Here is a 144179-nt window from a genome sequence, read left to right on the forward strand (position 1 = left end):
CTGGAATTGCATATTCGTAGTTTTGTGAACAACTCATTAAAAATGTTTCTTTTGTTTAGTGCAGTGTTTTTGTAATCGTAATGATATGTATGAAAGTTCAGAAGACGAGCCTGTATCTAAAAGGAATCGAGGAGTGGTAGACAAACAAACCCACGCGCATAATATTATTCGGAATGCAAGGGTAAAATGAGGTTATATTTCTTACTCAGACAAGGAAGTACCTGGTCTGAGCCCTACATTATTCTTTGTTATTGTCTGTTTTAGGTGGCCATCAATATCAGGAAGATACGTCACCTGAATGCCTTAAAACCTTACCTGATGGAATATGAACACTTTTACGACAGAATTTTACAATGGCCTACTACAGAGACAGAATGTGCTGTGGAGTTTGTTTATGAGGATTGATTACCTCCTGTCATAATGAGCAGGCATTGCCGATTTCATACTTTTGTATCAGCAATGCAGTCTAAACCTATTAAAATATTTTCTATTTCCATAAATATGGGGATTATGACAAAATCCTTTCAAAATTCAAGAATTATCCCATAAAAATATGTTTGCAATACTCGTTTATTTCAGAAACCAGTTAACTGGAAAAATTTTCAGATTTTTTTACAGCAAAGTTAATAAGTACAAAATGTTTTTCTTTAGATAGGAAGTATTAAGAGATATAATACTTTCAAGCTAAAATATTAAAACCCCTACCATAACATTTTGTCTGATGCTAGACAGTTTATTTCATCTTCCCAAAAATGACAGACTTGGCGCTTGACTGGTTTCTGAAATAATCGATTCAGTTCAGGAGCTGTCTGACGGTGAAATAGCGGCCCCGGTCTCGAAAACCAAGAATAACGGCCGAGAAGATTCGTCGTGCTGTTCACACGACACCTCGTAATGTGCAGGCCTTCCGGCTGAGCAGCGGTCGCTTGGTAGACCAAGGCCCTTCAAGGGCTGTAGTGCCATGGGGTATTTTTCCCGTCAGCTCGCTATGCGCGCTTCGCTTAAGTTTGCCGTAAACTCTTGTTTGGTGGTCGTTGTATTCATTTACATTACCGAGCTCAATAGTTGCAGTCGCTTAAGTGCGGCCAGTATCCAGTATTCGGGAGATAGTAGGTTCGAACCCCACTGTCGGCAGCCCTGAAAATGGTTTTCCGTGGTTTCCCATTTTCACACCAGGCTGTACCTTAATTAAGGCCACGACCTCTTCCTTCCAACTCCTAGCCTTTTCCTGCCCCCATCGTCGCCATAAGACCTAACTGTGTCGGTGCGACGTAAAGCAACTAGCAATAAATAAATAAATAAATAAATAAATAAATAAATAAATAAATAAATAAATAAATAAATAAATAAATAAATAAATAAATAAATAAATAAATAAATAAAATTCATTTACATTATTTAAAGTTATATAAAGCTCATTTTTACGTGTTTTAGTCCATATCTGCTTAAGCTGACTCCTAAGAATCGTGGTTCCCCTATCACAAATTGTTTACTAGACCATTCTGTATTTCCTGTTTAATTTATGCAAGTTTTTCTAAAACATACTTCCTTTTAAAACAACAACCACTACCACTATCACTTTTTATTGAAAATAACTATTTGAAGAAGAGTGTACAGATATGAACACAAACATCTATTTTCCCAGCCAGAAGAAACAAGCAGAGTCCGTCAAAACACTCTTAAAGCAACGCCGTGAAGCTGACGATTCAACCAAGGAGCCGGGCATTACTATTCGTTAAGAGGAACCGGGAAGTGTGATAGGATCAAAAATATCAATTTTCGTTTTCGAGTTTAAAAAATCTCCAGAATTTCATGAAGAATTTGGTGTATCAATTATTGTGGTGAAGTTATATTTGAGGCAATAAAATTAGGTTTAAACATAACTCTCCACGCTGAATACCATTAACTACCTGTCAAACATTCTTTTTTGGATTTTTTGAATCTTTGTGTAATTTTTCCTCAGAAACTATGACATCAAGGTATTTGAAACTTGCTAGTCTCTTAGACATTATATATATCTGCTTGTGGAAGTAAATTTAACCAGATATCTTGATTAGTTCATGGAGGCCAGCTTGAAGAGCACTAATAATTTTGCACAAAATTTCAATTTTCAACTAGGACATAAAGAAATTCTCAACTCCTGTAAAAATAGGACAGTAATTTTACTTCAGCAGCTCAAAAAATGTTTAAATATTACGCATGCGAAATTTCTTGTGTCTTGAATATTTTCTCAGAAAAAGATACACGAGTCTAGGGAATGTTTAGCAATATTTTTATAATGTTCTTTCTAACAACAGAATATTAAACATAAAAGTTTCTTATTTTACCTGAATAATGATGAATGTATTCTGAATATATCAAATGAACATTCAAGGAAATATCTCTTTTAGTTTCTGAGATACTTAACGAAACATCGGAAAAATATATTTTTCTATTGTTTCACATTTCCTGGTTACCTTAAATTTTCTAGGCAAGCAATGCAGAGTGATGGATGTATACTGGAATTTCTTCAAGAGCGATACTGGACTTTGGTAGGAAATAAATCGTAGTAAGTAATAAAATCCTTTCATTTCTTCCTTGAGGAACATCGATGTAGCCAATGAACCTACTGTACAGGAGAAGTTATAAAACCAATGATGAACTCTTGGACTTGGTGTCCGGAATAGAATTTGATAAGCCCTTTTATTTCCAATGAAGACTCCTTTATCTGAGACAGTTTCTGTATTGCTGGCCGGCATGAGATCTGGATCTAGCTGTAGCAAAGACAGCTCTTGAGAAAAGAATTGCAGGATGAGGACGTGCGTGTATGGTGCGGTCTAGCGGAAACACAATATCTATAGCCAATAGAATGGCCCTCAGACTTCCTTCGTGTTTTCTTTCCACCCCATTCACGTCTCCAGATATTTTCTTCCTTCCATCTAATATCATCTGAAAGTTTGTACGCTCTCTTCCTATCACAATAGAACAAGCTTAATGCTCGTACTCTCGCCGTACATAATGTCAACTATAAGGACCAGGCCTGTCCGTATTGGGGTTCGTTTCTTTAGTCTGTGGCGACGAAAAATGATAAATTTAATGCAAAACTTCAATCCAAAAGTATGAGCTGCTCTGAGTTCGTCAGATGTTAAAACACTAGCCTTCTAGCTCGAGCTCAGGTTTCGATCCTGGCTCAGTCAGGTGGTATTTTAAAGTAGACATGTCAGACTCGTGGCGGTAAAATTTCCACCACGTAAGAATGGGAGAAAATTTCGGCACCTCGGCGTAACCTAAAACCATAATAATTAATGGGAAGTAAAACCAGTTACGTCCATACTGGGTACTGAAACACAGCTTAAATAATTATATGCTTCTATTTTTTTTTTTTTTGAACTTCACTGTAGTCACATCAGATTATTATTGTTCCGAAAATATCGCGGATCACAGAGGTGTAAGAAGGTGCCGAAGTGAATGGGCGGGAAAGGAAATGACCAGAGCATAAGTTAAAGCACTAAATTTTGAAGTTTTATTTCTTTCCTTCCTTTTTCGTTCTTAATTTGATAAAAAATCGGAATAAACAACAATATATAATAATGTACTCGTCAGTTCCAATGACAATGACTTAAAGTCAAAAAATCAGCTACAAAACTTTTTTTTTGCTATGAGCTTTACGTCGCACCGACACAGATAGGTCTTATGGCGACGATGCGATTAGAAAGGCCTAGGAGTTGGAAGGAAACGGCCGTGGCCTTAATTAAGGTACAGCCCCAGCATTTTCCTGGTGTGAAAATGGGAAACCACGGAAAACCATCTTCAGGGCTGCCGATAGTGGGATTCGAACCTACTATCTCCCGGATGCAAGCTCACAGCCGCGCGCCTCTACGCGCACGGCCAACTCGCCCGGTAGATACAAAACTAGAGAGAATTATCAACATGATAATATACGAGAAATGAGCATTCTACCTCTGAAACTGGTACACTATTTTATAAGAGCATACTTCCTCCACTAACATCCATAGCCTAGGAGTCTGAGATCCAAAATTAATACTGTCCAGCCTCTCAGAGGCATACATTTCTTCAGCGCACAATCTTCAAATGAGGTATTTATAGTCACTTCTGCTCAACAATTTTTTCTGTTTCTTTTACAGGAACTAAACAGGGGCAATAAGTGCCCATACTGAATGGCCTTAATGTAAAAAAGAAAAAGTTTGAACATGATTGGCCATGAACAAAAGAGTAGGAGGCGGTACACTTGCACTCATTCTATAACTTTTAAAGCCCTAAGTGAGCTTATGGCCCAATGACACGAGCTAAGTCGGGGTGACTAAATTAAAAACATTAAATTCCAAGAGAGTGTTAAGAGTTTTATAGGATTAGAAACTTTAGTCACCCCATACTAAGTTGAATGGGAATCAACAGAGGATAATCACTCTTTGTCCCCTTACATTACATGTTTCCCAGCAGGGATTTGAACAGAGTCCTCCAATTTCCCGAAAATCTACATTTAAACCATGAAATTAGAAATTTACATGAATAGAAGAAGTTTGATACAGTCTATCACACAAGTGATTAGGTTAGGTCACCCGAAGGTAACGAGTTGTTAACATCCCTCACAGAAGTTACCCACAGACCAAAAGACGAGACCAGGAAATGGTCTGAGGACCGTAAGATTGAATTTAGCCGGAAAATGAAGGGCTACTGGGCCATCAGGAAAGCTCGAGGTACCAACAAGAAAACAGGTGCCAAACCAACCGCTAAGAACACCAACTGTGGCAAACAACGACGATGACATCAAGAAACAGCTAAAACACAAGCACCGTGGTCAATAGATGGTCCTAACGAAATAAAAAAAAAAGTAGTAGTTAGAAACCTTCCCGTCAAGCTATCTGTCGGAACTATCACATGTTAAGAAAATTCTGCCATTACCTTGAGTTGCCGGGCCTTCCCAGCCCCCTCAGTACACGCAGCACACAATCAACTGCAGCGATGAAGATGACGATTCAGCCCTAAAGCGCCCGGCTTTTAAAGCATTTCGAGAGGAAATTTCCAGAACTCTTTCCAGATACGCTCGATGCCTGTACACACCCCCAATTTAAATTGGCTAGAGAAAATATTCACAAAATTTCTAATTGGTCGATAGATGCAGGAAATTGAGGGGAGGGGGCAGAAATGTAGACAACCTTGACACAAGAACAAAACAATCTTCAAAACTAAAGTTAGCCACCTCTGAAAATTAACTTTTAAACTTTCCCTTAGGAATTAATTGTCATTAATACCGCCAGAGGAGGCACTTAGACCGATGGTAGAGACATCTAATAGTTGAAAACGCAAGTATCTTGCATTACATTAGTTAATGTTCGATTACATAGATGGACTTACAGAAGGCGCACAGTTTAACTGGACAGAGAAGGTGTAACCCGGTACAATTATTATTATTATTATTATTATTATTATTATTATTATTATTATTATTATTATTATTATTATTAAGAATACGAAAATTAAATGTTCGAGGTGGTTGGATCATTTGAACTAATAGTAACATTTGCATTTTTAGTGTATGAATTGTAAGTTTAATTCAGTGGATGTAAGTTAGCAGTGGTGTAACATAAGGGCCAGCAATGCAGCGGGCGCGGGGCTTAAGGGGGCCCACACAGAATTCCCGTGCAAAAATAAAGAAATACATTTTTTACCTGAATGTCATTCTGCAAATTGAAAGGTGATTTCACGATATTTTTGTTGAATGGGTCGAAAAATATTGGTTCTCCTATTCGTAAGTAAAGGAATTGTCATGTTGGTGAATTTAAGCTGAAGTTATTGTTATTATCGTATTGGATTTAGTACAGACATCTCTCATAATACGAGCTGTAAAGAAAGTCGCCTGCAGCTGATTACCAATCCATTAGTAGTAGAAAACTCAATCAGAGTCTCAAGACTTATGCATGATGTTTTATATGTTTATAACTATTGCTATTACTGTTTCTTCCATGAAACGAAAATGCTAGAAAACAGAACGGGTAAATAGTTATCTACGAAATTATATGACCCAATACAGACTCGGTGAACTCAGCCTACTCAACATCGAATATGTCACTGAAATCATTAATACATTTGCATCCCAGAAAGCACGTATTGTCTACTTTCATTGAAATATGATATGACTACATTGAAGTTCAAAAAATATTTAAAAAATAGAAGCATATAATTATTTAAGCTGTATTTCAGTCCTATAAAATATTTAATTTTTAAAACAAAATCGGTTAATTAGAGTTGTCTTTCTTAATCCGTTTACCCTCCAGGGTTGGTTTTTCCCTCGGACTCTGCGAGGGATCCCACCTCTACCGCCACAAGGGTAGTATGTTGGAGCGTGAAACTTTAGATTGAGGGATACAACTGGGGAGGAGAACCAGTACCTCGCCCAGGCGGCCTCACCTGCTATGCTGAACAGGGGCCTTGTTGGGGGATGGGAAGATCAGAAGGGATAGACAAGCAAGAGGGAAGCAAACGACCGTAGCCTTAAGTTAGGTAACCATCCCGGCATTTGCCTGGAGAAGTGGGGAAACCACGAAACATCACTTCGAAGATGGCTGAGCTGGGAATCGAACACCCCTCTAGTCAGTTGATTTCCCGAGGCTGAGTAAACCCAGTTCCACCTCTCGTACCACTTTTCAAACTTCGTGGCAGAGCCGGGAATCGAATCCGGACCTCTGGGGGTGGCAGGTCATCACGCTGACCACTACACCGTCTGGCCCCGCGGTGTAGAGAGCAACGCGTCCGCCTGTCACCCGGCGGCCCCGGGTTCGATTCCCGGCCTGGTCAGGGGTTTTAAATTGTAAATGATTAATATCCCTGGCCTGGGGACTGGGTGTTTGTGTCGTCCTAAACGTTCCTTTCTTTACATTCAACAATTTAAACTTCCGCAATTTCCAAATACACACAGGTTCATAACATGTGGTGCAAATAGGGGAAAGTAGGTCGACGCCCCGAATAAATAGCATTTAAAAAAACACGCAGAGGCGGACAATTAGATTTGTCATTTTACAATATTTCTCTGTATATATAAGAAAGGGATATAGATTACATTAAAGTTTTGATTTATCTGCTGCAGTAAGATGTTTATGTATTATTCACTAGTTTTACATAATTTCTTGGAGGAGGCCCAATTTTGTTTCCTGCAGGCGGGCCCCTATGAAATTCGTTACACCCATGTAAGTTACTGTATGTACCAGCCCTGTAGTGTCGGTGTACCGTGATTGCCTCTATTCCTCAGATTTCTGTCTACTCTCCTGAATGCGAGTGCGGTAGTTTCTGATTCATTAGACAGAAGCTATTCGGAATTTTAAAAAATTAACACATTTCTCAACTTTTCAAATGACCTGTTTACGAATTTATGGAATTTACGGTGGCCAATGGTAGCGAGTGTGCTACAGCTCTAGGAGCCAAATGTAAAGATACAACTTACAACATTCTATTGTAGCACCATGGTGTCACGGGCTATACTAATTCTACTGCGTTGCGACAATCTTTGTTTCAATACACAATAGCAGGCGTCTCCACAATTCACCATGACGTCACGATTATTGAAACTAATTTCAGGGAGTATTTTCACCCTTCATTTTTTAACCTATATGAAATGTTAGAACAGAGGGTTTAAGAAACCGGCAGAGCTTCAGGGCTGGACAAGGTATTATTTTTCATCTTCCACTCTTATTTTTTTCCCTCTCTCAACAATATATGAAACAATTAATTAAATATCTAAGCAGGATAAAATATAAATAAAATGAGTTCAAGGAAAAAAGAAGTAACAATAAAGCTAATGGAAATTTGGGCAGAATCTGCCTCGCAATTAATTAATTTACAAGGTAAACCTAATGTTCACAGAGCAATGATAGGCAGGGTAAACAGAGGGCGAGCACACAGTGCGGGCTTCTGAGCCTCTTTTTACACATGTAGATATTATAGTATGATACATTAACGTGTCGCAAAGGAAGTTCGGGTATTTAGAACCCATTTACTTCAAACAGGGAACCACGAAACCGTTCCATACATTAAATCCCAATTGGGATTTTCTCCCTTTACATAAGAGATACTGGCCAAACACCAAACTAGAAGAGAAATTAGGATTTAGGAAATGCTGAAAATAGCAACCATTTGGGGGATTGAAGATTACATGAGATCGTCAAAGAACGACGTAAGAGAACAGCCTAACGGCGGAGGAGTGCCCAATACAATGAAGCGATAAACCCGCCCTACGCTTGGGTTATGAGAATAACAAAACTAGAATTCAACACAATAAACAAGATACCTAAAGTAACCAAACCCCATGGCGCAACTGCCCCGAAGGGACATGGCCTACCAAGCGATCGCTGCTCAGCCCGAAGGCCTATAGATTACGAGGTGCCATGTGGTTAGCACGTCGGATCCTCTCGGCCGTTATTCTTGGTTTTCTAGACTGGGGACGCCATTTCACCGCCAGATAGCTCCTCAATTTTAATCACGAAGAGTAAGTGGGTCTCGAACCAGCCCTCAGATGAAGGTAAAAATCCCTGTCCTGGCCGGGAATCGAAAGCGGGGCCTCCGGGTAAGAGGCAGACACGCTACCCCTATACCACGGGGCCGTGTACAAAATACGTAGTCGCATTAAAACAAAAGTGAGGACGATACCGTGGATCAAACACTCGTATTCCCTTATAAACATGACAATCAAGTCCTGACACTAACGTTCGGTCTGCAGGACGAAAAATAAATAGCCCAATAATTCCCTATTCCCTACAATTTCCTACATAATTTAGTCAAAAACTCGAAGTTGTTACCATAACACTTACATGATTCTTAACATTAGGCTACACGTTAAAATCTATGAAATGCCTCTCTTAACCAGAAGGGAAGTTGTGGAGAAAGGTTTCCAGATAATCGATTTCACCTCTCAGAGACTGCCCGCCTTTTTCAGTCCCTCAGCCATGGCACGGTTCCACAATCACACGCGCAGAGTCTGAGTCCGAGTTACAACACAGTACTAAAGAGTTCTACCGAGTTAGTGGGCAACTCTTTTATAGTGAGCTGGCTGGCAGCTGATGGGACTCAGATGGTGCCACATTAACAGTGCAGGAAGGGATACCAATATCAAACACAAAGTTTATCTTTGTTGCACAAAGTTTCACGAGGTAGCGCTTGATGGCGTGCAGTATAAGTGCACAAAGGGTAGACTAACTGCAGGGTAGATCATAGGTCATGTCCTCATCGAGGCTACACGAGGTCCTAAGAGGTGGAACTAGATGAAGCACAGAATAAATGTAAGAAGGGTAGATTAGTGAAAAGGGGAGGTCGTATTTTCGTGACACATTAACCATTTAGATAGCCTATCATTAATATTTGCATACATTACTGACCCCCTGCGGGTGGGGGACGCTCATGCAGAATACACCCGCGGTATCCCCTGCCTGTCGTAAGAGGTGACTAACAGGGGCCCAAGGGGCTCTCTACTTGGGAGTGTGGATTGGCGACCACGGGGTCCTTAGCTGAATCTTGGAATTGCTTCCACTTACTTGTGCCAGGCTCCTCACTTTCGTCTATCCTGTCCGACCTCCCTTGGTCAACTCTTGTTCTTTTCCGACCCCGACGGTATTAGAGCATTCGAGGCCTAGGGAGTCTTTCATTTTCACGCCCTTCGTGGCCCTTGCCTTCTTCTTCTTTTCTCTCTCTTTTTACCCCCTGTGGTGGGGGGACGCAGATGAATAATCCACCCACGGTATCCCCTGCCTGTCGTGAGAGGCGACTAAAAGGGGCGACCAAGGAATGATTTAATTAGAACCACGAAACTACTTTTGATTCGTATCATCATGCCGGGAACACCATGGGTTGCCTGTACTTGCGAGTAGTACCACTAAATTAGGTACGCAATAGGTTTGTGATTAGTAGAAGTATAGAGCCTGGCCTGGGGTTTTTCAGTACCCGTAAGTCGTACCCATGTGTGCAACACCGCGGGTCTGGGCGTTGCCTGTGAGTTGTACCACTATATGAGCGACACCGTGAGTCTGCGTTGCCTGTGATTAGTACCCACTATGTGTGGAACACCACGGGGCCCGTGGACCGGCACCCGTGACTAGTACACCTAGGTGAGGAAACTCATCGGTTTGCGTTGGCTATGAGTGGGGCCATTGTGTGAGAAACACCATAGGTCTGCATTACCTGTACGAAGTACAATACTTGTGAGTAGTATCATCTTGTGTGGAACACCGTGAGTCTTCGCTACTTTTGATTAGTACCCCACCATGACAAATACCATGGTTCTACTTTACTCGCGACATGTACCATTCTATGGGGCCTTAGTCGTGGATTTTGCACCCCTGTAGACATCAAGCATCATTGTGCTTTATAAGTGGTCCTTTGGTCAGTAATACTATTATTTAAGATCTTTTTTTAGTGTGATCCACTGTTTTTTTGTAAGGTTCATGTCCATCTATTCATTCTTCATGGCATTTTTTATTTTATTTCGGTCAGTGGATGAATTTGAAATTTTTGTTACGTCATTTCGTACCATTGGGGCCGATGACCTCGATGTTAGGCCCCTTTAAACAACAAGCATCATCATCATCATCATCATCATACATTACTGTGTGATGCTTGAAATACTACGCAGGGTACCGTATTCAAACGAAACAAAAGGCGTATTGTATTTCATTGAAATATTACAGAAGAAGCGGCAAACCAACGAGGAGACTACTCTCTTCGTAGTAATATACCTCAATCTGAAGAGCGCAGGTGAAGATCGACTATTTTTACAGCGAGGAAATAGAGAGAGATAGAGATATGTTAAAAACGACTGCTCCGGGCCTTCACTCGTCTAACCTTGAGCACAGTAGGCGAGCATCTAAGTAACTGCACTGCCCATCGGGTCTCTATATTCATAGGAAGTTACTGTACTTGTATCGCTCATCGTCATCCACTGGTCGCTATATGGGTAAAGTAATAATCCCAATCTTAGAGAAAGGAAAACTTTGTACTTCTTTTTCTGCTTCTTCCATTAGTGTAACCTAGAAATTGATCGCAATTCTTTGTGGAAATAAAGTTTGTTACGCCTGGAGGCAATTACAACCTAATGGAACTGAGTATCGTTCGAGTAATTAGCAGAGTGGTGAGCTGGGCTTCGTTAGCTATCGCGCGGCAAGAAACGTGGCGAGTTTCCTCCAGTTGTTACTGGCCGGAAGCACTTAAAACGGGGAAGGTAGTCCTCGAGCTTCCCCAGGATAAGTGAATTATTCACTTTGTCTCAACACCTTCGTTTCCTTCTGTGAAACCGAGTGAGCTAGCCGCGAAGCTGTAAGAATAAGGGTTCGACTCCTTTCCTAGATTCCAACAGTTCCCTCAGTTTTCCAATAGTTGTACTTTAAATGTTGAAAACAATTCTTAGCCACGAACCTGCTACGCTGGCGTAGCAGGGGTGGTACTCCCACGTGGCGCGTCCCAGGTGGCGGATAGGGGGGTCCTAACCGGCTTGCCGGCGGACTTGAGGGAAATAAAATACCTCTCGCAGACCAAACACACTACCTCCTGCGGGTGGGGGACGCACATGTAGAATACACCCGTGGTATCCCCTGCCTGTCGTGAGAGGCGACTAAAAGGGGCGACCAAGGGATGATTGGATTAGAACCATGAAACTACTTGTGATTTGTACCACCATGCGGGGAACATCATGGGTCGCTATTACTTGCGCGTAGTACCACTACCTTAGGTACGAAATAGGTCTGTGTTTAGTAGCACGCAGGAACACCGCGCGGTCAGGCTTTTACGGTACCTGTGGTTTTTTTTTTTTTTTGCTAGTTTTACGTCGCACCGACACAGATAGGTCTTACGGCGACGATGGGACAGGAAAGGGCTAGGGGTGGGAAGGAAGCGACCGTGGCCTTAATTAAGGTACAGCCCCAGCCCCAGCATTTGCCTGGTGTGAAAATGGGAAAACCACGGAAAATCATTTTCAGGGCTGCCGACAGTGGGGTTCGAACCTAGACTACTATGTCCCGAATACTGGATACTGGCCGCACTTAAGCGACTGCAGCTATCGAGCTCGGTGTACCTGTGATTAGTAGCACTATATGAGCGTCACCAGGGTTCTGGCTTGCCTAAGATTAGTACCCACTATATAAGGAACACCACGGGACAGTGCGAGTCCCGGTGGTTAGTACACTTAAGTGATGAAAACCATAGGTTTGCGTTTCCTGTAAATGGCGCCGCTATGTGCGGAACACCGTAGGTCTGTATTACATGTGCGAATTTCATAACCTGTCAGTAGTACCATAATGTGTGGAATACCGCGAGTCTACGCTACTTTTGATTAGTACCGCACCATGTCAAATACCATGGTTCTACTTTCCAAGCGATAAGTATCATTATGAGAGTCCGATGACCTATATTTCGGACCCCTTTAGCTTGCAAGAATCACCGATTGAGTAGTGAGTTATAGAAGCAGTCCCTTGGTCAGTATTACTATTGTTTTCCGTTAGTTTCTGAGACTAAGGCATTGCGGGTCCGCTCCACCGATTGTTTTAAATTCATATCCATCCGTTCATTTTTCGTCCTCACGCTTTGAATTCTGGTCAGTGGAGGATTTTGGATTTTATTTTTCATTGCATTTCGTCTCATTTCGTACCATGAGCAGCCGATGACCTAGATGTTAGGCCCCTTAAAACAACAAGCACCATCATCGTCAACAATTCTTAGCAGACAAAGTAGTACGAATAAAGTAAAATTTCCTCAATTGTTCCGAAAGTTGAAGGCCTAAAGGGCCCGAAAATGTTTCAAATTATCGGTATTGTATAGTTCTATCAGACTAAAAAAGAAAATCGAAAATCACTTCCGGCCTAGATGCAGTTCCGGAAAATCAGCCTAAAATTGCTCGTTTCTTTACTCGTCTTCTTTTTTATTCAAACCATAGCCAAATTAACTTATTTACATAATTCTTTCTCTAATGTGTTCCTTGGTTCAATAACCTCAGGAGGCGCTTTTTTTTTTTAAATGTCCACACCGAATGTAGTTACAAGGGCTTACGTTAAACTCTGCATTGACTTACATTAGCGTTCGTAGTGGTAGAAAAACGCAAACTTCTAATCTAATCGACCGGATAACAATGATTAAGAAAATGATTTTTAACCTTTAAAAATACATAAATAATATATTCTCATACTTTATTATATTTTATTTACCTAAAATTCGTAGCTCATATCCGTAGGATATTTTCGGTATTGAGTTGTTTAACTGAAAGGATATTTAAGGCCATGACCACTGTCTTCTCAGTCATAGGGGCCGATTTATCACGTCATTAGAAGTGTGACAGTAACAGCTCGCAAAAACGAATCTCTCTCCAACATTTATATTTCATTTAAGTTGATTTACGTCACACCAACACAGACATGTTTTATGGTGACGATGGGATAGGAAAGGGCTAGAAGTGGGGAGACCAAGCTCGATAGCTCCAGTCGCTTAAGTGCGGCCAGTATCCAGTATTCGGGAGATAGTAGGTTCGAACCCCACTGTCGGCAGCCCTGAAGATGGTTTTCCGTGATTTCCCATTTTCACACCAGGGGAAATGCTGGGGCTGTACCTTAATTAAGGCCACAGCCGCTTCATTCCCACTCCTAACCCTTCCCTGTCGCATCGTCGCCATAAGACCTATCTGTGTCGGTGCGACGTAAAGCAACTAGCAAAAGAAAAGAAAAAGTGGGGAGAAAGCGGCCGTGGTCTTCATTAAGGTACAGCCCCAACATGTGCCTGCTGTGAAAATGAGAAACCACGAAAAACCAACTTCAGTGCTGCCGACAGTGGAGTTCGACCCCACTATCTTCCGAATGCAAACTCATAGCTACATACAGCTATTGAACATGGTGCTATAATCCCTTTGCTTTTATCGATGGTGCCGTTCACTTGCAAATATATTTATAATACAGTATACAGGGTTATTAACCTAAGATGTTTCACGGAAATAGCATTCCGTTTTTATATTCGTAAATGGTACCCAGGAGCTTGTAAAATAATGTGCTACATATTCTCATGGGGTGATTACTAACCGAGATATTGATACTAACTCCATATTTTTAAATATAACGGCACAAATTCATACAGCTGGTCTAAAAGTTCAACTGCGTACAAGTTCAAATATTTTCAAAATCGTACAGTTAGTTTTTGAGATATCAATAAAAACAGAATGCGCTGTTTCGCATGCCGCATCAGACAGCGTGAGGTCGGGCAAGGACATATTGACGCGCAAGCAGGTTCTTAGGTGTGATTCCAGCCACAGAATGTATACCAGAAATGTAAGCATATAGTATACATGTGATGGGTTTGCAAATTGTGTATGACAGGCGGACATATGACAGGACAGGGAGGTGTGATGTTTAAAAAAAAGGAATAAAATAATTACTTTGATTTCAAAGGAACATTACGAAAGGTATAATCGTCACTGGTTTGACTGTACTGTACATACTACGCTATGAATTGAGAAATAAACATAATACAGGACACCGGAAGACCTCCTTCTAGAAAAGAAAATTAATAATGTCCGAATAATCTCCCATCCCCGTTGCGTGTTCGCCAGTCATACAATAACATTACACACCCAGGGTATGTTAGGACACATCACATTATGTGTACCATAGTTTACAGTACATTCCTGGTATCCGTTTTGTGACGGAATCAATGTCAGGAAACAGATTGCGTGCCAATACGTCCTTGGCCGACCGTACGCTGTCTGATGCGGCACGCAAAAGCCCAAATGCATTCTTACTGATATCTCAAACAGTACTGTCCGATTTTTTTTTGCTAGTTGCTTTACGTCGCACCGACACAGATAGGTATATGGCGACGATGGGATAGGAAAGGCCTAGGAATGGGAAGGAAGCGGCCGTGGCCTTCCGCATTAGCAAAAGTCTACGAACAAACCCTATATCGGCATCTGTTCGAACATGTAGAAATTATCATCAGTGACACCCAACATGGCTTCAGACCGGGGAAATCGACAACGACAAATTTGTTGGAGTTCACTCATGAAGTGTCGGCAGCCATGGATACAGGAGGCCAAGTGGATGTAGTTTTCACAGATTTTAGAAAAGCATTCGATAAAGTTGATCACGATGTACTTTTAAATAAATTAGCTTATTATGGACTCTCTCACAGCTTAATAAAATTATTTGCATCATATCTCTCTGATAGACAACAATTTGTGTCTTATAAAGGATTTGAATCTGAGTATTACAATACTCGATCTGGTGTCCCACAGGGCTCAAATCTTGGACCATTACTCTTCTTACTCCTTATCAATGATCTTCCTAAATGCGTACAGTATTCAAACATATTGCTATTCGCAGACGATGTAAAAATTTTCAGAACCATTCGTTCACAGGTGGACTGTAGATTTCTTCAGAAAGACCTCAATAGCATATCACATTGGAGCGTTATTAACAAGTTAGATTTTAACATTAACAAGTGTCATGTAATGGTATTTTCCAGGAATAAAAATAAAATTAGTCACTCATATAATATTTTGAATACTAATCTGTCATCAGTGAATTTTATCAAGGATCTTGGCGTGCATTTTGACGCTAAATTGACGTTCTCTCTGCACATAAACGAAGTAGTTGCAGATGCTTACAGAATATTAGGATTTATTAAGAGATGCACACGTGACTTCACAAATCCCGAGGCAATAAAGCTATTATACAACTCCTTTGTAAGAAGTCGGCTGGAATATGCACCAACCATTTGGAATCCCACCTTTAAACTATATGAAAACAAAGTTGAAATGGTGCAAAACAAATTTCTTAGATACCTTACGTACAAAATAACTAATAATTATCCTAAATTTGAATCGTATGATGACTTAATGAAACAACTTGGCTATAAGTCCTTAGCAAAAAGACGAGTAATTGCAGTTCTTCTATTTGTCTACAAATTATTTAACAATATTATTGGTAGCTCTAACTTGCTCTCTCTGTTCAACTTGTCTGTCCCTAATCCATCTACACGCCCGAAATATGTTACTTTCTACTGCTCTAGATCAAGAACCCAACAACATAGTAATTCACCAGTGTTAAACTCAATGAAAATATTTAATAAATATAGCAATGAGTATAGAATAGATATATTTGCAACTACATACACATCCATAGTAAAACAATGTAAGCAAATAACTTAATTGTTTTCTGTTCTAAGTTAAAATCCCACTTTGCTGATTCCCATTTTTAGCCTCATAACTTTAGTTAATATTCTAGTTTCTAGTTATACCATCTAGCTCATCATAAATATTATCTTCGATAACATCACTACCATCATGTATAATTACAGTACTAATGCAGCTTTAAAGCAGTTCGTAAATAATTTTAATTGTAATATTTTAAATACCTTGTTATAATATGTGCATATGTAACTGAATATTTGTAATACTATGTTACTGAAGAAAAGTGTATTTTTTATTTCATTTATGACTTTATTTTACAAGGACTTTCATAAGAGGTATTATAATTTTAATTTAATATTTGTTTTTATCTAATGTAGTAGTATATGTATATGTGTTTCACATCATTAGGTTTGTACCTGTCTGAAGCACAATAAATAAATAAATAAATAAATAAATTAAGGTACAGCCCCAGCATTTGCCTGGTGTGAAAATGGAAAACCACGGAAAACCATTTTCAGGGCTGCTGACAGTGGGGTTCGAACCCACTATCTCCCGGATGCAAGCTCATAGCTACGCGCTACTAACCGCACGGCCAACTCGCCAGGTCGTGTAACTTCTTAGGTGAAGGAATAAAATAATTACTTTGACTTCAAAGGAACATAACGAAAGCTATAATTGTCACTAGTTTGAGTGTACAGTACAGTACATACTACTCTATGAATTGAGAAATAAACATAATACAGGACACCGCAAGAGCTCCTTCTAGAAAAGAAAATGAATAATGTCCGAATAATCTCCCATCCCCGTTGCGTGTTAGCCTTTTTGCTCAGTTTTTTCAAGTAATTTTTGGGTCACTGGAGCCACTCTGGCTCTTCTTCGTATTTTGGTCGCGGGTTGAAAGACGGATATCCTTCCTGAAGTCACGTGATTTGCTAGGTGAAAATTTCACCCCGGGACTCACCAGGAGTCGGCTAATCACTTTCGCAAACGCGTATAGTATGTAGTAAGCAATTGGTCTTCAAAACGAAAAGGCACATCATTGCTGTCAACTTAAATAGTTAATTATGGAAATCACCAAAGATTACCAAAACAGACAGTATCTCAGTGCAAGTAGTATTAATAGAGACTCAGTTACGAGTGTATGAATCCTAAGATGTATTCCTACACCATGCCTACTGTTTAATATATCATTCGTACATATACAATCCTGCTTACGTGATATCAGTTACGCTCCAAAATGCACAAGCAGTGACTTTCGTTATACGAACATAGTTTAGTTTAGTTCAGTAATGTATTTTACCTGGCAAGATTAAGGCCTTCAGGCCTTCTCTTCCATCTAACCACGCACTGAAATATGCATATATTACATTGCATTACTTACAATAATTAGATTTAATACAAATGTAATTAATAATAATACAAGAATGGTAAGATTGCATTAAGTTGAAATAAATTAAAATTAAATTAAGATGAAATCAGATATAATAAAAGGATAAATTCTTAAAACTAATATCATACATGTAAAAAAAGAGGTAGTACATAAAATCTGATTTGAAAAACAAAACTCTCCACTACCAGGACATCCATAACAATAGAATGGTGGTGAGTAGAAGCATCAAGTTTACAGACGATCATTACTGGTGCATAAAATGTCTCCAAAGTGCTTCCTTGAAAGTCCGAATAGCGCTTAACCTCCTGATACTTTCGGGAAGGTGGTTCCACTCACGGCAGGCAATTACTGTGAATGATTTAACGTCGATGGCAGTTCTATGGGTAGGTAAAGCAAGGATGGAATTATTAGCAGATCACGAAATCACAAATCACGAAAAGTGTAACCAACGTGCAAGTTAAAGACAACTGCAAGATAATATATCAGCAAGCAGGATCTTTTCACTGTATGGGTGATAACGTGAATATAACCCAACAGTTAGAAAATAGATTCGGTAGAAATGGGATAGAAAATGTTAATGTTTTCCTTCAGAATCACGTTACATGATCCTAACTATACAAACCCTGTTGTTGTTTTCCTTGTTTGAGACGACATTCGATACACTGGTTTTATGCAGCCCTCCATGCCACCCTATCCTGTGCTAACCTTTTCATTTCAACGTAACTACTACATCCTACATCTGCTCTAATCTGCTTGTCATTATTCATACCTTGGTCTACCCCTACCGTTCTTAACGCCTACACTTCCTTCAAAAACTAACTGAACAAGTCCTGGATGTCTTAACATGTAAGAACGGTACGGCTAGAGTAAGGTATGAATATGACAAATAGATTAAGCAGATGTAGGATGTAACCACATCGATCTCCTCTCACCAGTCCGATTCAGTATCTATTCATTTGTGATTCGATCCACTCATCTCACCTTCAGCATTCTTCTGTAACACCATATTTCAAAATCTATTTTATTTAGTTATTATCCATGTTTCACTTCCATAGAATGTCAAGCTCCATACGAAATTCTTCAAAATCATCTTTTCTAATTCCTATATCAATGTTGGAAGTGAGCAAATTTCGTTTCTTAAGAAAGCTCTTCCTTGCTTGTGTTAGTCTGCATCTTATGTCCTCCTTACTTCTGCCATAGTTCGTTTTTATACTACCCAAGTAACACTATTGTTCAACTTACTTGAAGTCTTGATTTCCTAATATTTCCTGCATCAACTGACTTCATTCGACTGAATTCCATCACTTTTTGTGTTGGACTTGCTTATTTTCATCTCGTACTCCTTCCCGAATACTCTGTCCATACCATTCAGCAATTTCTCCAGATCTTCTGCAGTCTGTGATAGACATATCTCAGAGTTTTGATTTCCTCTCCTTGGATTGTGATTCACTTTCGAAATTCCGCTTTGATTTCCTTTACCGCTTATTCGACATAGACAATGAAAAGGAGGGGGAAGCTTTATCGAAGTCAGCGGACATAAGTGAAGACTTCTGAAATATAGAGTGAAGTTTTGTTTCAAGCTCCGAGCGAGTTTCGAATCGGCTTTTCATTTTGATAAATTTTACCTGTTTATAATAATTATTTCTCAATAATAATACAATAGACCGGATTTTTGCCTTAAAGTATGACTAAGTTGGTCCTGAAATCACAACGTAAATTACGGCGGTGAATGGCACAGTTGGAAAGTTCCGTCTCTTGGCGCCCGGTTTGGCGGCAACCTACCGAACAGATGTATTATGTGAGAAGTTTCCTCGTCCTGCAGGCGGCGTTAGTCCATGCTGCTAATGGGATTGCTTACGCACTACAGATTGCATTGTCTGGCGGCAGACTGGTTATAGCGGAGTACATATCATATCCAATTTGAATTCATACATTCAGTATGGTGTGTTGATTTCCCTGCAGTGTTTGCTATCCCATTATCCACGCTTCTCTCCCGATGTAATGACGTTCGGTCAATGGAAAATACAGTGAGGAACACACAGCATTTCTGCTGGAGTTATAATTAATATAAGAACAGTAAAATGGTCTAGCCAGTTCTATTAATTCCGCATTTCGTAATAGGCATATGCAAAGGCAGAATGTGTGAAGATCATTTCTACATGTTGTTTTCCAGATATTATAACACGAATATTTTGTGTTTTTCTGTAAAGTCTGAGCCCGATGTTGGTGTTGTTTTAGTAAAACACTGGTGTCAAACCTTTCCGGCAATAAGCGCAATGCCCGTGCTGGAAATACCTGTGTAAGCGGACACAAATCTCTTTCCCTCAGTCGGCATATACTTCCTCACGTTGCTGAATCAGGGCTGTGCACGTCTACCGATGACAGGCTCCAGTTACATGTTTTGGTCTATACGTAATGGTTTAAACACACAGTTAAGAGGGCCTTATACGATCAATAATATTAAAAATATCAGTATTGACAATACAGTCGTCAAAGTGGTTAAAGTTAAAGATAACTGCAAGATAATATATCGGCAAGCAGGATCTTTTCACTGTAGGCCCTATGGGTGATAACGTGAATATAACCTAACAGTTAGAAAATAGATTCGGTAGTAATGGGATAGAAAAGGTAAATGTTTTTCCTTTAGGACAAACGTTAGATGATCCTAACTATACACTACTGCCCTATATTTACACGATCAATATTATTATAATAATGTTATTGGTTTTACGTCCCACTAACTATATTTTTTCGGTTTTCGGAGACACCAAGGTGCCGGAATTTAGTCCCGCATGAGTTCTTTTGCGTGCCAGTAAATCCACCGAAACGAGGCTGACGTATTTGAGCACCTTAAATTCCACCGGACTGAGCCAGAATCGAACCTGCCAAATTGGTGTCAGAAGGCCAGCGTCTCATCCCTCTGAACTACTCATCCCGGCAGATCAAAATTGTTGACAATACTTTTGTCAATAACTTTGCTCAGTACCTCTCTTTCTGTTTAATGAGCAGAGTGAATCTGTGTGTTTTTACTTGGTTATTTCTCGGTTTCTCTGTTTTTTAATTCCAAAACATGGATAATCGTACACAGTGTTGTATGGGTATTATTCTGTCGCTTGGAACTACTCCTCAAGTGAAGCGGGAACGCTGGATGAAGAATTGGTTGAAGAAGAGAGAAGAATATTCTCATCTAGTACTGTTGAAGGAAATCAACCTTAGCGATGCTGAAGATTTCAGTACTGTGTAGAGATGAAAAGAATGGAAGAATGAGGAATGTGGCCTGCAAGCACGAACTTCCTGTTCTGCCCAGACAGATCGGCTCTTATCTGTTCTTATCTGCTGCACGAAAACATTGACTCTCACTTTGCAGTTTGCTGGATTACAACTGACAAGAGCGAAGAGCTGCCAGTAGAAGATACTATAAACTCGCCTGGGTAGTAGCGGAGTTGTTATGGTAACCATTGCGTCACTAGCTCTGCTGGTGAAAATCCCTTCGCCCCGTGCCTCACCTGGCATGTGCATTCTTTTGGTCTCCCAACAGTACCTACTTTCGTATGGAGGAAAGTACCTTTGACAAAATATTACAGATGGTTGAACCGTTTTTGAAAAGGAAGGCCACAAATACGAGAGAAAGTATAACTGTTAAGGAAAAATTAGCCTTAACCGTTAGGTAGGCCTACTTAGCAAATGGAAGGCATTCTGAAGACTTGAAGTTTTCTGTTATCATGTCGCCAGCAAATATCAGGAAAGCTGTAAGTGAAAAACGCTTATGTATGTCATTCCAACGTTATAGGAATTAGCCATTATATTGGCCTTTTCATATTTTAAATGAAAGTAGGAAGGTAATTGTATCTGAATGTCGAGAATGATGAGGAACTACTATGCAGCGAACTATCTGAACGTTCAGCTTCCTGTAGTACTTTGATTTAAACAAAGTCACGATGAAGAGTGCCCAAGATTGCCTCAAAGAGGATGTCGTTTATTTCCATTTCAGTGAAAAATTCTTTGTCTGGATTCTAAAGTCAGCAATTTTACTCCCCAAGCTTTAGCAATAGCCGGTGTGTTGCTGCCAGGATTCGATGAGGTTTCCAGAAAGTGCATGCTTTCCGTAAAATGTCGTTTATCTTTGACATCCGACACTGCATTCTTAATTTTTTTGTTCCGAGGGTGAATTGAACTGAGAATTGACGGAAATATTGACCCTTACGCCAACACGGTCAATAATATTGTCTTCTGAATGAGGAAATGTCAATATTATTGATCGTGTAAGGCCCGTTTTATATAGGCTGTGGCATTAGGATTGATAGTAGTTTCTTAGTGTATATTTTTGTGCATTTGTTTTGCTAGTGGTTTTACGTCGCACCGGCACAGACAGGTCTTATGGCGACGATGGGATAGGAAAGGGCTGGGAGTGGGAAGGAAGCGGCCGTGGCCTTAATTAAGGTACATCCCCAGCATTTGCCTGGTGTGAAAATGGGAAACCATGGAAAAACATCCTGAAGGCTGCCAATAGTGGGATTCGAACCCACTATCTCCCGGATGCAAGCTCACAGCTGCGCGCCCCTACCCGCACGTTTGTACATTTGTATCAGCGCTGTTACTTGAGATGTTACTTTTATCGAAGCCTATTTTCCTTTGTTTAAGTCTACAGAAGCGATATGGTATTCGACATTATTCTGCTTCATAATTGAGGAGTGTCTGTTTTTAAGGTGTTATTTCCACCTTAAGTCAGTTGTAAGAAAAGCGCAAGAAACGTAAAGTAAAAGGCACGTGGGATGTACCCATGATAGAGTTTAGTGCAACTTTTAAGGAATTACATCTTCCTGGTAGCCTCCGTGGCTCAGGCGGCAGCGCGCAGGCCTGTCACCGCTGGGTTCCGTGGTTTAAATCCCAACTACTCCGTGTGAGACTTTTGCTTGATAAAGCGGAGACGGGACAGGTTTTTCTCCGGGTACTCTGGTTTTCCCTGTCATATTTCATTACAGCAACACTCTCCAATATCATTTCATTTCATCGTGTCACGATTACCATCCTCGCCGCTAGATGGGAACTTCATTCATTCCATTCCTGACCCGGTCAAATGATTGGAAACAGGCTGTAGATTTTCATTTTCATCTTCCTGGTCTGGATTGCTCATGGCAATCGATAATATTCAACTACTGTAATGCATGCGGACGAAATACTGATTTATTTTTTGAAGTGGAAATAGCACTGTTAGCACTGAGTGTTGGCCAGCTACAAAGGAGGTAGAACGTCGGCTAAGCGTCATGGAGAAAAATATGCTTAGGTGGACAGACTGGGTCATATTTCAAACGAAGATATTAGGAAACGCTTTGGCGTTGCACCGATCCAGAAGAAAATGCAGGAAAACCGTCTGCGATGGCACGTTAAGCATCTGAAAATAAATACATTTTATTTCGTGCTTCATACTTTATGGCAACATTTAAATTCATTATTTATTTCCCTAGTACACGGTGATTACAACGCATAGTTGTTCACGCATTTTATGCAACCGCCATGTTGAACACATTTAATTATATATGTTCTTATATGGCAGAATATCGCCATTGCGCCAAAAAAACCGCCATGTGATATTTCATCTTAGAACTCTGAACAGAATGGTTCTCTCATCTAAGGTTCAGTATTGCATGAACTGTATCAACGAATTGTCGTTCTAAGTGATACATGTACTGCGGGTCAGTATTTCTACACCCAATATTGTCACATAGCTGTATTTACAGGCGCAACATCGATACAATGCACGGACTACCGTAGTTATGAACGTATAATGTACACCCCTCCAGGCTTGTGCTATCTGATAACGTCCTGCGCTAGCACTCGTAACAGTCAGGTCCGGTTTCTTCAACTCTGTGTTTTATTTTATTTAACAAATGTTAACTAACAATTGTTATTAATTTAACACTTCGGTTAAGAGTCTCCCGTTTCACGAACACATTCCCAACATTTATTACGGAACAGCTGTTAAAGACAAATTGACACATTTTCGTGAGATTTCTGAACGCGTTTGGTAGTGAGCGTCTTTTCTTCCTTTACGTAAGGCACTCCGAGCGGTGTATTGGAATTGTATTTTGTCACACATGCCTGACACTATTATAGGTTATGGTTAGCGGAGACCGCCAAGACGTAAACATGTGCAGCAAGAGGCAAGAAACGCATTCTTATAATGAATACGAGACAAATGTTATTACGGATTTGATTTGAAAGTATACGGCTGGGCGTGAAAAATAAAAGAACGGACGGTTATATCACAACATTCAATATATTCTTACATGAGTCCAATCTAAGGCTCGTACAACATCGTTAAAATGCGATGATCGATATGTCTTGAATGATTTTCGGGCATTCTTTTACCGCGGAGAGAGTAATGTCTCGCCAATCCAATGAAAACTCTTTGCACAATTTTAAACACTCTTGTGTTGCACTCATGAACATTGTCTCCTACAATTACATGAACAGTGTCTGAAGCATAATATCTAAGAACTATAAGATATTCCTGCACTGGAAACACTAATAAGTTTTAATCTGTGGGAAATTCTAACCGATTTTCCATTTCTTCTAGTATCTTGTTCATTGAAAATGAAAACCTACAACCTGTTTTCCAGTCATTTGATCGGGTCAGGAATGTATTGAATGAAAGATATATAGGCTGTTATTACAATGGGGTCGCCACTCCCAAGGTGATTTATTAATGAGTGATAAATGCTATGAAATGATAATGGAGAGTGTTGCTGGAATGAAAGATGACAGGGAAAACCGGAGTACCCGGAAAAAAACCTGTCCCGCCTCCGCTTTGTCCAGCACAAATCTCACATGGAGTGACCGGGATTTGAACCACGGTATCCAGAGGTGAGAGGCCGACGCGCTGCCGTCTGAGCCACGGAGGCCCGCTATCTTGTTCATTATGGCTTTGGTAATTAGGTACCTATCTTTGTTGAACACTTGGTTCTGACAACTCTAAACAGGGTTTTTTCTCTTCTTCAGTTTATAGATAGTTTTCATACAGAATTATAGCATCAAACTTACTTCTTCTAGATGCTGTCATTTTAAAATTTTAGCAGCTGTTAAGAGTTTAACACAGGGCTGCTGTCATGTTAATTTAACACGAGTATTAAAAAATTTGTTAGTGATAAAAATTCTTGATGAGACGGTCGCTTCGTTAAATTGTGTGTAAAGTCTACTTAACAGCAGTGTTAGCACTTAACATTCGTTTAACAAACCGGGCCTCAGCCCGTCGTGATCTCGGCCTGACTGTAGTAAAGGATGAATCTTCCCACCAATGAACTGTTTAGTATGGTTGTCGTGTGATAGATAGCGACAGTTGAGTAGTGTATCAAATTGTCGTCCGACATAGAAATGCGTGCGTGACATTACATTTCTCACTGCCAAACAAATTGCGCCAATTGGCATTCACTGACACTTGATAAAGTCGTACAGAGACGACACAGTGGATGTCAGCACAGTTTGTTGGTGGGTAGTATGTTTCAACAGTAGCGAAAATGAAGTGCGCGACAAACAATGCCCTGGGCGTCCATGTTCAGCAACCACTCCTCACATATCGGCGGATGACGACCAGTAAACCGTGTACACGGCTTAATGCCAGCTGTGATGCATTGCAAGCGATGTCAATTACCGCAAAATTTGTTCCAGGTGGGTCCCGTGGATGCTTACACATGATCACAAAAATTATTGAAGGGGAGTCTGTGATCCTCCTGAGGTGCACGACCTATCCAGCGTTGTGACAATGTCTCGTTGAGATGGCTCCGAACATTCCCATGGTAATACGGAGGGGGCACCATCCAGTTGACGGATGAAAACTGCACTATCCTGTTCGAGCTGTGGCAGGAGCCATTGTTGCAGCATATCAAGGAAAAACATTTCGTGTCACAGTAGGTTCAGTGAAGAAAAAGGGTTCATAAACCTTCTCATGGAAAATGGCACAAAACACATTCACCTTGGGAGAATCGCGTTGGTGTTTCACAACTTGATGCGGATTAGAAATTCCCTAGATCCTTACGTTGTGTCTATTCACAGTCCCAGAAAGGTGAAAAGTCGCTTCATCCTTTCGGAGAAACCTTCCTCTTCCATTAATGTAAGAAAATCAGCACAGAAGGACGCTCGAGCAGCATAATCAGTGTCTTTTAAGGCCTGCGCCAGTTGCAAGCGGTAAATGTTTCCGCAGAATGCGCCAAACAGTTGCCTGTGGAAGTTCAAGTTACCTCGATGCCCGGTAGGTGGACTTCTGCGGACTCCGCACGAAACTGGCGTGAACACGTTCCATTGTCTCTTCCCCGGTCGAAGGACGGCCAGTTGACTTTCGCTTACAGATGCAGCCCGTGTTTCTGAATTCCACGCACGAATGGCTTTTTCAGTAGGTGGGTCTCTTCCATACCTGTTACGGAAATGCCATTGAACACTAATCACACACTTGTTTACATGGTAATCAAGCACATAGAACGACTTCTGCTCTCCGGCCGCAGCCATTTTCTTTATTCGCTTCCTGCGCGCTCGTAACGGCTGAAAATGAAACCACGTGGGATGAAATCTAAACTCAACTAAACTTTGAGAGTTTGCCTTTCTTTGCGCATATCTCACAGTATGATATGTTCATTAGATTTCACAGAATAAATTTATGAAATCGGGTCCATCATTTTGAATTGCCCTGTCGGCCGGCATACCTGTGAGTTTCTTGGAGATTCAACGGGAATGTTCTGCCTCTAGCCCCCTCACGAAAATTCTGGATCAAGTCACCCGAGCTATGAACAGGGAAGCTGGCCGCGGACAGTCAGTCGGACTGAGGCTCCGTGTTGGAGCTAGAGTGAGAGATGGGCTCCGTGGTGGATTCAGTGTGAAACTAATTCTGTTGGGGTTCGGTGGCCGGGCTGAGGGCGACAGAGATATTGACTGTCGCTAGTGTCCCACCTGGGTTTGAACCAGGAGTTGTTGTTGTTGTGGTGTCGGAGAGACCAGTGGGTGGGTTGGAGATGACGGAACGGGAGACTGTATGTACTACGTGTTTGTATATTTCTGTGGGCTGAGGCTCGGCGTGAGTCAGCGAGGGAAGCCGCTTGTGAGTGTAATGGTAATAAATGACATGTGTTAATGTTCGCTGTTGTGTAGCGTCCTGCTGTTCAATACTGCTGAGCTGTTTTGTTGTTCACTGCATGTGACTGTGTGAATTACTGGACTGTCTGTGGAGTCGACCCAACGAACAGTCATCGTGTGTCGAGTGGCCCGTAGCCCTGTGTTCAGATCCAGCGGTCTACACAAAGCTGCTGCATGAGGTGACTAGACTTGGGGGAAGTAAAACTAAGGATTAAGCGTCCGCAGGTAGAGCAACGGGCTGGACCGCCTGCTGTTCCGTAAGGAAGAGAGACAATTAGTAAGTGTGGCCATTCATAGCTGATGAGAATTGTGTGGGTATATATGTGTGTGTGTGCATTTATTGGGCCATCCTGAAGTAAATTAGAGTAATGAAACAGATGGAGTTTTATTCGTACCATTATCGTAATGATAGCCACGGGACTTCTAGTTTGGATATACAGTAAATATGTCTTTGAACTGGGGTCATCCGAGAATTTGTGTAACGAAATATTGACATGTAACAAAATGTGTGACGTGATGTTACCTAGCAACAGTACCTTGAGAGTTGCACAGGCCGTGGATCTGTATAAAAAGTACATACCGTGGATCTGTATAAAAAGTACAGACCGTGGATCTGTATAAAGAGAGCTGCACAGTTCATGGATCTGTGTAAAAAGAGTTGTACAGACCGTGGATCTGTATAAAGAGAGCTGCACAGACCATGGATCTGTATAAAGAGAGCTGCACAGAACGTGGGTCTGTGTAAAAAGAGCTGCACAGACCGTGGGTCTGTGTAAAAAGAGCTGCACAGACCGTGGGTCTGTGTAAAAAGAGCTGCACAGACCGTGGGTCTGTGTAAAAAGAGCTGCACAGACCGTGGATCTGTGTAAAAAGAGCTGCACAGACCGTGGATCTATATAAAGAGAGCTACACAGGCCGTGGGTCTATACACGGAGGGCTGAAAAGACTGTGGAACTGTACATAGAAAGCTGCACAGACCATGGAGCTGTACATAGAATGCTGCACAGGCCGTGGATAAAGAGAGCTGCACGGGCTGTGAATCTGTATAAAGAGAGCTGTAGGGCCCGTGGATGTGTACAAAGAGAGCTGCACAGGCCGTGGATCTGTATGTCATGGTCATCCAACAATACTTCACATCACAACCTGCACGGTTGCTAAGGAACATCGCGTTACACATTTTATTGAAAGGCATATTTATGGTCATTTGATTTTCCCAAATACCTGCACCCATTTGCTGGGGTTCGAACCACGGCTTCTTGAGGCAAAGCCAATGAGGAACAATGAAGTCACCTCGTTGCTACTTTTCCTGGTGACACCCCCTTCGTAATTTTTGTGCACAGGTCTGATCAACTTGGCAGACGTAAGAAGGAACAGAGTGTGATTTATGTAGGTAACGATACACAATTCTTGTAAACGTTTCTCTAAGCGTATCTTTAGACGTGAATTGGATTTATGTTTGAAACCAGAGCATTTCCCCCTTTTCCTCAGCGATAGGTGACCGTTTCACTCCATTATTCACAGCGACAGAACATTAGTTGTGAGTCACGTGATAAAGCGTGTATTTCATACGATACTATGACGGCTCAGAATGGATGTGATATCGCTGAATGCAATGTTGTGACCATAAAGCTTGTCCTGCTTGAGGTATGAATGTTATTTATAGGCTACGAGGCTGTTGGCCGGAAGGAAGACTTTGAATGATGGGCGCTCTCTTCCTGTGGTAACGCACTACTGTACCTCCCAACAATAGTCGCGTGACACAGCTCCACACGTTACACAGCAGATAACGATATAGCTTTCCTGTGACCGGTAATATGGTAATGGAGTTCAGCCGCCCGTGTCGACTACACACAAAATTCAGTTTCTCATGGTGCGGGTTGTGACCATGGAGCCCCAAGCTGTCTATTCCTGGCAGACTCCTCTCTTTCATTTTGCAGCTACCAGCTCCGTGTGTTAATAAAGCGCTGATCCGACTACTGCCGCGGCCACACTATTAGGCATGTCAGAGAGATTACGCTGTTGCCAAAGTTATGTAGCAACTGGTGAAGAAATGTCAAATACTGAACATATCATTACGGAGTGCGAGGCAGTTCGTTCTTTCCCAAGCTCCTGATGCTACTTCCTGCAATGTTGCAAAACAAACTATACTGCAAGCTTCAGGAAAGAGAAGCCTCCGTGGCTCAGGCGGCAGCGCGCCGGCATCTCACCGCTGGATACGGTGGTTCAAATCCCGGTCACTGCATGTGAGATTTGTGCTGGACAAAGTGGAGGCAGGACAGGTTTTTCTCTGGGTACTCCTGTTTTCCCTGTCATCTTACAGCAACATTCTCCATCATCATTTCATTTCATTAATCATTCATTAATCATTGCCGCAGGGTAGTGCGACAGGCTTCGGCAGCCGGCACATTTCCTATCCTCGCCACTAGAGGGGAGGGCTTCATTCATTCCATCCTGACCCAGTGGATTGACAGGAAACAGACTGTGGATTTTCATTTTGTTCAGGAAAGACTGTTGATTTCAGCGGTATAACTATCTCCCACATAAAGCAATTAAAATAATTATTAAGAATATAAACCTGAACAACTGAATTTAATTCCTTAAAAGCATGTACTGAAATTTTCAGTTAGCGGTCACTTTTTTTTTCAGCCAATAAAATGCTGTCTGCTGAAAAAAGGTAGAAAATCATTTAACTTAAATTTATTTGAAACATGTACCCATGAGTCTTTTCGTTTTCATGAAAAATGGCCCGGAAAGTGGTCGTATGAATGGCGCTGGCCGAGTTCGTTCGGGTCTCGCCCGCCAGCGCAGGCCACAGGACACGGTGGCGGAAGGTACTGGGTGACCCAAAAGTACATTAACATTTGACAAGGCAATACTTCACGGAATATTGGAGGTAGAGAGGTAATAATTGACACACACGATTGGCAGGCTTTTATTGCCACCAAAGTAAAGTACAGCAAAGCTTCACTATCAGTGCCTTTTTTGGTAACGTCAAGATGCCGGGATTGCAGGCGCATCTGACGCCCTCTCTCACGACAGCCGCTTTTATACCACACACGGGTCCCATGCGGCATCGCTGACATGCTGCTGTCCAGCGCCATCTGAGTCCTTTTAGATACCATATTTTATTTACAATTAATTGAATATACTAAATAATAATAATAATAATAATAACAACAACCAAAAACCAAACCCCATGGTACAACAGCCCCGAAGGACCATGGCCTACCAAGCGACCGCTACTCAGCCCGAAGACTTACAGATTACGAGGTGTCGTGTGGTCAGCACGACGGATCCTCCCGGCTGTTATTCTTGGCTTTCTAGACCGGGGCCGCTATTTCACCGTCAGATAGCTCCTCAATTGTAATCACGTAGGCTGAGTGGACCTCGAACCAGCCCTCAGATGCAAGTAAAAATCCCTGACCTGGCCGGGAATCGAACCCGTAACCTCCGGGAAAGAGGCAGGCACGCTAACCTTACACCGCGGAGCCAGCAATAATACTAATACTAATAATAATAATAATAATAATAATAATAATAATAATAATAATAATAATAATAATTTTTTGCTATTGGTTTTACGTCGCACCGACAAGGATAGGTCTTTTGGCGACGATGGGAGAGGAAAGTACTTGGAGTGGGAAGGAAGCGGCCGTGGCCTTAATTAAGGTACAGCCCCAGCATTTACCTGGTGTAAACATAGTAAACCACGGAAAACCATCTTTAGGGCTGCCGACAGTGGGGCTCGAACCCACTATCTCCCGGATGCAAGCTCACAGCTGCGCGTCCCTAACCGCACGGCCAACTCATCCGGTATAATAATAATAATTGTCGGCCTCTGCGGTGTAGTGGATAGTATGATTAGCTACCACCCCAGAGGCCCGGGTTCGATTCCAGGCTCTGACACGAAATTAGAAAATTGGTACGAGGACTGGAACGGCGTCCACTCAGCCTCGGGAGGTCAACTGAATAGAGACGAGTTCGATTCCCACCTCAGCCATCCTCGAAGTCTTTTTCCGTGGTATCCCACTTCACTTCCAGGCAACTTAAGACCACGACCGCTTCCTTTCCACTTCCTTGTCTATCCTTTCCAATCTTCTCATCTGCCCACAAGGACCCTGTTCAGCATAGAGACCACCTGGGCGAGGTACTGGTCCTCCGGTCCACCAAAGTCTCACGCTCCAGGACACTGGCCTTGAGGCGGTAGAGGTTGGATCCCTCGCTGAGTCCGAGAGAAGAACCAACCCTGGAGGGTAAACAGATTAAGAATGAAAGAATGAAAGATTATTATTATTATTATTATTATTATTATTATTATTATTATTATTATTATTATTTGTTATTAAAATATTATTATTTAATTCATTTTTACAGTCATACCAGTTCGAATCCCACCGTCGACAGCCCTGAAGATGGTTTTCCGTGGACCGAGTGAGTTGGTCGTGCGGTTTGGGTCGCATAGCTGTGAGTTTGTATTCGGGAGATAGTAGGTTCGAACCCCGTGAAGATGGTTTTTCTTGGGGCTGTACCTTAAGGCCACGGTCGCTTCCTTCCTACTCCTAGCCATCTCCTATCACATCGTCGCCATAAGACCTATCTGTGTCACAAAATTGTTTTAAAAAAATTTCCCGCGATATCCAATTCTTACACCAGGCAAATGCTTGGGCTGTTCCTTAAGATTACGGCCGCTTCTTTACCCCGCCTGACTGAATAGCTCAGATGGTAGAGCGATGGCCTTCTGAGCCCAGCATGGCGGGTTCAATCCTGGCTCTGTCCGGTAGTATTTGAAGGTGCTCAAATACGTCAGCCTTGTGCCGATAGATTTACTGACGCGTTGAAGAGCTCCTGCGGAACAAAATTCTGACACCCCGGCGTCTCCAAAAACCGCAAAGGTAGTCAGTGGGACATAAGAAACAATAATATTTTTATTATTATTCTTTCGCAGTCCTACCATTTCCCCACACCTAGGTCACCGAAACCGTCATATTTTCAGTACGACGTTAAACCACCAGTAAATAATAAATGAAAATTTAAAAAATGATGGAGCACACGCTGACCACCAAGGGAACAATATACAAATCAGTGTAGTAAATGCTGTCCATTACCACAGGTTGAATCGGTCAGAAGTCTCCTGAATGGACAGCGCAACAAAGCACTTGAGCCTGTATTAAGTTTTGTCATGTACAATGAACGTTATTCACAAACATGCACCAACGTGATGCTGGAACAAAAGTGTTTAGCGAAAAGCCGGCTCTTTTTTTTATTTACTTCTCGTAATACGCGGCCAAAAAATGCACTCATCCCTGACAGCCGCTTTTATACGCTTTAAAATATGGCCTTTACCATTCAGCATTGTTCATAATCGATCTTCTCCACACAAATATAAAGACTTGAATGGGGTACAGAAGACTGCAAATTAAGCTTAAGGACTTGGAAGCTGATAATATTATAAGACGAGGGTGGTTAAGTGAGACTAGATGCTAGAACAGACGTCTCAAACAAAAGATGATAATAATTTTAATAGTATTTTACGTCCCACGAACTACTTTTACGGTTTTCGGAGACGCCAAGGTGATGGAATTTTTGTCCCGCAGGTGTCCTTTTACGTGCCAGTAAAACTACCGACACGAGGCTGACATATTTCAGCACCTTCAAATACCAGCGAACCGAGCCAGGATCGAACCTGCCAAGTTGGGGTCAGAAGGTCAGCGCCTTAACCATCTGAGCCACTCAGCCCAGCCCAAACAAGACACCAACAATGGGGAATCTACTGGCCAACGTAACAATGCCTTCCCACTCCGAGTCCCATCGCCGAAAACTTGGAGGTTTAGTGCAAAGTAGCAAAGAAAAAAACACAAGCACACCGCGGGTTTCATTCATCGTAGCGCGCAATCCTGTCAGCTCGGAGTTCAATAGTCAAATCCCACGCCTTGCGAATGTTTTTCTACGATTGGTGCTCTGAAGCTTGTCTTAAGCCACGTGCAGGTTTAGCAACATCGCCTCCAACGCTCCATTTGTATTTGCCCGCGAAGCGATCTGATTGGCTGATCTTAACAGCTGTTAAAATGTCATCGGGGCGAGATATCGATTTTTTTTAAACGTATTCATTAGTATCCTTCATAGCTCACAAAACACGACTACCCTGTATAACAGTGGCGGCTCGTGGCTGTAAAGTATGTTGAAGAGCTATTACCCGTTCGGTTTCGAACGAAAGATTAGGAACTTCTTTCTTTCTTTCTTTCTTTCTTTCTTTCTTTCTTTCTTTCTTACCGAGCTCGATAGCTGCAGTCGCTTAAGTGCGGCCAGTATCCAGTATTCGGGAGATAGTAGGTTCGAATCCCACTGTCGGCAGCCCTGAAAATGGTTTTCCGTGGTTTCCCATTTTCACACCAGGCAAATGCTGGGGCTGTACCTTAATTAAGGCCACGGCCGCTTCCTTCCCACACCTAGCCCTTTCCTGTCCCATCGTCGCCGTAAGACCTATCTGTGTCGGTGTGACGTAAAACAAGAAGCAAAAAAATATTTCTTTCTTTCTTAATCTGCTTACCCTCCAGGGTTGGTTTTTCCCTCGGACTCAGCAAGGGATTCCACCTCTACCGCCCCAAGGACAGTGTCCTGGAGCTTCAGACTCTGGGTCGGGGGATACAACTGGGGAGGATGACCAGTACCTCGCCCAGGCGGCCTCACCTGCTATGCTGAACAGGGGCCTTGGTGGGGGATGGGAAGATTGGAAGGGATAGACAAGGAAGAGGGAAGGAAGCGGACGTGGCCTTAAGTTAGGTACCATCCCGGCATTTGCCTGGAGGAGAAGTGGGAAACCACGGAAAACCACTTCCACGATGGCTGAGGTGGGAATTGAGCCCACCTCTACTCAGTTGATCTCCCGAGGCTGAGTAGACCCCGTTCCAGCCCTCGTACCACTTTTCAAATTTCGCGGCAGAGCCGGGAATCGAACCCGGGTCTCCGGGGTGGCAGCTAATCACACTAACCACTACACCACAGAGGAGGACAAGATTTAGGAACTACGTGTTGTTTTTAGTTGTTTTGTACTCGTACCTGTGACTGGCGGAGGGTCCAGCACGTGACCACGATTTATTGAATTTAATGTTTCGTCATGACCACGAAAAGCTAGTTCATGCTTACTTAAATAGAGCACTGCATCAATTACCAACTGAAGGAAAAGCCTATTTAAATGTACATTTTCACTGAACTGTACAATTACAATATACAGTCTGGCATTTTCCTTCAGGACATCAGAGATCGTATTTTGGTTTGTTTCCAATGTCTTGAAATCTAGCTGCCGTATTTTATGTTCTGCAGTGTCTGAGTGCTTATGTAAAGAACGTGTTATGTTCAAAAGGGCTGAAAATCCTTCTTTATTCCAAACGTTATTTTTATTGATAAAAGGCAAGCAGGCCCAACAAAACAACTTCTGTAGAGCTGGAGAGGAGCACAACCATGGAAATTCCTTAAACCACGATCGTTTGAAACTAAGATTGTAAGGTTTACCGGAATGTTTCACTTCTTTTGTAGCACAAATTTGCAGTGATTCAGTAGGGCGATCAAAACGTAGAATTCCATTCTGATCTTCGTTTCTCCAACGTGAAAATGGTGTTTATAATAAAGTGCACGCTATGTCATAAATATGATACCTATATTTAAATAAAACAGCACAACACTAGAAATAAACCACGATGCGTAAGTACTCGTACTTCATACAGGATGACGAAGGGAAGACGAAACATTCCGCTCTTCCGACAACTTCACTAGCACATTCCGCTATGTGGAAAGTACGCGGGTGACGTCACGGTTGTCATGACAACCGCCAAGGCCAAGCGCTAGGAGGGAGTACTTGGGAGGTAGAGGCAGCTGCGGAATCTCTCGTCTTCACTCAGTCTCACGCGCCGTACTGTGGCCGACAGGCGGCGCTTTCGTGAGTTCCCCTGGTTCTCATCAGGTGATGAGGTGCTCTAAACGCCGTACAATAAAACATTTTCTTTCCGTAAAACCAACAAATGTCATAAGAAAAATAAATTTAAGTAATTCATTATGGTAAAAATAAGTGGTGAAGTGGCACTTCACCTACTTCACCTGAAAAGCCGCCCCTGTTGTATAACAACATAAAAGGCCACCTGCTTATTCGAAGTTTCTGTCAGTGCAGGTAATAGAACCCAAGTCTTCGATGGTGGGTTATAATAGCGCTAACCGTTACACTACAGAACTGGTCATTGCGCGATACATCCATATTTCAAAGGCCTCCAAGTCAGTTCATTAATTACTGTCAGTCTACCGTTCGACAAAACACACCAAACTTCACGTCATGCCAACGTGTTTTCAATTAGAAGTCACAATTGCCCACAAGATGTTTTAATATCAGAATGGGAAGTCTGAATGTAGTCAAATAAAATGCTTGAGTGTCCTGCCAAAAATAACGTTTAATTTTATACACACGTGTGTTTAAATGAAAATCATCAGCCTGTTTCCGGTTATTCGACCAGGTCAGGAATAAAATGAATGAAGCCCCATCTAGCGGCGAGGATGTGAATTGCGTGAATTGTGCCAACTGCCGAAGCCTGTCGCTCTCAATCTGGGGCAATGATTAATGATTGACGGACGAAATGAAATATTGGAAAGTTTCGCTGGGAAAAACCTGTCAATCAATCAATCAATCAATCAATCAATCAATCAATCAATCAATCAATCAATCAATCAATGATTTGAATTCAGGGCTGTCGCCCAGATGGCAGATTCCTTGTCAATTGTTTACCTAGGATTTTCTTAAACATTTTCAAAAAACTTTGAAATTTATCGACCATTTCCTTTGATGATTTATTCTAATCCCGTACTCCTCGTCCTATAAATTCATATTTGCACCAATTTGTCTCTTGATTCCCAAATTTATCTTCATTTTATGATCTTTCCTACCTTTTTTTACGTAAGCTTACTCGTCCACTAATGTCATTCCACGCCAACTCTCCACGGACAGCTCGAAATACACCACACAGTAGTCGAGCATCTCGTCTCCTTACTCCCAAGTCTTCCCAACCCAAAGTTTTCAACATTTTCATAACACTACTTCTTTGTCAGAAATTACCCAGAACAAATCGTGCTGCTTTCCTTCGATTTTTTCCATTTCTCGTATCAAGTAGTCCTGGTAAGGGTCTCATACCCACACTTCCGCTTTGTCCAGCACACGCAGTGACCGGGATTTGAACCACGGAACCCAGCGGTGAGAGGCCGGTGAGCTTACGCCTGAGCCACGGAGGATCCTGATAAATACATTTTATAAAAACAAATATACATAAATTTTGTTTAAGTCTGTGTGCATGGAGGGTTGAAAATGTCTTTGTCGGAAGTAAAGGACTAGTTTTGTGTTCCCGTGATGCACCCTGGGCGATGTTACGAGGACCCTCTGGAGATCACGGCTGATTAAGTTTGAGAATTGCTGATCTCCGGATCCGAGCACGTTTATCTTCTTTTCCACTGACTTTGACATGGCCCCTCTAATCTTTCTTTTGCTCCTCTACTTGTTTAGACTGAACTTTTTACAAGCCTCGAGAATCTCGTCTTTCGAGTATTGAAAGCATTTCTCTTCTTTCTGCCCTCTGCAATATTGAAGGATTTTATAAACTCCAAATATCACGAACTGATTTCCTTCCTCATCATTTTCCAATTACTTGGGCTTGGCAGTACATACATATTACGCCCATATTTACGGCCGGATAACCTTCCTGACGGAGCAGAGTTTTAAGCTCTACGGTACGGCTATCCAATGAACATCGGCACTTTCTGCTGTGTACCGACTCCCTGAGCTCGTTACAATCTACTGGTGCATGTTTCCCTCAGCACCCTCTGGTGCAGCGGATCCAGGACCTGCTTGCCGGGTGTTGGTGTGCTAGGACCAGAATCACATGTTTGTGGCTCCCAAGCCACGTGGATGTTAGCTGATAGAGCTGCCAAGGAGGCGTTCACTTTGGCCCCGTTGCCTTACTAGGTTTCAGCCATGATATTCGCTCTCAGCTGAGGCATTGGTGATGGAGCTGCAGGCCACCCCTCATTCATGTAAGCTGAGAACGATGAAATGAACTACGAAGGTGTGTGGAAGAGTTTCCCAGTGCGGCAAGGGCTCGTCAGTTGGACACCACTTCAAGCTATCCTGTGATAAGCACAATGCAGTGCCGACGTATAAGGTGTCGCTACCGGCGTGCTAGCCGGCCAGTGTTTTGGGAAGTTGTGGTATCCAACTGATGAACCCATGCCGCACTGGGGAGATACACTGGTAATATTTGACGATTGTGTTTCCTGAATTTTATTTGGTTATCTCAGTCGGAAGCCATATTTTTGGTGATTCCCCCTCGGGTTTCTCGGAGAGAAGCAGTGGTATTATGTTGTCTTCAGATCGGCTATTTATTTTATTGCTAACTACATTCTATTGACTTTGTTTTACTCCGCCTTTGTGTATTTTTAATGTGTTTTGAAATGTTAAATTTGCACAAAAGATATTATTTAACTTCAAAGGCGATGCCTAATTACAGGACCGATTTCTTTGAGACTCACAGTTGAATATTATAAACATCACCTTCACTCGGGAAATGTCTATATTTCGAAGTGGTATGGCGTCTCTTTTCTTTGAATAAGATGTAGGAAGGGTGGACTATCCTCAAGTCTTATAAGGAGCAGTCGAGGTGCACAGTTCCAAAATCCATCCTTGTCCATTTTAGCAAATTTTTCAGGAGACGAAAAAAACTTTCCTTGCTCATCTTCAATAGAATAAAAGTATATATTCATGTTTAGTATATCAACGTATTTACATGTATTGATATAACTGAAGAGCTACGTACAATTTGTGACATATGAGAAAGATATTTACGAATTAAGATTGGATAAGGTGTGTTTTGTAACTCAACATTGGATAAGGAGGGCAGGGTTTGCACACGTAGATAAAACTTTATAATGATCATTTTGCCATGAATTGATATTATAATCGACTCACCCCAGAGATTCCGCCTAGTTTTCCAATCATAATGGTGGTGTTCGCTGATTTCTCCAGCTTCTTTCCGTATACGATGATTCCCGCGTATTTTGACCGTATGTCTTTGACACGTGTAACTGCACTCTCTCTGCCTTCAGGCATGATAAGTCCTCTCTGAGCATAATCAAATACATTTCCAGCCTGTGAAGTTAGCTTCATCAAACGTTTCCCAAAATGCTTAATTATTTCTTCCTTAATGACAGTGTCGAAATCTCCCACAATGAGAGTTATTAGCCAGAATTTCATTATTGATTATCGGAGGTCTTCCGAAATGTTCCGACCTCGTTCGATATTTTGGGGATCGCGTCCTGCTGTGAGTTGACACGCCACGGAACACGAGGCGAGCTTGCAATTTAAAAATGGATGCGCGTTTTTTCCCTCTCGTAGTTGTCCCTACATAGCCGTGCGGCTGTGCTTTCAGCAATGTAGAATTATGGGCTAAATACAGGTGTTCGTGAGACATTGATACTTGCAGAAATTCGCCGTGTGCGCGTAGTAGGACTACGCTGCACCATTTTAACAATGTGCTGCTGTTCTTGTACAGGTTGTGGAACTACACGTTCAGAGGGAACTTGGAAGAATACCTTGTTTCACGCAAGGTGCTGAAAATTCTGGCAAACACTACACGATTAGGAAATCGACGTGTCGGAAAGCACCGACGGTACTCCTCGACAGTAGCAGGAGCACTACCATCGCAGAAGCCGTAAACATACACCATATCTGCACATTCTTCATTAGTGTAGACGCGTGGTATTGCGTGTACAAACACAGTTAACCGATGCTTCTCTCTGATACACTCTCAGTCCCTCGCACTACTTCACTCACAACGCCCCATGGACAACTGCGCATTCAACGGGCTAGTTTAATGGCAGAAAGACATCCCAAGCAACAAGGTAGGCTAGGCTAGGCTAGAATAAAATGTCAAGGAGGTTGGGTGGGTAAAACACGTGCGCTACATTAGCCAAAAAAAAAAAAAGAAACCTAAATGTACATGAAATGTGTTCTGTCTCCGAAACCATTCGGAATAGGGCATATGTCCATATGAAGTGTTTGCTTCAAATGATCGTTCCTGTCATATCCCTCAATATTGATGATTCCTCCTGGGACATCCTGCATATTTTGTAAATGTTCATATCAAGCCACAAATACTCTAGTGTTATATGGGATGAAATATTTATTTTGCTTCACTTCCTCAGTTAATATTGTGCTCCTCTGTAGGTTAACAATTGGCAATACAAAGGGCTGCATAGAAGTGTGTGGCATGGGAACAGTAGGAAGCGGAGTTGTCGGTTTTCTTTCTACAGTGAAGTGGTTATTTGTTTCTTTCGGCTGCTCACTTCATATTTATTTTATGGTCTGTTCAATTGAGTTGCACGTTGTGAGTTCCTTTCTACCCAAATCACTTATATCATACTGTAAAGTATAAATTAACGATGTGGTAGACTTAAAACGTATAACTGAGCAACATAGCGCGTCACTCCACGTGGAGTTCCATTGGATACTCCAGGGCTCTCACTGGTGCGGCTTCGAGTCAAACATTATAGTGTACTGAAGCAGTCATTGGCACGGCACAAGGCAAGGAGCATCACTCGCACTGCATGGCCATATTCAGAGAAGCACAATAATACAGTTCTTGCAATTTCTTCGATAACGACCGGCTCGCTTTTGAAACTTAGCTGGCCAGCTCTGTGCCAGAATTTCCCCAACTCGAGATAAAGCGTTGTCAACTCTTAACTATTTAGCCACTGAGAGTGAACAGCGAGACTGGACAGAACTTCGAGCAGCTGTGCAACACTAGAGACACGAGAAGCGAGCCGGCTTCAGGGCCGGCACGCTTTTGAAGTGCTCCACATGGACTGTTACTAACAAAGTAAGCATGCTATTGGTCAAGAACCATCTGCTATTGGTCACAGGAGAGGTGACTGAAGACAATCACAAATGTGGTTACTGTCAGTGGGGGTTGGGTGGTCACTCTTAATGTTTGAATCGCCAGTCGTTAACGAGAAAATTGAGAGAACTATAGCAGTTTACTTACCTTCTAAAGTAAATTTTCAAATGGAATTTTATTCATGGATCATCGAACTCGACCTGAGGCGTACGTAGGCCATCCATATATTACTTTTTACTATTTATTTTCTTGTAAAGTAAAAGTATTCAGCGGGGAAATAAGAGCATGCGCTACCGATCTGTGACGTAGCAGTCATGTACCGGCCGGACAAGAACCGCCTGGTGTCAGTAGCGTAGCAGCAGTGGCTGGAAAAGGCGGCTCGTATTCTTTCTCCCGCAGATTACGGGGTTCGATATGTGATAATGTTTCTACGCAAATTTCGATGGGCCATTCAAAACAAGAGGCGTGGAATGCTCAGTGCAGGTGTTGTTCTGATCCCTGGCATGGCAATGATCACCAACGTACAGCTCGGCGTTCAGCAACTTTTCTGCACGAGTTCAGCTGAGAGGTGTTAGATCATCCACCGTACAGTCCTGAACTTGCTCCCAGTGATTTTCATCTTTTCTTGCACGTCAAGAAAGTCCCGTCCTTCTGTCAGCATGTTCACACGCACGAAGAGTTGAAGACGAATGTCACATGCTGGTTCCATTCCCATGCGGCAGACATCTACGACACAGGCATACAAAAGTTGATCCCACGATACGACAAGTGTCTTAATTATGATAGTGATTATCTCAAAAATAACTTCAACATTGCTGTATTGGGTGTCCATAAAGTTTTCATGTAACTATGATGTATTTTTTTTACCGTAGACTTACGTGCCTCGACAACGGGTTCATGGAAAGAAAAATTTTAATATGCTTCTAGTATTTGGATAGAACGCGTATATTCATGAGGGTATTTAACTTACGACTGTGTTTAAAGTCTCAGTTGACAAATAAAAGAGGAGGCTACCTCTTGAAGAAAAACATTGAAAATCTGAAACATTTTCATGAAATGGCGCTTCAATGTATGGCACAATTTGTGCTAAATATGTGACATCACACGCATACTCTGTTATAAAATGACGCTGTGTTGACTCGCGCGCTCTGTTGGAGGTCATCTGTCGTTGTAAATACATCGTGATCAGTTGTATAGAATAATAAATTTAATAATGGAAAAGATAGATTTGATTAGGATTCGGAAAAAACTTGCGAAAGAAAGAGTTGAAACGAGAAAAGTAAAGTAATAACTAGTGAGTTTGCGAAACCCTGAAAACCTCGCGGCCGTTACAATAGTGACAGCCTACTGCCAAGTATTTTTTAAATAGGGAATATTGATTTTTGGGTGGCCCTCGTATTAACTTCAATTGTGACTTCTTCTCCTACTTCTTACACTTTTCCCACAACTGTGGGGTCGGGGGTGTGAACTGTGTCGTACATGTGAATTTGCCCCTTTTTTACGGCCGGATGCCCTTGCTGATGCCAACCCTATATATGGAGGGCTGTAATCACTATTGTGTGTTTCCGTGGTGGTTTGTACTGTGTTTACTGAATATGATGATGAAAGTGTTGGGACAAACACAAATACCCATTCCCCGAGCCAGAAGAATGAATCGGACGCGATTAAAATCCCCGACCCGGCCGGGAATCGAGCCCGGGACCCTCTGAACTGAAGGTCTCAACGCTGACAATTCCGCCAATGAGTCGGACTCAATTGTGACAAACTGTACTTCATTTTTAATTTACATTTATTCGTAAGTTTTTGTTTCTGGCACACAAACTCTCTGGACTACAAATCACTGCGGTAGAACAAAAAGCCACAGTTAACGGAGTTTCAGGCGTGTGCGGTTGTGATTGCGTTGTTTGATAGATTACAGATTGACCGAGCCAAGAATTAGCATATCAAAGGTGGAGTGTTTAACACGAGGAGAGGCTGATAGATAATGCAGACTGAAGTGCATCAAGCGAACAGAAGATAGCTCAGAGCCCCACAGGGAAATACTCTACTTGAAGAAATCATCTCAAAAGGACTGACAAAGAGCTGATAACCGCTCTTAATACCGCGCATGTGTGAGAACAAAAGCGTCGCCGAGCTCTTATGATACATCCAAAAAAAATGGGCTTTCACTTTTTTATGCTGTTGTTGTCTGTAGAAGTGTGAAGCTCTTTGTGAGGGGGGGATGCCGCCGACCCGGCATATGGTGCGCTTCCGGCTCACAATCAATAGTGATAAGTGCCGACAGATGGCGTGTCCCGAGATCAATACTACCACTGCAACTCGCAATTACCGAAGACAACTCCCCCAATCACTTTCTACCGCCGACATTTCTTTGCGGTTCTAGATATCGTGAAAACTAGGGCTGGGTGCTCTATTCGAGCGTAGTGATTTCAGGACTCCAGAGCGACTGACGATATACTCTTCTCTACCAGACACGGATGTCGCCGTAAGACGTATTCGTGTTGGTGCGACGTAAACCAAATAATAATAATAATAATAATAATAATAATAATAATAATAATAATAATAATAATAAATAAGACACGGATGTCCACCAACTGGGAAGAGAATATTCATTTATTGTAATTATAATTCATACGTGCAGTTAGCTTCTTTATAACACACAATATTAAAGATATCCCAATAAGGAAAAATGCAGTTGAAACCTTTTATCGCAATATCGCTTATAACGATGTATTGGATATAACGGGGAAATCTGTCCCGTCTAAACTGTATAAAACACTGTGTTTAAAAACTCGCTTAGAACGACTTCGCTTATAACGACATATTGTATAAAACGGCGAATAACGGAGGCGAAGGCACCTCGTCCATCTTCGGGAGGTCCACCAGGTCAAGGTAATGGCAGATCCAGTTTAAAATCTGATATTATTTCAAAGCTAGTTCCAGGGGAAGGTTTTAAATCTTGAGTAATGTAACTTCATTTTCTAAAATTTAAATTTCAAATTCTAAATGTAAACTTCAAACAAGCCGAAAGAAATCAACCTAAATCAGGGAATGGAGAGTGAGGTACCCTCTCGTATTTCCTCTCAACTTGATTTTGAGGCGACTATGATTTTGTAACCTTTCCTTTCTTGTATCGGAACCAGTGACCGAGCACTTAAAACGACTTCCATCCTTCTTTATGAGTAATGCGGTATTTGAACCCTCTCAATCTCCAATGCTGTTGCCTATTATTTCGCGAGGGTTTAGCACCTTGCCCCACCCCTAACCCATGTTGCTTAAGGGCATCTCCAAATTTTCGATAAATACATATTTTGCTCCATCTAGTCACCTAGTATAGGCTTAGCCTCTGTAACGTCGGGCCATAAGCCCAAATAGGGTTTTATGCATTTAATGTAAATTTCCAGGAGTGCAAGAGTTCGCCTCTTTACCATTTTGGGTTTTGGGCCAGTAATTTAACCTTTCGTTTTTACTAAAGCCCATGTAGAATGGGTACTTGTTACCCCTGTTTAAGTCCACTTCTTTCATGTTAAAGATATCAGACTGTTGAGCAGTTAAGACAGTGAATATTGTTTTTGTTAAATATAGGTTGTGCATTTGATAGGCCTGGAGAGTGTGAATTTTTGGAAATAGAATCCTAAGAGTCAATTGATAGAGCAAAGATTCTCTTACTGTTAATGTAAAAGAAACAGGGAGATCCGTCTCCTTGTCTGTTGATTTAAAGGAGCAGAAGTGGTGCTCAGGTAAAAACTGTAATTGGGAGTTTCAAGTTCAGCTTGTAAAATTGTTATCTTATTATTCTAATTGTATTTTTAGCTCCAGAGCTAAAATTGTACCTGATTTTGTCATTTTATTGGCAAAGTAGAAAATATGAAAAGAAAAATAAAGGGGAAAAGGATAAGAAAAGAAATAAAACTGCCAATTTTAAAGTTTTAATCAGTCTTTCGATTTTCGTATATTCACCCATTCATGCCCGCACCTTCTTTCACCTCTGCTACCCATAATATCTTCTTCTTCTTGATGATAATAATAATAATAATAATAATAATAATAATAATAAATATAATCGGTGAGTACCAAGGCGGTTTCAGGAAAGGTTGATCATGTGATGAACCAATATGGAATTTGAAGACGATATTAAGGATCCGGAGCCTCAGTGGCTTAGGCGGCAGCGCGCCGGCCTCTCACCGCTGGGTTCCGTAGTTCAAATCCCGGTCACCCCATGTGATACTTGTGCTGGACAAAGCGGAGGCGGGACAGGTTTTTCTCCGGGTACTCCAGTTTTCCCTTTCATATTTAATTCCAGCAACACTCTCCAATATTATTTCATTTCATCTGTCATCCATTAATCATTGCCCAAGAGGAGTGCGAGAGGCTTCGGCAGCCGGCACAATTTCTCTCCTCGCCGCTGGACGGGGGCTTCATTCATTCCATTCCTGACCCAGTCGAATGACTGGAAACAGGCTTTGGATTTTCATTCTATTAAGGATCCGCCGGGCTACCAGCACGATCGTCAGTTTCCTGGACTTAAAGAAGGCGAGTGATTCTGTTGACAGACAGATCGTTTTTGATACTCTAGAACAGGGATGGCGAACCTTTTCCAACTAGTGTGCCATTTTACGTCTGGTTTATTTTTCTCAACTGTATACTGTGCCACTTGTTATTTTCCTTTGGAATAGCTACAACCATCCCCCCAACCCACCACCGACTTCCATCCCTAATTCCAAATTATGTTTCATAATATGTTATTACACATACACCGTAAAATAATACATTCATTGCATATTCCGTGGTCGTATTTTGCCAATACCGCAAAAATACATTTTTTAATATGTAAGTTTAAAAAAATACCTAACATTATTTTTGTTTAAATATAATAAGCGCCCATTGTAACACACTTTGCCATTGAGTATTATTGGATATAGAAATCAAAAATACTAATATTGCCGAAGGACGTTAAGTGAAATGTCGTTCTCAGCTTTAGTGTGAAACTTGCAGCTGTATCGCTGTAGCCGTGTTATTTATCTTAGGGTCTTAACTTGTTGTCTTCGATAACACACAGGAAGCACTTAGGTCTGAACTAAGACTGTTTCTAACAGTTGACTTCACACGTTCATTGCATAAAATAGCTGTTCGCAGGCCTATGATGAACCAAACAAAGTAACTAACGCTGTAGCAAGTTTATTCATGTCCAAAAACATCTGTGGGAAGCTGTTCCGCTGTTCAAGTATTAAGTTCTCTGGCTTTTGGAAAGTCAACAGCGCACTCGATTTTCACCAATTCTTCACCAAGTTGTAGGAATTTGTTCACCGATGTACTGCTTTCTTGAAATTTAGTCAACTCCATTTCTAAACTATTAATATCTAACCACTCCAAGAATTGGCCTTAATAGCACCCATTTGTTCAATGTGAGGTTTTGAAATAAAGTGCGATAGTTTCTCCAAATCTCAAAGTTGAGATAATCTCTTGGCAACTATTTGTCTTACAAAATTCGAAATAATAAACAGTTACACACTACGAATAATTACGCGATGCTGGCAGCCACACACAAGCCAAACTTTGCTAATTGGCTGATGTGGGTGAGGGAATGGTTCGTCGGACGCATCTGACATTTATCTCACTTGACTTCCGGACCTATCAGTGTTGAAGTGTTGCCATAATGTACGTCCGAATGAAACTAGAATTTAGATTTTCGGTATATATTTCTTAAACCTGCAACACTGTAACTATACCATGAATGAGATATGTATAGTCTATAGTACAAGACGTACATAGAAATGTTGATATGTGCATGTGGTGTGCCACCGAAATCATGTTCGCGTGTCTCCTAGTGACACGCGTAGCATAGGTTCGCCATCCCTGCTCTAGAAGAACTCAGTGGACAGGAAGACCAGAGAACTAATCCGTCAAACTCTCACGAATACGACTTCTAACGTGGAATTCCTTGGGGAAATTTCTGAGCCTTATGTACGGGCGTTCGTCAAGGTGACGGCATCTCCCCTATTCTGTCTAACTTAGTTCTAGACAAAGTTATTAGAGAATGGGGAAGGGATGTCAAAGGTGTGAGCATCGGAAACTTGGGAAACAGTCAAGGTGAAAGGTTTGCCCTTTGCTGATTATCTAGCAACCATTACTAAAACCAGAGATGAGACCAGATACGCCGTATAGAGATTGCACAATATAGCATTAAAAGGCAGGCCTCCAGATATCGTACGAAAAAACACAGTTCATGGAAAATCTACGTCAACATAGCAAATAGAAACTCCGCTAGAGATAGAAAACGGCACAATTTTACTGGTGTCCACCTTCAAATACTTTGAAGTAATCATAACAACATCGGGACTAGACAGTAGGACCAACATAGAAAACTCCATAAAGCATACAGACTAACGTGGAATTACTATAACAAGAGAGTCATATCTCGTAATGCAAAATCACATTACAAGACACTTGTTTTGCCGCAAGCTACATACGCCTCATAAACCATATCCATTGGAGGTCACTCTAAAATTATACAAATTGAAAAGCAAAAAGGGAAAATTCTCCGGAAAATGTATGGTCCCACGAGAGAAAATGGAATGTGGAGTAGGAGGAGAACAGCGGACCACTAGTCGTTAACTAACAGATTCACTGATGCCGTACGTAAAAGACGCTAGAAATTCTATGGCCATATCTATAGAATGGACAGCGACAGACTCGCCAAAAGATTATTTAAAGTAATCAGCTCAAAGAAGGTCAAAATAAACAGGCTAGAGGACACTAAGTCGGACCTCCAAGAAATGAATATCACAGACGACATCATAGAAGTATTCAAAGCACATATTCGTGGAGAAACCTAAAAAGGAAACTGGTAGGAAGTGATCCAAAGAACGCAAGATGCAACACAGTGCGTTCATGAAGAGAGTTTGGGAGAATAAGAAAGCGAAAACCATGAGGCCAACGAACAAGTGGGCATAACGAAAAGATAATAATAATAATAATAATAATAATAACAACAATTAGAACCCAAATTATCAGAATTTCAAGCAGGATTCAGACCAAACAGGTCATGCCCAGAACAAATTTTCAACCTCAAAACCATACTTAAACTACGAGCCCTCAGACAAAAGCCTACAGTATGCACATTTGTAGATTTCAAAAAGGCATATGATTCGATAGACAGACCCTCCCTATTCCAAATTCTAGAAGAGAGAGGACTAGATCCCAAAACCCTAGAACTCATAAGACAAACACTAACGGGCACAAAATCTAAAGTGAAATTTATGGGAGAAATTTCAGAACCCTTCGACATTCAGACAGGTGTGAGACAAGGTGATGGACTCTCTCCTATTCTGTTCAACGTCGTCCTAGACAAGGTTATGGAAGAATGGGAGAAGGAACTCAAGGAACATGAATCTTGGAAACCGATCCGATTGGGCTTTCCCAAAAACAACCTCTACGTACCATACCTTGCATTTGCGGATGATCTGGCGATTTTAACAGAGGATGAGGAGACTGCCATCAAGCAGCTTGAGATACTTAAGGAATCTGCAGAAAAAGTGGGACTACAGATTTCATTTGAGAAAACTAAATTCTTCTGTTCAAAGACAGATATCACGAGCCTGAGAACAAAATACGGTAAAATCGACCGGGTCTCGTACTTTAAATACCTCGGAGAATTCATCGAACCGACAGGCCTTGAGAAGATCTCACAGCACAACCGTCTCCAAAAAGTCAAGAAGGCATTAGGGTTAGTTCAAGACATCTACAACAAAAAATGCATGTCAAGACAGACAAAAATTCGGCATTACAACACAGTCATAAAACCAACAGTCCTTTACGCAAGTGAAACATTGTCACTTAACAGTAAACAAGAATTAGAAGAAATAAAAAAGCAAGAGAGGAAGATCATCAGGAAAATCCTAGGAGCAAGATATACCCAAGATGGTTACAGGCTACAATCAATCAAAACAACAGAAAAAGTTTCAAACATTGAAATTGACATTAAGAAAAGACGAATGAAATTCTTTGGACACCTCACAAGATTACCAGAAAATCGACTGTCAAAAAGAATATTAAATTATGTTAGCTCACTTAAGAATTCAACACCTTGGCTGGATGAACTTCGAAAGGACCTCAAAAATGCAAACATATGTGCAACAGACATTTTAGAAAGAGACACCTTCAGACACAAAGTCAACAAGTGGGAAGTTACATCAGAGCAACCAAAGCAAAAACAGTGCAGACCGAAATGGTCGGAAGAACGTAAACAAGCCTTCTCAGAGAGAATGAAAGCCTATTGGAAGAACAAGAAGAACCCAAAGAAAGCTTGATTGAGTTGTTTGCTTAACGTCTTCCATTATTGGGAGAATACGCTAATAATAATAATAATAATAATAATAATTTCAGTCGTAACAGGAAACATAATAAAATGTCGGTAAGTTGGACTGAACATGCAGTCTTTTAAATGTCTCCCATCGCCGCTTCAAACTGTGTACATCACTGGCGAGCTCTGTTGTCTTCTTGACAACGAAGGATTGTTTGACGCTAGTCCCGGGTGTTATGAAACTTGCTGTTTGGCTCAACATGACAGCAGATTCTAGCGCTCACGTTTACCGGAAATGGATGGGCGGTGGAATGTAGCATGGTCCCGGAGCATCGGCCTGTTCTCTGTCATTAGTATTACTGTTTCACCTGTATGAATCATACTGTTTCCATTGTCCTATTCGAGCATTTGGGACAACAGGGAAGCTATAGCGTGTAGTCCTACGTGACTGTTGGTATCGCGATCATAGCCAAAGGTTGTAGAGCTTTACGTGGAATTCAAATCATAGGAAAATGAATTTCCTTCTCAAAAATCCCACTTTCATTCGCTGGTATTCAACCTGCGACGTCGGGGCATAAAGTATATCCATAGCATCTCCTGCCTGATGCAAGAGGCACCTAAAAGGGATGACATATCGCATAATACAAAATCACATCACAAGAAAATTGGGAAGCTTTATACGCCTTAGTAGGTGAATAACATCCACAGTATCCTCTATCTGTCGTAAGAAGCGAATAATAATAATAATAATAATAATAATAATAATAATAATAATAATAATAATAATAATAATGGCTTTACGTCCCACTAAGTATTTTTAAGGTTTTCGAAGACGCCTAGGTGCCGGAAGTTCCTCCCGAAGGAGTTCTCTTACGTGCCAGTAAATCTACCGACGCGAGGGAGACGTATTTGAGCACTTCAAATACTACCGGACTGAGCCGGGATCGAATCCGCCATGTTGGGCTCAGAAAGGCAGTGGCTCAATAGTCTGAGCCATTCGGCCCGGAATAAGAGGCGACTTAAAGTAGCACCAGGAGCTCTCAACTTGGGAGCGTGGCGACCGCGGTTCTTCTAGCTGAATCTGGCATTGCTTCCATGTGTATCAGGCTCCTCACGTTCACATTTCCTACCCGACCTCCGTTGGTTAACTCTTCTTCTTTTGCTATCCCGACGGTATTTGGTTTTCGTTTTACACACATCCTGGCCCTTTCCCTCTTTTGCTGATACCTTCATTTTCCGAAGTGTCGGACCTCTTCCATTTTCACCCTCTGATTCACGGCTTCTCAGAGTGCATGCACCTGCTGCATGCACTGTGCACGGTGCAAAAGACGACTTTGCTTGGTTGACCAGAGTGCAGACCCCTAATCCTCGATTTGAAGCAATAGCGCTCCCTCTCTTTCCCCACGCCTATCTTGCTCTCTCTGTCTGTCTCCGTTCCTCACTTCCTCCGTAGTGCTCCGAATCCGAGCCGAGTTGAGCGGAGCTTAGCCGAATAGCCCAGAGACGAAGCGTTGGTCCGAGCCGAGCCGAATCGGACCGAGGCACTGTGCGCAAGAACGCTGCGACTCAATTTGCACGCGTGAGATTTTGGGCGTTTGAGAGGCCCTGCTCCGATTAGTGTTAATTGAGGGTAGTAATCTAACTACTGCTTTGCCCGACGACGCCGGTTAGTGATAGTGAATACTCACGTAGAATATTCCCAACATAAAAACCAAGAAAAAGGAACACATTTTTAATAACATTGCTACGTAAGCTATAGTGTGTTATTACAGTTAATTACTTTCTTTATAAATTAAACGTGCCAAATATAAGTGATTTGTTTAAGTTAAGTAATGCAAGGAGAGGGGCAGTAAGACTCTAAACCAGGGCCTCTCAAACACCCAAACTCTCACGCGTGTAGAGCGAGGTGCATAGGCTCTGTGCACTGTGCACTGTGCATCGGTACGCTTCGCCTCAACTCGGTTTGACTCAGATGGTGTAGTGTGCTGAGAGCGACGAAGCGTTTGGTGGTAGACGACGTGTTTATCAGTGAAATAGATAAGCGCACGACAACAACATAATAATGGAGCAACCTGTTTCGAAGAAAGCAAAGACTTCCGAAAGTCCATTTCAATCGAACTGGGAACTTTCGTATTTTTTTTGTCTATCGTGACGATAACGCCAAATGCTTAATCTGTGGGACGATAATTACGTGCGTAAGAAAATCGTCTATTGAAAGACTCTACAACAGACTACATTCGGAAAATGATTGTGAAATCATAGGAGACGTCAGAGAGAAAGAATTAAGGAAGTTGAAACATCTTGAAGAAGAGCATTCTATATCCACAAATGAGGTTTGTTCCAGTACTGTAGCATTTTCATTTTGGTTACGGGTTCTGCATTTTTTAAAATTATGTTTACAAACATGTATGTGTATTTCTAATCCACTTTTTAATAACACTGGTAACCTTGTCCCATACAACTGAGCGTCTCCGCTCACCACACATAAACATTTCGCAGTGGGGGTGAAACAGCAGTGAAGGTGAGGAACGCGGAGACAGGCCGAACGGGGAGACAGGTGTAGGGAAGGAGGAGTGGGGGGTCTGCACTCTGGTCAACCAAGCGAAGTCGTCTTTTGCACCGTGCACAGTGCATGCACCACGCGCATGCACCCTGAGAGGCCCTGCTCTAAACATTCACCTAGACAAATGCTTAATATTAAAAGTAACAAAAACACACTGTTAGTAACATTGTTCTGATGAATTTCTTTCTGTTTTGAACTTAATACACTCAAATATAAGTAACAGCAGAATACACGTTATTCAATGCCTAAATAATTTGTTCAAATATAGGGTCATGGATGACCCCATGTTGTGATTCTAGTTCCAAGAAATGAATGTTGTGGTAGTAGGGTTAACAGCGCGTCCACTGTCTACTCTCTCGCACTCGCCCTGCTCTCTCTGTCACACCAGCTGACGAAGCTAGCGCTTACATCGCTTGACTTCCAGAGTTTTACTTCAACTTGTCGTACTATACTTAGGGATAATGGAAAGATTCGCCTACCAATCCCCCATGCAACGTTCAACGTCTTGCCTAAATCTCTAATTTTGATGAGAATTCCTTCATTTCTTAGGGTGTAATAGGTGAGTGACTTAGGGCCGATTGCAGGAACGATGACTAGTTGTAAGCCTTAGACAACATCTAAGTCAAACACGATCTTCCATTCCATAAACAATGTTTAGCCGGTGTTTAGCTAGATGTAGTTTAAAGTTTCAATGTTTGTCCGAAAATGATATAGAAGTATCTTCCATGCAAATCTTTGACTTTCGCAACCAATGAAATTCGTAGGTGCGTGCGCCAAACGTTAGTCAGCTGTCGTTTTCCTTGCACATTATTCAAATATGGCTAAGACTGAGCACGACTTGCCTACGGATAAGAATATCGCTTTCGGTGGAAATAAAATCTCATAATATAATTAACACTAAAGAGACACGCCACCGTACGAGGAAGTGTAGTTTTGATTATAGTGTTGTTACAGTGAGTGTAGTCTAAATATAGTAATTGCCACGTAAGGAAATACCCCAGAAAGTAAATATCGCCGCCCGATGCTCTTCTTTTCTCTTTTTTGTAATGGCTGATCACTGCTGCCAACCTGCCTGGTTACATATTAAAATCATCAGACATAACCATAACAAACTAACCTCAATGTAAACACCGATAATGAATGTTTCCCTACCCTAGTAAATGATAAAAGATAAGATGAAATAAATCAAGATAATTATGAATATCTCCTCAATGAGGAATTAAGGAAATAAACACACTTTCTCACTTAAATTATCTGCCTTTATTTTGATATACAGTAGGCGTACTATAACCATATTCTTGCAAAGAGGGGCGTGTTAAACGATGCAATTTATTTGATAAGTCTTTGCAGTGTGATTTTCGAAAGTTCCAGACATCCAATAACTTCCCTTTCTTTTGCGCGAATATTTCCTTCTCTCTTCAATACCGGTAACCAGTAAGAAGAGAGATTATTGGGCATTTTTTCAGCCTGCAGGCTGGTTATATCTTCAAGCTTATCAGGAAACACATAGGAATACTAATGTGCCAAGCTCCGTGAACGGAATTTAGGTCAGCTTTCAAGTTCACTGCGGATTTGAAAATAATAATGTATAAGTTCTACTGCCAAAATTTCGTCCCGCAAGAGTTATTTCATGTGCCGGTAGATCTAGACATGAGACTGACGTATTTGAACACTTTCATCATTTCACACAAACTATGTTATTAAATGCATTATCCGAACATGCCACAATCCTACTTACCTGGTATTAGCCAAATAGATTTACAATCCCACAGAAAAAGAAAATATGCTTTAAATATTCTCGCAAATGTATCACTAGTGACTTTAACGGCGATGCGGTGGCAACACGCACTTCACGCTAGAGCAGTGATTGAACGTTGCCAACGTGCCAGATTAACGGTAAATGTAAGACGTCGTATCGGCAAGTAGGGTCCCTAAACTGTATGGTTACCGACACTGAAAAAGACCCAACAGCAAGAAAAGTAACCATAAATCAATATCTTAATATTACAGGGGAGAAAGGGTAAGGTTGCACCCTTAGGGTACGTCCTTACACGGAGAGGACTATAGCTTCTGCGATGGGACGATGGAACCATAGCACTGTGTAACCGAATGAGTTGTACGGGCCATATAGATGTAGTTTGCGTTCTAGAAATCATACGTTCGAAATGCACCATCGGCAGCCTTGACGACTGTTTTCCCGTAGTTTTCACAGTTTTACATGAGGCAAATACTGGGGCTGTTATTAGGGCCACAGCTCTTCCCTCCCAGTCCTTGCCTTTTACTATCTCATAGTTGCCAAAAAAAAAAAAAAAAAAACCAAACCCCATGGCACTGCAGCCCTTGAAGGGTTTTGGCCTGCCAAGCGACCGCTGCTCAGCCCAAAGACCTGCAGATTACGAGGTGTCGTGTGGTCAGCTCGACGAATCCTCTCGGCCGTTATTCTCGGCTTTATAGACCGGGGCCGCTATCTCACCGTCAGATAGCTCCTCAATTCTAATCACGTAGGCTGAGTGGACCTCGAACCAGCCCTCAGGTCCAGGTAAAAATCCCTGACCTGGCCGGGAATCGAACCCGAGGCCTCCGGGTATGAGGCAAGCACGCTACCCCTACACCACGGGGCCGGCAGTTGCTGAAAACTTACCTGAATTAGCGCGACGATTATCCGCAGAACCCGCCCCCCGCACACACACACACACACACACAACCCACTTTTTAGTGTCACTATTGCGTGTGCTTACTTGGCAGTAAATGTAATAACTGAATCCCTCCCAGCTGATGTATGTGACAGCCCTCTGACGATCAGGACAAGTCATTCTGATATGGATGTAGTTGAAGTGACCTATAATTCCGGGGAAATTGTCACAAATATAATGAAATATATCGGTTTCCAAGCATTGTAGTCAAGTTGACAGTTACTGGATTGTCCCTTGTGTCATGTGTTCCATAGTGCATAACCTCTGATTGTGATTCACTCCTAAAATTTGTGGCTAAACACTGTTATCGGCAGTGTTTAAACATGGACGGTTGAACATAGGTTTCAGACAGTGTCTAAGTGATAAATAACGTGTTTGCAATGCGGCAGCCATATTTAGCGATTGTTTAACCGAAAACATAGTCTAAATACTGTTTCTGCAATCTGCCTTTATTCTCTCGTAGGCAATTCATGTTGGAGTTTTGAAATTAAAAGGTCCCGTGGCTGTGAATACGATATCAGTAATCAGGTGAACCCACAATCTTGCGTGCATTTTAGAGCAGCTCCGTAGTTAAAAATTCATCTGGTTGTTACTATCATCAAAAATTATCTCCGGTTGTTTCTTCATTCTATGACAGTCAGCTAAAATTTCCTATTTTGCACTATAATTCCATCCTTATTCATATGTACCTCTTGTTCAGAGCATAGAGACAACAGCGAAATATTGTGTACTTTACAACAGGAACACGTGTTGCGGTACCAGTCGGCTAACACGAACTAAAAAATGCCATGCTCGTACTTTATTTGCGAGTATTATTTTAGGTTAGTCTATTTTTATATCTCCGAAGGGAATTTCAACCAGCGACATTTCAATAACTCAACAGAGTCATTGTCCTCGTTGAATTTATTGGCGTAATTTATGTATGGATAGCGTGTATGCCGTGAATATAGACGTGAATGCTTATTGTTCATGGTCCGCTACGCTTGTTACGACAAAAAGCAGAGGGTATTTCATGTTAGGATACAATGAAAGATAATGGATATATTTGGCCAGGGGAAATTGTTTATATATTTTGCAAGAGTATAAAATGCCAAGTCAATGTAGAGAAAATTAAAACAGTATGTTAACACAATTAGATGTGTGATTATAATGTTTAGCCGTAGCTACACAAATCCATGAAAATGTGGTGGATGTATATTGATTTCCCTCTGTTCAATTTGTAAATCACTTTTTTTGCTAGTTGTTTTACGTCGCACCGACACAGATAGGTCTTACGGCGACGATGGGACAGGAAAGGGCTAGGAGTGGGAAGAAAGCGGCCGTGGCGTTAATTAAGGTACAGCTCCAGCATTTGCCTGGTGTGAAAATGGGAAACCACGGAAAACCATTTTCAGGGCTGCCAACAGTGTGTATATCATTTACAAATGTTAAGTTTGGATTCGTGATATTTTCCGGACAACTTACTCTTTATTTGTGATTATAATGATGAAACCATTTCTTCGCAGACAAAGTACTGTGTAGAGATGAGAAGAACGCAAGAATGAGGAATGTGGTCTGCGAGCACGAACATCCTATTCTGCCCAGACAGATCTGCTCTTATCTGCTACACGAAAACATTGACTCACACTTTGCAGTTTGCTGGATTACAACTGACAAGAGCGAAGAGTTGCCAGTAGAAGATAATATAAAGTCGCATGGGTAGTAGCGGAGTTGCTATGGTAACCATTGCATCACTGGCTCTGCTGGTGTAAAACCCCTTTGCCCCGTGCCTCACCGGGCATGTGCATTCTTCTGATCTCCCAACAATACGGGTCTCCATACTACTAAAAACCTAGAATTAAGTAATTTCCTCAGTTGTGACGAAAGTTGAAAGGAGGTAAAGGACCCGAAAAGGTTTCAAACTGTGAGTCTTGCATAGTTCTATCTCTCTGTCTTAAGTCTGTTACTATGGAGTGGCAGTTGCCAATACATTATTTGTAATTGCTCTGAAGACGATCCTGGTAGCAGATTATTAACATTACGCGACCTAGTATCCCCAAATTACACTGACTGACAGAGCAAATGCAACAGCAAGAAGGAGTGGTCAGAACTTTATGCCAATTGCAGGGTAGAGTGACGTCACTGAGGTATGCTCATGATGTGAAATGCGCCGCTGTGCTGCGCACGTAGCGAACGATAAATGGGACACGGCGTTGGCGAATGGCCCACTTCGTACCGTGATTTCTCAGCCGACAGTCATTGTAGAACGTGTTGTCGTGTGCCACAGGACACGTGTATAGCTAAGAATGCCAGGCCGCCGTCAACGGAGGCATTTCCAGCAGACAGACGACTTTACGAGGGGTATGGTGATCGGGCTGAGAAGAGCAGGTTGGTCGCTTCGTCAAATCGCAGCCGATACCCATAGGGATGTGTCCACGGTGCAGCGCCTCTGGCGAAGATGGTTGGCGCAGGGACATGTGGCACGTGCGAGGGGTCCAGGCGCAGCCCGAGTGACGTCAGCACGCGAGGATCGGCGCATCCGCCGCCAAGCGGTGGCAGCCCCGCACGCCGCACGCCACGTCAACCGCCATTCTTCAACATGTGCAAGACACCCTGGCTGTTCCAATATCGACCAGAACAATTTCCCGTCGATTGGTTGAAGGAGGCCTGCACTCCCGGCGTCCGCTCAGAAGACTACCATTGACTCCACAACATAGACGTGCACGCCTGGCATGGTGCCGGGCTAGAGCGACTTGGATGAGGGAATGGCGGAACGTCGTGTTCTCCGATGAGTCACGCTTCTGTTCTGTCAGTGATAGTCACCACAGACGAGTGTGGCGTCGGCGTGGAGAAAGGTCAAATCCGGCAGTAACTGTGGAGCGCCCTACCGCTAGACAACGCGGCATCATGGTTTGGGGCGCTATTGCGTATGATTCCACGTCACCTCTAGTGCGTATTCAAGGCACGTTAAATGCCCACCGCTACGTGCAGCATGTGCTGCGGCCGGTGGCACTCCCGTACCTTCAGGGGCTGCCCAATGCTCTGTTTCAGCAGGATAATGCCCGCCCACACACTGCTCGCATCTCCCAACAGACTCTACGAGGTGTACAGATGCTTCCGTGGCCAGCGTACTCTCCGGATCTCTCACCAATCGAACACGTGTGGGATCTCATTGGACGCCGTTTGCAAACTCTGCCTCAGCCTCGTACGGACGACCAACTGTGGCAAATGGTTGACAGAGAATGGAGAACCATCCCTCAGGACACCATCCGCACTCTTATTGACTCTGTACCTCGACGTGTTTCTGCGTGCATCGCCGCTCGCGGTGGTCCTACATCGTACTGAGTCGATGCCGTGCGCATTGTGTAACCTGCATATCGGTTTGAAATAAACATCAATTATTCGTCCGTGCCGTCTCTGTTTTTTCCCCAACTTTCATCCCTTTCGAACCACTCCTCCTTGGTGTTGCATTTGCTCTGTCAGTCAGTGTATTATTCTTATTATGAAAATAAATTATCTTCCATGTAAGAATCGCAGAGTGACTGAAGTGAGTTGTGATGTAAGCGGTGATTTGACTACAATTTGTGATAATTTCCTGGAATTATAGGTCACTTCGCCTAAATCCATATCAGAATAACTTGTCCCGATCGTTGCGGGCTGTCACATACACCAGCTGGGAGGGATTCAGTTATTACATTTACTGCCAAGGAAGCACACATAATAGTGACACAGAAAGTAGGTTGTGTGTGTGTGTGTGGGTTTTTCTGCGAATAATCGTGAGAAAGAGGGAATGTTACATAAAAGGTCCTACTAACTTATTGAGCCACCTTCGTTGAATTGTTTAACCCTAGAATATAGGTGGGCAATGAGGAGAGCTGCACTCCTTCAGCTAACGACATGAGAGCGGGAAGAGTCGAGAACAACTGACATCCAATATAGTTTGTGCTGTAAAGACTAGATGGCGATATGCGGAGTGATGATGATGCTTGTTGCTAAAAGGGGCCTAACATCTAGGTCATCGGCCTCTAATGGTACGAAATGAGACGAAATGCAATGGCAAATTAAAAGTCCAAAATTCTCAACTGACCAGAATTCGAAATGTGAATACGAAAAATTTAAAACAATCAGTGGATTCGACACGCAATGCCTCACATTCACAGAAACTGACGTGTAACAGTATTACTGACCAAGGGACTGCGTCTATAGGATAATACTGATTCGATGATGCTTTTAGTCTAAAGGGGTCCAAAATCCAAGCCATCGGCCCCTCATAATTGTACTTATAGCTAGGAAAATAGAACCATGGTATTTGTCATGTTGCGGTACTAATCAAAAGTAGCGTAGACTCGCGGCAATCCACACAGTGTGTTACCATTCACAGGTAATTAAATTCGCACATGGAATACAGACCTATGGTGTTTCGAACATTGGGGCGCCATTTACAGGCATCGCAAACCTATGGTGTTCATCACAGAAGTGTACTAACCGCAGGGGCCCGTACTGTCCCGTGGTGTTCCTCATACAGTGGGTACTAATCATAGGCAAGCCAGAACCATGGTGTCGCTCCTAAAGTGGTACTAATCAGAAGTAGTTTCATGGTTCTAATATAATCATCCCTTGGTCGCCCCTTTTAGTCGCCTCTTATGACAGGCAGGGGATGTGGGTGTCTTCTTCGTCTGCATCCCCCACCCACAGGGGGTTGTGTGTTTGGTCCACGAGAGGTATTTTATTTCTCTCAGGTCCGCCGGGAAGCCGGATAGGACCCCGATATCCGCCACCTGGGACGCGGCACCTGGGAGTATCACCTCTCCCCCTGCTACGCCAGCGTAGAAGGTTCGTGGGGTATGCGGAGTCTGGGTGCAAGCAAAGCCACAGCATAGTGCCTGGTTGAGTATATTATGTTTACGCAATACAATCGTTCAGTTCGTTTGTCGTTCATTGTTCATGCGATTGGCCAACGGTATTTCTATTTGTACTGGTGGAAGTCAAAGGAGTATATAGTTATCACATCTCAAAATAATTAATTTTGTTTCCTACGCATAATTGAATGAAATGAATATAATTGAACGTATTTACTCAGCACATGGTGGTTGTGTACAAGATAACTTATTTGGTTTGCTCGCCTTAATTTAATGCACTGGATATTACGGGATATTAGGTACAATAAAACTTTTAAAAGTTCAAATGTGTTTGGATACGCGCCCCCTTCACTAATTGAATCGTTTGTTGCAGAAACAGCACTTCTCCACTTTTTGACACTATATGAGTTATTAATACTGCCATGATTAATGCACGAAGGGCTACCATTTTGTGCAGAAAAAACACTTCTACCATATATCTCTGCCTGTCAGTCGCGAATGAAAGTTTCCGTTTTGTGCAGAAAGTACACTTATCCTGGCGAGGTGTTGTTTTTACTTCACTTGAGTGGCTAGGAAGAGGTGTGAAAAGAGATGCAAAAGTCGCGTTTCATATAAATCAATTTATGGAGTTTTAGTATGAGGCAAATCATGTCTTAGGAAAATACTGTATTGATGGACTGTGCGGTCATACTTTCAAGTTGCTTATTTCTGCAACCCGTCTCCCTGTGTTACCAATTAGACTTGCTTATCCACAAGGCTGCGTTCCATTGAATGAAAAGAAATTAGCAGACATAAAGAAGTTGGAATCTTACATACCAGAAGAACATCATGAGTTTTATAATGAACTGTTTGCATGGACAACATCAGCGCAATAGAAGTGAGAAGCATTGTTCAAAGATAAGAGACTTACATGTTACTTGTATTATATTGTGTTGTTTTGTTTTACGAACTTTTGAAAGGGACACAAAAGGAGTATTCTTCTGTTCATTTTTCTATACAATGTGGTCTAATCATAATATGTGCAAATAAGTAAGTCTTACAAATAACTATTAAATAATGGGTTTAAACACTGTATTTCCTCAGTACAAAATTTGTACTTTATTTGATAAAGTTCCTTTTGAAATTGAAATGACGTTAAAATCAATGTTACACTTCCTTATATTCTCAATAACTGTGTTTGTTGCAGAAACAGCACCTCTCCTCCATTTTTCAACAAAGTCTGTAAAGGAACGTATTGGACTAATTCATACAAACAACCTATCTGCCATAGTAATTTCAACAGTAGAAGAAGCATAATAAATATCGGAAGGATAGATATGACATTACACATTACAGACAGTTTTTCCTGTTTTCTGAACAATTTGGTACGTTGGAGAAGTGTCGTTTCTGAAACAAACGATTCAATTGTAAGTGAGAGCCGTGCAAGCAGCTGCTAGGCTGCACCCTCCGTCAGAGCGCATACTCTGCTCCTTTACCTGCATACTGTAAGCTAGAGCACTGCTTATTGTGTTGAATTGCAATCTGTGTCGCCTATGACCCTGCCATCGAAGGATCATTTCTACAAATCCATCGCATGGCGTATTCAATAATTTTGACGTCCGGCCCCGCGGTGTAGGGCGCAACGCGTCCGCCTGTCACCCGGCGGCCCCGGATTCGATTCCCGGCCGGGTCAGGGTTTTTTAATTGTAATTGATTAATATCCCTGGCCTGGGGACTGGATGTTTGTGTCGTCCTTAACATTCATTTCCTCACATTCAACACTTTACACTTCCGCCATTTACAAAATACACGCAGGTTCCTCACATATGGTACAAGTAGGGGCAAAAGATCTTTCTAGGTCGACGCCCCGAACAAATAGCTTTCAAAAAAAATTATTAGCCAGCCATGTAGTGTAGGAGGTAGTGTGGCTGTCACTTATTCCAAGGTCCGGGAATCATTTCCGGCAAGGTCAGGGATTTTAATTCTGGACTAAGGAGTAGAACGGGGTGAAGATGATGATTCTAATGATGAAGACGTCATACACACCCAGTCCCGAGCCATTGTAATTAAGGTTTAAATGCCTCGATCCGAACGGGAATCGAACCCGGGATCCCCAGCACGCTATCCATTTAGTTATGGAGCCGGGCAACGAAGCAGATGAAACAAAGGAGTTGATCACCACTATAGAAAAGAGGAAAACCAAGTTCCTTGCCCACAGAGTACGTCATAAAAAATTCCTCACGTCCATGTTTGAAGAAAAAGTTCTGAAGAAGAGGGAAGAGGAAGACCGAGAAAAATGTATCTGGATTGCATGGTGGACAGACTGAATTTCGAGAAATATGCCGACTTGAAACGCTCAACAGAGGGGACACAAAGGACTTACCTTTAGGATATGAATGAAACAAGGAACAAGCCCGGCCCATAAGGCAATACAAGTTTGTTTCCAATATTCTCGGTATTTGTGAACACCAGCTGAGGTGTCAGACAGTGATGGACAAGTACTCACGGATCGTGCATGCAGTCTCGTCCTCCGAAGCCTCCTCGACGCGCAGGCGTATACCCTGTGGAAGACAAAACAAAACACGTAAATACAGCTGTCGGTAGCACATGTGAAGGGCTATGCAAATTACCTGCCATAACCACCTGTATATTTCCGAGACAGCCTGTCTACACTATGGGCCTCTCCGCTGCAGGTAACACGCTGTGTCGTGAACGCCGCGACGCGTGAAATTCCAATAAGGGAATCTCTTCTACCTCCACTACATCCACTCAAACCACTGGAACCATTATTCCACTTCAAGTACTTCAAGGTACATTCTATAGCATTCTACTCTCCTATATACTACTGTACGTTCTGTGCTGCGGCCCTACAATGCACCTTGATTCTATCTATACAACAGTTGGACATAATGCTGGCATACTGCATAGATATTTGAACTTGACACCAAAAACCTCAATGACCCTTTATTCTCTAAGAACTATACCATATTTTTAACCTCAGCTATACAATGTTTGGAATATGTGGCATTCATGGGACTCCAGCAAGCCAAAGTCCTTCATTGTACCATATCTTGTTTGACGTAATGTTGGCAACAGCATAGATATTTCAATGGGACTCCAACAAGTCAAAGCCCTATCATTGTACCATATGTATATATCTTAACATTAGTATTATGTTAGGATAAGGTATTCTTGTTTAATTAGCTTTTCGTAATGTTTTATTATGTACAATCGCTATTAAGCAGGTTCACCAACAGCTGATAATGACCTATTTACGGGTCGAAATAATTCTAAACATTTTGTAAAATCAAGTATTGATTAGGTAGAAAACTCATCCTTCATACTTGTATGCGTTATGCCTAAACAGTACAGTACAACTGAAAGGAAGGAAAAAAATTAACACAGAAATGTCTTTGCTAGTTAAAACACACAGGCAAGAACTGAGAGCCTTTCTATCATTTTAGAATATGTTAAAATGATAAGATTCTCTAGAAATTGTCCAAAATGTTGCTGGTTACTTTCGCAACATAGACAACTCGCCGGTTTATTGTAAAAAATGTGTGAGATAACTGTATGTTAAAGAGTAAGACAATAAATATTTGGTTACGAAAGACCATAGCACCGGTTCAGTTTTTCGACCGGATGCCCTTTCTCTATGTTCGAGTATGTATTCGCAATTGCGTATTTCTTTGGTGGTTAGTAGTTTAGTGTGCCAAATGTAGTGAAGTGTAATAACTAATTAGACTAATAGAAACACCCAGTCTCCGAACCAGGGGATTAACCCAGAGTCTTCTAAACCGAAGATCAGTTACCTGACCATTCAGCCAAGTAGCCGGACAAGTATGTGCACTATAATATGAAATGACATTTGCTCAAGCTGAGAGGTATATACTCATTACCTTACGTTCTATATATTTAACAATGCTTACAGATTTTTGTTCATTCTTTTTCTACTTCAACTAATTCCTGTACATCGATATGCTGCCAAAACAGCATGAATAATCTATCCCATTTCGTATTTTCTAAGGTAAGATAAAGAATACAATATGCATGTATGTACAGTGTATCTGACTGATTTAATACATCAAGAAAAGCTTACGTATGGATAGAAAAAGGAGGATGATAGAAGTTAATACTAGAAATTTAATATCGGCGTTGTACCTGGAAAAGCTGCGATGCAAAAGATCAGAACTTGCAACTCTGGCCGAAAAACTTCAATCATTTAAGGTTGGGTATTGCTCAAGTTTTATTACAGGATTCTCTTCTAACATGATATATGTACCGCAGGTCGGTATATTGCCCCATCAAGACTATCACAACTATTTTTCCAGCCACTTTATGTACCGCGGGTCAGTATTCTCTCGACTGTACAATATGCAATAGCAGTTCTTCCAGACGCTATGGCATATGTGCAGCGGGTCAGTATTTCTCTAACAAGATTTACATTATTTATTTATTTATTTATTTATTTATTTATTTATTTATTTATTTATTTATTTATTTATTTATTTATTTATTTATTTATTTATTTATTTATTTATTTATTTATTTATTTATTTATTTATTTATTTATTACCCCAAGGGAAGTTAACGTTCCAACAAACTGCAGTAGGTACTTAAACTATAATAATACATTTCATGATAGAACAAAAAATTGAGTGGGCTCTTGTACGCAAAATCGGAGTCAACGTTTGTATACCTCGTCTATTCTACGGTCTTTCGTGATAAAACACTCCTTGCCTTAATCTTGAATGTACCTTTATCCAATAAACATTTTTTTCCATTAAATTTGTGAGTTGATTATGTTAGGAAAGTAACGAGCAGCATTTGGGTTAATTTCTTGCGAATGTTATCATTTAAACCTGTTCTAAAAAGATAAAAAGGCTCTCAGTTCTTGCCTAAGTGAAGATAAGCCTGTGTGTATTAGCTAGCAAATAAATTTATGTGATAATATTGTTTCCTTTCACTCGTACTTTACTTGGTCACCAAAATGGCAGCCTATTTCTAATAATAATAATAATAATAATAATAATAATAATAATAATAATAATAATAATAAATGATCAACCATTAATCACCAAATGTGGAATAATTTCCCAGGTAGACAAATTCAAGTATATAGGTGAAATTATTCAGCTAGCAGTATTAAATCAGGAAGCTAACAAAGAAATAATTGCTAAACTGCAAAGGGCTTACAAAATCACATGGAACAGATACAACAAAAGATGTATATCAAAAAATGCAAAATTACGACACTACAATACAGTCATCAAACCAGAGGCACTTTGTGCATCTGAAACACTGATCATTGGTGGCAGGTCACAAATGAAAAGCATTGAGAAACAATAGAGGAAAATTCTCAGAAAAATCCTAGGACCAAAGTTCGAAAATGGAATTTGGATGAAAAAGAAACCACACGAAATTTTTCAATTCACAGAAAAAATCAAAGATACCATCAGAAAGAGACGACTAAAATTCTACGAACACCTACACAGAATGGATAACAACAGGCTGACAAAGAAAATTCTAAATCTAGATCTAACTCTGAAAATCCGCAACAATTGGTTAGCAGAAATTCATGAAGATCTACAAGAAATGGGTATTGAGGACGAAACCATTCAAGATAGAATGAAATTTAGAAGCTTAGTAAACAAACATAAATTTGCAGAGAAACCAACAAGAAAAAATACAGGCTGGACAGAAACACGCAGAAAGGAACACAGTGAAAAAATGAAGAGATATTGGGAAGAAAAGAAGAAGAAACATTGTGCAAAATAAGTTCAAACGCGCTCCACAGTTGGGCAGAACGAATAAAAAAAATTATTACTAGCAAAAAGGGGGCAATTTGAAATGAGGAAAGATCTAAAAAAAAAAAAAAAAAACAGATATACATTTTAATAGTGTACCCATGTAAGGTCAAGGGATATGGGTGCAATTGTATACTGCTGTAGAAGATATTTTACATCGTTCCTTGAGATATAAATGAGAAACGTTAATCAGTGATTTATGTCCAATTAATTTTGATATGGTATAAAGAGGAAGAAAAACTTCAGGAAAACAGTAATGATGAAAATAAGAATGAAAGAAGAAGGCATGTCCAAACATATTATAAATTAATTATAAACTAGTAACAACAAATCGTATTTTATAACATAGATGTTATGAAATAATTAGTCATTGGGAGTTAATATTTAACAATGTCGTGTGGATATAGGCTAATATGGTACTCTAAATGCTAGGTAATAAAATGTAATTTACATACTTTTAGATGACATATTACAAAAATAATACAACGTTTGAAGCGTTCACATTACGAAATCATCATCATAATCATCATAAGAATTCACTCTGGTGAGTATAACGATTGTCTTCCGAGTGAATCAATGTTCTTAGATGAATTTTCAGTGGGATAAAGAGAATACAAAGTCTACCGCTATGCAGGCACATCAAATCTCTCTATTGTTTAGAAGCTTGCTGTCATTTCTCCTCAGAGTGTCTCCATCTCTTTAGCGATTTCTTTCACCACATTCTTACCTTCATCGCCGTTATTTAAAACGTTGCTCCCCGCCGCAGGCGTTACGTCGTCACGTCGGCCGATCACACACTACCCTCCCAGTTACTGAAGCTAGTTTGGCACATCTTCATACTTAAGGACTTCCATGCATCTAATTTATTTGTCCACGTTCAACTGAGAATACCTCACTTGCTTTTAGAAAGCGTGTGCATGCAGTTGACGTGAGCGCCATCGAAGTTGAAGAATTGCAATACAGAATATTGAAAAGTAATGGAACTAAGTCCGGATCTATGGCGTAGTAACCTTTGTTCAGAGGACCTGGTATCGATTCCCGGATGGGGTCTGCGATTTTAACTAGATATTGCTCGGGGACCGGATATTAGTCTTAATACACATCTCTTCACTTGTAAACAATGCATCACACTGAGAACCACCACTGAACCACGCAATAGCGAATACACCCCCCATATAGAGTTGGCGACAGAAAGGCCGTCCGACCGTAAAACTGGGCCAAATTCACATGACGTGTTGACCAAAATAATAATTGGGAAAATTTCAGAAAGAAGAAGAAAAGGAATAAACTCTATTTAAAGTAAATCTGCTCTCTTTACAGTGAAGCTTGAGGAAATTAAACAACATTTCTTGAATTAAATTCATGTCATGTTTGTAACTATAAATAATGTATAACGTCCGGCTTGATGGATAAATGGTTAGGGTACTGGGCTTTGGTCTCAGGAGTCTTGGTTTTGACTCCCGACAGGGTCGGGAATTGTAACCACTATTGGTTAATTCCGTTGGCACTGGGGCTGGGTGTATGAGTCGTTTTCATCAACATTTCATCCTCATCATGACGCGCGGGTCGCCTACGGGAGTCAAATCAAAAGACCTGCACCAGGCGAGCCGAACTTGTCTTCGGACACCCCCGGCACTAAAAGTCATACGCCATTTCATTCCAACAACGTATAACGTTACGAAAATGCAGGATGGTCCAAAACAACGTGAACAGGGTATATGAAAGTTAGAGGGTTGATCACCCTGATGAATAATTGAAAAAATCAATATCTCGCGCCCTGTTCACTTTATCAGCTGCTAGAGTTAGCCAATCATATCGCTCCGCGGGCGAATTCACATGCGCTTTGCGAGGCGGTGTTGCTAGCTTGAGAGCACTAATCCAAGGAAAACTTTCTCCAGCGGAGGGATTTGAACAATAACTTCCGAGCTAACAAGATCGCCCCATAACATCTATGCTACGGTAATACCGACTGAAACCCACGGTGTGTTTGATGCTGATTTATCGGCATGGCTATCAAACCGATATTATACTACGTTCGGATTTTGCAACACCGCCCCATTTGAATCCGCCCGCGGAGCGTAATGATTGGCTATCTTTAGCAGCTAATAAAATGACAATTGGATGAGATATTGATACTTTCTTCAAATAATTCGTCACTATAACGAACGCTCTAACGATCATATACGTAGTTCACATTTTTTGCGACCATCCTGTATATTAAAGATAATCTTAAAACTTGCGGGTAAAATATTCCCCAAAAGGTAAGACCTTGCTTGCATATTATTACTAATAATAATGGGCGGAAAGATATCCTTACTGTTATAACTTATTACTGCTTCATATCCCAACCTGTGGCTATATTTCAGCGCGATAAACTTGTCGAGCACGAATATGAGATGCAAAACAAATTTCACACAGAAATAGATGTTACAAAGTCCTACACGCGAAAGTCCGTAGAGGCTCAGTTCATATCTTAAAATGTTTAGTTGACAAACACGCACACACTGAGATAGCATCTCCAGGCTGCTTTGTTATACAATGCTCTGTGCACGGAGAATAGGTGATAGTGGTGATACGCCTGTGACTTACTAACTCCAGTCAGGCGAGCGACCTAGTTTCTACAAGGTGACAAACAGTGGTGTGTCCTCCAAGGCTAGTCTCCAGGCATTTTAATACGCCATGTTTAGTTACGACGCTGGGTGAAAACAAGCAAAATATTAAAATAAAATTTTAAAATAAGGAAGACTGATACAGTATTATTAGTGGTGATGATTTTTAGTACTTTAAAATGAGAAATTGTGTATTTTAATTGATACATTTAGCATTCTGTAGCATTTTGAAGAAAATCATGGAATTTGAGTTAATTCTGATAAATACACTGGCGGAAAATGAAATTCCGACACCGGGAAAAAGTTGTGTAAGATAGATGAAATTCAGGAGGCGAGTTTGCACATCTGAAAGATGATTTCTATTCATATTTGCGTGCTGGTCGACGAGGAGTAGTGTTAGTAGAGCTACTGTGACCATGCGAAGCAAGTTTGCTTTAAACACGCGCTGTACACTTCGTGAGCGTTAGTCATCGTCCGATGTTGATGTTGTGAGGTAGGTGTGAGCCAAACATGCCTTTAAGGAGACAAAGATGGCAGTATCAATATCTTACTGCGTTTGAACGAGGCCGTGTAATAGGGCTACGTGAAGGTGGATGTTCTTTCCGCGATATTGCAGAGAGACTTGTCAGGGATGTATCCATCGATCATCTGTGTTAGGAACAATGGTCACGGGAAGACCGGGACCTGGCTGCACATGGGCTACTATGGAGAGGAAGGACCGCCGTATTCACCGCACGGCTGTGGTGGTTCGTACTGCATCTGTAGCAGCCATTTGAGCTTCAGTTGGCACCAGTGTGACACAGTGATCTGTAAAAAATCGATTACTTTAGGGATAGCTTCGATCCAGACCGTTCATGAACTCTGAATCACTGCCATCTGCTACTACAGTGGTGTCATGCTAGAGGTCGTTGGAGGGCGGAGTGGAGATCTATTGTGTTATTATATGAGAGCCATTTCTGTCTTCGCATTCATTCGCAGTACTCAAGAAGATGTTTTCCAACAGGATAACGCTCATCCTCATACCGCTCCTGTTACCCAACGTGCTGTACAGACTGTCGACCAGTTGCTTTGGCCTGCGAGATCACCAGACATTTCACCCATTGAGCATCCATGGGACATTATGGAAGGATAAATGCACCATCATCCAATACGACCATTAACCGTCACTGATTTGACTGACCAAGTAAAACAGGCGAGGAACTCCATCCTGCAAAATGACGTACGGCACCTGTGCGACACGATGCACGCACGTTTGTATGCTTGCATTCAAAATCGTGGCGATTATAGTGGTTACTAACGTACCACTATGTCACATGTCTTATCAGGCATTCTTAAACCTACGACCTGGAAACTTTAATCAAATAAATTGCTTAGCCTAAATTGCATTCGTCTAAACTATTTTCTTGATGCCGGGCTTTCACTTTCTGCCAGTGTAGGTAATCTCCTTTATTAACACTGTGTTAAAGTGAAGTTACAATCACATTTCCACGGAGATAGTAATAAAGTAAACCTTCACAAAGCACTTCACAATAACTCTTCATTTAGTGTTCTACTTCTCAGTTCAGCTTAAATGAAACTAGAATGTCCAGTTTTGTCTATGTAAAAACTTTCATATTTATGTCGCAGTATCTCTGAAACTTGTATTGCTAGAGGTAAATTTTGTAGCTCTTTTTTATACATCTTGTAAGATGTTCGCCATACTGGGGGACTATGGAATTAAAGGCAGATTATTAAAAGCAATCAAAGGCATTTATGTTGATAATTGGGCTTCATTGAGAATTGATGGTAGAATGAGTTCTTGGTTCAGGATACTTACAGGGGTTAGACAAGGCTGTAATCTTTCACCTTTGCTGTTTGTAGTTTACATGGATCATCTGTTGAAAGGTATAAAATGGCAGGGAGGGATTCACTTAGGTGGAAATGTAGTAAGCAGTCTAGCCTATGCTGACGACTTGGTCTTAATGGCAAATTGTGCCGAAAGCCTATTGTCTAATATCGTGGAACTTGAAAATAGGTGAAATGAGTATGGTATGAAAATTAGCCTCTCAAAGACTAAATTGATGTCAGTAGGTAAGAAATTCAACAGAATTGAATGTCAGATTGGTGATACAAAGCTAGAACAGGTCGATAATTTCAAGTATTTAGGTTGTGTGTTCTCCCAGGATGGTAATATAGTGAGATTGAATCAAGTTGTAGTAAAGCGAATGCAGTGAGCTCGCAGTTGCGATCAGCAGTATTCTGTAAGAAGGAAGTCAGCTCCCAGACGAAACTATCTTTATATCGGTCTGTTTTCAGACCAACTTTGCTTTACGGGAGCGAAAGCTGGGTGGACTCAGGATATCTTATTCATAAGTTAGAAGTAACAGACATGAAAGTAGCAAGAATGATTGCTGGTACAAACAGGTGGGAACAATGGCAGGAGGGTACTCGGAATGAGGAGATAAAGTCTAATTTAGGAATGAACTCGATGGATGAAGCTGTACGCATAAACCGGCTTCGGTGGTGGGGTCATGTGAAGCGAATGGAGGAGGATAGGTTACCTAGAAGAATAATGGACTCTGCTATGGAGGGTAAGAGAAGTAGAGGTAGACCAAGACGACGATGGTTAGACTCAGTTTCTAACGATTTAAAGACAAGAGGTATAGAACTAAATGAGGCCACAATACTGGTTGCAAATCGAGGATTGTGGCGACGTTTAGTAAATTCACAGCGGCTTGCAGACTGAACGCTGAAAGGCATAACAGTATAAGGATAATGTATGTATGTATGTATGTATGTATGTATGTATGTTGTAAGTTCGCTGAAACAGAATGAAGTGATTCTTGTTGTATGTAAAATATGAATTATTTCCTTTTATTTAAACCCGTTTTAGTAGAACTAATATTGTATCCCTCTAATTAAGTTAATGAGAAAAACTTTGCTTTGCATTTTGTTCAGTGGCCTTTCGCAATCGTTTTAAGAAATTGTTGGCATTTTAAAATATTATCCGTCCAGTAGTTTGTCAGGTTAAGGTACATATTTTCACTGGAAGTTGTGATCAAAATAAGAACACTCACACAGTAAAGCATGTTTTTGCTTAGTACTATAGACTAGGAAGTCAAACCCATAAAATTACTACCAATGTTAAGATTGAAACTTTCTCTACAAATTCGTAGGAGCCATTTATTTCCGACATCATAACTTAGGGATGAAATTATAATTAGTATGTAAGCCTGTCTTTGACAGTCAAAATTAGTATGTAAAATGTAATTGGAAGATTGAAATGGAACATGTCAATGTTTGTATCTTACGAAAAAGAATTACACTTTGCGTATAACACACACGGCAATTGTACAGAATCATGACAGGTATTGTGAAATTTCCTTTATGAACCATGTTAAATGTAGTTTAAATGAGAGTTTTGCGTCTATGGATTTGCGAACCCTTGAGAAAGCTACATTTAGTTGTCTATTGCTAGACACTGGTATGTATAGATTCATCCCAACGTAAAGTTTAGCCCTTTTGATTGCCAAAAAGGAGTGAGACAAGGCTACAGTTTGTCCCTCTCCTTTTTAATGTTTATATAGAACAGGCGGTAAAGAAAGTTACAGAAGAATTTGGAAAGTTAATCGCAATCCAAGGAGAGGAAATCAAAACCCTAACATTTGCGGATGATATCGTTATTTTATCTAAGTCTGCAGAAGATCTGGAGAAAATGCTCAACGGAATGAACAGAGCCTTGTAGAAGGGGTACAAGATGAAAAACATGTAAGTCCAAAACAAAAGTAATGGAGATCAGTCGAACGAAGGCAGGTGATACAGGAAATATTAGATTAGGAAATGAAGTCTTAAAGGATGTAGATGAATATTGTTACTTGTAATAATCACTGCAGTAAGGAGGATATAAAATGCAGATTAGTTCAAGCAAGGAAAGTCTTTCTTAAGAAAATAAATCTACTCACTCCGTACATTGATATAGGATGTAGAAAAGTGTTTTCTAAACCTTTCGTGTGGTGTATGGCATTGTATGTGCGTGAACCATGGACTATAACTAGCTCAGAAAGTAACAGAAGAGAAGTTTTTCAAATGTGGTGTTATAGAAGAATGATAAAGGTGAGATGGGTAGACCGAATCACAAGTGAAGAGATAGTCAATCGAATAGGTGAGTGGAGATCGACGTTCCTAATTTTGACGCGAAGAAGAGACAGAATGATAGGACACATCTTGAGACACCCAGGACTTGTTCATTTTTCTTTTTAGTAAATTGAAGGCGGTAATAACGGTAAAGGTGTCCTATCATTATGTCTCTTCTTCGCGTCAAACTTAGGCAAGTCGATCTCCTCTCACCTATTCGATTGACTATCTCTTCACTTGGTAAACCGATGTATGAATATGGCAAACAGGTCAGAGCAGATGTGGGATGTAATAGTTACATAGAAATGAAAAGTTTGTTAATAATAATATTATTAGCTTTACGTCCCACTAACTACTTTTCTCGGTCTTCGGAGACGCCGAGGTGCCGGAATTTAGTCCCGCGGGAGTTCTTTTACGTGCCAGTAAATCTACCGACACGAGGCTGGCGTATTTGAGCACCTTCAAATACCACCGGACTGAGCCAGGATCGAACCTGCTAAGTTGGGGTCAGAAGGCCAGCGCCTTAACCGTCTGAGCCACTCAGCCCGGCAAATGAAAAGTTTAGCGCAGGATATGGTGGCATGTTCATCTGCATCATATCAGTCTATAGACTAATGACCCAAACAATACCAACAACAATGAAGACTAAATTTAGAGAAAATGAACTTAGTTTATGAATGAAGATATGCCAGGATTTCCAAATCCATTCTTGAAATAAATGTTATTGTCTAGCTTTGCCCAGTCAATTTCATTCCGTTGCACAAACTAGCATTAGTATTTAAATTGTGAAGAAGAACATTACGACGCATCCACCTTTTATGTCTGACTTGCTGGGGGGCATGCATGAAGAAAGAAAACTGTTCAGAAATTCAATAGGATGATAAGTGTACTACTCCGTAAACATCATCGCATTCTACGGAGTCAGTTTTAATGTAGGCCTACAGTTGTTCAAATGTGCTCATGGTTAGAGCTAGCAATTTTATGTGTGGTACATTAATTTTCTTTCGCTATTAAAATGCCTGAAGTAGCTTGTCTTGCAAAGAAAACATACAATAAACACTCCTAACTGTGTTTTAGTTTCATCTTTTTGTACCTTTTCTCAATGCTAGCAGCTTTTTGCATCTTTTCTTAATGTCAGTACCTTCTTCCACTTGTTGAATACTTATTTGGCTCTTTTGCCTCATTTTATTTCTAAAGAAATTAAACATGAAAAGCCGATAATTTCGTCTGTAAAGCTTTGTTTCATTTAGTTCCTCAATTCGTTGCTAGAATCGTCGGCTCCCTATACCGCACTAGTCGGGAGCATAAGTACGAACCTGGTGATTGTTGAGTTCTTAGCTTGCCTCCCTTCGTTAGCTGTATATCTGCCGGCCTTGTTAGTATTACGTAGGCGACTGTTCAGAATACGCTTTGGCTGCCAATTGTACCAGTAAAAGAGCCCGACTTTAAGATTTATTTTCAACGTAAGCATGGAATAGTTCTCAGGGCTAAACTGGATGAATATTAGCTAGGGCTTGGTACAGGAGGCAGGGTCCTATCTGCAAGAAAAATTTGAATCTGATTTGATAAGAGTTTATTCATGTAATCCATATTAAATTGCACATCACCTCATGGTAGATAGGGGTTGTCTTCCACATTGTCCTTTAAATGGCCCGGGTCTCCAGCTCACCAGGCCGCACCGGCTGGAACACGTTCCAGAAGATGCCCAAGTACTCCGTCTGGATGCGGACGGACCATCCAGGTTGGTTGCATGGAATACGCCTCAAATTCCCGATGCTCGAGATGACCTCCGCTGGTTCCTGACGATGTTAAGGGTAATCACATTACCCAAGTACAATGAGGTTGAAGCCCACAACACTCCGATAATGTGTTCTTCGTCACTCGCAGAATTGATAAGTCAAAGTTCATGAACACCTTAAATAATTAGTTTTCACCATTAGTAAAATCACTAGTCAATGTTTGTAAAGACTTTCAAGACTTTAACACTCATGGAAATGACAATTCCGTGTTTATGAAGACTTTCAATGATGTTATAGTTCATCAATGGCAAAATTTACAAGTCTTTAAGTAATCACTGGCAAGAATCACAAGTTTATGCTCATGGAAACTTCGAACAAATTTAGAGTTCATCACTCGTGAATATTTCAAGTCCTTGAATAATCACTGGCGAAAAGTTAGAATCCATCACTGCTAAATATGACAAGTCTTTGAATAATCACTTGCGAAAATTTTTAAGTCCATCAGTGGTAAATATTACAAGTCTTATTTATAAAGACTTAGAAGAATTCAGAGTTCCTCAACACTCGTAAATAGTACAAGTCCCATTTATAAAGACTTCGAGGAAATTCAGAGTTCTCCAGTGAGACTATAACCACACGGAGATAGCTTCCGACGATTATGGCAGCGAGTAGAGCCACGCTGACTACTCGACTGTCACTGACTGACTGACTGAGATATCAGGCTATATTAAGCCCTCCATATATTTGGTTTGGGGACATCTACGTCACATATGCCGTGAAGCTGGTTATCTCCTAAATCCCTCGACGGATTTTCTTGAAATTCAATCATTGCGACGTTTATGGAATTCCCTTTAAAATGACATGTTGGTCAAGTCGCTACCACGATTATTATAGGAGTTTAAAAAATTTTCTCCATCGAATGTTCCGGAAGGTGTGACGCTTGAATCTGGAACTTACGAGTTCAGGCTAGCTGCACGTGGCATGACAGGCGGGTGATCTAACTAGCCCCTGCGGCTACGTCACGCATACAGCTGTTCTCAGGTTGCTCGCTCGTCCTGCTAAATGTAAACAAACCAGGCTTGCACGGAGTAATAAAATACGATCAACTCTCAAAAAATATGCATGTACAGGTCGTAACCGGTACACAATGTCCTATTAGCAAATATCTTGATATTACGCTATTTGTCATTTATGTAGTATCAGTATAAAGTATGACGAAGCAGAAAATGAGCGCCAAGAAAATACGTTATAGTTCTAAACAGTCTAGTGCTGATGGTATTCAGAGCGACGGGTCAGTTCTGAGGTGCAATGTTTGTGATATATCAATAACAGTTGATACAAAGAAACCAACGTAATCATATTATGCAGTATATAGCTAGGGAAAAACATGTGTAGCATAAGGAGGCTATACGAAATTTCTTAAATTGGATGTTGTGATGGATGTGAAGGAAGCACTGGATGGTATTACAAAGCAGATACTAGAATAGAGCTTAGTCATAAACTCAGATGTTAAGGATGTTGCAAAAAATCAGGTATTTAACATTGAATGCAAAAGAAAAATATATGTACCACTTGTGTATGTTGACGTTGAAGAATAATGTCGTATATAAAAGTATTTACTTAGTGACCAGAGATGCAACTTAACTGAAAATAACATTGACTTGTTAAATGTTACCTGTTTTGACAGGTTTCTGGACATGTGATTTTAATAACATTGCGTTCTGTGACTTGTTTTAGGCAGATTTTTAATACATGATAACATGAGTGAATTTTGTATCCCGTAGAGGCGCGCGGCTGTGAGCTTGCATCCGGGAGATAGTAGGTTCGAGCCCCACTATCGGCAGCCCTGAAGATGGTTTTCCGTGGTTTCCCATTTTCACACCAGGCAAATGCTGGGGCTGTACCTTAATTAAGGCCACGGCCGCTTCCTTCCAACTCCTAGGCCTTTCCTATCCCATCGTCGCCATAAGACCTGTCTGTGTCAGTGCGACGTAAAGCTCCTAGAAAAAAAATGTATCCTTTTATATAATGTACAATTGGTTTTGGTGATGTATGAATACTTGCATTTAAAATTTTCTCCTATTTCGACTGAATTAAAGCAACTTTCTTGCACCTTTTTAACCAAAATTTTGTACCTAAAATTCCTAGCTCTACTCATGGTATTGTACATTCCTCGCATTTAATTCTTTGAATTATAATTATAAAAGTGTAATTCGCTTACCACGTAGATACAAACCCTCTGGATACTGCCAACAATCCTCTACGTTCTGTTGTTTCTGAGAGAAGTGTACCTGCGAGGAAATTTATACAATACCACGTACTCATTATATTTTGGGGCGACTGTACGTTGTTTTATCGCCTTTCAAAATTTTGAGAACTTGCAGATTGATGATGTTAACTTGTTCGGCTAATTTCGGGAAAAAGTAATTAAGTTCTTATTAGGATGTGAAGAAAACCCAAACAAATTTTGTACAATATTTTTAAAAATCTGAGTTTTGAAATTTCAGTAGTACCACTTTGCCGTAGTATTCCATAGCGAGTTTGAGATCGTTTACTATAGTTGGAATCGACTGAAATGTACTTTCCTTTTCAGTTCAAAATCTTCATTTAGGGTCCTAGAGTAGAATGTTTTAAAATTGGGAACAACAAAGTTATTACTAGGGCTCGGAAGTTGAGGCAAAATCAGTTTTTTTACGTGTCCGAAGACGAGACCCAACATAATATATCTTCATTCTGTGTCATTGTAGGCCAGAAAATGGTTAGTTTTATTTGTCCTTTTTTGCCTTTATCGGCGTTTTTTGTCTTATAGGTCCTCTTTTTAGCTTTATTTTTTAAAAAAATTTCGACTTCACCTTCTTTAGACTACATTTGTACTGCCCATTCTCAGTTCATGAGTTCATCTACTTCCCCTTTAACATATTTTCTGTAGTAAGAAAGAACATGAAAGGAAAACTTGAAACTAATGCTTGAAAAACCAGGGGTTTCAAATTATGTGCAAGGCAACTGGAATGCTGAAAGGAATTTTGATGTGAGTGTTTTTGAAGAGGAAAATCTCACTTGCTTCAAGTACGAACCCTTAACATCCGTTGGTGTGGAGAGAAGTTTCTCCGTGGTTTGCAACGCGCTGTCTATAAACTGACGATCCTTTACATCTAAGAACCTAAGGCTATTGTGATATCCTGCAAGGACAAGTGAGGTAAGGTTTCCGAATTCCAGTTTCTGTAGCTTTGTGTGGTTAAGCTAAATATAATTCCAGTTATACTCATTTCAATTTCTTTCTCCAGGGTGCCCATTGCGCGTTCGCTGAATTCATTCTATGTGGAAAAAAAAAATATTTCACTATAAATTTTGCAAATACCGTTTTCAACAAACAGTGAATTCCTGTTTTTTTAAAATTATGTTAAACAAAAAATATATAATGCCGCAAAGATTTTACTCGCATATCTTTGCACTGTATATTGCATACCACCAGAATTATGAATTTTAAAACATTCATTCATTAAATATGCTATTAAAACTTCAATTATGAATGAATTCGGATTGCATTTTTGCGTCCTATTTGTCAGTTTTAGGTCCTTTTTTTTTTTTTTGAAAATTTTGAAGTCTTTTTAGGCAATTTATAAATCTTCAACTTCCGAACCTAGTTATAACATTCTGCCGGCTCTAGCATATGAAGTCGTTTGAAGTGATTAAAACATCTGCAGCTAATTTGTCATTTTCAATTTCTATTATCGTAAAATTGGTATTTTTTCCCCTAAGTGCATACCTTCCTTTTTGTTTCAACTCCTTTCAATATGTCAGTAATGTCAAATCATAATAAGGAATTCTTGTATTTTATTTAAACGTCGTAAACTGATCAAATGAGCAACCGGTCTATAATGGTTTGGCTCGATCAATATGGCAGCCACGCGCGTCCGTTTGCTTGAACTCTGACAGCTCATTGGTGATTCGTTGTGTCTTATTCTGTGTCAATTGATGGTTTTGCTGATAAAGCGACGGGCCCATAACTCCGCGTCGGTGAACCAATGCATTGCAGTACGTGTTGTTATCCTGTGCTTGTTGGGACCCATCCACGACGAAGCTTCAACTTTCACGCGATAACTACTTTTGAAAAAATGAGCTCTCACTTGGATGAAACGAAGAACTAAATAAATCCCGTATATTGTTTAAAAGTGTGGTCTTATGTAATCTCGAGAATGCCATTTTAAACTTGTTCTCCATTGCCGAGTTTTAGGCACTATTCACTGATGTTATTTCGACAGCTCTTACATTCATTTTTAAATTTAAAATATTAATTTTGGGCTATAGTGTAGAATATTTCAGATTTGACTGGTCAGGAGCTGTTCTGTGACTGTGATGAATAACTGGAAGGCACCGAAAGTCTCCGCCAAGCAAGGTAATTTTATTAGGTATATTTTGCTGTATTGCCAACGGCCGTAGCCGTGTTGAAACACCGGATCCCGTGAGATCTCCGAAGTTAAGCAACATTGGGCGTGGTCAGGAGTTGGATGGGTTGCCACGCACTGTTGGTGGGGGTAAGGGAATGGAGGAGCGGAAAGGAACTAGCCACCCTACCGCACGCAAACTTCGGCTCAGGAGCACCTCTGCGGAGGTTCGGACCTGCCTTCGAGCAGAATAACCCTTACCTTACCTTGCAGTATTTTATCTACTGCCGAAAGAGCGTAATGGGGAACCGTGCTTCCCTCGTTTCATATGATTAAGCCTGTATCATTTCCATTTCCTCTGCATCTTCTTATATCATTCTCATGTGAGACGTACACTACCGGTCAAAAGTTTTCGATCACCTATCACAACTATGGATTTGTGATTAAAACAGATATGCAGTTTTAAATAATCTATCATAGCCCTATTCTGATAATAAAACAAGCGTAAACATGTAAAGACGGAACGACTCTGTTGTGTATTTGACCGGTTCGCAGCATGGAGGGTCGCTGATGAGTAACCACAACAACACTGACGTGTCTTTACCCAAGACGTGTCCACTCGAACAGGTCTCATTCCTTCAGCTGTCTGTGTAGCAAGCAGTTCACATTAGTTTTCAGTACACTGTGTGCAGCTAGCAGTGTGTTTGTGTATCTGATCAGGTGCATACCATATTACCTCCAAATGGGACGGAAGCAGGAGATTGGAACTGAAAAACGTGCTGTAATTGTTGCTCTGCATCACGAAGGATATTCTAGTAGAACAACAGCAACAAACGTTGGCGTACCCCAATCTACAGTGGTGTATACATTGCAGCGGTTCAAGCAAACCGGTGCCAATGCAAGTGTTTCGTGATCTTGAAGACTCCGTGTAACATCATACAGGGAAGATCAGTTCATATGTGTACAGAGTAAATGTCAGAGGACTCGTACGGCACCTGAAATTTGCGAGGAAGTCAATAATATGCGAGCTGTTCCAATCTCTGTCTCAACAGTGCAACGCCGTCTTCGTGAACGAGATTTAAAGGGGTGCATAGCGGCCAAGAATCCTTTATTACGGACACAAAATAAGGTGAAAAAAATGCAATGGGCACAGCAACATAAAAACTGGAGCGTGCAGCAATGATCCAAGGTGTTATTCACGGATGAATCGAAGTTTGAAGTATTTGGGAGCCATCGTCGAATGTTTATTCGTCGACTTCGTGGAGAACGTATGAAGAGTCAGTGTGTGACACCTACGGTGAAGCACGGTGAAGCATGGTGGAGGGTCGGTTATGGTGTGGGGATGTTTTGCGGGTGATAAAGTCGGTGATCTAGTGCGAATTAATGGAACATTAAAGAAGGAAAGATATCACAGCATACTGATCAACAATGCAGTTCCATCTGGCAAGAGGCTTATTGATCGTGGGTTTGTTCTGCAGCAGGACAATGACCCCAAACATTCTTCTAAATTGTGTAGAGGGTATGTCAATAGAAAAGAGAAATGTGCGGAACTGAAAAATATGATTTGGCCAAGTCAGTCACCAGACTTAAATCCCATTGAACTGTTATGGGATGAACTTGACAGGGAGGTCCGAAAACGGGGGTCAACTAATGTTGAAGAGCTATGGAATAATTTACAGAGCTGTTGGACTGCAATATCTACAGAAACACTACACAATCTTATTTCCAGAATGCCAAGAGTTTGTGCAGCTGTTCGGAGGGCAAAGGTTGGATACTTTGAAGGGGCTAAACTATAAACCATATTGTATTCTACTTAATGATAGAGAGAGAAAATATATATTTTGTTGGTCTATTTAGTTTTACGATGTGTTTGTACATTGAAATAAAGTATCTAGTTTTGTGCATAGGTGATCGAAAACTTTTGACCGGTAGTGTAGAAGTGTGCAAAATTAGGATATTATTCTCTCCTTCCTCTCACTTGACTTTACTCAGATCACCTCGAGCGAAACGTATCGTTTAGCTTCACTGGTTTCTCTCAGCATCTATTTCTCCTAATTTGTCACTTTTACCTTTGTCTCCTCCTTTTGGTCTTCCTCGTGGAGTTTTAGTCGATTTAACACAGAAAATTCATACAATCTGTGACGATCGAAGATTCCTTCCAAGTGAGACCTCATGCTTCCATGGATGTAATGTTCTTCCGACTGATTTCTGCCGAAGTTGACATACTGTCTATGGTGAAAACGATGGCATTTACACCACAATCATTTAGGCTAACGAACTTCACGGTGATAAACATTGCGACAGGAGTGGGGAACAGCGTAGGTATAAAATCCTGCTGTTCTGGCAACAAGGTATTCGTGATTAAACTGTCGTAAAAATGGGAGAAGGTGAAATCCGGGGCCGGCACATAGCCTACTCCTGTCGAATAGCACCAGGGGATCTGCTCAAGGCTTAACGTCTCCATCCGACGGACGAATCACCATCAACAGCGCCATATGCCCTCACTCCATATGAGCACTGCGGAGAGATTTGGAACTTAACCCAGGCTTTTGGCTCTCCTACTCTGCCGGCCAGTATTCTGATGGTGAAAATGTTTTCGACTAACGGGAGTCGAACCGGCTAACCACGGTGTCAGACCGTTTACGCTTCAGCGTCTTAACGATTACGGCCACCAGGCGGGCTACATAGCGTGATTAAATGTCTACCTTAAATTGATGTCGCTAATTTCAGACAGGCCTCCAGCCCCACAACATTTCCAAGTTAAAAAGCACTTTGCGGCCTAAATTTTGTTTCCTGGACACAATATCGTGAAGCAAATTATTAATATGATCTCCCGATAAATAATGATCAGATCCTAATTCACTCATTAAACCAGTGTTTATAATACGAATAAAGGGAGATGATGTCTACTACGCAGCCACTTACATGAACAGAACACAAAGCTAATGAAGGATTGGCATGTACTAATATCGCTCTCTGTAACGCGAACACTTCAAAGCAAGCAGCAGGATTCGGTTCAGTCTGATGCCAGTAGATGGCATTAATATTATTGCTTGCAACAAAATGACCCTCTCACTTCGCTGACTGAAATGCACTTCATTGAGAACCAAACATGCGAAATTACATCTCACCCAAATCATTTCTCTGCCATGGAAACACCTAAAACGAAGCATCCACGATCAAAATGTGATGGATGTCATTCACCAATCTCAGCGGAAGGATTTCTATCTCGTTGTTATAGATGAGATAACGTGGTTGCATACGCCAGAATGGTCAAAATGACCCATTCACTTCACAGAAAGATAGTAGTTATCACTTTACAGTTCAAGTATGATGGTCATCATTGAATTGTTCTTATCGTGTATCAGCTGCCAGTTTCAGCCTCTTCAATATTACCGTTTTCTCAATATCTCTGCGAAACGCAGCAGAAGCCAGTATGTACGAGGGCGAATAAAAAAGTATGTTACACTTCCAAGTTATGGCCATTTACGAAACCACGTACACAAGGGCAACACCGCTATGACAAGATCCATTGTAAGTTCACTTTTCCACATAGTTCCCTAGAAACTGTAAACATTTCTCGGAACGGTCATTCAACTTTTCTATTCCGTATGCGTAAAAATCACCTCCAGTGCTATGTAACCACCTGGAGACAGCTAGTTTTCACCTCCTCATCGTTTCGAAATCGTTGTCCACCGAGATCCTTCTTCAGCTTACCAAACATAGGATAATCGCATAGTGCTAAGTCTGGACTGTATGGAGGATGTTGCCATACCTCCCAATTGAATCGCTGCAGCAGTTTATATGTATAATCGGCCACTTTCAATTCCCACATCTCGCACACCACCACAGCTACAGACACGCAACCCCCTTAGTGCATGACGGGAGTCTCGCGTCTATTGCTACGCACAAACACCAGTGGTCTACGATGGGTATTTCTGACTGCAAGATGACATTTTTTATATCGTCGGGCGCTTTCAACCGCACACATCTCCCACACCACCACAGCTACCGAAGCATCATGATGATGATGATGATGCTTGTTGTTTAAAGGGCCTAACATCTAGGTAATCGGCCCATAATGGTACGAAATGACACGAAATATGACAATTTAAAAGTCCCAAATCATCCACTGACCAGAATTCAAAACGTGATCACGAAGAATGAATGGAAGGATACGAATTTAAAACAATCAGTGGATCCGACCCGCAATGCCCCACATTCCCATAAACTAGCGTTAAACAATAATAGTACTGATCAAGGGATTGCTTCTAAAGCACAATACTGAATCGATGATGCTTGTGATCTAAAGGGGTCCAAAATCCAGGTCATCGGGCCCTCATAATTGTACTAATCGCTAGGAAAGTAGAGGTATGGTATTTGTCATATTGCGGTACTAATAAAAGACTCGCGGTGTTCCACACATTATGGTACTACTCACAGGTAATGTAATGCGCACATGTAACACAGACCTATGGCGTTTCTCACATTGCGGCGCCATTTACTGGCAACGCAAACCTATGGTGTTCCTCACATAGGTGTACTAATCACAGGGACTCATATTATCCCGTGGTGTTCCTCACATAGTGGGCACTAATCATAGGCAAGGCAGACCCATGGTGTCGCTCACGCATGGTGTCGCTCATATAGTGGTACTAATCACAGGTACTGTAAAACCCACCCTGATTCACACACTGTCGCTACTAATCACAAACCTATTGTGTACCTGACATACTGGTACTACGCGCAAGTAAAGGCGACCCATGGTGTTCCCCGCGTGGTGGTACTAATTACAAGTAGTCTCATGGTTATAATTCGATCATCCCTTGGTCACCCCTTTTAGTCGCCTCTTACGACAGACAGGGGATACCGTGGGTGTATTCTTCGCCTGCGTCCCCCACCCACAGGAGGATGTGTGTTTGGTCCGCGAGAACTATTTTATTTCGTTCAAGTCCGCCTGCAAGCCGGTTAGGATCCCCCTATCCGTCACCTGGGACACGCTACGTGGGAGAATCACCTCTCCCCCTGCTACGCCAGCGTAGTAGGTTCGTGGCTACCGACACACAACCACTTCAGTGCACGATGGGAGACTCGAGGTCACTAGCGCGCACAAACACCAGTGGTCTGCGGTGAGTAGTTTTGGCTGCAAGGTGAAATATAAGGACACAGACGTCTATTTATATATAATATAACTTATAATTTCTCATATTTTAATGTAATTATGGGTATTAAGCAATTAAGTTGCTATAAATGTCAGTTTCTAACGGTTTATTACTTCCAGTATCCTCATTAACAGTACGATCCTCTGGAGTGTAATAAAACCCACCTCACCAGATCTGTCGCAAAAATACTCCATTTACCAGTCAAAGATTAATAAAAATCAAATATTTGGAGTACGAAAAACTGAGATCATAATGCATTCCATGTTATATCAGGCAATTAAATAGCATATTAGACTTTCACATTCAATGAATACAGAATACATTTTTGGAGAAAGTGGACACTTGAAAATGTCGGATTCAGTTTCTTCTGAAACGTCTGCTGGTTTGATGATGATGATAATGATGATGCTTGTAGTTTAAAGGGGCCTAACATCTAAGGTCATAGGTCCCTATCTGCTGGTTTAGGAACTGGTGGGCATGCTGTAGAACCATATGAGAAATTGAATATTTTTTAAGTAATGATAGTAGGTTCGAATCTCACTGTCGGCAGCCCTGAAGATGGTTTTCCGTGGTTTCCCATTTTCACACCAGGCTAATGCTGGGGCTGTACCTTAATTAAGGCCACGGCCGCTTCCTTACCACTCCTATCCCTTTCCTGTCCCATCGTCGCCATAAGACCTATCTGTGTCGGTGCGACGTAAAGCAACTAGCAAAAAAAAAAAACCTAATGATACACCAGATTCATCGCGAAAAATTATATTATTTAAATCTAAAATAATCCAAGTTTCGTATTTTCACGATTCCATTTAAACCAAGATCAGGATTCTTATAATGAAATTACATACACTGAAGTGAAACAGAAGACTGAGGATTCTTTATTCAGTTGCAGCAGTCAGCGAACGTCATCAGATGGTGTGTGTGATAGCAACATATTGTGTTGAGTTGTGTAATTAGAAGACTTTTTACGAGAGTAGTGTTCCAGTACCAGCATGAAGTCAGTGTACCTGCAGCCTGCTGCCGCCATTGTCTCGGATAATTCGCTTTGTTCCACACAAGATTAGATCACGACACAGCACACCCCACACCCTCAGGGCTACTGTGCGGGACCATTCTACTGAGGTAGGCAATTTGCCTCGGGGCCGGTTCTACCACCTACTGGTAAAGTAGCGCGTAATTTGCCCTCCGCGTAAAAGGATGTTTCCGTCCGACCACTCCCAGGTAGCGCTATCGGCAGCATAAATCGTCGTTACCCGGCGCGTAATTTCTCGGCCACTTCGAGGGCCCGATAAGACTTTACCTGCCGGGCAAGTTCTGAGAGCTGAACATTATTAGCTGTATTTCTGGTGATATGCAACTCAAATTAGCTTAGTATACTGAAAAAAGCAGTATACTGTAACAGTGATCGATATTGTATTGCAGGATTTTGAACATTACTGCTTCCCTGTAGTTGCAACGGTCACACCAGCCTCTCGCATCGGTAGCGCAGGGAACACATTTTATACGTCAAGCTTTCGTAAAGAAACTCTAAACGGATGTAAAATCAAAATCTATTTGGAAATCATTTCAAATGGGCTTCAATTTTCTACTTTTTCAGTTTTCGGACACGAGCTATATATTACTGTATGTATCCCACCTGACCTAAGCGTTTTCGTAGCGTAATGGTTAACACGTTCGCTTCGTAATACGAAGTGTGCAGGTTCGAGTCTTTACTATGACGAATCTTTTTTATTTCCATTATTAGCGTTGTGTTAATCTGTATGCCTCTTTTCATACGTTCTTATCACAATATTATGTCTACTAGGAAAATTTCTTTATATGTATGCTACCTATAGCAAGTGATGTTATGATTAATAGCACATAGGACTGTCGCCCAGGTAGCAGATTCCCTACTAGTTGTTTACATAGGCTTGTAAATTATTTCGAAGAAATTGGAAACTATTCCATTCCCGAATTTCTCTTCCTATGAATTGATATTTATCCCGATTAGTTCTTTACATTTACAGTACCGGTACCTTCCAACTTTATCTTCATAAAGTTAAAAATTAAAATGAAATGCTTTATCAATAAATGGAAGCATCTGGAACTAAACGAGGTCACAGAACTAGTTGCAAATAGAGCATCGCGAAGATACTTAATCAATTCACAGAAGCCTGCAGATAGAATGCTCAAAGGCAATAAGTCCGTAAAGAAGATGTGTGTATATACGTATATGGAAGCGCGTAAAAGAGAGTTAAGAACAACGGCAGGAAACGAAAATACACTTTAAAATGTAAATTAGAAATACGATGAAAACCTGCGTACCTTCTATTACGGAGCGAGCGACTTGACCAGTCTACTACGAGAATACCTTTCAAAAAACGCTGCCTTGCATGACAGGTTATAACTGGCGTAAGAAAATGTAATCTCGAGATTTTAATCCCAATTTGGTATTGATATTGAAGATCATAGATTAAAATCACGAAAGCTTGACATGAATCGTTGTCCATAACTCTTAAGACTTTTTGGTGATAATCAGCAGACGCAAGCACAGGGAAATAAGACAATCGAAATGGGTTTCATGCATCTGACGATAGATACCACCACACTCGAAAGCGAGAAATCGCTAAAAATCAGTCTAGCCAACTTCGTATATCGGTGTCTAGCTGCGGGTAGCTACCTAGCGCTTGCGCGGAGGTGGTTGGACGCAAGCCAAAGTACCAGCCGATTTACACCTCCAGGTAGTTTACCTCCCGGGCAGCTGCCAGCCACTTTACCAGCAGATGGTAGAACCGGCCCTCGGTCAAGCTACTTACCTTTCCCTGGAAGCGTAAACGAAATGCGATATTTCGCGAGAAGGAGAGGTCCTTCTTGATTTATTAACTCATTTACTTATTCGCACCAGGAACGTACTAATATGATGAACAGGTATAAATACGTAAAGGAGCTGGTAAAGGCGTGCTCTGTTCACCCGGAAGGGCGTGGAGTTCGATTCCCAGTCAAAAAGTCGAAAGATTTATAAAACGAAATTTCCACTTCCGGACGTGCACAAGGCCCTGCAGTTCACCCAGCCTACACCAAAAATGAGTAGCAGGTTAATTCCAGGCTGCAAAGGCCGGACATAGAATTAACCACTCTACCCCACCAAGTGCCGAGGTTACGGATGTGGAAGCCTTTATTTTCCACCCCTCCAAGCCACGGGTTTCATTGCCCGTACGGAGATTACTTTGCTTTTGCTACGTTTTTATAAATTCGAAAAATACTCAAAGTAAAAAATTACCTTCCATTTTATTGAGTGAAAGTAGTAACACATCTGTATCATTTCTATTAGTCTCCGTTATGTTGAATGCAGGTCCTTTAGTCCTTAAAAAATACATGGATTCCTCTAAAATAAATATCTTTCAGTTGTCTCCGATGACACTGGTATTATGCCTTCATCCTTCATCTTCATCCGAACAGAACGATTTTTCTCCCAAAGTCTCCTTGAGTGACCTAAAGATGTGGCAGGATCGGTCGGATATGGTGGATGTGGAAAACACTCAAAATGCAGGTCTTCGGTAGTCGCAACTATTGGACGAGAGCATAATGCCGAGAATCATAATTTTTCTGCTGTGGCAAACATGCATCATTATAGTGAATCATTATTCGCCGATGAATCTGAATAGGTTTTGGACCTTCACTACTAAAAATTGAATAAAATACATTATTTATTCTTTAATGTATGTCTGAAAAGTTAAAGGGCAGCCATTGTTACTTACACTGGTAGTTTGTTAGTTCGTCAGCATGGCGAGGGTTGCCTATGGAATATTCCCTTAATCCTATATAATGACACTGCGAACGGATAGAACCGCGGCGACACATTTCGAATTTTTATTACGCTTTTAAAGTTTCATCTGACTCGCTAATGTATACCTGGTGTATCAGAAGTTGCTTGACCGTGAAAATTGAAAAAAAAAAAAAAATCACAAAGTGCAAAGTTAAGGAAACAATATTTGTTTAATTAATTTCACTATTATTTAAATTATTGGAAACTTACAACTTACAAGAGTTGCTCAAAAATCTTCCCATTTACTTCAGTACACCTTCCACAAGGTTGTTATAGAACGCTGTGATCTTCCCGATGGTATTAGAATCTTCTATAACCGGGCGAGTTGGCCATGCGGTTAGGTTCGCGCAGCTGTGAGCTTGCATGCGGGAGATAGTGGGTTCGAACCCCACTGTCGGCAGCGCTGAAGATGGTTTTCCGTGGTTTCCCATTTTCACACCAGGAAAATGCTGGGGCTGTACCTTAACTAAGGCCACGACTGCTTCCTTCCCACTTCTAGGCCTTTCCTGTTCCATGGTCGCCATAAGACCTATCTGTGTCGTTGCGACGTAAAGAAAAAAATCTTCTGTAGTCGCGTGTTTAGGTTGAAGAAGCCTATCTTACGTGTTGCCGCAGCACGCCAGCTGCCTTAATTAACCGAGATGAAAACTTCAGCCGATGATCCCACGCTCAAGATAATCTAATGTCAGACTAGGCTATGATTGGTTGAATAAAGATCATTAGGAGCAACCCTTAGAAGTGACCTAAGAGGAGGAAGTGTCAACCCCTAAGCATTACATTTCTCACTAAATGAAAGTTCCAACGTAGGTTCCTAGGTGCCAACCTCAACCGGGAGGGTGCTATCTATAGGAAGGCATCAGAACATCATATTGAGATAGAGTTCAGTGTATCTCCACAACGTGACACAATAAGTAGAAGTTTTTCCTTTTTTTTTCTTTTTCGGTCTGATTTATGTCGCACCGACACAGGTCGGTCTTATGGGTCCCGGGCTGAGTGGCTCAGACGCTGGCCTTCTGACCTCTACTTGGCAAGTTCGATCCTGGCTCAGTCCAGTGTTATTAGAAGGTGCTCAAATACGTCAGCCTCATGTTGGTAGATTTACTGGCACGTAAAAGAATTCCTATGGGACTAAATTCCGGCACCTCGACGTCTCCGAAAACTTTCATAATTATTAGTTAGTTGGACTTAAGAACAATAAAGTTACAGTATTATTATTATTATTATTATTATTATTATTGTTATTATTATTATTATTATGGTGACGATGGGATAGGAAAGGGCTAAGAATGGAAAGGAAGTGGCCGTGGCCTCAAATAAGGTACAGCCCCAGCATTTGCCTTATGTGAAAATGGGAAACCACAGAAAACCATCTTCAGAGCTACCGACATTGAGGTTCGAACCCCCTATATCCCGAATGCAAGTTGATAGCTATGTGTCCAAAACCGCACAGCCAATTGCTCGGTAAGTAGATGTTTGAAGTCCTGGCTGCCTACATCCATGGAGAGGCCCTCTTAATGTAGTATTAATAATAATAATAATAATAATAATAATAATAATAATAATAATAATAATAATAATAATATTTCCGTAGCATCCCCTCCCCTATTGTCAATCTTAGGAGCCACCGAAATACCGAAATGTTGCACTAAAAAGGGAAAGCTTAATGTGTTAGTAAATCTACTTGCAGATATCATTTCCAATTGAGCTCATGTAGGAGAATTACTTAGTCCTTTCCGCGCGTGGAGAGAATTAAAACAGTTTCCTAAAGATTAGCTCCAGAGTTCATGGTAACTTGTGAACCGAATTCTACTAATACTAAAATAATATCCCGTGACATGAGTCCGATTTTATCTGGTAGCAGATTGTCGAACTACAGACAATATTTGATACCTCATTTTAATCTGCTAAAAGCTTCGTGCAGAATACGTCCTATCATATTCCTCCACTCCAACACTCCTTTACATTAGATCATTTGCCAAATGGTATTCAAATATCCGCTTGCCGTTCTAATATTTCACCCCTCTACTGTCATCAAATGTGGTACTTACTCTTGTTGCAAATTGAATCATCTTTCGTGAAGAGTAGAAACCAGAGCGGCTATAACCTTACAGCACGTGAGGGGAGAAAAGTTGTGGAGGAAATACTCCTTAGCAGGTAAAAAATGTATTTAAAATAGTTAATGTATTTCAAGAATACACTTCCCCTTTTAAGTTAGTGAAAAATTACGTCCACTATTTCAAAATACATAATGTAACAATTAGGTTGGCCTAACATTCAGAACACATTCCTCACACGAAGAAGAAAATAATATGTTACATGGACGTGGGTCTGGAAATACTTTATTTACGAGTTGGAACTCATTTCCTACAACTCTACATAGTACGTTAATAATGGGGGACAAACAGGAACAGAACGTACCAGCACACCACATAAAACACTTATTTACATGGCATTTTGAACAATGAAGAATAAACGCCAGAATGTATAATGGTAACATCATGGTTCCTAGTTGGCCGACTGGAGAATAATAATAATAATAATAATAATAATAATAATAATAATAATAATAATAATAATAATAATCTGAAAATGAACAATGAAGAGTGCACCACAGTTCTAGCAGAGTATTTCAACAACCTTCTAAATTCAAGGGAACCCAAGGAGAAACTGCATTTCGAACCTCAGAATGTTACTAAGTCGGACTCTCTCCCACCAACAAAGGGGGAGATCAAGAAAGCCATTTCAGAATTGAAATGTAACAAAGCAGCGGGCGAGGATGGAATCATAGCAGAGCTCTGGAAATACGCTGATGAGGAGTCAATCCAAAGTATCCATGAAATCATATCAAACATCTGGGTGACAGAAGCGTTACCTAGCGACTGGACCTCAGCTATCATCCACCCGTTACACAAAAAAGGCGACAAATCAGATCTCAACAACTACAGAGGGATTTCCCTTGTATCAGTGACGTATAAGATACTCTCCAAAGTATTACTCACAAGAGTAGAGGCTCAACTAGACTCCTGCATCGGAGAGTACCAGGCTGGGTTTCGCAAGTCAAGGTCATGCGCCGAACAAATCTTGAACCTCAAAACCATCATCACTTACAAAAACCTAAGCGCCTCACCCTCGTGGCAACATTTGTTGACTTTCAGAAGGCCTACGATTCAGTAGATAGAGAGTCACTCTTCCAGGCACTCGCTGAACTGGGACTAGATAAGAAAACCTTGAATCTAGTGAAAGCAACTCTTACCAACACTACTGCCAGAATCAAATTCAGAGGGGAACTGTCCCAGAGATTTGAGATCAAAACAGGTGTTAGACAAGGGGATGGCCTATCTCCAATCCTCTTTAATTGCCTACTTGAAAAAGTCATTCGTGAGTGGACGAAAATGCTACAGGATGACTCTGGATTGAGAATTGGCTACAAGAAAGACAAGTTAACAGTCAACTGTTTAGCCTTCGCAGACGACCTTACACTCCTGGCATCCAGTGTGGAGGAAGCTATCCATCAACTATCCTCTCTCGACCACATAGCAGCTAAAGTAGGGCTGAAGATCGCCATCAACAAAACACAGTTTATCACCAACATCAAAGATGCACCCAAATCAATCCCACTGGGGGACAAAACAGTACAAAGGACTAACTCCTTCAAATACCTAGGAGAATGGATAACCCCAAACATGAATGAAGATCAGGCCATGAACAGCAGATGCATCAAATTGGAAAATGCCTACCACCTATGTAAGAGTATGTACAAATCCAAATCCCTCTCCCTTAACCTCAAAATCAGGCATTACACTACTGTAGTGAGACCGTCAGTACTATACGCCTCAGAATGCCTAAACATGGTAAGAAAAGGGCAACTTAGAAAACTGGAGCTGAAGGAAAGGAAGATCCTGAGAAAAATCATGGGCCCCATTAAAGAAGAAGGCAAGTACAGAATCAGGCACAACAACGAACTGTACCAACAATTGGAGAGCATTACAACATCTATGAGGAAGAGGAGATTGAACTTCTACGGTCATGTCATGAGAATGGACAATCAGAGGCTCACCTCCAGAATCTTCCACACCATCTCTAGAGGGAAAGCGACTAATGCCAAGTGGGCAAGACTCGTCAGAAAAGACCTTCAAGAATTGGACATTGCTCCCAGTGAAATTTATGACAGGAATAGGTACAGAACGTTGATCAGAACGTCAAACTCTCTCCAGTCACTAACAGAAAAAACAGTACGTCCGGGAGGAGGTGTGAAATGGACTCAGGAGCGAAAAGACATTCACAGTGCAAGAATGAAGGAGTACTGGTCAGAGAAGAAAGCTGCTAGAGATAAGAACCACGTGGTCCATAGCAGGCCCAAACGGAACTAAAAAAAAAAAAATAATAATAATTGTACCGGGAGATATATAAGCTGGCACATTTTTCGAGGCAGATGACCTTATTCTTTGCTCCAGTCTAATCTGTGTGATTGTCAAGAGAGGTGGGGGTGCCTCGTTCAACGTCGACACGTCCATCAGCTCAAGGTAATGGCAGTCCTGGTTTAACTAAGTGATAGTCTTTGAAAGCTAGCCCGAGGGGAAAGTTTCCAATCTTTAAACTTTCATTTTCTAAAATGTAAATTTAAAACGTCTAATGAAAATTTCAAACTAGCCAAAGGGACTTAAACGTAATCAGGGAATAGAGAGTGATCTACCCTCTCGTGTTCCCTATTAATTTGATTGTGAGGTGACTATGATTTTGTAACCTTCTTCTGCTTGTAACTTAACTGTATTTTCTCCATCTAGTCACCTCAGTAGTATAGGCTTAGCCTCTGTAACTTCGGGCCAGAAGCCCAAATGCCGTTTTAAGCTTTTCATTGCAAATTTCAAGGAGTGTAAGTGTCCGTCTCCACATCATTTTGATTTTTGGGCCAGTAACTTTAACCTATTGTGTTTCACAAAGGCCCGGTAGAATGGGTATTCAATACCCCTGTGAAATTCGATTTTATTCCTTTGATGTTAAGATGTTGAGCATTTAAGACAGTCAATACTGTTTCACTTTGTAAAATGTAGGTTGTGCTGTTGATAGGCCTGAAAAGTGTGAAGTTTCGGAAATAAATTTCAAAGTGTAAATTAATAGAGCGATAACGCTCTTCATATTGATGTAAGAGAACTTGGGAGACTCGTCTCCTTCACTGTTTGTTATTGGGAGCAGTTGTGCTCATGTAACACTGATAATTAGGGAGCTGCAAGCTCAAGTTCGCTAATTTGTCATTAGTTGATTGTTCTGATTTTCTAAACGTTGTCACCTAGCTTGTGAGTAAAATTTTGGTACCTGAAATTGTAAAGCCTAACTTTGAAAAGAAACCAAAAGATAGCTGAGAACGAAATATAGCTAAACTTTTAAAACTCTTCTGAGTGTCCTATATCTACCCATTCACGCCCGCACATTCCTTTACCTCTGTAATCCACGAAATCCCGGTAACAATAATAATGGACTGACGAAAATATTCGATAATTTTGACAAAAATCTTAAAACACAAAGTTAGTGCATCGAAGTGAAGAAGTATTTAGCAGAAATGTGGGTTAGGAAAGCAGAGATTCTAGATAGGCTTACATTTCACAATAGGATTGAGCGTACAACTGGCTGGACGGATGAAAGAAGAAAAGGGCACAGCACTGGAGAGCCAAAAATCAAGAAAGGAGGAAGCGATTTTATGTGCTCTATAGATAATAATAATAATAATAATAATAATAATAATAATAATAATAATAATAATAATAATAATAATAATGATAATGATACACGTGTGGGGATTTACCGGTTACCTCCATCGGGCGCGTCCCATTGGAATTGAGGAAGCTCGCTGGCTCTGCCGCCAGCAGAGTCAGAGGGTAGTAGGGAAATAAAATACCACCGTGAAAAAAAAACTGGTCCCTTGCCAGGGTTACGGCGAAGACTGGTAAATGACCAGAAGCCAGAAAACATCTTGAGGCAACCTCTAGGGTTAACAACCCTAGTTGTAAAAGGATGGGTACACGTCCAAAGCAAAGTCAAGTCAAAAAGCATGATGGCACAACATTTCAAGAAACATACCCCAGGGGGTAAATCTTCGGATAAATCCCTCGTCGTGAACGCCACGGCGCACGAGTCTCGTTCGGATTCTGGGGAAGACTCGACATCATGCAAGAGACGAGTCGGAGCGTCTCGGTGTACCCCGAAGAGTCAAAAACTCAGGCCAAAATCTAAAACCTTCCTAGCAACTTTCAACATAAATTCACTTACACAAACTGGCAAGCTGAAAACCCTCACCAAAGCTCTTCACGAATATCATACATCCATAATGGCCCTACAGGAAACAAGGTACCCAGATGAAGAGATTTTTGAATCCGAAGGCTACCGATTTTTCAAGAGCAAATCGCAAAGAGGAATCCTCAATGGAGCTGTGATGCTTGGAACCGCGTTTGCTGTTAGAACCAAGATCCTTAAATCGGTTGCAAATTTCGAACCTGTCAATGACAGATTGTCTATACTCACAATTAAATGCGCGAACAAAACCTACGCCCTAGTTAACGCACATGCTCCTACAAACGATAAGAACAAGTCTGATCCGGACAAAGTTGATAATTTCTGGGACCTACTGGATGAAAAATTAAACAAAATCCCCAAACACCATGTCAAGCTTCTTTTGGGTGACTTCAATGCCCAACTAGGTCGTGAACAGAAGTACAAGAAAGTTATAGGAAATTACCCTGCTCACAAAAGAACCAATCTCAACGGCAAAAGACTGGTGTCCATTTGCGAAAATCACAACCTGCAGGTCACTTTCGCCATCTACGCAGAAAGCAAATGACTTGGCGTTCTCCCATCCAAGCTCTCGGAGAGTTCCAAATTGATCATGTTGCAATCTCCAGGAGAAACAGCCCTGAGATTATGAATGTCAAGGTAAAGAAAGGCATCAATGTGGCCTCAGATCATTATATGTCTCTTATCAAATTCAAACCAATTCCCGCAAACACAAGGAAGACAACCAAACAGATCACACGCTTCGACAATGATAAACTTCGGCAAAGGGTCGAGGAGTTCCAGGAGAAGGCTAGACCAAATGACTGTGACTTTAACAACGCCAAAACTCTCCTTGTTGAGGCCGACAAAGACGTTGCAGAAATCAAGAGAACCAAAAAGCATGCCTGGTGGAATGGTACCTGCGAATCAGTCCTCCAAGAAAGACTCAATGCGTGGAAACAGTACTACTCTACGAAATCAGAAAATGATTGGGAAACCTACAAAACCCAACGTGCCCAAGCAGCTAGGGTGTTCACAACTGAGAAACGTAAATACGAAAAATCTCTCATTGAAAAGATAGAACAAAACTGTAGGAAGAATGAAAGCAGAGAGTACTACAGAACCTTCAAACGCAAACTCACTGGCTATAAACCATCATCTCTATGCTTTGAGCGAAAGGACGGCACACTGGCGACGTCAAATGAAGAAAATTGCAGCATTCTGGCAGATTACTTCAAGAATTTACATAATTGCTCTAAACCGCAAAGCGCCATTGAGACCAAGGAACCCTTACTCAGATACCCAGATTCCAGACCACCCGACATAGATGAAATCAAGCGCCATATTGCCCGTCTCAAAAATAACAAAGCGCCGGGGGAAGACTCAGTAGTAGCAGAACTATGGAAATATGCCCCAGAGGAATCACTTGATATCTTGCAAAAGCGAATAGAAGAAATTTGGAACAAGGAGACCCTACCCGAAGATTGGAAAATAGCTTTGATCCATCCATTACACAAAAAGGCAGCATGAAGCACATCAACAACTACAGAGGAATATCTTTGCTACTCGTGACTTACAAAATTCTATCACTTGCCATCCTGGAGCGCTTGGAAGCACAAGTCGAACATCAAATAGGTGAATACCAAGGAGGGTTCAGAAAAGGTCGCTCAACAGCTGAACAGATCCAAATTCTCAAAACGATCATCAGATATTGTACACTAAGGTCCAAGCAGTATGTGTCTGTCTTTGTGGACTTTAAGAAAGCGTACGACTCCATTGACCGGGAAGTCCTGCTAAACATCTTAAATGAATTTGGAGTTGATTTGAAACTGCTGGCATTAATTAGAGCCACCCTGACCGATACAAATCCAAGGTGAAGTTCCACGGATGTCTCTCGCATTCCTTTGACATCAAAATAGGAGTCCGACAAGGTGGTGGGCTATCCCCGATACTCTTCAACTGTGTTCTTGAAAAGATCATCAGAACCTGGCGGATGAGATTACAGGAAACCAACTACAGTCCATTGAGAATAGGAACCAAATCCAAGGGGATCGCAACAGACTGCTTAGCATTTGCCGATGATATTGCTGTTCTCTCAAACGACATAGAAACCGCTAGAGTTCAAGTTGCAGTTTTAAAGGAAATTGCCGAACAAACTGGTTTGCAGATATCGTTTGAGAAAACAGAAGTAATGACTAACATCAAAGAGACTCCACCAAAACTCCATACAAAATACGGAGACATCACCCGAGTAGACAAATTCAAATACCTGGGTGAGATCATCATGAAAAATGGTCTGGACAAAGAAGCACTTCAGGAGAGAGTACGCAAACTGGAAATAGCCTACCAAACATCCCGCACAATCTACAACAAAAAATGCCTTTCCCAAAACACCAAGATACGTCACTATGAAACAGTTCTGAAGCCAGTAGTTCTATATGCAGCCGAAACCCTGTCTCTAAATGCCAACAAAGGTCTCCTTGAAGAACTGGAGAAAAAAGAACCCAAAATTGTGAGAGGAATCTTGGGATCAAAGTACAGAAATGGAATCCATCAAAAGAGATCCAACAAGGAAATCTACAGCAAAATAGAGAAAATTACCGACACAATCAGAAAAAGACGGGCACGATTTTACGGTCATCTGAAAAGAATGGACGAAAGAAAGTTAACTAAAGAAATCTTTCACTTTTTTGATTCAAATCCCAAAACCACAATTCCCTGGTTTAGAAATACCAAAGAAGACCTGCAAATGCTACATATCTCAGCTGAAGACGCCCTTAACAGAGATCTCTTCCGCAAGAAAATATTGACGAACGGGCTAAACCGAGACGAGCAACCGAAGAGAAGACACGGTGCCCCTTGGACAGAGGAGCGTAAGCAGGCCCACTCACAAAGAATGAGGGAAATTTGGGCTCTAAAGAAGGCCAAGTTCAGTGTCAAATGCAACAAGACTTAACGTGGTCCTTGATGGCCCCAGCGAATTTTATATATAATAATAATAATAATAATAATAATAATCATAATAATAATAATAATGCAACAACCATATTAATAATCCTATCGGTTTTATGTCCCGGAGTCATTGTGATGCCAGAATTTCGCCCTACAGGAGATTTTCTTTTCGTGCCAGTAGATCTACCGCTACGAAGCTAGCGTATTGTGAATTCCTTCAAATACCACTGGACGAACCCGCTAACTTGTGCTCTGCCGTCTAAGCTATTCAACCTGGCGTGCAACAATTACCACTGCCACCTATGGATATGGCATTTTTAAATACAAAAGTCACGTCCTACAGCTCGGATTCGATATAAAGCGGAAGGTCCTACCACAACGATTACTACAGTCGAAACCGATTATAACGACTCAGAAGGGACGGCCAATTAACGGTCGTTATAAGCGATAGTCGCACAATCCAGTCCTTTTTAATTGCTAAAAATGTCATAGCTGTAAGTTTTAGGCTGCACACTTGCATGGCTAATTAACAGAATTAAGTTAAAATACGACCAACGGCCATAGCCGTGTTGAAACACCGGATCCCGCGAGATCTCCGAAGTTAAGCAACATTGGGCGTGGTCAAGATTTGGATCGGTTGCCACGCGCTGTTGGTGGGAGGTAAGGGAATGGAGGAGCGGAAAGGAGCTGGCCACTCTACCGTACGTAAACTCCGGCTCAGGCACACCTCTGCGGAGGTTCGGACCTGCCTTCGGAGAGAATACACCCTTCCCTTACCTTCCCTTAAATTAAAATACAAACAAAAAAAAAGTGAAATATAAGTACTGTATTCGCAATACAATATTTGTGGACTGACAGGAATTTTTCTTCTGATGTTAACACAGTACGTACAGCAATAATATGTCAGCAAAATATAAAATAATAAGTGAGGGAAGAAGTAGCAAAGTGGTCAGTAATGACGCACACGGTCTTGGCTAAAAAGTGAGATGTTCTCTCTGTCCCTCTAAATTGTAGAAATCGTTGAGTATGAAAATCCACAGCCTGTTTCCAGATATTCGGCGAGGATGGGAAACATGCCGGCTGCCGAAGGCTGTCGCACTCCTCTGGGACAATGATTAATGAAATGGACTGATATTGGAGAGTGTTGCTGGATTGAAAGACGACAGGAAAAACCGGAGTACCCGGAGAAAAACCTGTCTTGCCTCCGCTTTGTCCAGCACAAATCTCACATGGAGTGACCGGAATTTGAACCACGGTATCCAGCGGTGAAAGTCCGGCGCGCTGCCCTCTGAGCCACGGAAGCTTCCATTGAGTACGATACAACCAATTTCTTCGCGATGCTTATTCTCCTTCTTCTTCTTCTTCTTCTTCTTCTTCTTCTTCTTCTTCTTCTTCTTCTTCTTCTTCTTCTTCTTCTACTACCGCTTTTCCCACACCTGTGGCGTCGCGGGTGCGAACTGTGTCGCACTTGTGGACTTGGCCCTGTTTTACGGCGGGATGCACTTCCGGACTATTCAACAGACAGACTGATTTGAAATCTACAATCTACTTAAAATAAGAGTTTGAAAATAATATTTACATTGTTGTCAGCAATCTCGAGGTACTTAACAAACAAAAATAAACATCGGACGTTATAGTCCATACATTTTTCCGAAAATGTGATAAAAATACTCGTTTTATCCGATATGTCGTAATAAGCGATTTTTTAAAAAATACGGTAGAGTGTTTATATAGGATTTAGACGTGACCATTAGATTTCGCCGTTATGTCCAATACGTTGTTTTTTTTCTAGGGGCTATACGTCGCACCGACTCAGATAGGTCTTATGGCGACGATGGGATAGGAAAGGCCTAGGAAGGAAGCGGCCGTGGCCTTAATTAAGGTACAGCCGCAGCATTTCCCTGGTGTGAAAATGGGAAACCACGGAAAACCATCTCTAGGGCAGCCGATAGTGGGATTCGAACCTACTATCTCCCGGATGCAAGCTCACAGCCGCGCGCCTCTACGCGCACGGCCAACTCGCCCGGTCCAATACGTTGTTAAAAGCGATATCTCAATAAAAGGTTTCGACTGTAGTTTTAGGACTGCAAGCTAGCATGACATTTCTTTTGTAAAAGGCTAACTTAATGCATTTGTGCTATATCTTTGAATAGGGTAAGGACGTATCGCTGGCATTTCGGAAACCTCTGACAGACCCCAAGTCGGTACAAAGCGAGTGTCAGATGGTGGAAGCCCTTGGACCCCAGTTTCTCTTGTCAGCACTTCCTGCGCACAGCTCTTGAAGAGGCCGGGTTTGGCAAGTGGCGACCGTCAATCAGCTCGAGTCTCTTTAATCTCGTCCTCATGAGCGATGATGTGGACGTGAGTGAGTCACAACAGAATGGAACAATAAACTGTAAGGGAAGTGCCAAGTGGGGCTTTTACAGTACTCCCAAGTGGCCGATCCATTGCCAGCTATACGGAGGGTGCAGCCGAGAACTTCAGTGTCCTCATTCCACGGCTACAGTCATGTCCTAGAGGAAAAATACACGTGTTGATGTTATTAAACATTAATTATGTGTTAGAGAGAGCTATCACACAAGTGATTAATATTGAGACAATTATTTTATCATGTTGTTACTGTAGAAAATATATGGGAGAATCGGAAGCCTCGCCCCACTCATCAATACTCCAAGCAAATCGTCATGGAAGTAAGAAACATGGAAAGATATGCACTACGACCCGGTTGGCTGACAATGCCTCAATGTTCCCGGGCCTGGAGTTTTGAAATGTGTACTGGCGAAAAAGAGGTGGGAATTAGGCCGCACTTAAAAAAGTGGAAAGACGTAGGAAAAATTGTGTGCAGAGATCACTAACCTTACGGGATACACATTTTCAAGCCCTGTGATAAGCTAGGTCGATTAAGACACCATATTATAGAAATTTTGCAACAATGAAATACACAACAGTGCGCTTCTACAAAGAGGGAAACCTGAACGTCACCGTTCTGATCACTCCGGGATAGAACAGTGAAAGTGTCAAGGATACAAAAATAGGTTTTATGAAATGGTGAACATAAACATATAATCCTCGCTTACACTGCGGAAAGAAGCCGCGCAGGTGTGAAGTGTGGTGAAGTACGTTCTCAGGACAGGGGCGAAGTGTACAACATACAATAGTACGCCTCCACGGAGAGGACATTGTGACAGTCATCTTCTGATCACTCGGACAAAGTAGCAAGACCGGTGTTATGTTTCCCATGAAGCAGTGATCTGATAACTCATCGTGGAATACATAGTGAAAGGAAGGCATGCATATGCAAAGTATGTCATAGAGAATTTCCAACGGAGGATAAGCTCAATAACATAAAAGAAACGTCTGCAAGATTCGGAGGAGAAACTATGGAAGAACGAAGGGTGCAACGGTACGCTTTCACCAAGAAGGAATCTCAAACCTCCCTGGAGAAAAAGTGTACAAGTGTCAATAATGTAACAGTGCGTTTTCTCGAATTGTTGATCTCAAAAAACACAATTGCATCCACTCGGAAGTGAGACTACACAGGTGTACAATATGCGGTAATAAGTTCTCACGAAACAAACTAGGAAATAACCAATATAATAATTCTGTTCAGGACCTGCTCACCTGATCAGTTAAACTGAGCACTGTCCCTGTATTGCAGAAGGCCATAGCCCTTTGGGATTCACAAGGCTATTGATTTGATTATTAGAAAAAGTACGTGACTGGTCAACAGACACAAGTGTAAATGAATCAGAATAATTATAATTCTGACTTTCGACATCGAAAAACTGTTCCAAGCGGGAAAACTATCAAATGCTGCTCTAGAAATGGAAGGAATGAAACTAAGTATCCTGGGAATGTTTGAAATCCATTGGACAGACGAAACTCGACTGTGATCATGGTGAATATCGATATTAACGGCCTCAAGATTGGATCCATATAAAGTATAAACCGATTATAGCTGAGGCTCAGCGGAGAGCTCATATCCGCAAACAAATCATGAAAAATCTCCTTGATGGTCCGTTGTGGATATTATAGAATGTGATGAAAAGTGGGTCTTTGTGGTAAACTCGAAAAAAAAAAAGAGAATAGGTTATCTGATAGGATAAAATCGTCATTAGCAATTCGTCATGCTCGTTTTGAATACAATACATTGGTCCCAACTGACAGTGCAGGTGACGGCGCTAAGTGCTATTGTGAGCAACAGGAATAAGTTTACCACGTTTTAATACAAAACTTTCCAGCTTTAATAGCGAATGGGGATTACTTCAGAAAGTCATTGGCTGCCACATACGACTCTCCGTAACTGAACACACTTTCTCTAATGTCTAATCGTGCGACGTGTTAATAGTCATGATAAAATGCAATTTTAATAAGGAATTGTCGCCTTTTTTCGGGTAAAGAGTAGGTCATTATCGGCAGGTGTATGGTCATTTCACGGAATGAAAATGATATTCCCGGATTATGAACCTGGTAATACCTCTGCAGTAATTACCATTTGGTTTGAGGTATTTTATTACAACCATTGTTCCACTTCTCAACATTCTTTCGGTATTCAGATTTTTGAGGAGCATGAAACTAGCTCCTACTTTCAATTGCAGGTTATGAGGTAGTATTCTGGATGAGAAACTCAACCGGATAGTAGAGTTCTGCAGTATCTCCACTGTCAGAATCAATGGTATCCAAGCTTAAATACATTCGTGCTATTCCCTCTAAACGTATACGAACACCGTTAAGTACATCAACAATCTTGAAGATCTTCTTCTTCTTCTTCTTCTTCTTCTTCTTCTTCTTCTTCTAAGCGTTTATCCTACTGTTGTAGGGTCCGCTGATGGATCAAGGTACGCCATTTCCCGCGTGCGAAAACATCATTACGCTGTAGGTGGAGTGCTCTTATGTCGGCGTTAATTGCATCCTGCCATCGTTGTTTTGGCCTTCCAATTGGTCGAGTACCGCTGACTAAGGTGGTAGGCAGTATGGGCGACGGTGTGAGGTGCTGTGCGCATGATGTGGCCATACGATTGGAGCCGTCTCTGACACATTTTCTCATTTATTGGGGCGATGTCGACAATGTTATTGACATAAATATGTCTTAATGGCTGGGGGACATCCAAAAAATTGCCGTCACAAAATGTGTAAGGGACGTGTAACCTAGCAACCGTACATGTTGTGATGTAAAGTATGGAGGGATGGATGGCCAGGCAATGTTACCTAGCAACCGTGCAGGCTACGTCTTATAGCTAGCGATCATGTGAAATTAGCGATGAAAATTGTGTAGTTTTCTTTATATATCTCGGAAAGGGATGGCTCTAGGGCCTTAAAATGAGATTTTCTGGGTCACGTAGGGACGTACGTAGTGTTGTTTGCCGCATCAGGGACTATCAATTGAGCGAGATACGAAGCAAACATATTTGTAATGTACAGAGAAAATTGTAATTTTACCTACATGAAAATGAAAATCCACAGCCTGTTTTCAGTGATTCGACCGGGTCAGGAATGGGATGAATGAATACGCTATCTAGCGGGGAGGATAGGAGTTGTGCCGGCTACCGAAGCCTGTCGCACTCTTCTGGGGCAATGATTAAGGGCTGACAGATTAAATGAAATGATACAGGAGAATGTAGCTGGGATGAAAGATGACAGGGGAAAACCGGAATACCCGGAGAAAAACCTGGCCTCCGCTTTGTCCAGCACAAATCTCACATCGAGTGACCGGGATTTGAACCACGGAACCCAGCGGTGAGTGACCCGCGCTCTGCCGCCTAAGCCACGGAGGCTACTCAATTTTACTTCCATAAATAATTTTATACTTATTTAAACTACTTCGTGCTCCTGAAGTCGCCTCTTACGACGGGCAGGGAATACCGTGAGTGTCGTCTTCCTCAGTCTCCCTTCTTCATGTCCCAAGCTCTGTGGGATGCAGTGCACAGTAGGCAGTGTGTTCGCAGAAACGTGTGGTGAGCTGTTTCACCGCTCCTGCGTGGTAGAGGTTAATATTCTAACCAATCCATTTGATTATTCTCCAGATTGAGTAGGAATGTTTAATTTCCTGACTTGTGTCTTCATGGTTGTTACAACTAAGAAGCAATTCAGATGATGACTTTTGATGCAGGAGAGGCGAACGCGAGAAACATTCATCAAATTGATGTCCGTCTTCGTTTTTTTGTTCGGGCTAGACTACATTAATCAAATTAACACTGACAGCCCATTCGCACTGAAGAATTGCATTCACAACACATCAAACAAGCTTCGTAATTGGATAAAGGGTGCACCGAAAATGGAGAAAAAAATAAATCAGTCTTACTCCGGAAACGACTGTGTAGACGTTATTGAGGCCAAGTAAGCAATTATTGTAAATGCCTTCTCTTCCAATGTCTTGTGAACACACGATCTCGGCCCTGTGTGTTAGCATGCACATTCTGTATAAATCTTCCAGACATCAATAAAACGTTTTAAAGGAATTTATAGTTTTTTAACATTGATTTTATTCCTGGCTTTCCCCTTCCACGGCCAAAGTTCGAATTCCAGTCGAATATTGGTTGGACTTTTGTCTGTGGTAAAACACAAAAAATGTCAAAACCGCGCTTGGTGAAACAGAAATTCTACTTAATCAGTGCAAGCTATTCGTTTTACCACGGTTAATTCGTAACCGAGGTTGACGCACGCGGGCGCTGGTTTTTAATGGCGGCTGATGGTGGAACTTTCGGCAATGCGACCATCCTTGGGGCTTACAGTTAGAATTAAACACACCTAAACTTCATTTGAGAATTCCCTGAGAGCACTAACTTTAACCTATAATAATTTGTGTGTGTGTGTGTGTGTGTGTGTGTGTGTGTGTGTGTGTGTGTGTGTGTGTGTGTGTCCAACCAAATCTGCGGCACTCAGAGATCTGAAATTTTTAACACAGATGGATGGAAGGGGCTCCAAATGCGCTTCGAAGCTGGATTTTTCATTCTTGCACTCGTTGGTGAGTTATGAACGAAAAACTGGCGGAAAACGTGTGTTGGGATATGGTAATCCAACGTTCTGTCACCAGGATAAAATGTATATATTCACTGTCACTAAGCAACGTACAGAGGTTAGGCAATACAAGTCAAGGAGCCATTTTAAGCCATTTTCTATCCCTCACACGAGGAGCCATATTCAGTCCGTGATATCCAGCCAAATATGCGGCACGCAGAAGTCTGGAATTTTTAACATAGGCAGGCACAACATTTCACCGACTACATATGGCTTTGTCAAACAGCAATTCTTGCTCCACGAATTGAAGCTGTCAACATCGACAACAAGCAATTGTTACAAGAATTGCTCGATGTTCTACAAATTTACAAGTGTGTCGACACGGCATGTAATACAGATGAGGCTGCCATCTGTACGACAGAGTTTTTGAACAACTTGGAGTCACCTGGATTTCGCTCGAACATTTTTGGAGCGGACGATTGTGGCACCGATTACCCTTCTCAGCAATATGAATCCTCCGTCCCTGTGCTATGGAACACGACTATCAGTCAAGAAACTGACGCAAGCGAAATTAGTTTTTTAAGATATACACTGACTGACAGAGCAAATGCAACACCAAGAAGGAGTGGTCAGAACTTTATGCCAATTGCAGGGTAGACTGACGTCACTGAGGTATGCTCATGATGTGAAATGCGCCGCTGTGCTGCGCACGTAGCGAACGATAAATGGGACACGGCGTTGGCGAATGGCCCACTTCGTACCGTGATTTCTCAGCCGACAGTCATTGTAGAACGTGTTGTCGTGTGCCACAGGACACGTGTGTAGCTAAGAATGCCAGGCCGCCGTCAACGGAGGCATTTCCAGCAGACAGACGACTTTACGAGGGGTATGGTGATCGGGCTGAGAAGGGCAGGTTGGTCGCTTCGTCAAATCGCAGCCGATACCCATAGGGATGTGTCCACGGTGCAGCGCCTGTGGCGAAGATGGTTGGCGCAGGGACATGTGGCACGTGCGAGGGGTCCAGACGCAGCCCGAGTGACGTCAGCACGCGAGGATCGGCGCATCCGCCGCCAAGCGGTGGCAGCCCCGCACGCCACGTCAACCGCCATTCTTCAGCATGTGCAAGACACCCTGGCTGTTCCAATATCGACCAGAACAATTTCCCGTCGATTGGTTGAAGGAGGCCTGCACTCCCGGCGTCCGCTCAGAAGACTACCGTTGACTCCACAGCATAGACGGCACGCCTGGCATGGTGCCGGGCTAGAGCGACTTGGATGAGGGAATGGCGGAACGTCGTGTTCTCCGATGAGTCACGCTTCTGTTCTGTCAGTGATAGTCACCGCAGACGAGTGTGGCGTCGGCGTGGAGAAAGGTCAAATCCGGCAGTAACTGTGGAGCGCCCTACCGCTAGACAACGCGGCATCATGGTTTGGGGCGCTATTGCGTATGATTCCACGTCACCTCTACTGCGTATTCAAGGCACGTTAAATGCCCACCGCTACGTGCAGCATGTGCTGCGGCCGGTGGCACTCCCGTACCTTCAGGGGCTGCCCAATGCTCTGTTTCAGCAGGATAATGCCCGCCCACACACTGCTCGCATCTCCCAATAGGCTCTACGAGGTGTACAGATGCTTCCGTGGCCAGCGTACTCTCCGGATCTCTCACCAATCGAACACGTGTGGGAACTCATTGGACGCCGTTTGCAAACTCTGCCCCAGCCTCGTACGGACGACCAACTGTGGCAAATGGTTGACAGAGAATGGAGAACCATCCCTCAGGACACCATCCGCACTCTTATTGACTCTGTACCTCGACGTGTTTCTGCGTGCATCGCCGCTCGCGGTGGTCCTACATCCTACTGAGTCGATGCCGTGCGCATTGTGTAACCTGCATATCGGTTTGAAATAAACATCAATTATTCTTCCGTGCCGACTCTGTTTTTTCCCCAACTTTCATCCCTTTCGAACCACTCCTCCTTGGTGTTGCATTTGCTCTGTCAGTCAGTGTAATATGATATTTTACGTTGTTTTAATATTATTTGTAATATCCTCCGACCCGGTATCTTAAGCATTGAAAATAACAAGATAATTAAAAATAAAATAATGTAACTCGTGGCATTTATTAAAAAATTATATATGTTAAAAAATATAATGCTTTTCTATTTTGCTTTGAAATAGATGGTTTAATAAACGCCGGTGAAGCGGCGGGTACATACTAGTAAATTATATATACAATTGACCTTTTGTTTTCCTTTCAATAGGAGTGGGGTTGTCTCGACTTCATGAGGGCAACTCTCTTCTCAGAAACGGAGGCGTTCATTAAAACATTCCCAGCAGTGATTTAAGGAAAGCAGCTATTCCTGGTAAGTCAATGTCCCAGAGTCAGTTATCAGCAGATTTATTTCTGAACCGAGATTCATAACAACAAATGGAAATCATAGTAAGTTGGAACTTCCACCAATTGGTTCAACAGCACGAACGTGTCTTACATATAGTTAGGAAAGGAAGAATTTTGTTTGATATTCGAAATATTACTCAACACTTATTTACACTGTTACTGCAGTGTTGTATAACGATTGAGTTGATTTACCCGTCTCTATTTCAGAAACTGAAAGGCTCTCAGATATCCATGTAGCCGAGAAAATAGTGAAATATTTATTAATCCTCCCATTACCGTTGAAAAATAACATCAATTCGATTAGTCTAGTCGTAAAATCAGATACATCACAAAATACCTTTTATTGACGATTAAGTAAAACCACTACATTCTGATTTTTTTTTGCTAGTTGCTTTACGTCGCACCGACACAGATAGGTCTTATGGCGACGATGGGACAAGGAAGGGCTAGGAGTGGAAAGCAATCGGCCGTGGCCTTAATTAAGGTACAGCCCCAGCATTTGCCTGGTGTGAAAATGGGAAACCACGGAAAACTATCTTCAGGGCTGGTTTTCCGTGGTTTCCCATTTTCACACCAGGCAAATGCTGGGGCTGTACCTTAATTAAGGCCACGGCCGATTCCTTCCAACTCCTAGGTCTTTCCTATCCCATCGTCGCCGTAAGACCTATCTGTGTCGGTGCGACGTAAAGCCCCTAGCAAAGAAAAAAACTTTGGTGTTAAGCATTTTCTTTTATTTTATGGTGTCGAGACTTGGACTCTAATAGAGAACACCACCAAAAAAGACTTCGAACTTTTGAGATGTGGTGCTACAAACTCCTGCTCAGAATATCATGGCTTGACAGAATACGTAACACTGAAGTACTCCAACGCCTGAACAAAGAGCTAGAGGTCACGCAGAACACCAAAAAGTAAGAAACTGGAGTACTTTGGCCATATCAGTCGAAATTATAAATATAGATTCCTTCGGCTTATCTTACAAGGTACAATTGAAGGAAGGAGAAGTATGGGAAGGAGGATATCTTGGCTACGGAATCTTGGTCCATGTTGAACTGGAATTCAAGCAACCTCTTGCCTAGTTTGCATGAGGTATTTCTTTATTTTAATCCCCTTCGATAGTTCTGCGTACAGTCTTGGTGTATCGGAAGACAGAGGTTTTCGCAGCTTTTCATTAACTTTTTAGGGATGGTCGCCGTCGAAAATAAATACAGTGGATGTTGGACAAAACAGGAAGGTACTTCAGTGGTGAGAGTTGATGGTGCCAGATACTGGCATCAATGTATAGTTCACCTGAATGTTAACCCTTTTAGTGTGGGATAGATTAAGGCAAGGACTGTTCTTCTCAGAACCATTGCATTTTGCTTCCCAACCTGTACCATTAAGCTTGTGAGGAATGTTGTTTCTGCATAGATGTTCCTTGTATCTCAGAGAACCGTCTCATACAGCACCCAGGTGTCTTGGTATCTGTCCTGTACTTCAGTTGATGACCTCTGAATTCTACTTGAAACAGCCTCTTTGCATTTGAAGCTGGCAGATGTTGAAATAGTTGTTCAGATCAGTTGTTGAGCAAGCGTGTTTTGAAATCACTTGACTGAACTGTTATTTATTTATTTATTTATTTATTTATTTATTTATTTATTTATTTATTTATTTATTTATTTCATGCCTTCATTTGTGGCGAAGTTAAGGCTCACGGCCCTCTCTTACACTTAACCACATATTATCGATTATAAACTTCATAAAACAGAATAATGACATAATATAACAAAATATAAATCCTAACCTATTTCATTCTTCCATTCATACAAGCTGGTTATACATTTAATAGGTAATCTCGGCAAGACCGCTTGAAAGAAGCTAGAGAAGTGCAATTCCTAACACTGACTGGAAGGGAATTATATAGCCTTGCACCAGACACTTGAAAGGTGCGAAATGAAGCGATGCACAGGAATAGAGTGTAGTAGTCGATCGTGTGTTATGTTCATGAGAGGAGGAGAGTAAATTAAACTTTGAGGATAAATACTGGGGTTTAGATTCATTCAACAGACGAAATACGAGTTGCAATGTGAAGATGTCGTAGTTTATCGATTTTTAACCATAAGAGAATTTCATAATAGGGGAGATATGAGTTGAAAATTTAATTGAAAATACACTGACTGACAGAGCAAATGCAACACCAAGAAGGAGTGGTCAGAACTATATGCCAATCGCAGGGTAGACTGACGTCACTGAGGTATGCTTATGATGTGAAATGCGCCGCTGTGCTGCGCACGTAGCGAACGATAAATGGGACACGGCGTTGGCGAATGGCCCACTTCGTACCGTGATTTCTCAGCCGACAGTCATTGTAGAACGTGTTGTCGTGTGCCACAGGACACGTGTATAGCTAAGAATGCCAGGCCGCCGTCAACGGAGGCATTTCCAGCAGACAGACGACTTTACGAGGGGTATGGTGATCGGGCTGAGAAGGGCAGGTTGGTCGCTTCGTCAAATCGCAGCCGATACCCATAGGGATGTGTCCACGGTGCAGCGCCTGTGGCGAAGATGGTTGGCGCAGGGACATGTGGCACGTGCGAGGGGTCCAGGCGCAGCCCGAGTGACGTCAGCACGCGAGGATCGGCGCATCCGCCGCCAAGCGGTGGCAGCCCCGCACGCCACGTCAACCGCCATTCTTCAGCATGTGCAAGACACCCTGGCTGTTCCAATATCGACCAGAACAATTTCCCGTCGATTGGTTGAAGGAGGCCTGCACTCCCGGCGTCCGCTCAGAAGACTACCATTGACTCCACAGCATAGACGTGCACGCCTGGCATGGTGCCGGGCTAGAGCGACTTGGATGAGGGAATGGCGGAACGTCGTGTTCTCCGATGAGTCACGCTTCTGTTCTGTCAGTGATAGTCACCGCAGACGCGTGTGGCGTCGGCGTGGAGAAAGGTCAAATCTGGCCGTAACTGTGGAGCGCCCTACCGCTAGACAACGCGGCATCATGGTTTGGGGCGCTATTGCGTATGATTCCACGTCACCTCTAGTGCGTATTCAAGGCACGTTAAATGCCCACCGCTACGTGCAGCATGTGCTGCGGCCGGTGGCACTCCCGTACCTTCAGAGGCTGCCCAATGCTCTGTTTCAGCAGGATAATGCCCGCCCACACACTGCTCGCATCTCCCAACAGGCTCTACGAGGTGTACAGATGCTTCCGTGGCCAGCGTACTCTCCGGATCTCTCACCAATCGAACACGTGTGGGATCTCATTGGACGCCGTTTGCAAACTCTGCCCCAGACTCGTACGGACGACCAACTGTGGCAAATGGTTGACAGAGAATGGAGAACCATCCCTCAGGACACCATCCGCACTCTTATTGACTCTGTACCTCGACGTGTTTCTGCGTGCATCGCAGCTCGCGGTGGTCCTACAACCTACTGAGTCGATGCCGTGCGCATTGTGTAACCTGCATATCGGTTTGAAATAAACATCAATTATTCGTCCGTGCCGTCTCTGTTTTTCCCCCAACTTTCATCCCTTTCGAACCACTCCTCCTTGGTGTTGCATTTGCTCTGTCAGTCAGTGTATAAACCTAATGCATGAGTTCATTGCCCTCTGTAATTTTAAAGTTCGTTCCATGGTGGCATCTATCATTACAATATCACAATAATTAAGTATGGGAAATATGAGGGTCTGGATAAGTTTAATTTTCATGCTTAGTGGAAGAAGTGATTGGCGAGTTATGAGAGTGTGAAGTGACGAGTGAATTTTCCTACAGATGCTTCTTATGTGCTCACTCCAATGTAGTGTGTCACTTATGATAATACCAAGATTTTTTACCGACTTCTGAAATTGTATAGCTACACCACATAGTAAAAGTGAAGGCAATAACTTCTTATTAAGGATGTTTAACTGCCTTTGTTGCCCTATTATAATAGCTTGTGTCTTTTTAGGATGAATTAATAAACAATTCTTATTAGAATAGAAGCTAATCAGATTTAAAATAGAATTCATCTGATGAATTCCAAACTCAATATCAACAGCTTTACAGTGATAATGTATTTGTAGATCATCTGCACATAAGTGATACTTACAGTTACTGAACTGAGAAGATATATCATTGATATACAGCGTAAACAGAAGAGGTCCAAGCACAGATCCCTGTGGAACACCTGTTTGCTTCATCTTCCAGTCCGTGATCATGCCGTTTATGACAACACGTTGTCGCCGATTGGTGAAGTATGAAGCAAAGGGCTGAATAGCAGAGGGACTCAGATTAATTCTTTGTAGTTTCGCTAATAATATGTCAATATTTACTGTGTCAAACGCACTACTGAAGTCAAGTAAAATAAGTATAGTCACTTTCCGCTTATCTATAGCTCGTCTAACGTCGTCTGTAATTCTTAGTAGTGCCGTCCCTGTAGTATGTCCTTTCTTGAAACCAGATTGGAAGGGGTCACGCAGAGAATATTTTTCCAGGTATTGTACAAGTTGGCTTTATATCAATTTTTCTAGAGGTTTAGACAGTGCTGAAAGAATGCATACAGGACGAAAATCAGATGCTACATTAGCTGGCGACCTTTTTGGAACTGGGACAACTTGTGCATCTTTCCATGTTGTCGGAAAATAACCACGGGAGAGGCACGCATTAAATCAGTAATAACCGGCAATATTATGTCAATAATGTTAGTAATAAAGAAAATAGGGATTTCATCAGCCCCCGTTGCATGGGATTTAATTGAAATCAGTTCTCGTCTCACTTCAGACTCTGAAACAGTTCGAAATTCCAAACATGGGCGAACAGATGATTGTTGTCGTATTATAGACTTGATGGTGGCTTGCACTATATCATGTTCAGGAGTAAAAGCATCTGTTGAAAAGTGTCTATTAATCCCGTCAAGCGGTATTTCTGGTTTAGCATTGTTCACAGGAGGCCTTCCAATACCTAATGAACGAAGTTTTCGCCAAGTACTACCAGCGTTTATATTATCGGATAGACGCGGGAAGTAATCGAATTTTTTATTGCAGATAATTTGTTTAATTCGATTTCGCAGTAAACGGTATTGTTCAAATGTGTCAGCTGATAAATTTCGTTTGTAACATCTATATAACGAATCACGCTGAGCCATCAGAGATTTGATTTCAGTTGTCAGCCACGGACAGGGCCCAGGGCGGACGTGTTACTATCACACAGCGCTTAGGAGCATGCTTATTGTAAAGTCCATGAATATGAGAATTACTATTTTCCAGTTTTTCATCTATATCATTTATTAGTATTATGTCACCCCAAGGACATTTACATGCATCTTCTTTAAGGTGATGGAAATCTATATTTTTAAAGTCTCGAAAAGTCACGTATTTCGACGTATATTTAGGAACTCTTACCGAATACGCTAACTACATAAGGTCATGAGTTGATATTTAAGGAACAGGTATTTGACTGTGTTTAAGAACCTTGTGTGGATTATTGGTTATCATGAGATCAATGAGTGTATCAGAAGAGACGGTGGAAGTACGAACGTGGTTAGTTGGTTCCGAGGGCAATATTGTCATGTCACAGGAGATAAAAATATTTCAAAAACGTATTGTTTCACTAGTCCGAGTTAACAAATTTGTATTAAAGTCGCCTAGTATAATCACGCGTTCATAAGATGGAAAAAGTCTCACTGAATTGTCCTCTAACTCACCAATGCCCCCTGCACTTGGAGGCCTATACACAACCCAATGAATACTTTAACACTGCCTAGAATAATTTCAACAAACATAAATTCAGGAACAGGATTTGTAGTGGTGGTAGAAATTTTTACCACTGTACTCCTGAGATTAAGCTTACAAAACAACGCAACACCACCTCCACGCCTGATCATCCTATCAGATCGATGGATACGATACCCTTGTATTTCAACCATACTGGAAGGAATTGAACTGCATAGCCAACTTCACTTACGGCAATTATATGAAATAAACTGTTTTCAAATATGGCTTTCAGTTCATCATGGTGAGCTACAATAGACTGACTGTTAACATGAGCACACAACAAAGCGCGTGGAAATGCTTTCACTTCCGTTTCTAAAATACTACGAACAGATAGATCTGGGGAGAGAATCTGGGAAGAGAGAGAGGTAAGAGGAGTAAAACTAGAATTCTGTGCCAAGGAGAAAGAAGGGGTGGTGTCTATGTCCAAGTCTATGCTCGCAAAAAAGTGCTTGACATTGTTATACTTAAATCCTCAGGCAGAAGTTGAGAATAAACAGATTGCGGCTTACCTCGACATAGCATAAAATATAACTTCTTGCTGATTCATACGAACTATACCATAACTAACCTAAAACATAGAATAGGCCTACTATACCATGTAGTAATAACAAGAACACAATCATAATTATTTCCTAGTGCTAATTTCGCCTAACCGTCTAATCGAAGATGTTAATTCTGCAGGAGTGTTTAAGTGCATCTTCTTTCAATCGGCTGTGAGGACGATAACCGTGCCATTTTGCGTATAGGTGTTACGCATTCCAAATATATCACGTGCCTTGCGGAAAATCTCCTTCCTTGTAGCTGTCAGAGATTCAGATATAAGAACTTTGGTTCTTTTTAGCAGCGGCTTAGCGCGCCACACTCTATCTCGTTGCTGATATCTAAGAAATTTTATGATAATCGGTCTGTTTCCTGATGTCACCATATCAGCAATCGATCTCTGTTGTCGCCCTAATCTGTAACATCGATCGATGCAGTCAATATTCAGGTCAATCTGCAGTTGATCTCTGATGGTATCCAAGGCCTTGCTGTACACATTTTCATCAGCAGTCTCATTAACACCATGCAACAGGAGACAATTGTGTCTGCTGTATTGGGCCGCTTCATCTGACAATGCTTCTTGTATCTCAGGACGCTGTTCAGTTTCACTTATATTTCTCTTCAGATCAGATATTTCCGCTGAAATCGATTCTCGAAAGTCACCGAAGTCACGTTCAAGCACACGTAGCAATTCGTTGGGATTAGTGGCATTGTTAGCAGTAGCAGTTAGAGCTTCCTCCAGGCGCCCTTGGAATTGAGACATACGTCTTTCAAATTCACTAATCTTCTCATTCACAGCTTTGAGGGTCAGGTTTGGTGCATTAAAAATGAAATATATATTTATAAATCTAGTGGATTCCATTCACAGTAAATATGTGTGATATGTTTTGATATTCGGGTAGGCGAATTGTGGAGCACTTTCACACACGTCTAACTACAGGCGCTATTCTTTTAACAACTTAATGGAATTGATGTTAGCTAAATTATTAGTGTTTCTCAAGGTTTACATATTGGCCTATATTTATCCTATTCATGATTTATCCTTGAGGTAAACACCGTGTGCTTCGTGACAATCACCAACCTTACTCATAATTTTTCAATATTCCTATCTCCGAAGCATTCCAGCTGACAGCAATTTAATTCTCGTTGCTTCAAAAGGTCCGTTTACTTTGATTGGTGGTGGTGATTTTTGTTTAAGAGGAAGTACAACTAGGTAAATCATCCTCTCTGAACACATTAGTGGAAAATAAATTTAAAATAAAAGAAAATTATTTATTCAACGAAGGAATTTGGAAACGCAATACAAAATAAATAAAACAAAAAAAATATTGAATTAGGCCGAAAAATTACTAAGAATCAAAAGGGAACTGCGTTCCCTGAGTAACAGTACGCTTGTAATTTACATACCCTTGATTAATCCACTGTCGCACATAAAGCTGATGACGAGATCAGCAGTAGTCGCGTCATCGGCTAGTATGTCCGACTCGTTGGCTGAATGGTCAGCGTACTGGCCTTCGGTTCAGAGGGTCCCGGGTTCGATTCCCGGCAGGGTCGGGGATTTTAACCTTGGTAATTGGTTAATTCCAATGGCCCGGGGACTGGGTGTTTGTGCTGTCCCCAACATCCCTGCAACTCACACACCACACATGACACTATCCTCCACCACAATAACACGCAGTTACCTACAAATGGCAGATGCCGCCTACCCTCATCGGAGGGTCTGCCTTACAAGGGCTGCAATCGGCTAGAAATAGCCACACGAAATTATTATTATCGGCTAGTATGCGTTCAAGTGTTTTCTGCAGTCCGAGGCTCCATTTTAGGCCAGAGAGACCAGCGCACTCTGTGAGAATGTGGGCCACGGTGAAGTCGGCACCACAAGAACACACTGGGAGGTTTTCGCTCTTTAGAAGATAAGAGTGCGTAGGTCATCCATGACCTATCCTCAGCCTACACAATACTATGGCCTCTCTCCGTGAAGGCTGGAAAGAGGACCGCCACACGACAGTTATTGCTCTCAGCTTGTTGGAAGTTTGGATAGCTAGCCACTCCGATTCCCAGGACGCCAAGATGGTTCAACGTAGCTGAGAACAAATATATTTAGAGGGTACATTGATAAGTCTTGGAGTTAAAAGTACCGCTTCCTTTGCAGCTTCATCCACAAGTTCGTGTCCCGCAATCCTAACGTGGCTTGGAAGCCACGCGAAAGTGATTCTGGTGCCAGCAACACTTGACCTGGCTAGACGGTCATGGATATGTTGCACCAGTGGGTGTTGCGAGAAACAGGCTTCAAATAGACTGCAGAGAGCTTAACGAGTCGGTACACATAAGAAAGTGGTTTCTTTCGTCACCCAGTCCAAACTGCAGAGCTTCTAAGATGGCGTAAAGCTCCGCAGTATACACGCTACATACCCTAGGAAGCGAGATCTTCGTGCTCATATCATCGGTGACGAAAGACCAACCAACATTTTCTCAGATTTTAGAACCATCCGTGAAGATATGTCTCGCGGCCGGATATTGGTGAACGAAGTCCTGGAAATACCTCCGATAAACGGAGGAATCCGTGTTCACCTTGGGTCCATGGAGTATATCTAGAGTTATTTCCGGTCGCGGAACTAACCACGGAGGTATCTCGAAGTTTGTTCAAGACAACTACCGATATCTACATTTAAATTGAGATACAAGCTATCAGTTCGAAACCCAACCGGCCGTGTGGCATTCGGCTGGTCTTGGTACCTCTGGTGGTATTGGGTACTAAATATGCATTGATAGCTTGGATGTAGCGGCATTTCACGAATTTTGGCAGCGTAACTGCAGAAGTAACTGCTGCCTCCTTATCTGTAAAGATGGAACTCCCGCTTCATCGAGTAGGCTGGAAATGGGGCTAGTACGGAAAGCTTCCGTTGCCAGCCTAACTCCACTATGGTGAATACTGTCCAAAGTACTCGGCATAGATTTTGATGCTGAGCCATAAGCCACACTTTCGTAGCCAATTCGGAAGAGGACCGCTACCGTCTAAAAACGTAGCAGCACCGCACGGTCAGACCCCACGAAGTGCCGCTGGGAAACCTAAGTTTCATGCAAGCAACCTTCAATTCACGGATGTGGGCTGCCACGTTAGTCTGTTATCAAAATGGAGACCCAGAAATCTGAAGGTGTCTATCCCTGGTAAGACACTGTTTCACGATGCACAAGCCGACGTCGACAGAAGTGTACAACTGAGGTCTTCGCCGCTGAAAATCGAAAACCACGTTGATTCGTAAATCCAAATACTGTACGTTAATAATGTCAAGATACCATGGAAATAAATTACGAATATCGTTATTATTTTCATTTATTTATTCCTGACTTAAATTTGTGGCGAAGTTTGGGCTCACGGCGCTCTCTTACACTTGACCACCATAAAGAAGAAAATTTAAAAATGTGGACATAGAAGTAAGACATAGTAATTCTACAAAGAAATAATACTACGGACATATAATTCTAAGACTAAGTTACAAATCAGTACGGCATTTAGTGTGACAATACTAATAATAATAATAACATAGCGTAAATACTATAAAGAGGAAATATAGTAATAATAAGAATAGTGACTGAAGTGCATAATAGATGAAGAAAACCCATTCACACAACATGCACACAACTCAGAGAACATCAGTAAACGCATGTCAGAATCTACTGTGAAAGTTTTCTGAGAGAATGCACGTTTGATTGAAAAGTCATATGCCAGGGGGGTGGGAGAGAGAGAAGGAACATTTGCGACTCGTAACTGCAATGTTGCGAAATGTACCAATATCTCACAACTAGAAGCAGCACGCTTACGTCAGCTCGTTGTAGTTTGCAGCACATTTAGTTCGTGTGCCACGTTGTTCACAGAGTGACAGCATTTCAGGCCAGCTAGCGTATCAGGGATGTTCAAAGTCAGCTCTTCTTGTTTCACTTGATATTTCGGTCTTTACCTTGGAACTTTCTTATTTTATTTTATTTTATTTTCATGAAAAACATACAACAGAGAAGAAGTCTCCAATTACAGAATTCTTTACAAATGTAAAATATAACTCTACATATACTAATTCCTTGTATGTTATTAATGGTGACTGTGATAAAGAGATGTGAAGAAATGGACATAATATTTATTTATTTTTTTATTTATCTATGTATGTATGTATTTATTTATTTATTTATTTATTTATTTATTTATTTATTTATTTATTTATTTATTTATTTATTTATTTATTTATTTATTTATTTGACTTAAGCAGTGGCGAACTTAGGGCTCGAGGCCCCCTCTTACACTTAACCACGTAAATTACAAGATAATACATACATAAGAGAGATGCACTATTCTATTATAAAATCAAAGATAACTAAGTTAAATTACTGATATGAAGAACATACACTATAATAATAAAAATATGATAATAACCTAAAATTAATTATGAGAGACAACAGTGTCAGCTGTACAGTAAAATGGCAATGTTACTAGCCTATCTACCACAATCATACAATATATCATACGTCAGCAGTCACAGAAAACAATCCGCGGTGTTCCAACAGGTAATCTCTGCATGGGGCTTTAAATTTTGACGTTGACATAGAGTTCCTGACAGCAGCTGGAAGTAAATTCCAAAGTCGTGATCCAGCCGCAACAAAGAATCTATTATACCGTACACGAAGAGTGGTTGACGGGAATAGCGAGGGCAGTGCCAGATCTAGTGTTGCAATGATGGAATGAGGATAATGAATGGAGTTTTGTCGATATATCAACGTAAGTACGTGAAACTTCCGTCGCCTGTCGGGTTTCAGCCAGGAAAGAGTTGTGAAGCTAGAGCAAGGATGGTAATAACAACTTCGTCCAATAATTACCATTGATCATATTTTAAACTTTTGTTAGTGCCTAAATCATGAGCCTGAGCTGGCGGGGAAAGTTTTGCTTGTTGCAGCTGAAATCTAGCTTCATATTGTTCACGGTGGTGGTTTAAGAAAAAGTACAACTAGGTAACCATCCTCTCGAAATAAATTGAAAGAAAAATAATAAGAAGTAATTTCAAAACTAGTTATTAAACGAAGAATTTCGAAAATGAATTTAAAAATAAAACAAAAATATCTTATTAAACCAGAAGGAATATTCAAACCTTGAAATTTAGAGGCCCCTGAATAACCCACTCTCACACGTAAAGCGAATCGCGAGATCATCAGTATTCCCGTCATCGGCTAGTATGAGTGTCTCCTTCAGACCGAGGTTCCGTCTTGGGCCAGGTGTGAAAATACGAAACCACGGAAAACCATCTTCAGGGCTGCCGACGGTAAGGCTCCAACCCATTATCTCCCATATGCTACTACTACACTACTACAATGTGTTTTACGTCGCACCGACACAGATAGGTCTTATGGCGACGATGGGATAGGAAAGGCCTAGGAGTGGGAAGGAGGCGGCCGTAGCCTTAATTAAGGTACAGCCCCAGCATTTGTCTGGCGTGAAAATGGGAAACCACGGAAAACTATCTTCAGGGCTGCCGACAGTGGGGCTCGAACCCACTATCTCCCAAATGCAAGCTGATAGTTACGTACCCCAAACCACGTAACCACTTGCTCGGTATTATTATTATTATTATTATTATTATTATTATTATTATTATTATTATTATTATTATTATTATTATTTTCTTGGCTCCCAAGTACATACTTCAATAGAGCAATAGAACAATGACTGGGTTTTGTAGAAAAACACGAAACTCGTGTACATCTGGTTTCAGATTTCTTGTCTTAGTATTTGTCATCTCTCTCTCTCTCTCTCTCTCTCTCTCACACACACACACACACACACACACACACACACACACATCACCCCGAGTAGTGTTTACAAGCCCGGTTATTTTCATAGATCACCGCTCCGAAAGTATGCCAATGCTAACTTACGATGCTTGTATTCGAGTCCAACTCACTGTTTTATGCATGTTGTTAATTGCAGGTAGCAGTACAGCAAGACGATTTATTGCTGTCATATGCGTACATACAAATGGACTTCTAAATTACAATCCGGGTGGGAGGGAGGCAGTGAAATATGGTGGGCCCCACGCGCCCGCGACATCTGTTCACTACACGTGGCCCAGCAGGGGGCACTGCTTGTTCGCTTGCGGGGGTGCAAGTCAGCACAGCGACACACAGTTCTTGTTTTTTCGATATGATGCAAGGTTTTACTGCAGTTGTTTGTTCTGTTTTTGTTTTGTTTAGTCAAGAAGTCATTCACGAAAGACGTCGGCATCTCGGTAATGCATTTTATTCTCTAACAGTTTTCAAACCTCACCATAACAAGAAACCAGAGAATGTCAAAAGTGAAACTGCGTTATTATAACCAATATATAAAAATATCCTACCGATAGCTGCCCCTATAAGGGAATCAAGGTTGTGTGATGTTGGCACCAAAAATACTTTCGGGTGGCTCCCAATCCACGTTGGGATTGCGGCAAATGAACTTGCGGATGAAGCTGGAAAAGATGCGGCACTCTTACCATCTACATCTATGAACATATCTGCTACGGATATTTGTTCTTAGGTACGTTACACCATCTTGGCGTCCTAGTAATCGGAGAGGCTAGCTATCTGAACACCCAACAAGCTGAGAGCAATTAAGAAGACAACTGCCGTGTGGTGGTCCTCTTTCCGGCCTTCACGGAGAGATGTCATAGTTTTATGTAGAGTGAGGATAGGCCATAGAAGATCTACGCGCCATTACTCTTGAAGAGGGTAGACCCTCCTCCCCAGTGAGTTCTTGTGGTGCCGAATTCACCGTGGCCCACGTCCTCTCAGAGTGTGCCGATCTCTCTGGCCTAAGACGGAACCTCGTCTCCCACATACTCTAACTCATACGAGAGGATGACAAGAATACTGATGATCTCATCATTCACTTTATTTGTGAGAGTAGGTTAATCAAGAGATTCTAAATTTCAAGTTTTCTCTGTCCCTTACATTAACAATAACCATTTATTATTATCCCTTTTTTCTTTCTTTCTTTCTTTCTTTCTTTCTTAAATCGTCTACCCTCCAAGGTTGGTTTTCCCTCGGACTCAGTGAGGAATCCCACCTCTACCACCTCAAGGACAGTGTCCTAGAGCGTGAGACGATGGGTCAAGGGGATACAACTGGGGAGGAGGAACAATACCTCCCCCGGGCAGCCTCACCTTCAGTGCTGAACAGAGGTCTTGTGGGGTGCATGGGAAGATCGGGAGGGATAAACAAGCAAGAAGGAAGGGAGCGGCCGTGGCCTTAAGTGTTAGGTACCATTCCGGCATTTGCCTGGAGGGGAAGTGAGGAAACCACGGAAAAACATTTCGAGGATGGCTGAGATAGGATCAAACCACGCCTTTACTCAGCTGACCTCTCGAGGCTGAGTGGACCCCCGTTTCATCCCTAGTACCACTTTTCAAATTTCGTGGCAGAGCCAGGAATGGAACCAGGGTTTCCGGGGGTGGCAGCTAATCACTCTAACCATTACACCACAGAGGCGGACATCATTATTATTTAATCATATTCAAATTCCTCCGCTTAATAAATAGCTATAAATCAATTTTATTTTTATTTCCACTTAATTTGTTCAGAGAGTATAGTTACATAGTTTTACTTCCCCAATAATCGCCATCACCTCCACCACTACCATCGGGGAATCGAACCGATTGGCCTCCTAATCAGTACACACCGAACAAGATTTATGGAAATGAATTTTATAGGTTTTTCTAAGTTCTTTGCTATTTTTGTAGGAAGCAGGTTATACCTGTTCGGTTTCTTGTCATTTACTTCACTGAAATGTTTAGCGTATTCAGTCATGTAGTAGAATACAGGAGATGTCTGATATTAGAAAACTAGACCTCGGATTTATAGGTACTAAAAATTATTTTAGGTGCCTAAAATAGGCTCTGAAATATGTAACAATAGGTTCTAAAAATATATTTTAGCCAGCTACAATTTTACGTATTTTAAGATATTTATCAATTAAAATACCATTTCTATTTTGCTAATTGATAATAACTCGTTAGGGGGAAATAAAAAACAAATGTCCCCCTTATCTTTGTTAAAAGCGACACAGAATATAATTTTACCATCCGATGTGAAGTGGGGAAGCTCTTGTAACCTTTTAAATAAAGACGACTTGGAAGCTCTCACTTTCTTGTTTTCAGCAGGTCAGTGGACACTCGTGACACAAACTACGAGCGTGTACTGCTGGATGTCTTTAAGGACTTCCGGGAGTAGGCCTATAGTTTACAGCTTCCCGATTTTAAGATTTTGTTTGAAAACTATTTCGAGAATATACTGTTCGAGATACTTGGTCAGGGAATGCAGAGTGGGTCTCGGTCCACAAGTAGCCACGTCTGGTCCGTGGTCCGACAGCTCTGCACTCCGACCGACCAATCGAGCAGAGGAAGGGTGGCCGCACCTCTAGCGTAGCTCTACGCTTCTGAATTCGGGAGACTGAGAGGGGTTGGTTCCCACCGTCGGCTGTCCTGAGAATGGTTTTCCGTGGTTTTCTATTCTCCTGCACTAAGGCGAATGCCAGGGCAGTTCCACAGCCGCCAACATACTCACCTTCACCGCACATCTTCTCTTGGCCTGAGAGACGGTGTCATCGTCTAGTAGGCCTGCCTCCTCCTTCAGGAGAGGAATATAAACATTTGGTAACAGTAGCAAGATACTTGAAACGAATCGGCAAATATTTTGGTTTCTCCGAATAAATTAAAAGCATTTTAATGGATTTAGGGATAAAAATTGGAATTAAAGGGATATGGGCAAAGGTTCTAATCTAACAAGTTATCTCTTAAGGGACAGAATTTTTGCTTAAAATCTGAGGTCTATTGATAGCGAGTGTTTTAGTCTCGAGTTTGCAATAGTTTTGATGGTGAATTCAGATTTCTTAATCTTACTCAAGCAGTCCAGACTTTCTTTAAGTAGTCCCTCGGGCGCCTATCATCAGACTAACCACTTTCGATTTTTTATTTTGCATCTTTTTTAAGGTTCTCACAGCATGGTTCGTAGATGACATATGTTTTTTCGTTCTTTTTGCCGGTGTTCGTAGTTCTTAAATCTCACAGTTGGATCGATCATCATAGCTGGTCCTTTAGTTCAGTCGATCATTATGATGTCAGCTCGACGTGTTGATCCTCCTTCGGAGAAGCATCCAACTTCTTCATGATGATACGTGATGATGTCTACGAAGGCTTCGAGCGGCCATAGAACGCACTGCATTGTGGTGGTTGATTCTCATTAGCTTTCCCTTCGTACAGAACACTAATTCGTGAGGAAGGGTTTCGAACTCGTCACGTCTTCTACAATGTGTCGTGGGCACGTAAGTCCGTTCGCATTGTAATCCATACAGCAGGAATATTCAGCCTGGGGAGGCCACAACCCGTTCTACATCATCATCATCATCATCATTTAATCGTCTCCAGTAGCCCGGGTGCGGTCTAAGAACACTCTCCTGTCGATCTGCATAGGCTAAGTGCTCCACTAAGGGCCGTTTTCTCCAAATGAGTTTAAACTAATGGCTATTTAAGGACCATAAATTGCTTACCATACATTTAGTCAATAATAATAATAATAATAGGCCTAATAATAATTTAGGAATACTAAGTTTTTCTCAGTTTATATACGAAGAATGTAACTTGAATGACTTGGCTTAGTACCCCGAAATACAACAGCAGATACAAGAAATCTGATGGCAAACATTCGGTTTCCTCGAACACCAATAACTGACCATCTCAATCTACTTGTTCACTACTCTTGCAGCAGTCAATGATTGAAAATCACATCAAGTAATAAGAACTCCATTTTCTTAACTGTGTACATTTTAAAAAATATTTTAACAGCACCTTAGAAGAATAGGAAGGGCAGTACTAGCCATACATAGGCCTGCGGGTTTTAATTTTTTGCTGAAATGGAAATATCAATGTACATGTGCCACTCATATCAATTCTGTTATTTTTTAAATTATTGGAAAACGAAGCTCATTTGAGGGAGGCCTCCAGAATTTCATCATAGTCACTTGGCTGGAGTATAGTCCTGTGACTGTACATAAGCTCTGGGATTGGATAGCAGCTTGGTGGTGCTTATTCAAAATATTTAAAGTTATATCTGGTCACTTATTGGTTCCAGGCATTGGTCCTCTTAGACTTGGCGCCATTCTATTTGTCTTCCTTCTATATCTTATTTTATTTGAGTAATCTATCGTTTTCTTGGTCGGACTCTAGGTCTGTTGACTTCCAGGTCTTCCTCAAGCCATTCTCTAGTTACTCTGTCCTAGTCTCTTTACATGTACAATCCATTTTGAACCTCAAGGTAAATTCAGTTTCACAGAGATGCCATTTCACTTGGATTTCTTGACGGATCCTTTTTAATTTGGATCTTATCTCTTCTCGTTTTCTGGAACATTGCCTTCAGGAACTTCCTCTCTGCAGCTTGGAGCCTGTTATTATCTTTACTATTAATGAGGCAAGGTTCAAGGCTGTATGTCATTACAAGTAAGAAGTATTACTTGTATTCTTCGAAAACAATATCTGCTGAACAAAGATAAGGGACACGTGCAAAATGATAGACTCTCTAGGCAACACAAGCTTAACTAGAAAACAGAACAAGACTGGACCAAATGTGGGTGGATAGGAAAGATGAAACACAGAAACCTAGCACATGTAAGGCCCTCTACACACGGAGCTACTCGTTAGAAACTGATCGGTAACTCGAGTTTCTCGTCGATCTCTTGTGAGCCACTTCCTGTGTAATTCAATGGACGGCGCTACCAGTTAGTAATCCGTTAGTAATCTAATTAGTCTGTGATCAGCTCCACGTGAGTCGACGAATCGGTCGCCAGCGAATTTAGTTTCTCAGTTCCTAGTGACCAAATGCATTTTCATCATGGCAAATGGCAGGCGCAATAAGCTGCACCGGCTCCATATAACTGTGTTTGGTCATAGGATGGAAAGAAATAATTTAGCATCTCTGTAGAGCCCCTTTGCTGCTATTAATAATCCGCAGTGGATGTTCTTTTAAAGATATGGGTGAACTCAGTGCCCCCTTCTGTTTTTCTCCTGAAATAATCAAACACAACCATATCCTGTTCGTCTTTTGATCAGTAATTCACAATATAGTGAGCGTTCTGTCGCGTCTGCACCAAACTTTGTGACTAATTAGGAAAAATCCGTCACTGTACTGTAGTCTCGTGTGTGGAGGCAAGAAACTATTCAATTACTAAACAACTTAAGCTCCTGCACAGACAGTTATGTTTCTAATCAGTAGCTCCGTGTGTAGAGGGCCTGAGTGGGAGCAATGTTATTCATGGACCCCTTGTCACCGCGTTACGCTTCTAAGAAGAACTTCTGGGGGTGAAGCATATCCAAGTTTATCGAAATTTGCCCTGAACCTACTATTAGCATGTTGGAGGGCAGTTGTTATCATTGCTGAAGACATTTATCTGGGCCATTATAGAATGGAGCCGCCATACTCTGCGTCATGATCTCTCGGTATAATCCACGAGCTCTAAAGCATGCTGAGACTTAAGCAGTCAACGCGCGCGGTTCAATGAAAGGACAACGCTGTCTATCGATATTTTTGATCACCATTCAGACAGACCTCATACTACGTTAACAGTGAAACATGAATCAACCTCCTCTGTTGATCATAGTCAGTATTCTTTGCACAGGCGCCCACCGGACTTGAGATGCCGTTTTAAGTATGCAGATTGGATACTTTCGATTACGACGCTAGAATTCTGAATTCATGGTGGAAATGGCTGCTTGAAAAACTTGGCTGTCGGCTGTAGGTTTCGGTAACTGTAGTTCATAGCTAGATATACTTCTCAGCCTGATGACTTATCAAGGGATAATTTCATGAATATCGAACCATAAAATGTCAAATGAAGAGGAAAAGAAATTATTTGAATTTATTGGTTAGAATTTGCCACTGAGGCTAATGAGCCCCTTTATGTAGCACAGGGGTTTCAAAAAGCCATATTTTGAGGCACGTGAGGGCTTTTTAACTTTTTTAAAAAGAAATGTGAAGAAAATTTGCAAAAAAATATTTCATAGCTCGATCAAAAATGTATTAATTTGTATGCCCTTTATAGACCCAAGTCAGAGCTAATACATTCTTTAATATTATTTCATTGTTTTAAATATGAACTTGATCTGAATAGGTTATGTTTGATTTTTAAAAGTTTAATCCAAACTTCGGCGGAAAATAAACCCTCACAAATACCAGTGCTAGGCCTTAATCACTATAAAAATGGCTATGGGATTCATACCAACCTCACTGTGCAACGTAGGATGCAACGAATACCAAGAAATATTTTAATTGCCATTGGTGTAAGAAGCGGCTTCATTTCTTTGTTCTTCTCTCATTGGTAGTAACGGCTGGACCGAGCTCGATAGCTGCAGTCGCTTAAGTGCGGCCAGTATCCAGTAATCGGGAGGTAGTGGGTTCGATCCTCACTATCGGCAGCCCTGAAGATGGCTTTCCGTGGTTTCCTATTTTCACACCAGGCAAATGCCGGGGCTGTACCTTAATTAAGGCCAAGGCCTCTTCCTTCCAATTCCTAGGCCTTTCCTATCCCATCGTCGCCATAAGACATATCTGTGTCGATGCGGCGTAAAGCAAATAGCAACAAAAAAAAAAAAAAGTAACGGCTGGTACACAGTGCTGCATACTCGGAAAATTTTCAGGGAAGTACCCTTGGAAGTACAGTGCTGGGATTTTAGGCTCTTATATCATTGTTCCCTTCAAACTACTCATACTAAGTGTCCTACTTTAAATTTTGTCTTGACTACATTACTAATTTCAGTTTGTCATTAGGTATTTTTTCCTTTTTGTCGCTTGTCAAAAATTAATTTAAATGAACTGGCATTGTTGGGAGCTCTTCTTCAAAATTAAATTTTCCTGGGTATAATAGTGTTTATGTCCGCCTCTGTGGTGTAGTGGTTAGTGTGATGAGCTGCCACCCCCGGAGGCCCGGGTTCGATTCTCGGCTCTGCCACGAAATTTGAAAAGTGATACGAGGGCTGGAACGGGGTCCACTCAGCCTCGGGAGGTCAAATGAGTAAAGGTGAGTTTGATTCCCACCTCAGCCATCCTCGAAGTGGTTTTCCGTGGTTTCCCACTTCTCCTCCAGGCAAATGCCGGGATGGTACCTAACTTAAGGCCACGGCCGCTTCCTTCTCTCTTCCTTGTCTATCCCTTCCCATCCCCCCGCAAGGACCCAGTTCAGCATAGCAAGTGAGGCAGCCTGGGCGAGGTACTGGTCATCCTCCCCAGTTTTATACCCAGACCCAGAGTCTGAAGCTCCAGGACATTGCCCTTGAAACTGTAGAGGTGGGATCTCTTGCTGAGTCCGAGGAAAAACCGACCCTGGAGGGTAAACAGATAAAGAAGAAGAAGATATTTTTAATTTCACTTCTTTATGAAATTGTAAAATGCCGTTTTAATTAAAATTATTAAACCTTCATTTCAATTGAACTATGCATAATACAGTATTTCATACTGGTACCTCTGTTCTATTTGCAGAATTTTTACGAAAATTGTCAATTGGCCTGTTATTAAAGTGCGACCCGCGATCATGCCTGAAGTTTGACAATGTGGCCCTCGACCCCCTTACAAATTGGAACCTCTGATGTAGGATCTAGCTATACATTGAAAACAATACACAGAACAATTATTTCAAAAACGAAGGAGAAATTTCAACTAAAATCTGAAGTTTGAAAACTGAATAGCATATACTTAAATATTATAAACATAAACTATAAAAATAATAATAGACAATGGTTAACCTTCAGTGTTACAAACAATGATATTGGTTAACTTGTTTGCAATAAGAAGCTATGCTAGTAATTAGACTTCGGAGTTTAGGCAAAAACCTATTTTGATGCTGAAGAGTTGGATCCATTGCACTGTCCCTTCTGACCGAGCTCGATAGCTGCAGTCGCTCAAGTGCGGCCAGTATTCAGTATAGCGGGTTAGAACCTCACTGTTGGCAGCCCTGAAGATGGTTTTCCGTGTTTTCCCATTTTCACACCAGGCAAATGCTGGGGCTGTACCTCAATTAAGGCCACGGCCGCTTCCTTCCCACTCCTAGCCCTCTCCTGTCCCATTGTCGCCATAAGATCTATCTGCGTCGGTGAGACGTAAAGCAACTTGCAAGAAAAAAAGATCCCTCTGATTAGTGTTAATAGATTTGCACTTCTTCTTAAAACAATAGTCACCACCATTCACAGGAAGCGACAGTACACGACTGTAGGGACTCGTAAACCAGTCGGTTCTGTATAATACAATTAAGTCTCCACAAGAGCTTTGTGCTCGGTGTTGGCAAGAAGAATTAACAGTCTATTCTTCCCCCTCTCGTTTAAAACAATCTGATAAATCTTGTTAGAAAAAAGCCTGGTGTAATTGGTGTTTGGCTGTGGTTTTCACGGGACGAGACACATGGCAAGTTTAAAAATGCTGCGGTATCCTTGTTGTGTTAGAAGGGAAAAGCTTGTGTGCGTAAACGACGCACAGACGCGCAAATCAGGTTAGAGTGAAGAATTATGGGCGTCGTGAGGTTGCCAACGGCTGTTGGAAGCCCCTAAAAGTTCCCAACTGCTCCCTCCCTCCTGCTGGCTACGACAGTACAATTCCATTAGCTAATCCAGCACGTCGCTGAGCTGGGGATTCCCAGACATGTGCTACCGCTCTAAAAATGTTATCTTCTTTTTTATTTTTTTGTACTTACGTTAGACTAATTAGATAGAACAAGACTCGCCGCCTTTTGATCTTACCGGTAAAACAAATAACATCTAACTCCAATCAGGCAATATTTACTTACATGATTATCAATGCTAAAGACGAGAAAACCGCTAATAACAAAAGTAAAAGCTCTATAACACAGTGTGCCTCAAAGTCGCTCACTTCCCAGTTCTCAACGAGCATACATAATAATAATAATAATAATAATAATAATAATAATAATAATAATAATAATAATAATAATAGTAATTGTACCGGGAGGTACACCCCAACGCCGCGCATTTAAATCTAGCGCCTAAAAGAACTCCTCTAGTGGAGAAACAGTGAAATTGAAACTAGACCAACTTATAATTTACTCAGAAGATGTCACCACAGATCTAATGTAATGTCGTTATTATGAAGTTTCCTGAACTGACTGTATTTCTACTTGTTTTGTTTGCCATTCATCATGAAGTTTGGACTTTCTTCAATAGATGTCACTACAAAAAGGCTATGATCATGCACCCTGGTGTGAAGTGAAAGAACTTCTGGTTTGAAGAAGTTTTGTATTCATACGTTGTTTTTTTTGGTTTTTTTTACTAATTGATGTTCATTTATTCTTCGGTTGGCAATATTTAACTTTTCTTTCCGCCAGTTTTGAATCCAGCCAATCCCTAATTCCTGTAATTAATTTTCTACCAATCACAGTCTTCTTCTTCGGTTTTCAGAGTAACTTTTAAATGAACCAGTACAATTGAGAGGGTGTGGCTAATTAATCTAGAATGGTCTCGAACTTTCCCCGAGGGTTTATAAACTGCGGATTTTCTCGTCTCTTGCCCAATTGATCGTCATCTGAACTAGTGTGTGTGACAAGGCAGGAGGCGGGCGGCGTCTCTTTCATCAGGCAGCAGTACACGGACAAGGTAATGGCCATATAAAATATTTATTTCTTGCCAGCTCCGCAGTTTAACCGGAGGGAAAGGTTCGAATCTTTAACTATGTAACCATTTTTTCTAAACTGTAAATCTTCTTTCGGCTAATGTAAAAACTTCATAAAACCTTTAACTGTAAATCGGGGATAGAGAGTGAAGTACCCTCTCGAGCTCCCCTTCATTTTGGTCTGAGGTGCCTCGTTTTGTAATCTTTCGTTTCTGCAATGTATTAAAGTTATTTCCATGCGAGCAACCTCAGTAGTTTGGGAATAGCCCCTGTTTCGTAGGCCAAGCGTCCTATAGGTTTTAAAGTTCTTTTTGGAGCTCAGTCTTCGACTCCATTCAAATTGTTATCGGGCAGTTTATTTAACCTGTTCTTTTTTCACTAAGGCCCTGTAGGTTGATTACTAGATACCTCTGTGTAATAAGATTTCTATGTCTAAATAGTGCCTCGTAAAGCCAGAGATTATCAGATTTTCAAGCAATGTTGCCTTGAGTAGGCTTGAGAAACTGAGGGCCTGTTAGCTCTTTTTCAAAGTTTTGTATGATTAATGTATGCCTCTGGAAGGCTAGATGTTGTAATGTTGGGAGCAAGTGCTTTTTGAATTAGGGGATTTCTGCCCTTGTATAAATTTGTGATCTTTGGTAAATTTGAGCTAGTAGCTCACGAAATGTAAGGCTAGGGGCTTAAAGCCCAAAGTGTTAAGATTCTGTATCTTGGATTTTTCCCAATCTTGTTTAATGTTTGCTACTTGTACCTGCAATATTGTCATAAAATCTTGTCATGTGTGAAGTTCTGAAAATATAACCTTCAGTTCAAGTTTTAAATTCAATTCTTGACATTGTAGTTCGACCCATTCACCCCGGTACCCTCTTTCACCTCTGCGTTCCACGGGTAACCCCGTAACAATAATAATAATAATAATAATAATAATAATAATAATAATAATAAAAGAAGGAGAAGACCGAGCGAGTTGCCTGTGCGGATAGGGTTGCGCAGCTCTCAGCTTGCATTCGAGAGTTGGTCGGTTCAAACACCACTGTTGATGAACCTGAATATGTTCTTCCGTGGTTTCCCATTGTCACACAAGGCAAATACTGGGGCAGCCACGGTCGCTTCCTACCTAGTGCTAGGCTTTTCCTACCCCATCATCGCCGTAAGACCTATCCGTGCCGATGCAACGTAAAATGAATTGAAATAAGTAAACTTTACAGGATATTGCTCGATGTGGTGGTGATGGTGATGATGATTATTGTTTTAAGAAGAAGTAGAAGTACGCAACCATCCTCTATTAAAACTAATTAGAAAAAGCTGGAAGGGAACCGACACTTCGAAAAATGAAGATACCGGCCATAGAAAGACAAGGGCCAGGAAGTGCGTGAAAATGAAAGACACCCTAGCCTTCGAATGATCTAATAGCGTCGGGGTCGGAAAATAACAAGAGCTGACCCAAGCTCCCAAGTTAGGAGCCCCTGGGCCCCTTTTAGTCGCCCCTTACGACAGGCAAGGGTTTCCATGGCTGTTGTCCTACCGCCCCCACCCACAGGGGTTGATATTGCTTGAGGAAATCCTCCCTGAACCACTACAAGATGTGCCTCTATTAATAATTATGTGCCGGTAAATTTGCTAACACCAGTCTGGTGAAATAATTGGGCATCTCCAGATACAGACGGACTGAGCTGGTTTGGCACCCGCCAATTTGAGCTCAGAAAGCTCAAACTGCGATGAGGTGTTGATAGAAATTTGCAAGATTTTAAAGGAGGTAAAGATACATAATCAATTAATAAGTTCCATTTTGTTACAAATACACTGTAATGGATTAATTGTCGGGAGGCGGGTCGGAATCGTTGCTGTCAGAATTAAAGATACCCTACTCTAGGTACGAGGTATAAGGTACTATGTGTTTAGGCTTACCAGGCGATCGCCGCTCAGGCTGGAGGCCTGCAGATTACATGGTGACACGTAGTCACCGCGTGATATCTCTCAGCCGTTATTCTTGGCATCCTAGACCGGGATCCCCATCTCACCGTCATATAGCTCCTCATTCGCACGTAGACTTAGTGGGTCTTGAACTATACCTCAGATCCAGTTATAAGTCCCTGACCTGAACTGGAATCGAACCCGGGGTTTCCACGTAAAACGCGGACTCGTAATCCGCGGGCCTAGAGATATGAAAAACCTATATGTGTATATTGATTTAATCCTCAATAGCTTCGTCGTCGTCAGTTGTCTTAGATGAACTAGGCTTCAATGAAAAGGAAATGAGGATTGAAGTAGTTTCCCGTTGCTTTCCTCACCGAGCCAGAATATACTATTATATATTAGTTCTCCACGCCCACTTAAATGTACGCACCAACCGATGCTATGAGCTACAGTTTCACACCACTCATAACTGGTGGTGGTGGTGGTGGTGGTGGTGGTGGTGGTGGTGGTGGTGGTGGTGGTGGTGGTGGTGATTATTGTTTTAAGAGGATGAACAACTAGACAAACATCCTCTATATAATACTAATCACAGAGAAAAAATGAAAGGGATTCGATACCTCAAAGAAATGAAGATGTCGGGCAAAGAAAGACACCAGGAACGAACGCGTGTGAGACAAGGTTGTATTTTTCTCCTTTATCTCCTCAACCGTGCATGGTTGGTGGGCGGCATTGTCATCCTCACGACAGAGGTATTCTCTCCAGTGCAAACTCTTGTACTGTTGTGTACGTTCATCCATTCTTGATGTCCGTCATATATTATTATTTTCTTGATCTTCATTTTCTCCCATTGGCCTTTCCACGAACCTACTACGCTGGTGTAGCAGGGGGAAAGGTGATACTCCCACGTGGCGCTTCCCAGGTGGCGGATAGGGAGGTCCTAACCGACTTGCCGGTGGACTTGAGGGAAATAAAATACCTCTCGCGGACCAAACACACAACCCCCTGTGGGTGGGGGGCACAGATGAAGAATATACCAACGGTATCCCCTGCTGTCGTAAGAGGCGTCTAAAAGGGGCGACCAAGCGATGATCAAATTAGAACCATGATATTACTTGTAATTAGTACCATCACGCAGGGAACACCATAAGTCGCTTTTACTTCCGCGTAGTACCACCATGTTCGGTACACAATAGGTTTGTAATTAGTAGCGGACAGTGTGTGCTCAGGATGAATTTTACAGTACCTGTGATTCGTACCACTATAAGAGCGACACCATGGTTCTGCCTTGCCTATGATTAGTACCCACTATGTGAGGAACACCACGGGAGAGTGCGAGTCCCTGTAGTTAGACCACGTATGTGAAGAACACAATAAGTTTGCGTGGCCTGTAAATAGCGACACAATGTGCGAAACACCATAGGTTTGTGTTGCATGTGCGCATTACATTACCTGTGAATAGTACCATAATGCGTGGAATACCACAAGTCCACGTACCCTAACATGACAAATACTATGGTTCTACTTTTCTAGCGATAAGTACCATTATGAGATGCCGATGACCTGGATTTTGGACCCGTTTAGGCTACAAGCATCGTCCATTCAGTATTGTGCTCTAGAGGCAGTCCCTTGGTCAGTAATACGATTGTTTAACGCTAGTTTCTGGGAATGTGGGGCATTGTGGGTCGGATCCACTGACTGTTTTAATTTCATATCCATCCATTCATTTTTCATCCTCACATTTTGAATCCTGGTCAGTGGAGGATTATGAATTTTTAATTGTCCTTACATTTCGTGTCATTTCGTGCCATTAGGGACCGATGACCTAGCTGTTAGGCCCCTTCAAACAATAAGCACCATCATCATCATCATCATCAGAGAACGACAAGGGCCACGGAAGGCCTGAGAATGAAATACTCCATAGGCCTGGAATGCTCGAATACCTTCACTCATAACAGGACTGGCTCTGCATAAGGAATAGCATTACTAGCATCACTCATACCTCAGTCACTTTCATATTCTCAAAGCCAAGGATGAGACTGAGACAGGTCATTGATTGTAACAAATTTAATCTAGCCCATACCAGAGTACTGTAAACACCAGGTCTCGTCACTTAAGGCACTAAAACTTATACAGTAGCAAAGAAGTATTATTATTAATACTAATAATAATAATAATAATAATAATAATAATAATAATAATAATAATAATAATAATAATAATAATAATAATAATGTTGACGCCATCTGGCTGCTTGCTCGTCAATTTCGACGTTCCGTTTTACTCTAGGCCAGGGCCTCTCAAACGCCCAAAATCTCACGCGTGCAAATCGATGCGCAAGAGCTCCGTGCACTGTGTATCGGTTCCACTCGGCTCGGCTCGGCTCGAACCAACGCTTCGTCTCTGGGCTACTCGGCTAAGCTCGGCTCAACTCGGCTCGGATTTGGAGCGCTACAGAGCAAGTGAGGAAGAGGGAGACAGGGGGAGCGAGCGAGACAGGCTTGGGGAAAGAGAGAGAGAGAGAGAGAGAGAGCGCTATTGCTCCAAATCGAGGAGTGGGAGTCTGCACTCTGGGCAACCAAGCGAAGTCGTCTTTTGCACCGTGCACAGTGCATGCACCAGGCGCATGCACCCTGAGAGGCCCTACTCTAGGCCTACTAGAGAGCAGAGTAAACTCAATCTCTGTTAGGTGTCTATGGCTAAGTTTTAATACATTTTGTCGGGTGAATACCAAATAGTCCGCCTCTGTGGTGTAGTGGTTAGTGTGATTAGCTGCCACCCCCGGAGACCCGGGTTCGATTCCCGGATTTGCCACGAAATTGGAAAGTAGTACGAGGGCTGAAACGGGGTCCACTCAGCCTCGGGAAGTCAACTGAGTAGAGGTGGGTTCAATTCCCACCTCAGCCAACCTGGAAGTAGTTTTCCGTGGTTTCCCACTTCTCCTCCAGGCAAATGCCGGGATGGTACCTAACTTAAGGCCACGGCCGATTCCTTCCCTCTTCCTTGTCTATCTCTTCCAATCTTCCCATCCCCCAACAAGGCCCCTGTTTAGCATAGCAGGTGAGGCCGCCTGGGCGAGGTACTGGTCATCCTCCCCAGGTGTATCCCCCGACCCAAAATCTCACACTTCAGGACACTGCCCTTGAGGCAGTAGAGGTGGGATCCCTCGCTGACTCCGAGAGAAAAACCAACCCTGGAGGGTAAACAGATAAAGAAGAAGAAGAAAGAAGGAAGTAAATCACGTGTCTACTTTTGGCTAATGTATCTTGAGTTATTATCTCTACGAAAAGTCTCTCAAGTTATAAATGTGATGTATTTTCCTTGCAAGAAGATCAAAAGAAATTGAGATTAACGATATCTTTACTTTTCTCTGTAATATAAAGAAGTAACATCGGCAGCTGACAGCTTTCTAAAGAAACATTTGAGAAGAACTTATGAATTATATCTTCTTCTCAAAGAAATGTCATACTGCCCATTCAAAGTTTACTTTATTCCCCGTCAAGTTATTAACGTGAAAGGGAATTTCATTAAATAAAACTTCAGAAACGACAAATCTGAGTAAGATAGGCTTTGTTCTAATTCTTACATCAACTATCCACAGATGACAGGTATATTTAAAACCCATAGGTTTGAAATAAGTCTATCCTTTCAATGATAGCGCATATTCGCATTTTAAAATGAAATCGGGTAAGCAACGGATATCCGCTAGATCAAATAAGAAAGCAATATTTTTGCTCCAGAACATTTCTGCGGAGATTTTTCCTGCGATTAAATGATTACAGATATTCAGCGTTCGAAGTATTTAGAAGAGAAAAAAAAATGTCGTATGGCTTTTAGTGCCGGGATATCCCAGGACGGGTTCGGCTCGCCAGATGCAGGTCTTTCTACTTGACTCCCGTAGGCGACCTGCGCGTCGTGATGAGGATGAAATAATGATGAAGACAACACATACACCCAGCCCCCGTGCCATTGAAATTAACCAATTAAGGTTAAAATCACCGACCCGACCGGGAATCGAACCCGGGCCCCTCTGGACCGAAGGCCAGTACGCTGACCGTTCAGCCAACGAGTCATTTAGAAGAAATTTATATTCTGAATGAAATTGCTTTCATAATTCTCGACTGCTGTTTTTGGATCGCCATATTGCTTTCTTACTGTGAGTGTAAAAAATAAAGAAAAGGAGAGAATCTCAGGTTATAAATCTTCGATCCTGTCTGTCTGTCTGTCTGTCTGTCGGGACTAATTATCGTAGATAAATGAGGTAAATCACGTAATCAGTACAGTATAAAATTACTACTTCAGTTTATTTTAATCATGGTACTAGTTTCAGCCACCATCGGCCATAAGGTCTTTAAACACCTAAAAAACTAATTGGCCATATATATATAACAAATTTAGGTAGCACGATACTTGCTATTTGCTTTACGTCGCACGGACACAGATATGTCTTATGGCGACGATGGGATAGGAAAGGCCTAGGAAGAGGAAGGTAGCGGCCGTGGCCTGAATTAAGGTACAGCCCCAGCATTTGCCTGGTGTGAAAATGGGAAACCACGGAAATCCATCTTCAGGGCTGCCGACAGTGGGCCTCGAACCCACTATCTCCCGATTACTGGATACTGGCCGCACTTAAGCGACTGTAGCTATCGAGCTCGGTTCGATACTTGAAAATAGTTCTGATATAATATTCAATATCCACTAAAATAAGTCACTGTCTTGAGGATATAACACAACACTTGAAAATTGTTATGACCTGTTGGCATACTTTATAGATATCAATCACTATCTTGAAGATCTATAAATAATTTGTTGAACACTTGTATAAAAGTAATTGGTGAAACTTTAGATAGAATAAATTTATAAACTAGATCTTAAGTTGATCTAATTTGATCTAATTATTTTATCTAATTATATGAATAATATGCTAATAATTACATTTAATAATAATGTTATTGGCTTTATGTCCCACTACCTACTGTTACGGTTTTCGGAGACGCCGAGGGGGCGGAATTTAGCCTAGACCCGCAGGAGTTCTTTTACGTGCCAGTAAATCTACCGACACAAGGCTGACGTATTTGAGCACCTTCAAGTACCACCGGACTGAGCCAGGATTGAACCTGATATTATTATTATTATTATTATTATTATTATTATTATTATTATTATTCTATTACGTATTACTGTTTCTTCTTTCTTTCTGTCTTAATCCGTTTACACATCACGGTTGGTTTTTCCCTCAGACTCGGCGAGGGATTCCACCTCTACTGCCTCAAGGATAGTGTCCTGGAGCATGAGACTTTGGATTGGGGATACAACTGGACAGGATGACCAGTAACTTGTCGAGGTGGCCTCACCTTCTATGCTGAACAGGGGCCTTGTGGGGGGATGGGAAGATCGGGGCAGACAAGGAAGAGGGAAGGAAGCGACCGTGGCCTATCGTTACGTATCATCCTGGCATTTGCTTGGAGGAGAAGTGGGGAAACCACGCAAAACCACTTTGAGAATGTCTGAGATGGGAATCGACCGCCCCCCCCCCCCTCCCATCCTATTCATTTGACCTCCCCAGGCTGAGTGGACCCCTCATACCACTTTTCAAATTTCGTGACAGAGCCGGGAATCGAACCCGCGCCTCCGAGGATTGGCAGCTAATCACACTAACTACTACATCACAGATGTGGACGTTATTATTATTATTATTATTATTATCTACGTGTTGGCAACGCTAGGTTTGCGCGGCCTACGGAATCTTTAATTTCCACGCCCTCCGAAGCCCTTTTCTGTGTCGATTACTAAATTCTTCGAATGGTCCGACCTTTTCCGTTCCTGATTAGTACTAAAAGAGGATGGCTTCTTAGTTTTACTCCCCTTCAAAATAACAATCATCACCCCCCAAGTTTCTCAGAAAATGCCTTTTGAATTTCTTGTGTAATCCATTTTCTCAGAAGATGGGTTCTCGGCACATCCCTTCGCTCACATTATTGTTAGCACTTCGTGACTATAACAAAGGGGGGTTGCTCTTGCTCAAACACTTCCTTCCGTTACAACTTACCAAGCTACGTACTTTGTTAAGAAAGAAGTCCTCTTTTTCCAGTGTCGACGCTAGTTAATCCAACTTTAAAACTTTTCAGCCTGTCGAAAACATATTACAGTAATACCTTTCTAGCATAGAAGAGTACAAGTCATTGGCTGACTTATACTCGTTTTCTATGGTAGCCTAAAGTGTCTAATTATTATAGTGCATATTTACAAGCATATTTGAAATTCTCAGTTCTAATAATAAACGAACTTGGGTACATAAGTTCAGCAGCGCATTGCCGAACACATTATAAAATGCTTACTTAGTACATTCTGAGCGTGTTCGCTGAAAATTCGGTGATTATGATGCTACCCTACTTACATTCATTCCTATTGAGAATTTCTCAACTAAAAGGTTAGGGATCACCTTTGGATTGTATAGTCCTAGCCGTGTGAGCACAGGCAGGGCCATGGCTAGGAAAATGCCCGAGTTGCCCACATCATCCCATTTCATAGCAACTGGTATCCCAACTCTCAGGACCACTTACTAGGCCACTCAGCCGTTGCCCATGGCTCACGAACTAGGACGTGAGGTGAGAACAATGGCAGGAGGGAACTCGGAATGAGGAGATAAAGGCTAAGTTAGGAATGAACGTGATGAATGAAGCTGTACGCATAAACCGGCTTCGGTGGTGGAGTCATGTGAGACGAACGGACGAGGATAGGTTACCCAGGAGAATAATGGACCAAGTTATGGAGATTAAGAGGAATAGAGAGAAACCAAGACGACGATGGTTAGACTCTGTTTCTAACGATTTAATGAAAAGAGGTATAGAACTAAACGAAGCCAAAGAACTAGTTACAAATAGAGGATTATGGCGGCGTTTAGTACGTTCACAGACGCTTGCAGACTGAACGCTGGAAGACATAGCGGTCGATAATGAAGATGTATATATGTATTTCTCGCGCAACTTTTAGTGATACTTGGTGTTACGGGATTGAGGAGTAAGGAGGGAGCTCTCCCGGTTCCGGTAATACTACCAACTGAATGGAAATGAAATCTGAACTGAATCGATAATATGATCGATCGATGTGAATTTTCTAAATCTTTATTATCTTAAGCCAACAACTGTGTCACACACACACACATTATATAACATTTCTCGATGCGAATCTTGTTCCTAGCATGAATTCTACAGTTTGGCTTTGCTGTGTAAACAACAACAACAACAGCAGTACTAGTATGTAAAATGTACGCCAGATGTCTCACGGCGATTCATAGTTTGTGTTTCAAAGGTTGCCAATACGAATCTCGAAGATAACCGAGGTCTACTGATTCAGCACTAGGGAGCCCAGGTATCACTAAAAGTTGCGCGAGTAATATGTATATATATACTCAGTACAATTCAAGAGCTAGTTGAATGACAAATGAGACAGAGCTACAACAAGGTCCGTGGATCAGGTTAAACACAGTTTAAATGCTCCGCTTCAATGATGCATCAGAGTAGCAGAAAAGAATACTTTATGGCGAAAATAGCAAGCACCATTGCGAAGTACCGCATTTACGTGAATAATCCCCACCAACGAATAATCCCCGCAGCCTAACTTTAGGAAGGCTGATTTTGAAAAAAAAAAAAAAAAAAATGCCAACATTGACGCAAATAAAACCCGCAGCCCAATTTCGTGCCTCAATTTTTTTTAAAAATATGCGGGTATTATTCGCGTAAATACGGTAATCTGTGAGATCACGATACTCGAATCGGGTGACAGACTTAAAAGAAGACTGGTGTTTGAATAATCTGGTTGTACCGGCTGAGCAAAGCATAAAACTGACCCGGAAATTATTTACAATAGGAATGTGTTAATGAACATCACAGAAGATGCCGGAAATGGCCTCACCTGAAGAAATGAAAAACTGAGGATCCAAAGGTCCTGACTCCACTTCACTCAGAAACCACCAGCTAAACTCAACACGCGAAGGTTCGTCTGGATGCCTTAACGCATGCGCAACAATAAATTTGTAAGGATACAGATGCAGGCCCTTTTTGATAACGTTTCTTTTTTTTTTTTGCTAGGGGCTTTACGTCGCACCGACGCAGATAGGTCTTATGGCGACGATGGGATAGGAAAGGCCTAGGAGTTGGAAGGAAGCGGCCGTGGCCTTAATTAAGGTACAGCCCCAGCATTTGCCTGGTGTGAAAATGGGAAACCACGGAAAACCATCTTCAGGGCTGCCGATAGTGGGATTCGAACCTACTATCTCCCGGATGCAAGCTCACAGCCGCGCGCCTCTACGCGCACGGCTAACTCGCCCGGTGATGACGTTTCTACACGAATATCTCTCAATTCCCACTTGCACAGATAAACGGCGTGGAGATTTCGTCCGACTTTTTTCCAGGCTTTTCCTTTGCTCGAGCGATGTTTTCTGGTGTTCGAACTCTTTTCGGATAGTTACGGTTCTTATTCGCTAAAGAGCCCGATTCACGCCATTTTCCCACTAAGTTTTGCATTGCAGACATTACTGGAGGTTCTTCCAAAACACTTCCATTCTTAAATTCTTACCACGCGCTGTTTTATCGTGAGTACCATTTTGTGTTGTATTCAAATGGTCACTGAACACGTCTGCTCCTCTCACTCATTAACCCGCGTGGGGTCGCGTGCCGAGTGTAACGTCAGGAGTCGCGTACGGTCGTTGCGACATCAAATCAATAAAACGCCAAACGCTTGCTTAATACGCTATTTATTGTTACAATAATATAAGATAATACGACACTTTTTAACATAATAATTATAATAATGAGATTGCCTTTTACTGATGAGATTGAAAATAAAAATTCAAGTTCCGTTTATGGAAAATACTTTTAAAATTAAGTTTAATTTCATTTAACACAGTCTAGACAATGCTCCTTCTCTCTATACTAAACAATGAATGACAACAGTGTACTTTCCGCATTATAAATAAGTCTCCGCCATGAGTCGCGTATGGTTGAATAGAACGGAGACAGGTAACGCGAGGAGTCGCGTGCGAACGAAACGATCGGATAGCCAGTTTGTCACTCACGGAGAGGGATAAGAGTGGTATGACAGAAGTGTGGACGAGTCCATTGAAAGTTACTGAGGGGTGGGAAGTATAATAAGCAGTGTTCCCGGAAGGATTGATCAAAATAAACAGAGCCGGGCTGAGTGGCTCAGACGGTTGAGGCGCTGGCCTTCTGACCCCAACTTGGCAGGTTCGATCCTGGCTCAGTCCGCTGGTATTTGAAGGTACTCAAATACGTCAGCCTCGTGTCGGTAGATTTACTGGCACGTGAAAGAACTCCTGCGGGACAAAATTCCGGCACCTCGGCGTCTCCGAAAACCGTAAAAGAAGTTAGTGCGACGTAAAGCAAATAACATTATTATTATTATTATTATTATTATTATTATTATTATTATTATTATTATTATTATTATTATTATTCAAAATAAACAGAAAAGTTTGAAACGACCGGACGCGATCCCACACTGGTTGACACGTAATGAGACAGCGACGTACTTGGGAGATGCGCACGCACAGACATGTGACAACAACCGATTGGTGCATCAAAATCACGGTTTCCAGCATTTCCTGTGATGGGCACTTCTCCTCTTCATTATATGTCTTTTCATGAGAGTTTAATCCTGATGTAAACATGGTATGCCCACGCCTCCGCCAAAGAAGGAGTTGTGATTCGCTGAACGTGTAGTAGCGACCTCCACCCCGTCAACGTCTCGTGTTCGGACGTACAAGGCTGCGCATCGCATACGACAACAGTGCGAAGATCTGAACTTCTGAATAAACGACTAAACCTGGATTCTGTTCACTTAGTTTAGTGAACACATTCACGATGCACTGCCTATGGTCACTTCTGAGCGGTTTTCCTCTTTTGTGTTTCACTACACGCGATGGTCCTACCTCTTGCTACACTTCTCTCGCTATGAAATACTGACATTGACTGATGCTGCAAGACGCAACACATTATCTCACTACGATAAGACTTCATGTATTACACCACGCCTTATGCCTTCATTTCTCGTTATTTAATCACTATTATAAATATGACAACCATATTTTAACTTGATTACGTACTCTTCCAAACTTTCTGAATGTAATAAAATAAAATAAAATAAAATAAAATAAAATAAAATAAAATAAAATAAAATAAAATTAATGTGGCGTACTACTTTTCCTCGAGCTCGCATACAGTCACGTGAGTGCGACGGTAGCTTCTCCAATCAACTATGTCTATGTCCACATTTAAAGGCAACGTGCTCCGCCTCTTTCTTTACATCAGGATTAAACTCTCGTCAAAAGACATATAACAAGGGTCAGTTCCGCGTCAGTCTTATAAATATTTTCCGGGTCAGTCTTATTTTACCGGGCGAGTTGGCCGTGAGGTTAGGGGCGCGCGCCTGTGAGCTCGCATCCGGGAGATAGTGCGTTCGAATCCCACTATCGGCAGCCCTGAAGATGATTTTCCAAGGTTTCTCATTTTCACACCAGGCAAATGCTGGGGCTGCACCTTAATTAAGGCCACGGCCACTTCCTTCCAACTCTTAGGCCTTTCCTATCCCATCCTCACCATAAGACCTATCTGTGTCGGTGCGACGTAAAACAACTAGCAAAAAAAGTCTTATTTTGCCCGCCCTGTATAACGATAGGTGTCATCACACGTACGGCTCTGGAGGTAGGTGGGGCGCGAGGTAATCGCTGTAACGAACATATTTTAACCGTCTGTCTCGGAACCTTTTAACGCCAAGACAGCCCTGAAATTGACTCCAGTCACCGCTTGTCAAGTCTGCGGATACTATAGTAGTTCGGGCGCCTGTAAAAGTAGTATTGTCTGGACACTGCCGCCAGCTCAACCTAGGATGAACCTTACTTCCGGGTGTCACACGAGGCGGTGACTTCAGACAGTGCTTCTTCCTTCCACATTTCAACCTGGGACGCGTCCCGTGAAGTTAATTGGTTACAGGTAACAAAATATGTCCAGCATTTCAACAGAATGACGACTTAGAGTTGACTATACTCTCACGGTAATTTTTGGAGCCTTGAAACGTTCTTCCAAAGGGCAGCTCGACTGACCATGCATTAAACGGTTGACGAAAAGACGGCATAGGTGGGTCATATTTTCATAACTTCTACACAAAATATTTCAAAAAACTGTATTGTAGTTGCAAATGTATAGACATTATTAAAAAAAATGGTTATTGCGAAAATCTGAGGCACTCACTCCTCAATGTCAAGGGATCGTTGGTCAAGCATCCTGAGCTGGAGTTTACTACCAGTGAACAGTTCTTTTACGAGGTTCTGACCAAGCCCTACATTCCTTAACTTCGCAAATGCTACGGGATCCAGTATTTCATCCTCGGTGCGCCATTATTATTATTATTATTATTATTATTATTATTATTATTATTATTATTATTATTATTATTATTCACAATTGTACATTTGGGTTTATGTGCTTCTTCGATACAGTGTAGGCTACATGGAAAAATTACTATTGCATTTAGTACATTCGCACATATGCTCCATACATATACTTACAATGTTACAAATAAATTTGACAGATGTTTATTATACATAAATAGTCAAAATTATTAGTAGACGATTTTTATTAGTCCTCTGTATATGGTGGATGGTTCATGCCAATAAACGTCCTTACTATATGGCAAAACCGGGCGAGTTGGCCGTGCGGTGAGGGGTACGCGGCTGTGAGCTTGCATCCGGAGATAGTGGGTTTGAATCCCACTGTCAGCAGCCCTGAAGATGGTTTTCCGTGGTTTCCCATTTTCACACCAGGGAAATGCTAGGGCTGTACCTTAATTAAGGCCACGGCCGCTTCCTTCCAACTCCTAGGTCTTTCCTATCCCATCGTCGCCAGACCTATTTGTGTCGGTGCGACGTAAAGCAAGTAGCAAAAAAAACTATATGGCAAGAGGCCAGGATTGCTGCTTTTTGTAATTCTCTGTAAGTGAGAGGATGGAGATTAAGCCCTTCAATGCTCCCGCGTAGTCTCTTTGGTATAATACCATTACATCCAATCACTGCTGGAATGATGATAACATTGTTGAGTTTCTACACGGCTTTTATTTCTGTGGCCAGATCTGTGTACTTGGATATCTTCTCTGCATGTGTTGATTGGAGGTTGTGCGGATTAGGGCAGGCTATGTCAATTATGGAGCAGATTTTCTTTGTTTTATCTACAAAAGTTACATCCGGTCTATTGCAGGTAATAATTTTATCAGCGATGATACTTCTATCCCAGTAAAGTTTGTAATTTTCACTTTCCAAGAATGATTGGGGTTTGTATTTCCATCCAATGGGATGTAGTACAATGGATTAGGTTATTTTGTCGGGCTAATTTCTGATGGATAATTTTTGCAATTTGGTCATGTCTGTACTTGTAGTCTATATTTGCCATTAATCGACAACCTGAGGTTATGTGCTGGATGGTTTCTGGAGATGTTATTATTATTATTATTAGTATTATTATTATTAATATTATTATTATTTCCGACTCGTTGGCTGAACGGTCAGCGTACTGGCCTTCGGTTCAGAGGGTCCCGGGTTCGATTCCCGGCCGGCTCGGGGATTTTAACCTTAATTGGTTAATTCCAATGGCACGGGTGCTGGTTGTATGTGTTGTCTTCATCATCATTTCATCATCATCATCACGACGCGCAGCTCACCTACGGGTGTCAAATAGAAAGACCTGCACCTGGCGAGCCGAACCCGTCCTGGGATATCCCGGCACTAAAAGCCATGCGACATTTCATTATTATTATTATTATTATTATTATTATTATTATTATTATTATTATTATTATTATTATTATTATTATTATTATTATTATTATTATTGCTAAGTACTGTTTTAAAATTCAAAGTAGATTTTACACTGAAATGTAATATTCTTACGCCTGGGTTACGTCAGAATAGTTAACTTCAAAGCTGTTTCATCCCTGCATTAGCCAAACTTCTTGAAGTTAGTGTAGGTTCAAAATATGCCCAGTCCTTCTAGGAAGTAGGATGAAGATTGGGAAAATCCAAGTCGCTGTAAGTAGGCTAGGCAGTGTAATCCCTTCTAAGAGCCCGCCGCTGCCGAATGCGACAAGGTTGTTACTGACCAACCCTAATTGCCGGGAGGACAGAAACTATTCTAAGACACAAAGAAGAACCGTTAGCAGCTGAAGCAATGTAAGTATTCCTAAAATGAAACATTTTCAACTGGGAGTGAAAGTCACAGGCTGATGAAATCGTATCAATCGATGGGATGTTAGCTGCAAAACTTAAGGATGTGTTATGCACTTCCTGTTGGAAAAAAAAAAAAAAAAAAAAAAAAAAAAACGTGTGCGTGCAAGCACGAGTGTAGTAATATAAAGAGATGTCGAGAATTTATCTAGGGGGAATTTCGCTGGATACCGTGATTCAAATCCCGGTCACTCCATTGCTGAACAAAGCGGAGTCAGGCAGGTTTTTCTCCAGGCACTCCGGTTTTCCCTGTCATCTTTCATTCCAGCAACGTTCTCCAATATCATTTCATTTTATTTATCATTCATTAATTATTGCCCCAGAGGAGTGCGACAGGCTTCGGCTGCCGGCACATTTCCTATCCTCGCCGCTAGATGGGGGCTTCATTCATTCCATTCCTGACCCGGTCGAATGACTGGAAACAGACTGTGGATTTTCATTTTCAACCCTAGAAGTGCAAACGTCACGTCTGGTAGAATGCCAACGTCGCAAGCGCGACGCATAGTGTAGGCATTCGCTTGTATGTATGTATGTATGTATGTATGTATGTATGTATGTATGTATGTATGTATGTATGTTTAGTCCTCAGCCCGAAGGCTGGTTGGATCCTCAACAGCTCCGCCATCAGCTGTCATAGATGGCCTAGGCATCACTGAAGAGGCGTACTAGGGAAATGAGGAGTGAGGTAGTTTCCCGTTGCTTTCCTCACCGACCCAGAAGTTGCTATTACATATCAGTCTGCCAAGCCCACTGAAATGCATGCACCAACTGACCCTATGAGCAATATTTTCACACCATTCATAGCAGGGACTGGCTGCAGAAGGAATGGCATTACTAGCATCACTCATACCTCAGTCACTTTCATTTTGTCAAAGCCAAGGATAAGACACAGACAGATCAGTGAAAGTAACAAGATTGCTCTAGCCTATAACAGAAGACATAGTGCACTGTGAACACTAGGTCCCGCCAACAAAGGCATTCGCTTAACCAGTTATAACACAATTCATCTTTCAATGACGCATTCATATCGAGTATTAAATTGAAGGCAAAAGTTAAAGTCTTTCATAAGTCATTCCTTACTAACCGGAAATGACTTACTCAAGCACAGGTCATGCAGAAAGTCTTCCCCTGCAGTCTCAGTTGCTGTGAAACAAGTAGCGATTGCCGAGTTAAAAAACGAATGTTTCTGTTGGAGCCATTATCTTTTATTTTCGTAAGAACTGCGAGGAGGGGTGGCCACGGATCTACCGTGATTCTACACCTCTGTATTCGGAAGACGGAGAGGTGCTGGTCTCCACAGTTGGCTGTCCTGAGAATGTTCTTCCGTGGTTCGATATACCTTTGATCTCTTGCGGAAGGAAGTCCCATTCGCGGCTGGTTGAGTACTTAGGAAAAACGAGCAGTGTCGTGATCAGCGCTCTGGTATTTTTTCTCATGGTGTTCAGGCTGAAGAAAGCCCTTTTTATTTTTGTATTTCAACTCTTTGGACGGTAGTCTCCAGATATGTCGGCTGTCGACTTCATCAGAACTCAACACACTATCAATCACTATATAAACACGTAACAGACAATGCATCCCTCTACACAGGGTTGGCGTCAGAAGGGTATCCGACCGTAAAACTGGGCGTAATTCACACATAGCCTGGCTGAGTAGCTTAGACGGTAGAGCGCTGGCCTTCTTGACTCCAACTTGGAAGGTTCGATCCTGGTTCAGTCCGGTGGTATTTGAAGGTGCTATTCTGCTCAAATACGTCAGCCTTGTGTCGGTAGGTTTCCTGGTATGTAAAAGAACTCCCGCAGGATAAAATTCCGGTACTTCGCCGTGTCCGAAAAAATTTAGTTAGTGGGTGGTAACAGAATTATTATTATTATTATTATTATTATTATTATTATTATTATTATTATTATTATTATTATTATTACGGAGATATCCGTGGAAGGCAGAGGTGAAAGAAGGTGCGGGCTGGAATGGGTCTAACTACAAGTCTTAAAGATGAAATTAAAATTTAAATAAAGGTTGTATTTTCAACAGATAACAACATTTAACAATTTTCACTAAGTGAAATAACAAAGAAAATCAGGTACAATGCAACTTTACAAAAGAAAGCACAAGTTACGGGGTCTTTACAATTTCCGGGCTACGAGCCCAAATTTGTTCATCCTTGAGCTCTCAGCTCACAACCACAAAATACCAAAGGGCAGAACGCCCCTAATTACATGGAGCATTTGCTCCCATCTCGTAAGGTCAAGCCTCCTAGAGGCACCTTTCAAAGTACCAGAAAGAGCTGACCCGCTCTCAATCGTCCAAGCCTATTAAAGGCAATAACGGCTTATTACACTTAACTGCCATCAAAGCACCACTTATAATGGCACAGGGGTACCTCGTACCCAATGTACTGGGCCTTCTCAGGGAGGAATACAAAACGGGTTAAATTAATGGCCCAAAATACAAGATTGAATGGAGGCGAGTACTTGCACTCCTAAATACACATTTTAAAACCTAAGTGGTTCTCGGCCGATTACACAGGGGCTAATCCCAAGCTAGGGAGGTGACTCGTATGAGAAAACTTTAACACATTAAGGAAGAGAAGAAACGGTAATGAAAATGTAGTCACCTCAACTTCAAAATGAAGGGGAGCTCGAGAGGGTAAAGCACTCTCTATGCCCGATTTACAGTTGAAGAAATTTGTAGTTTTTACATAGACTGAAAAGGGATTTACATTTTAAAGAGATAGGTTACATATTAAATGTTTCGAACCTTCCCCGCGAGTTAAACTGCTGAGCTAGCAAAGAGGAAAGAAAGATGTTAATCGGCCATTACCTTGTTGAAGAGCTGCTGCCCGAAGGAAGAGGCGCTACCCGCCTCCTGCTATGCTTCTATACACTA

Source organism: Anabrus simplex, chromosome 4 (assembly GCF_040414725.1).
Source record: "Anabrus simplex isolate iqAnaSimp1 chromosome 4, ASM4041472v1, whole genome shotgun sequence".
NCBI classification, from domain to species: domain Eukaryota; kingdom Metazoa; phylum Arthropoda; class Insecta; order Orthoptera; family Tettigoniidae; genus Anabrus; species Anabrus simplex.